The sequence below is a fragment of the Mustela putorius genome, unplaced genomic scaffold (assembly GCF_011764305.1).
Source record: "Mustela putorius furo isolate JIRA1106 unplaced genomic scaffold, ASM1176430v1.1 tig00003899_pilon_pilon_pilon, whole genome shotgun sequence".
Classification (NCBI taxonomy): domain Eukaryota; kingdom Metazoa; phylum Chordata; class Mammalia; order Carnivora; family Mustelidae; genus Mustela; species Mustela putorius.
The window spans coordinates 11523355-11667533 of NW_025422048.1; the positions used below are offsets into that span (position 1 = coordinate 11523355).

The following is a 144179-nucleotide window of genomic DNA, read 5'->3' on the forward strand; positions in this document are numbered from 1 at the left end:
TGAAGGGGTTCATCATACCACAGTAGGGAAGCAGCACAGGCCCTACCAACAAAGTACCTTGGAAGAAGGTGAGTTTGTGTAACTTTTATGGGGCAGTCATTGTATGACCACTAAATTCAAACTTGGGCTTACAGAGATGGGACATCTTTATCCATGTTGATCTTTGATCTAAGACTTTAAATGGCTTTTTTGTCCATTTATAAATAAGAAAACATGCAAATAATATCAGTCCCTGGATTAGCAGGAGAGGGGGAGACTGAGAAACAGTAAGGAAATATAACAAACATAAAATTACAATTGAAGTTCATCATCTTAGTTGTCTGGTGTTTTGTGCTGGTGCTTATGGTAAGCAAACTAAATATGAATTATACATGTGTACAGAAATAAACCCACCCAAACTTCCTAGATAAAAATTTTAATCTATTTTTGACACTGGCTATAGTTTCAGATATTCTTATTCTTAATTGCTATTTGCAAAGGTAAACTGGTATAGTACTAAGATAATAAACATTTATCTAAAGGTCTTTAATAAACGGGTTCAATATTAAAGCTGCTCTCAATAACAGAAAAAAAATACTAGTTCCCTTAAAAATAAAGCATAATGATAACTTCCAGATAACTGCCCAATATCCACTTTGAACTACACATGTCCTACACTTTTGAATTCCCTGGATAGAGACTTTTCCTTGCAGACAGCTGGGGTTTGAGGAATACTGATGGAGATTGTCTGAAGCTATACAACTTACAGCCATTTTGAAGAAACATATGCTATGAAAAAGAAAAATGAAGGCTGCTAAATTGCGACTGAGGCTAGCAGGGCTGCAATTTGAACACATGGTATGGTTTCATACACGGCATAGTTTAATAAAATCAGTAGAAAAGGCGAAAAACCAGTTGCACAAAAACACAACTAAAAATCAGATTAATAAAGCCCTCATTAAATCCAGGAAAAAGGAAACACTGACTTAAAAGCAATCACATGAACCTGCGGCATAGTTTGAAAAAAGTCATCTTCTTGATTCTTCATGAAAGTGGATAGTAGCCACCCTGCTATCTTGTTCCACCTGGAATATCCTGTTCTTGTGAAGGAAGCTGGGACACCTTCAAAGATGCCTTGGTTGTGGCATAAGAGTCAGCGTGAAATCACTTGCACTGGTCTATGAAAATTTGAGCCTTAAAAAAGTGATTACGGTACCCTGGAACCAGTGAAGTCTACAAAAGGCCAAATGTCTGTGATGCTGCCCAAAAGGGACAACATAAAGTGAGCAAGAAACAATTTGTGTAAAATACGTATGTGACTGCAATTCTCAGGATCGGGACCACCTGGGTCAGGATGTTAAATCAGATCTATGTTCTCACACCTACCAAGGACTTGGGGCAGACTCTGCACAGGCATCTGGGCCCACCCTCATTTTTCATGTTGCGGCTAAGGACGGGACCTTTTTGATGCTGAGTTTGGTTCAAAATGGAGGCGTATGTTTTGGTGAGTTTATCCTGAATGATATAACATACACATATAAAAAGGCAGCGGGTACAACCCGCTGGGGTCTTGTGCCCAGACCCCATCCTGTAGTGGAGATTTGCAGCTACCTACTCCCAGGGATCCTACACACCCAAGAGCAGCTTTGCTGAGATGTAGAAAAAAACGGAGACTCTGTACCACACTTTGAAAGGGGGGACATGTTTTAATCACTAAAAATAAGAAATGCATGCAAGAAGGGAGAAGACTTGGTGCTAACCATGAAACCAGGCAAACATACTATCTCAATAAACTATTAAGTTAAAGTCCTAAAATAGGAACAGTATAGTGGATATTTTGAAGTCTAGGCAAGGGGCAGTGGTTCATCAAGAATTCAGCTTTGTCGATCCAGGAGAACTCCATCTTAAGAGGAAACTACAGCTTGCAGATGTTACTCCCTACTAGGAACTCTGCGGGCAGAGTTATCTGGAAGAGATGGTAGGGGAAATCAAAAGTATGCTAAAGACCTTGTCTTGTTGGGGTAAGAGTGTCCCATTCCTAGCCTTCATTCTAGACTAGGAATGGCCACACTGACTGAAATGCAGGCAAAGTTTCTAGCAAGCAAAGGCATCAGGTTTAGAGTAACGGATAGAAACTTCCAGAGGAGTTCAAGGTCACAGATAAATTTTGATAGGCCCCAAACCATTCTCAAGGAAATAGACTGACTATCCTTCCCTAGAGAGGATTCAGAAACTGGGGAAAGGTTTAAATTGAGGTGATGTTGACCAGCACTACCATTAAGGAAAGAGGTGAGGGGTTAATATCAATCTCAAAGTTAAGTTATTTTAGGACATGGTCCAAATGTCCTTGTTCAGTAAACAAATGCTTTAGGGTTTCATGGTCAAAAATAAAGTCTCTTTCCACAGTTTTGTGACCAGAAATGTTTCTGCTCCCTGAAGATGCCCACCGTCCTGTAATGGAAAATTATTACGATGGAAGAAGTACTTATCTTGTAAGACAGGTACCTAGAGTCTTCGTGGTTGGGTAGAACTCAGGAAAGATAGGGAAGAAGTAGTGAACAAAACAAATGAAATAAAGGAAGGAACAAAGGCTGACATATGAGGGAGTGAGGAAACCAGTCTGACTGGCATAGATCTGCAGGCAAATAGAGAACGGGAAGGGTTATGTAGGGAAGTCATGGAGGACTGGCATGTCGCGGGAGGGGGAGTTTAGATTTAATTAGGAACTGAGTTATATGAAGAAAATGATATTTTAAGAAGGTAATCTGACAGCAATTAACAGGATGTTCAGGAGTGGAAGGATATAAAATCTTGATGATAAGATCCTGAGCAAGGGGCAGGAGACTGGTAAGAAATGAACAAATACTAGGCACATTTAAAAGCAGGCTTTGCTTTATTTTTTATTACAAAGGTATGATGTGCTCATTTTAAATGTTTTAATGATACAAACGTATAGGAGGTAAAAAAAAAATGTGTGTATATATATATACACACATATACATGCATATATATATATATATGCAACCACTATTAAAAGTGATATTTCAGGAGTGCCTGTGTGGATCAGTTAGTTAAGTGTCCAACTCTTCATCTCAGCTCAGGTCTTTTTTTTTTTTAATTTTATTTATTTATTTGGCAGAGATCACAAGTAGATGGAGAGGCAGGCAAAGAGAGAGAGGAGGAAGCAGGCTCCCTGCTGAGCAGAAAGGCCGATGCGGGGCTCGATCCCAGGACCCTGGGAACATGACCTGAGCTGAAGGCAGAGGCTTTAACCCACTGAGCCACCCAGGCACCCCATTAGCTCAGGTCTTAATCTCAGGGTTGTGAGTTCAAGCCTTGCATTGGGCTCCATATATGGAGCCTACTTAAAAAAAAAAAAAAAAAAGAATATTTCAAACTCCTAAACCACTATAGGAAAGGAAGACATGCATCTTGACAAATCTATCAAGAAGAGGGAAAAAAAATGACAGAATTATAAATATTACAGAATTGTAATAAATGTGAAAGTTTTAATTATGAATTAAAAGGTAAATATTCCAGATAGAGTAAAAAGAAAAAAACTCATCATGTACTGTTTTGAAAAGATACGCCTAACCAAAACAACATGGAAAAACTGAAAATATTGAAATGGATAAAGAAAAACCAGACAAATGTTAACAAAAACCAAGTAAAAGTGGCAAAGAAACATCAAGGCAAAAAGCATCAAATGGTTCAAAGAAGGTATCGTTATGTTACAAATTAACACAATCCAATAAGATAATCATGAAATTTAATGCACTGAAAAAGAATTTCAAGTATGTAAAGCAAAAACGTCTAGCAATAAGCGACTATGATAAAATAAGTGGGTGATTTTACATACTTGCAGCAAAATTTAGATCAAGCAGATAAAAGGGGGAAAGCTGAGTAACAACAAGTATTATTTAATATGTAGAAATGTGATACACTATTACCCAAAAAGAAAATATACATTTGCTTTAACTACCCATGGAATATTTACAAATGTTTATTATATTAGGAAGCCAAAAAATTCCAAAATATATAATCCACGCAGGAAATATTCTACATCCATGAGAGAGTGTGAGCAGTAACAGTGGGGTGGGGGAGGGTAGAAAAACAAAAATCAACTAAAACCTGACTGCGCTGAAATATATAAATACTTCCAAATAACTCTTTCAAACATGTTTGAAGCAACAAAACCAGGATTATGGTAGCACTGCAGGTGGAAACTCGGGGATACGGTCAAACATGTATCCAGAGGAAAGTTTATCCTTAATATGCATTAAGTAGAAAAGAAGAAAGACTGAAAAATAAACTAGCATTCACCTAGCTAATCTAAAAGGAAATCAAACAGAATCAAAGAACACAGAAGTATTAACGAAAGCAGAAAGTGGTATTTTAAAAACAACTTGTAAAAGTGATTAACTGAAAATAGGATATACAAATCTATGAACAGTCAGTCCTATTAAGAAAAGAAAAAAAGGGGATATAGTCACATATATGCAAATTAAGACACATTAGAATATATTATGCACAATTTCTAATCAATACATTTGAAAATCCAAATGAAATGGAAGAGTTTTACCAACTGACCCAAGGAGAGGTGGAAAACTTACATAAACTGATCTCAAAGCAAAAAGGACACTCTTAAATACAGAGAACAGACTGGTTGCCAGAGGGGAGGTGGATGGAGAGATGAGTGACATAGATAAAGGGGATTAAAAGTACACTTATCAGGGCGCCTGGGTGGCTCAGTGGGTTAAGCCTCTGCCTTCGGCACAGGTTATAGTCTCAGGGTCCTGGGGTCAAGCCCTACATCGAGCCCCGCATCGAGTCCCGCATCGGGCTCTCTGCTCAGTGGGGAGCCTGCTTCCCCCTCTCTCTCTGCTTGCCTCTCTGCCTGCTTGTGATCTCTGTCTCTGTCTCTGTCAAATAAATAAATAAAATCTTTTTTTAAAAAAGTATCATTATCTTAATGATCACTGAGACATGTATAGAATTGTTAAATCATTATATTGCATACCTGAAACTAATAGGAACTGTGTGTTAATTTCCTCTTCAATAGAAAATAAAAATGAAATTTTAAGAATAAAAATTCATACACATATAAAAGAAATAGAAAGATCTATATTTCTACCCTTCCTCTCCCGAAACAAGCACGAGGACAAAATGGTTTTGTGGGTATTACCAACTTTTCAAAGGAACAGGCTGTGTCTAAATTTACACTGTAAAATAAGAAAAAGAATTCAAGTTTGTTCACAAGTACACACAATCATGATATTTAATCAGGAAAAGGACATCACACCAGGAAAACTGTAAGTGAGAGTTTACCAGCAAGTGTGCTATGGATGGGATGTAGGTGTGATTTATCTCCTAAGGCCTTGGGGGCAAACACGCAGAGCCCGAGAAGCCAACTGCCTCTGCCATCAGCAATTCTGCCCATTTACCCCAGAGTGCCACAATGTGAAAAAGGTAAAGAGGCACTGCTCTAGGCACTTGTTAACATAGAGTTTATATCCTAAATTAAATATCGACATAGGCAAAACACCACTAACAACTCAGTGTTATTCCAAGAATACATGCATATCTCAACATTAGGAAACCTAATAGTGTAATTACCCACATTAATGGATAAAAGAGAATAACCATATTATCAGCCTGGCAGATGCCAAAAAAGACATTTATACCATTCTACATTCCTTCCTGACAAAACTATAAACCAATCAGGAATCAAGACCTGAAGGGTATTCTCATAACTCGAAAAAGGTTACCCATCAGAAACAAGGACAATCATAGCTTTTTTAATGGCAATCATCATATTTTAAAGTGAACAATGGTATTTGTTTTAAAGTAAAAAAACAAGAGGATCCCTCTCTTTATTAATCAGTATAAATCTGTATTGTCCTAGGAGTCATAAGATCTTTATCAGTGTTATAGAAGAAAAAAATAGATATAAACATTAGCAAAAAAAAGATAAATATTCCATTTTTTGTAGCTGACATGACTGTGTACCTAGGAATTCAAGCTAATTAACTGGAGAAATACTATAAAGCTAAGAAAAAAGTTTAATATGAGGTCTGGATACAAGATAAATGTAAAACTCTATATTGTAAAGATGTCAGTTCTTGACACAAAAGGTCAGAGGCAATTCAAGGGATTTTCTTCTAATAGAAGCTGACAAGTTGACTCTAAAATTCATCTGAAAAAAGGAAATGTACAAGAATAGCCAATTCTGAAAGATAAAAAGAAAAACAAAGGGGGAAGAGAACACCCATCAGATTTCAAAACACATTATAATGCTATAGTAATTAAGGCAGTGAGGTTCTAGCTCAATAAAAGACAAAACTGAACAGAAAAGAAACATAAGCATACCCATATACTTTATGATCGAAAAAGAATTCCAAATTAGTGCAGACATGATACAGTAAACACAGTAAGTAAATTAGGAAAACTATCTCTTCTGAAAAAAAAAAAATGTAGGTCCCTACTTTCAAACACACACACACACACACACACACACACACACACACACCCCAATGCCATTTGGACATATGAATTAAAACACTAAGCAATAAAAAAATATACAACATTTTGAAGAAAATAGTCTTTTTAAAATGTCAAAATACAGATGCCTACCCAAGTATGAGACAAAGCCAAGAAATTACAAAAGGAAAATTAGTATGTTTACCTATTTCCATAAAATTAGATCTTTAAGGCAATACCACCATAAATAAGCTTTTAAAAAGACAAATGACAAAAAAAATGACAGACATCTGTGGCAGAAGGCAGACAAAAAGATATCAGCTCTAATATGCAGAGACCTCCTACAAATCAACAAAGAAAAAAGAGAAAAGATTCAACAGAAAAATAGGTGAAGGTTATGAACAAAAATTCTCCAACAGAAGAAATATAAATAGCTAATAAATACATTAAAAATTGCTTAATTTTACGAGTTATTAGGGGAAAATAACTTAATGGAATGAGATTGGATTTTTCATCCAAAATGCTGACAAATTAAAAAGAATGATCATTTTCAGCATGCCGGTGGGGCAATTTGGCTCAAACACTTTGATCTAGCCATTATACTCTCCAGTACCAGCCTGTAAAAATACTTCTCAATGAGCAAAAGATAGATGAAAAAGAACGCCTTTTGTAGCATTATCTGTAATAGCAAACAAACTGTTAACAAGCTAAAGATTTACCATGTGGAAACAGTTGGGTAAATTATATAGCCAACCTTACTATGGCATTTGACCAGCTGCTACAATGACTTTCTATCGAGCAGGGGGTGGGGAGGGCAGCTTGTAGAATACTATGTATAGGATGGTTTCATTTTGTAAAACACACCAAGGACACATGCACATAGAAAAAGAACTTGGGGGGCACCTGGGTGGCTCAGTGGGTTAAACCTCTGCCTTTGGCTCAGGTCATGATCTCAGGGTCCTGGGATCAAGCCCCGCATCGGGCTCTCTGCTCGGCAGGGAGCCTGCTTCCCCCTCTCTCTCTGCCTGCCTCTCTGACTACTTGTGATCTCTCTACCTGTCAAAAAATAAATAAAATCTTTTTAAAAAGAGAGAGAGAGACCTTGGAAGATACGAAGCAAACAATCATGGCTGTCTCTGGACAGTGGGACTGGGAGAGGGATACTTTCACTTGTTACTTTATTTACTGCTGCACCTGTTACTTTTATAATAAGCATATACTACTTTTGTAACAACAAAAAGTTAGCTTACTTCATAATATCTGGATTAAAAAACAAGTATAAGGGGCGCCTGGGTGGCTAAGTGGGTAAGGCCACTGCCTTCGGCTCGGGTCATGATCTCAGGGTCCTGGGATCGAGTCCCGCATCAGGCTCTCTGCTCAGCAGGGGGCCTGCTTCCCTTCCTCTCTCTCTGTCTGCCTCTCTGCCTACTTGTGATCTCTCTCTGTCAAATAAATAAATAAAATCTTTTTAAAAAATAAATAAATAAAAAACAAGTATAAGAAAGTATAAAAATGATATGAAATCTCACTATGCAAAGGCAATTGTTATCAACATGTCAAAACCTTTTCAGTCCCTGTTACACATGTTTAATGTATTTGAGATCTTACTCTATCTAATTTAGGGCTTGTTTTTCAATTACTATAATATTGTATTTTCTATTTTATAGAAAATTTAGAGAACAAAGAGCCACAAGAGAATAAAAAGCCCATGCACTCCAACCACCCAAAGATAACTATGTAAGAAAATATGAAATTTGAGTGCTATGAATTATTTTGCGATTAATCCGCACACACTGTCCTAGACCACGCACACTGTCTCATTGATCTATATGTGGCCCGCTTTTATTTTTATCTATTAAATTATTTTTGTTAATTTTCATATTACTTACACAATTATTAGTCAATGACATGCTTTAACTTATATAATGAATGCCCACCCACCCACTGAACCTGAGCACTAGAATACAGACAATAACTTCTATTCATTTCCCTGATCCTCTCCTAGTCCAAGCCCCTTTCCTAAGCCCCAGTGACCATTATCCTGAATTTTTTATTCTCCTTTGCTTTTTAATAAAATATTTTAATCCCAAATATATCTGTACACCTAAATAATACAACATTTAGCTTTACTTGGTTTTGAATAATATAGAAATGGTATCCTATTATATGTAGTCTTCTGGGACTTGATACCTTAATTAACATTATAGAAACACAATCTACCCAGATTATGTCTAGCAGTAGTTCATTCATTTCACGGCTGTATAACATTACAGTGGGTAAATCAACCACAATTTAGTCATTTTCCTTTTCGGATTTTTACTACTAACATGTTAGTGTCACTCTTCTGATCATTTTTCTGAGGACTTTTATACAGTTTCCTTTCCAAAAATTTGAATATTATACATACTTTCATGTGACCTGTTCCTCCCCCTACTGAGATCTTGCGAACATAGTCCCATTTCGATAAACATTCTTCTGTGGTATAAACTTAAATGGCTCATAGTATTCCATCATACAGTTACCACAAAGTTTTATTTAACCTTCCCCAATTGTTGGATGTCTGGATTGCTTATAATTTTTGGTTTTGCTCTGATAAGCATCACGATGTACTTAACCCTTGACTCAGCAATTCTCCTTTAAGAGCTTCTCCTAAGTAATAGCTGACCAAATTTGTACCCAGTCATGGCCAGGGTGGAACAGACGACACGGTTTGTGCTCCACAACTTGTGTAGTGTCTGTGCTCATCACAGCAATTTTTAGAAGGAAAAAAATAAAAAACACAGAAAGAACCCAATGTCTACTAAAGGAGATAAGTAAGTTGTGTATTAAAATCAGAACGTAGACTCACAGCTACTGACATGGAAAGATGTTTACAATTTATTGTTAAGTGGAAATAATGGGTTAAATGGCAGTATGATTTCATTTTGTAAAAGAGAATAAACATGCCTCTGAAGGAGGGTGGAAACACATACACCAAAAACTTTATAGCAATTATCTCTAAGTAATGAGTTTATTTGAGATTTTTAACTTTTTCACTTTGCTTGCTTTTACTTTGAAGTATTTTCAACAGTAAAACTTGAATACATGTGTAATAAGATGAATAAATAATGAACTTTCTATGCACAATCATTTAAATTTTTCCTGAATATACTTTTGCACTGAAAGAACTTTGGAAGAAAAAAAGGAAACACCAAGAAGTAAACAAAAATCACACATAATCTTACCCACCTAGAGATAATTAGTTCACAATCTCTAATGTGTTTATTTCTAGTCATTTGTCTTTGATTATATATATTTAAGATAATTGCAATCACACTTTATATAATCTTGTACGCTGATTTTTCACTTAACATTACATAATATCAACATACCATAAATATTTTAATGAAAGAATATTCCAGCACATGGAAATGGCACATTTACTTAATCATGCCCATAAAGTTAGACCCCTAGGTTTTTCTGTTTTTCATTATACCAAATAACTATGTGAGGAACATCTTTGTGCATGAATTATCCACATTTTAGATGATTTCCTTGAACATATTCATTGAAGTGAAAATACTAAGTTAAAAAGTACCAACGTTTTTATATCCCTTGATATAAATTGCCCAAACCTATGGAGTAATAGGGAAAAAAAAGAAGTCAAGATACCTGGATCTCACGCCCATCTTTAGTACTTGCTGTCTAACCTGATTAGGTAAAACTGATATAAAAACATCCATCTTAATAATCAAATAAAAAAATAGATCCTTCAGTCACCATAAATGTTACTTCCTCAGGAATGCTTTCCTTCACTTTCTAGACTCTCACAGCACCCTATATTTTACTTGTCCTTCATGCCCTTGCAACAACTGATAAATAATTGCTCAATTATTTGTACACTGTCAGTTCCCTAGGTGATCTTAAGCTCCTTTGAAATATGCCTGGCCCACAGCTGGTGCTCAATAAATATTTGTTGAATGAATGAACGAATGAATGAGTAGATGAATGATGGATGAAATGACAGCACTTTGCAAAATAAGTGACTAGATATTTGGAAGGTATTTCAATTTTAATAATAATTATGATGATTCATTTGTATTACTATGTAGATGATTCCAAATCTTTAAAGATTCCTTGTCTAATCATAATTTCATTATGTAGCTTTAATGTTTGTCAAGCCAGCCAGAGGCATGGTAGCCATGTTGCTGGAAGCACCTGGTAGGAGCTGAGATTTGGGAGAACCAAGTAGTTAGTTCTCCAGGTCAGCAAGCTGAGAGTCAGAGAGTTGTAGTTACAATTAGTTGAATGCAAAGCAGTGGTCAGGAATCTAGGAGGTCAGTGATATTTGAAGAAACAGGTGACTCCTAGAGGTCAGAAACAAACTAATGGTAAATGGTCTACATAATAAGGTGCAAAGTTGAGAATGGTCAGTGATAAGGGAGAGAGTCAAATTCCAAACATCAGTACTCAGAGCATGGAGCTGTGAATATGATTCTAAAGCAAATGGTACTTGAACTCAGTGCTTCCTTAATTATTTCTTCCTTATATTATTTCTGCCCAAATGGTATTAGGAAGTGTTTGTGTCTAGTTCCATATATATGGCAAGGGAATAATAGTAGCTAGTTGAGGAATGAGATCTGTGAATACAAACGGGTTTTGATAGTGAGAGGATGAAGCAAGACCATTTGTAAATAAGATCTGATAATAGTTTGAACATAAAATAGGAGCAATCATGCTTTCGATCCCATAATACTCAACTTGACTTTCAACAGGAGATATTATAGCACAGTGGTTAGGATCATGGACTCTGGCCAACAGGCTAGCTGGGTTCAATAGGCTAGCCAGCTCTATCATTTATTAGTTGTGTCCTTTGGACAAATTACTTCCCCTCTGTGTGTTAGTTTCACCATCTGTAAAACAGGGATAATATTACCTACACCTCAAGGGTTCTTGTGAAGATTAAATGAGGTGATGCACATAAAGACCTTAGAACAGTGCCTGGACGTAGCAAATGCTATGTTAAGTGTTGTTACTATTATTGTTGTTGTTATGATTAACCAGTCTCATAAGACCAAACAAAAATTGGCAGTATAAGAAATGGACAAATACACTGTATTAACATACTCTATCTAAAATAATAAACAGTCTCTAAACAGGAGTTTTTTTCATTAAAATAAGAATTTCACTTGCACCTAATCATAGTTGACTATATAAAAACTATAAGCATTAGCAAAGTAGCAAAATTTATCACAGTAATCCCAGTGATGTGTTTATTTTATAGAAGATGTTTTATGAACACTATCTTAAAAAGTTGTAAATAAATACACATTTCCTAATAGCACAAAAACACTATTAAGCTGCAATACAGTTGAGCCACAGAATCTGGTCTATAAGAAGGAAAGCCTTATTAAATTTTCTGAAGCTAATTCTACTGGAAGCAGGATTATTTGTGTTGGAAGACCTGTCTGTGGAAAAATCTGAACATGGAAAGGCTCGGACTTGGGAAGACTCCTTTTAAAAAGGTCTGGACCTGGGGAATGGTCAAGAAGACCCGGACTATGGAACATGTTAGAATACCTGGATATCGTAGATGCTGGAAGACCTGAATGTTAGAAGACCGGTACCCTGGAGACGTTGGAAGACGTGGATATTGAGCCCGCTGTTGGAAGACTGGGTAGTTGTCGGAAGACGTGGAGATGCTGGAAGACGAGCAGATTCTGGAAGATGCAGGGATGCCAGAAGACGCAGAGATGCCGGAAGATTCAGGGATGCCGGAAGATTCAGGGATGCCGGAAGATTCAGGGATGCCGGAAAACTCAGAGATGCCAGAAGACTCAGAGATGCCGGAAGACGCAGAGATGCCGGAAGACGCAGAGATGCCGGAAGATGCAGAGATGCTGGAAGGCGAGCAGATGCTGGAAGCCCTGGAGATGCTGGAAGCCCTGGAAATGTAGGAAGACAAGGATTTTCTGGAAGACGTGGCTTAGTTGGAAGACGTGGATGTTCTGGAAGACGTGGATTTTCCGGAAGACGTAAATTTGTTGGAAGACGTAGGTAGGCTGGAAGACATGAATTTGATGGAAGACACACAGCTTTGTTGGAAGACAAGGATTTGCTGGAAGACGTGGATTCTGGAAGCCATGGATCTTCAGGAAGACATGGATTTTCTGGAAGACTTGGAGGTCATTGGAAGACATGTTTTTCCTGGAAGACATTTATTTTTTCTGGAAGACGTGGATTTTCAGGAAGACCCGAATTGTCCGGAAGACCTGGATTTTTTGGTGGAAGACGTAGATTTGCTGGAAGACCTGGAGGTTACTGGAAGGCATGGATTTTCTGGAAGACGTGGATCTCTAGGAAGACGTATATTTGTTGGAAGACCTGGATTTAGTGGAAGACATAAATTTTCTGGAAGACGTGGCTTTATTGGAAGGTCTGGATTTATTTAGTGGAAGACATAAATTTTGTCTGGAAGACGTGGACTGACTGGAAGACTGGATTTGGTGGAAGACATGGATTGACTGGAAGACCTGGATTTTTCCGGAAGCTATGGATTTGACGGAAGACATAGATTTTTCTGGAAGACGTGGATGGAACGGAAGACCTGGATTTCTTTCTGGAAGACATCAATTGACTGGAAGACCTGGATTTTTCTGGAAGACATAAGTTAGCTGGAAGACTTGGATTTGGTGGAAGACATAGTTTTTTCTGGAAGACGTGGATTCGCTGGAAGACCTTGAGATTGCTGGAAGACGTGGATTGTCTGGAAGAACTTGAAAACATTGGAAGATATAGATTTTCTGGAAGACGTGGATTTTCCTGGAAGATGTTGTGGAAGACCTATAATTACTGGAAGACATGGATTATCTGGAAGACGTGAATTTTCTGGAAGACTAGGATTAGCTGGAAGACTTGATGCTGTTGGAAGACTTGGGAGTTGCTGGAAGACCTGGAGTTGTTGGAAGACCTTGACACTGGCGCCATTGGAAACCCTGGACATTGGAGACATTGGAAGCACAGGATGTTGGAGACATTGGAATCCTTGGATTTTGTGGACATTGGTTATTCTGGATACTGGAGACTTTGGAGACCCTGAATGTTGGAATTCATGGGTATGGGAAACCCTGTACCTTGGAGGCCCTAAACATTGGAAGATATAGACAATAGAAGATCTAGACATTTAGAGACACTAAAATTGGAAGCCCTGGGTATTAGGAGACATTTGGAAAACATGGGTATTGACACATTAATGTTGAGACATAGAATTTGGAAGCTGTAATTTTCATGATGCTGGAAGTCATGGATTTTGGCAGCCCTAGACAGGAGATTTGGATTAAGATGTCAGGATGTTAAAAAACCTAGTCATTCAGACATTGGGGGTGTTGGAACACTTAAACATTAGAAGACCAGGTTCTTGGAGATATTGAAAGACTTGGATGGTGGAACTTGCGATAATGAGACACTATAAAACAAGAATTTAGGAGACACAGAAGGTTGTATGACTGAATTATGTAAGCACTGGAAGATATTAGAAGAGCTGGACTTGGACACAATGAAACACGTGGACTCTGGAAGACCTATATATAGGAGACACTGGAATATTGGAAACATAGAAAAATCAGAACTTAGAACTCTGGACCCAGAAAGACAAGACCTGGATCTTGAAGACTGTTGGAGAAAGCAGAGGACCTAGACTTTTAATTTCCCTGGTATTGAGGAGATTAGAAAACCCACATTGGAGATGCTTCAGGCCAGAGAATGGAAGACATGGGTGTTGTAACATTTAGAAGATCTGGCAATTGGAGATGTTGGAAGCTATGGTGCTCAGAAAACCTGATGTCAGAGACACTAAAGAATTGAAAGGCCCAATCTTAGAGATGTTAGAAGGTCATGTTGACAGATACTGGCAATGTTGAAAGACTTTCACATTAGGACCTGATATGACATTTAAAGAACTATCAGAAGGCTACTCTAATAGTCTTTATGACTATGACATCTCTTTCCCTAACAATCAAAACACAGAGAAAGGACATTTTAAGAAGGCAACAAAGAGGAAGCAGGAAATTCAAGTAAAAGCAGGTAGTTTGAATGGGTTGGAACCTATTTTCATGGTCTCTGTGAACTAGCTTTCTAGGTCCATACTGTTTGACAGGAGGGAAATGATGAATTATCAAAGAATAAGCAATATCAAGGTTTGGAAATTACTTGGCTTTAGAAAGGAGTCAGCAAATGTTTTCTACAAATAGTTAAGTTTTTAAAGACCATGTGGTTTCTATTGCAACTACTCAACTCTGTCATTATAGTGTAGCCATAAAACAAGTGTTTATGGTTGTTTTGCAATAATATTTTATTTTTTAAAAAAGTTGGACCAGATTTTAATCAAGAGCCCTAGTTTTCCAAGCCTAACTCTTTATGCCAAATCTAGGGTATAGTAAGTATTAAGTACATTCCAGGCTAGCATTCACATGCAAAAGAATGGACAGAGTACTTTGTAACCTGGTGGTTCATAAAAATGAACCATGTATGTGATAATGCTCAGGACATGAGACTAGCAAGAACCTAAGAATGGAGTTTAGATCTCCACTTACTTGTTTCAGGGACCTAACAAGGATATTTGTCTTCAGAGCCAAAATTAAATGGGGAGCATCCAGGACCCCAGGCAGGAGGGGCTAGGGTTCTGGGCAGATACCCTAATTTGGTAGACTGGAAGCTTGAAAAGAAAATTAAAGAAGAAAGTCATTTTTACAGACTGGGACTATCCTTCCAGGACTAAGCACCACTCAACCCAAAGAGAGGGAGTCTCCAGCGCAGGGCAGACAAGAAGTAGCAAATCCCTCACTCTGTCTCCCATGTGCTTCTCATTAGGGCACTCCTCATACTACTGCCAAGTAATCAGGAGCCCACTCTGTTTGTAATGATGGAGGAGAAAAGGAATCAGACTACAGCTTTGTATTCTCATCTCAGGCACTCTGGCTTCAGGTAAGAAGTCTAAATTCTGTTCATACCCACCAGAGCTTAAGTGACAAACTTAGGAGATCAGGGTTGAGTAGCAGGCTGAAGATCCTTAGTGCTGAGTCAGATAGGGCTGAGGAAGACACAGACTATCACATATATTGTATGAAAGAGACCACTGACAAACAAACCCAGTTCCAGTACCCTAGGACTGGGTTGTGATTTAAAGGTGAAGTAGTAGAACATACAGACAATGGGCAGCCACTGAGGCTATATACACTAGGGCATCAAAGACTCCCAGTTAAGACAGTAAAAGGGTTGGGATATGAGTCAGGAGGCCACCATGATAATCCAGGTGAAGTGGTAATGGGGCCTGGAAATAAGGCAGTGACAGCTCTGTTGCTCAACAGATCCAGCACTGGGATTATGATGAATATTAATCATTCTGAAAAGAATGACTTTAAACTTCCTGAATGCTATCAGAATACATGAAATAACCAAGATGTTCAGATGCTAGTTAGGAGGAATTGTCCTCACCAAGTAACACTACATGGATGTCCAATTTTCTCTCAAAAGCAGCTAAGCTAATAACTCCGTGGTTTAAGCAAAGTAGGTTCTGCATAGTTTTATCTTTAGCTACTATTAACACAGTGTGACTTCATTATGTCAATAGTGGACCCAAGTGGATGGATTATTTTCTAGAGAATAGGAATACAACCATGTGAAAAAAGTCATTAAAAGTAACCACTATATAAATAAATATCATGCAATGATAACTACATTCTAAATAAGTGATATAAATGAAGCTGCAAGTCAAAGAGTAACACAGGGACAAAGGAAGTACTGTTTCAGGTCTCTTTCACAAGCAAGAAAAATACTGAAAATCAATTTTTATTCCTGCTCTCTTCTTAAAACCATCATGCATACCATTTTTGAGAGGAATTAGATAAAATACCAAAATATTAAAATTTTGCAAAGACAGGAGTAAACTATCATATTTAGCTCTATAATGTTTATAATAACAATAACAATAATGGTGATGATAATAATAATAATATCTAATAGCAACAATTTATTGAGCACTTGCTATGTGCCAGGCACTGTATTAAGCATTTCTTGTAATCTCATAGCAATCTAACAATGCAGGTATTTTGACCCCATTTTACAGATTAGAAAGTCAAGTCTGAAACGGTTAAGAAGCATGCCCACCAAAAAAAAAAAAAAAAAAAAAGAAGCATGCCCACCATCACATAGTCACATAGTTGGTAGTTGGCAGGGACAAGATTGAAGGCAGGTCTGACTCCACAGCCTAGGCCCTGAGCTGACTTGTCACACCGCAATAGCCCAAGGGTTATGGTGCCAGGACTAAGCACCACTCATCCAAAGAGAGGGAGACCCTCCTCACCCAGGGCAGACAAGAAGCCAGTGGCAAAGCCCCCCTTACCTAAGTCCCATGCTCTTCTCAGTATGGCCCTCATCACACCACTGCCAACTGACCCAGAGCCAACTCTGGGTGTTTGCAAAAATAGGTTAATTGTATCACTGGCTTTACATAGTAATGTAAGAGGAAGTGCGATGTCTGAAGCACAACTAGATTCGTATTTAACTCCTCAACATTCATTATTCATGTTAATGAAATGTACTGTTTAGCCTTTATTTGATGTTATGGCTCCCAAGAACATATATACTCTGTCCATGCCACAATTTATCTCTGGATTCTTAAACAAACATAGAGCACTGATATCAAGACCATTAAAAGGTAACTCTATGTAAAGTTCAGTGATCAATTATTCCATAGCACAAACAGGGTTCACACACCCCTTTAGACTACACACACTCTCAAAGCCCTTTATTAGCATTCAAGTGGCAGCAGCTCTGAAATCCAAATGTGTGCATTTGCCAATGTGTGCAGAACCTCCTCTGCATTTTGAACTTAAAAGATCTTAAACAAACAAAAGGTTCTTTTGAAGTGTAACACCGGTTTTTTAATATTCTCTACAAAGTTCAGCAACTTGGGCTGCTCTTTCTCCCCACCTCCTTTCCATTCTTTTCTTTTTGCCAGCTGTTAAGTATGTCTGTAAAGAAGAAAACTGCTAGGCACTTCGTAACACTGAACCCAAGAATTTACCTGAACCGTTTGATTCCACCCAAATTGTGTATAAAATCTTCTAAAAGAAATTTCAGCTTGTCAATTTCGGGGACTATTCTTAATGTGAAAAAGGAATAAAAGAAACACCCAGTTACATGCACTTCTATTTCTACCACTTTGCCTATACCAACTTTCAAATTCACCTGTAAGTTCTGCTGACTTGTTAAATTCAGCCATGTTGAAATGTTCTGGCTTTTATCCTTATCAATGATACTTCTTAGATTATTTTAACTGGGTATTACCTTAAACAAGAATTAGATTTATCTCAGTAATGTATTTCAAATGGCCTGGTCCCTAGACAAAAGTTTGCATCTATCAAGTCAAAGTCTAGGCATCCCTCTGACAACTAAATCCATACAGTAGTCAGTTTCCCATTGTATTATTTTATATTAATGGTTCCCAGTTGATGCTCTCCAACTTAAATTTGATTTCTCCAATTCTGGTCAAATTAAGAGAAAAATTTCCAAGGCAATAATCTCAGTGAATGGTAAAATTTATCAGGAAGTTACATTCTCTATAGGCATATGGAACCATTGATTAAACTGGTAAAATAATCATTGACTTAAAACTATTTACCTCTAGATATGATTAAGAATACACCAGTTATCCATGGAACCTGGGAACAGCAACCCTGACACAGAGTTCTCTCTGCTTTGGTTTATGAAAATAGCTACAACATGTGAAGGTGTTTTCCTCATAATATCTATTATTTTCCCCAAGCCCTGTAACTCAGAAGAAAAAGAACAATTACTACAAATAAACTCATAGGAGGCCCTCTCTGTCTTTCCTTTCAGGAAATTGATGTTGTGTTTGTTTCTTTTTTTTCTATGCCTAACTCTCTTTTCTGGAAGGGACTAAACCATGGTCAAACTTGAACCAGAAGCCACCATTTTTAAAATATCAAGAACACAGTGCAGCAACACTACTACTTACCTTGGTCTCTATGAAAGGGCTCAGGTACACTCAAGAAAATTGAAGCAGCTTTCTCTCAACGTAACAATGCCAGAAATAGAGGGACCTTGGAGACCAAGTGGTCCTAATCTCTCATTTGATGGGTAAGGAAAGAGTAGGGTGGTTTGAATAAAACCATCCATTGAGCTAGTAGTAGAGCCAAAATTTGGAATAAAGTTTCCCTAGATCCTGGGCCCACCACCATTTGCATTGTATTTTCTATTACAATTCTGTTTAGACTTAGAGCAGCAGTTAGCAGCCATGGCTGTATATTAAAAAAAAAAAAAAAAAAAAAAAAAAAAACAGTTGAGGAGCTTTCAAAATTTACAGATGCTGACCCCATCCCTGATTCAGCACATCTAGGGGCAGGTCCCAGAACTCTGTATTTTTCAAAGCTCCCTAACATGATCTGGATGCATTGAGAACTGCTATGGCTTAGAGCAGGCATGTAGGCTTCTCTGGCACTGTGGGGGGGGTGGGGGTCCCTAGAACCACAGCACCTGAAAACGAGTTTTCAAGTCTCATCTGCCTCTTTTGAACCTATTGAGGAATATCTGTCATCTCAACTGTAACTATGCGAGCAAGCCCTTTTAACTTTTGTATCTTTTTCCCCTTTCCTCTGCTCACTTCAAACTCAAGTATAGCTAGGCTATCATTCAGACCTCCGGGCTGGGGGTGGGGAGAATTATTGGATTTCCACCACCCTCAGGGAAGAAGTTTCAGTCAGAACCCCTTTCCCGGAGGATATTCAGATGTTCAGATTCCTGGAAAGACCAGATATGAGAACAGAGATCAATGGAAATGAACTCTAGCAGCTTCTACTCCTCAATTAGATGCCAAAGTAAATGCAGGAGTCCATTGTCATTGCACTGCCCTTCGAGACTGACCCATAGCTACCTCATACAACCGCTGCAAAGCAAGTTCACTGATACCAAACCAGGTAAAGGGCAAGGGTCTGGATTCTTTCTACTGAAAGAGCAAGTTAGGCTTAAACAGAATTAAAATAAATTTCAGGATCGAGAGTACAAAATCAGATTGTGCAACCAAGTAGAGTAACTCCCCTCCCTAGGTATGAGAGTTGAGTTCCTGAAACTCTCGCTGTAGAGGAATTTCTGTTGGAGGGACTCACGAGCTTTTGGGGAAAACTGGGGCCAAGGAAGGGAGTATTAGGACAGCCCAGACCATTGGTTTGTTCACTCCAATAAAACACGAAGTAAACTGAAGCTTGTTGGTATTTTCCTAATTTTGCATCAGCAATTGTGATTAGTGGGCAATTAATTTCTATTTCTCTCTGATCTCAAGGTGAACACAAGCATGCGTCAATACAAATGCTGGTCATCACAGCAGATAATGGGGAAAGAAGCAAGACACTTGGGTTTTGTCTGGAGATAAGCTCTTCTGCTTTCATCTTCTGGAACATGGATCAGCACATCATCAGAGAGAGCTGTCGGAGTCTGCATCCCAAGGCTCGACTCTCAGTGTGTGGCCTTCCTGCATGCCTGTGCAACGGGTTTGAATGACAAGGCCCGAAGGTCCAGCCTCTTCTCCCCTGTTGAAGCAAACAGAGAGAAAAGACTTACTGGCGTTCATTTGAAGCTTTCTTATTACTGCTTTATAGGGTTGTGGGTAATCATTTAAATCTCGCCTGTAGGTCAATAAATACTCTGTCGAAGGATGTCTTTCCTTCGAACCATTACAGCCATTGGATTTGCAGAGTGGCTGCTTCAGCATTCTTCGAGTTCTGGATGTTAACCTACGCTGACCTCTTTTATCAATTTTTGATATGATCACATCTCTGAAAAATTTCTCAACTGTCTTCTGAGGGTGAGAATCCAACAGTTCAGCAAAATGTCACTTCATTCGAGGTCTTCAAATCCTCAACCCCCCAAATGTTTCCCGGATGCACTTTCGATTTCTTCTACCATTTTCCTCAATCGGTTTCTTCCGATTGAGGAAGCTTCACGACCGGCTTCCTCTGCCAGCCATTTCTTGTCACACAGACCATGGCGCTTCTCGAACCTATCCAACCTATCCATTACTCGCCATGAATGCTACAGTGTTTTGTCCAGATCGAAATTTAAACGAGCATTTTTGTGATGCTCACTAGCCAGTGACGCCTACAGGAGGAGGCCCCATTCGGTTCTCTCTGTTAGAAGCCAGCCATGCCCATCTTTTTCCATTGTCTCTGTTTTGACATTTCAAGCTATGTATGATTGTCCTCAATGAGTCTGCTGTGCCCCTCCATACACTGGCCCTAATAGCTTCCTCATTTTTCTTTACTGTGCAAATTAGGGATGTATTAATACCCCCAAAACGCCCCACAGAGGTCTTGGTTTCACCGTTATCCAGCATTTCAAGAACTTTCGTTTTGTTTGCTATTGATAGCGCTCTTCTTGCCCTCGTTGCTCTGCTTGCATTTCTATCATCTTATTCTGGCTTTGCTGCTTGAATGCCATTCTTAACCAAATTACACAAATTCACAAGTATTGAAAGTATTTAGACCACTGAGCAGGACATGACACTAACCTGTGATATATACGAAGCCAAGGACAACACTCACAAGACAAATAAGAAAAGCAAAACAGCTTTTGGATGACAACACGTGTATGTGTGTGATCAATGGCCATAGAGGGAAGGACAGGCAGAAGACCAAGGGCAGAAGCAAGCAACCCCAGTGTTGGTCTTGTCCCATGAGATCATCAGCAAGATGACATGATGGTGACTTGAACCTGCATATTGTTCCAAAACTCTCAAAGGTACACACTAGGTCAACTCAAAGTTTGTATCAGATTGACTTGCAGTTGCGACATGACCACGGAACTCGGGAGTTAAGGTCAGGCCACCAGGCTCAGCCAAGAAGGACAAATATCACCATCTAGGAGAAAGCAGACACAAAAATAGGAAATGAAGTATGAAGTAAGAGGCAGACTGCCTGAGTAGCTTTTACCTTAGCAAGGAAACAGAAATTTGGAAGAATAATCATACATGCCAAATTGCCCTTACAAAGGCTGTACCAATTTGTATGCTTGCTAACAGTGGGTAAGAGTCCTTTTCTCCCGTATGTTCACCAACATGAAATATTACCAATCTTCGTAATTTGTGCCAAACAGAAGGTGAATAACAAGGTAGCTCATTTTTGTGTTAATGTTCATTTCTTTAATCGCCTTTCCATATGGTGAGTCATTTCTATTTCTTCATCTTTAAATTGTCTGTTTATATCCTTTGCCCACTTTAAAATGTTTTTCTTGCTGATTTGTAGGCACTATTAGCATATGCAGGAACTCTTATTTTTAACTCTATATTGCAAATGTTTTGTCTGAGCTTGTCATTTACTTTTTAACTTTGTCTTTTGCCATCAAGATGGTTCAAATATTTATGTAGTCAAATGTTTCATGCCTTGCTTTGAAAAGGCTTCTCCTCCCTAAGATGATAAAAATATGTTCACGTACTTTCTTTCATTATTTTTACAGCTCTGTGCTGTTAATTCAAGGTATGGAGGAAAGGATGGACTCTTCATTCAGTGAATGGTGTTGGAATGAATGATGGTCCATCGGCAAGAATGTCAGAAGGCCTCTCCCAATGGCATTTCCCCTCTGTACTAGAGACAGGGGCTCTGGTAGAGTCAGAGCCCCAGGATGACCAAGTTGGAGGCTCAAGTCGATTCCAGTTGATGGGCCAGTGTTCTCCGGAGATCAGTATAGCTTGAGGAGGGGAGTGTTTCCAGATGAATCATTAATTACTATACATTTTGCTGGCTTAAGTTCTGTTCTGCTACCAATCTATACTCCTGCCTTATATCAACTGAGGGACAGTTGATGTAAGTTCCAGCTCTCAGATCTCTGAGCTTCAGATAATGGCTTCACTACTAATGAACAGTCACTCACAGTTCTGGCACAACTGGAGAAACTTGGATATGAGGAGGCTGCTGGAGGAGACTAGGTGATGACTGCTGACTCTATAGGGACAATCACAGAACCATGGTCATATCGGCAAATACTTTTTTGGGGGGAGGAGGAGAGCTGAAGCAAATACACATATAACTAGTCACACTTATTTTATGAAAAAAGGTTAACAATTGTTCATTCCAGGTGGTTTGGAGGTAGGCATGCATTTCACTATCTCCCTTCTCTGGAGATCTGAACATTCTCATAATAAAAAGTGTGTGTATGCGTGTGCAAGCACATGTGTGCATGAGGTAATAATCTCATATCTCTTGGGTCCATGTTGGGTACTAGCACATAGGTGTCAATGGCTTTTCAGGTTAAATACAAGATTCAAAATGACAACAAAAGAACACCCTCTCCCTCTGCCCTGTCCCCACTCGTGTGTGCGTGCACTCTCTCTCAAGTAAATAAATAAATAAAGTCTTTTTTAAAAAGAGGTGGAGATGTATGAAAGGAAATAGGAGCAAACAAGAGCATAAAAACGGATGACGCAGGGCAGGGCGAATGACTATGTTTAACCAAATCCCTGGTTCATTCAACCGACTTTCAAATGATGGAATGTACCTTCTACCCACAACATTCACTTTGGGTCAGAGCTTCACCTTGTGTGCCCTTGCTAAGGATATGTCACTTTTGTTAAGATGCTGGCACCCAGCCAATGTGAAGAGTAAAGCCCCTGAAATAAACATCCTGTTACTTTTCAGTTCCGCTAACTGTACAGAGACCGGAAGCTGTGCGCATTCCTTCGCAAGGTATGATTCCCAAGTACATTTATCTCAAGGGCTGAGGGTGTCACATCCTTCCTCTAGTCCTTGTGCTGTCTCAAGGAGAAATAGAGCCTAGCTGACAGAGCTGTGAGTTGAAGCTCCCACAGCTCAAGTGCCCAAAAGGGCAGGAAGATCTCAGGATGTTTTTTCCGTTGGTGGCATTTCAACGCGGAAGAACAAGGACTTTCTTGACAGGCCACACCCTGTGAGGACTTGTCTGGACAACCCAGAGTGAGTTCTTCGCAGCCTCCGCTGTGAAAGGACCTTTGGTTTCAAGGGGTTTGCTGTCATACAAGCTGTGTAGAGCTATCTGTCTCCCCCTTCACAAAGCATAAAACACACACACTCAAGTGGCAAGCTCAAAAAGTAAAGACCATCTGAATCATTTAACATTTTGGAGAACAGGGCAAGTGAGTGGGAAGGAAGTGGAGGTAGAGGCAGGAAATGCTCAGAAAAATAAGATGAGGATGAAAGACAGGGTGGGGTGGCCGAAGTGGACAGAAAAACACAAAGCTGGGAAGTCTGTTGAAAGAAATCACAGAAGGCCTCAGATGGCAGAATTCCTTGGGGAGACGGAGTTATGTTTAACTGTCCTCCTATTAATGAAAGGGTTTTTTACAATAAATAAAAAATTTAGGGGCGCCTGAGTGGCTCAGTGGGTTAAAGCCTCTGGCTTCGGCTCAGGTCATGATCCCAGGGTCCTGGGATCAAGCCCCACATCGGGCTCTCTGCTCGGTGAGGAGCCTGCTTCCCCCCTCTTTCTGCCTATCTCTCTGCCTACTTGTGATATATATCTCTCTCTGTGTGTGTCAAATAAATAAATACAATCTTTTAAAATAAATAAATAGATAGATAGATAGATAGATAGATAAATAATTTGCAAAGATGTTTAGGATAAAGCAGATCTGTTCTTCCCTGTTACTAGGTCTCGGCACACGCATTCCTAGGAGAAAAAGTCCTATTTGTGTCCTAAATAATTTAGGTATATCATGCTGGTATTTATTGTCACATTGCTATTTTGTTCTTGCTATTTTAATGTTTGATAACTACAGTTACAAAACATCTTCTTTCCTTCCATGGTTCGATGGGTCATTAATCAAATAGACAACCACAAGTTTTTAATAATAATGTATTTTTCACATTAATATTTCATGGGAAATCATGCATATTTCTTACTGGATCCAAATATTTTTTATAGCTCTGAAAATTCTCTCCGCCCCAAAAAGTCAAAGGATTCTATGCAGCGACAGTGCCCTCTGCTGGTTACAGCGTGGAACAGCTACTCCCGGACAGGGAAAGCATTCAACCACCTAGGGGGTGGGCCATGCACCCTGCGGGACAAGGCCCCGGAAGTCCACATTTCCTCAGTTCCCTCCACTTTTGTACTAAGAATGTTGACTCGGTACCTCCTTGAGGTAAGCAAACTCGTCTCAAATGGCCAGGAATTGGGCAAGTGATCCGGCGAATTCCTCTTTTTCCCTGGTCTTTTGAGGAACTGGACACACCCAAAGCTTCCAAAGTTTTGTTTTGTTTTGTTTTTTTAAAGAAAAGGCACATACATTTGAATAATAGTTCCTGATCTCCTTAATGTGCTCTTCCTCTTTACCTCATTTTCACTGCCCTGTGTCAGACAAGAGTGAGGAACCCTTTAAGGAATCCAGCTGCCAGTCCTAATGGCCTGCCACGTTCCAACTTGAACTATAACTAGGCCACCTCCTCAGCTGGGCCAGATGTGCCCTTTGTCTCTGTCTTAGCCATGAGGACAACAAACACCACAAGGTCAGCATAAAACGGTTCTAGGGGATAATGACCACTGAAAGCCACTTTGAGCCAGTGCCCCACGCTGGCTGCGGGTGAGAGTTGAACGAGGTATAATAAAGGGGAGATGCACTGTAAATCACAGAGCATCGTCCTCATTAAACATGCTCGTATCACTGCAAATTCAGACCGAATTGCAGTACCAGGAAATGCTCGTGGCGGCTAGAGAGAAACAAGGTGTCCCCAAGCACAGAAGAATCCCTCTTTCTGCAAAATAATTTCCCCAGTCCTTCCCTGCTGCTTGTGGTTCCTTTACAATGTTTATCCTCATCCCAATTCTGAATGGATTCCTAAACCCATTAAGGGAGCGCAGCTTCCTCTTGTGCCTTACTTCTGTGGGGTTTTGCTGCTTCCAATGCAGAGCTTTGCAACCTGGGGCTCTTGCAAAAGCTCTTACCTTCGGTCTCCTCCCAACTCCATACTGTTCTAATGGCCTCAGTGAGCCAGGAACGGGGCTTGCTCCTGGAGGCGCAGAGTGGCGAAGCAGCAGTGTCTCCTTCCTGCCGCCCAGCCAGGGAGTTATGCACACGATAAAAACCCAACTCACTGCACACAAAGAGCCAATGTGACGTAGGACAAAAGTCCAGGCCTTGGGAGCAGAGGGAGAGGAGGGAATCACTTTGGAGTTGATTTGCAGAGCCTGGAATTAGGATGAGGCCAGTGTGGCTAAGTGGTGTCACATCAGGGTCAGATCGTGTCTTTATTTCACATTCTCATGTTCTGTTCATCATGGGATTTTTCTCTATTAACTTTGAATAGATATTGCATTAATTTTTATCCTAATTACTGGGTGTCTTGGTGCGCCCCGCCCCCGTGCCCCGCACGCGCCTTTAATTTTGCGCCCAAGGTGCCTCACTCGATTTGCCCCGAGCAAATCGGGCAATTGGAAAAAATGGGGCATTGGAGTGAGGGATACTTGAGGGCCTTAATGTTGCTGCTAGAAGAGAGGTAAACGGCCGCCCCGGGCTACCGCAGTTCGTGGGGCGCGGGAGGCCCGCAAGGCGAGCTTCGGCGGGGCGTTGCGCGGACGGCCGGGAGCCCACGACGCTGCGCGCCCGTCATCCGTCGCAGCCCCCGAGGGAAACGGGCCTGGTGCGAGCTGAATGCCAAAAGGACGTGGCTGTACCTGCTCCGGGACCCTGCAAGCGCCTCTCCTGAACGCAAGATACGATCCGCTTGCTGCCGCGCGGGGACGAGGCGTCAGTCCTCGCCCTGCGCCCACCGAAGCCGCGCGCGTCGGCGCCGCCTTTACCACCCGGCCGCTCCGGGGAGGGGGGTCCCCCGGGGCACTCTCGCCGCGCCCGTCGCCCGCCCGACGTCCCCTCTCTCCGCGCCGGGTGGGCCCGTCCGCCGCGGGGATGGGAAGACCGCGTGCGGCCACTTCCCGGACGGTGGCCGCGTGTCACACCGCTCCCTCCACCCCCTGCCCCTTGTCCCCGCGGCCCAGCCAGGCCCAGCGGCGGCAGCCGAGAGGCCCTCTCGGTTACCCAGGTCAAGGCCAAAATGTCCAGCGTCCGCAAAGGGCCGTTATTCCGCGGCAGTCAAAGTCGCTGATCGCCTGACCGCTTGGGCAGGTGGCCAATCTGAGGACGGTCTCTCGCATCCCATGTCTTTTCGTGGAAGGTCACCAAGCAAATGAAATCCGTGTCCACCGTTGGTGCAGAAGAGCGTGCTACCAGGTGCGCGCGCAGAAACGAAAACAAGACGCTAAAGCAAGCTCCAGCGATCGCTGCCGTGGGCCCGCTTGAAACTTCCATCAAGAGGGACGACCCGGTGTTCAGACAAGGGTCGGGGTCTGCGGCGACCCGGCCGGCAGTAAGCCCAGGCCCCTAGAACACCAGCCTGGGAACACGGGATCTGCTGTTCCCACGCAGCCCCTTCCTAAGCCCTCAAATTTCTCTGAAGCTCTTCGCAAGTGCCTTTGGGTTTCTTACGAATCAATTAAAATGGCTTGTTCAAGTGAGGCTGGCACTCGGAAAAGAAGCACATACTCCTGGAAAATGGATGTGAAAACTAGTGTTTATGCCGCGCGGTTGTTTGAATGCACTCAGGTTACGGGGATGTGGAGATGCTCGTTTCCCTCAACTCTCTAAAGACCTAGTTCACTTCAGGAGCCCTGACTTCAGATGTTTGGTTATTTTTAAGACCTTACTAAATAAATGATGGACAAAAGTCCATAAGTACAAGAACTGCCAGGTTTACCAATAAAAACACAGGTCAGGTGGTTAAAATTGAATCCCAAATAAACACTTTGTTAATACAAGTATGCCCTATGCAATACAGGGAAAAAAGTTTTATGTTAAAAATGATTTGTTGTTTAACTGAAATTCAAATTTAACCAGGCGTCCTGTTTTGTTTTGTTTTGTTTTGTTTCTGGCAACTCTAAGAACAATGCACCCACTACTTGAATTCTTTTTTTTTTTTTTTATAGTCAGTCTAACAAACAAGATACAAAGCTATATTGAGAGGTAGGCGAAAATATTACAAACATTCCCAGAAATTTGTCCGCGTAAGAAAAAATAAGCCACATTGAAATATTTATCATGAAAGCAGTAAAAACGTTTATTTACATTCATTAAGGAAACTGTCAGCCTGATAGTTAAGACTATTAAGGGTATTAATCCAGGGAGCTACGCATGACTCCTCGGGGAACAAGTCAGGCCTGTTGCCATTTTTTTTGGTATGGTCTTTGAGCTAAAAATGGTTTCTATATTTTTAAATGGTGTAAAAGAGTAAAAAGAATAGTATTTTGTGGTAAGCCAAACTTATATGAATTTCAAAATGCATCCATAATTAAAATTCATTGCAACCAGCCATGCCCACTCATTTTCTCATCGTCTCAGTGTATTTGCAAGCTTGCAGCCGGCAAAGCTGAGTCCATTCAACAGAAATGGATCGGCTTGCAAAGCCGGAAATATTTACTCTCTGGCCCTTTACAGAAGCAGTTTGTTGACTCCTGATATGGATGAAACCATTACCTGCAAAGTGGTGTTATAAATAATCGTTAAGTCTGGTAGCTTTAACTCCGACTGGGTTAAACACTTCCTTATTTGCAGAAATTATTTGCTTAGCTGTCCTTTTTCTCCCGGTCAAAAGGATTGTGTTTTCATAGATTCAAAATTTTGGTGAACTGAAAACCAATGGCGTTTGAATGAGATTTGTTTTCACAATACAGGTGGTCTCCACTTCTCACAAGTTTTAGTTCAGCCTTTGTCCCTTGCTGCACTGCTGGAATACTGCCGCATTTTGTAGGTCTCTAACCTGAACATTGTTTTACCAAGTGGCTCGCCTGCCACCTAGTGGGGAAAGTTATAACTGAAGTATTATTTATTTACTTAGAAAAACTGACTAGCTAGCGATGGGCTGTAGGACCTTGAATAGTGATGATAATAGTAATTCCTTACATTTGAACAGCAGCTTGTGATTTACAAAGCATTTCCCCATATAGTATTGTACTTAATCCTCCTTCAGGACAAGTGCTGTGTTCTAAGCGGATCTTCTTTGCCCTATTTTTCTGATGAAGAAACGGAGTCTGCACGTTAACTTACTCAGGGTCATCCAGGGGGCTCAAACCCAACTGCCATGTTCTGCTCACTAAACTCAATTCGTTTGAACTTAAGTTCCTTTGTTTCTACATGTCTAGCTCTACTCTATGAATGATTTTGAAAGTCTAGTTGCCGCAGGTACATTTATTTTAGGAAACTTCCATGGATAGTGTTTTTAAACAAACATGAGCCATCCAAAATATCCCTTCTCAAGGAAAACAAAATCAAAAGAGGCACACACAATTTTTTCCAGGCAATTTTTTAATTAGTATCTATCAAAAACAGGATAGGAGTTAAGATCCATTTTCTAATGAAAGCTGCAAAAACTGGGCAGAAGACACTCCTTGCTTGACCCTTAGAGGGCTGACTGTTGAATACAGCCACTGGCCACCTTTATATCTTTTTTGATTGAGATCTATACTAATAATTGTTCCAGTGTAATGATTCCCTTACTTTTAGGTCTTCAGAATGGTGTTTGCAAAGAGCTTTGAGACGGTGAGACACAGATGTCTCAAAAGAGATCCATTTTAATTGCTCTGTGTCTCGGGAACTTCCAGAGGCTTGTTGTCAATCTACAAAGGAAACTTTGAGCCTGTTCTGCTAAAGCTCATTCAGGAAGGGAGATTTGTGGGCTCTTCCAGGAGTTACTAAAGTGCCTCTGTCTCGTAACGGCAGCCCGTGTGCTTAGCGATGACCAGGAACCAGGTTCAATAACCAAAGTTTAGGGCCAGCCCTAAGAGTCACCTTTACGATGGCACCCATCTGCTGGAACTCCAGCTGGGCCCACAGAGGGAATATATGAAATCACAGGCCACCTGCTAAACGCAGCTGTGTATGTCGAGTGTGTCCAAAATTGCACCAAGTGTCAACACAAGAAAGAACAGTTTCTAGAACTTTGCAGATCACTGTTCTCAGGCTGTGCCTGTTTCTTGTGAGCCTGCCCCCAGTGGGAACGCTGCAGGATTACTTGCAAATAGTCATACTTTCATACTAAAATTTCAGCTTGAGATAGGAGTAGGAAAACTGAGGCACCTGGGACATAGGCGATCAAGTCTTCGAGTGCCAGACTTTCTCACCACCTTACTTTTTTTTAAAGGATTTATTTAGCTATTTGAGAGAGAGAGAGAGAGAGAGAAAGCATGAATCGGGGAGGGGCAGAGGGGGAAGGAGGGAGAGAATCTCAGGCAGATTCCCCATCCAGCATGGAGCCTGATGCGGGGTTCAATCTCCTGACCCTGAGATCAAGACCTGAGCCCAAACCAAGAGTCGGACACCCCACCAACTGAGCCACCCAGGTGCCCCCAGCACCACCTTCAGGCTAACAACAGGTAATCTGTATTGTTTGCAAGCTTTTTTGATTATGGGACTTGTACATGATGTGTGCGATCTGTAGACAGAGGAGCCATCCGCAACCCTAGCTTGGACATGGTCCTGGACCTGTTTTACTGGTTGCCCCCATTGTTCTAGAAGATAACACTCTGGTCGGGCCATTTAAACTGCTGAGGCCTGATTATTGATGAGGCTAGTACATGGCTAAATGCAGGTGTACCTTAACAGTGACGCCAAGAGGACAGTATGGCTTAGCGCAAGAACTTAGCTCACCACGGCTGCTGCCAACAAGTCCCACGTGCCGTGTGCCCTCCTGCGAGGAGCTGCTGTGGGAGCACCAGCTGGGGGGGGGGGACAGTATTACTGTCAGCCCCATCGTACGGAGGTTCAGACCAAGGCCCAGAGAGGCTAAGAGACTTGCTCAGTTTCATCAGTGGGCTTGACTGGGAAGGGCGCGGCGATATTTGAACCCCACCAGCCCAACCCCAGGGCCCCAATCCCAAAGCAAAGTCAGAAAAAGAAAAGACAGCTGCCGACTCCATGAAGTCCAGCGACCCAGCGTGACGTCCACTAGCTTCCACGTCTAGCTGCAGCTCCTGTTTTCCTTACATGGGGCCATCGCTCAGCCTTGTCCACTCTTGCAGCTCCAAAGGCCTTCCACTAGCAGGCCAGGCCTGTGCTCACGCCCTTCCTGCTGCTTCTTCCCCTCCCTCACCCCTTCCCCTATTGAACGTCTACTCAGCCATTAAGGCCCAGCTGCCATTAGACCTCTTTAAAAAAATATATATATATATATATGTATATATTTATGTATATATATATTTATGTATTTGAGAGAGTGAGAGAAAGAAGCAGACTCCCCACTGAGTGGGGAGCCTGACATGAGACTCGATCCCAGGACCCTGAGATCAGAACCTGAACCACCCAGGTGCCACACAGGTGCTCCTGGACCTCTTTGCGCAATCCTTACCGGAGGCCCCCTCCCTCACAGCCCCTGGTCGGAAGTTCTCCTAGGGCACTCAGCACCTTTTACCTGGTATGCATTCACTAGACTCTAAACTCACTAACGAAAGCCCAGCTCAACCTCGGCTTCAACCCTGACTCCTTGGTTTCCCAAGTATATTAACTCATAGGTTTCCTCAACACTTTGTTCTTGCCTTAAGTGTCTCTAACACTTAACCTTACTCCGGCGTGCTGTCATTACTCTGCACATCTGCCTTACCCCAGAAGGGTAAACTCCTTGAGAGCAGACAGTGTTTTCTTTGTCTCTGTATCCTCAGCCTAGCACAAGCTCCTGTTGATTTGCTTGTCGAATGAGTAAGTGAGTGAGTGAAGCCCTTCCTGAATTCCCCCAGCTGAACACCAAGAGCTCCTGGTTCCTTCCTTATGACATTTTTTAAATCTTTGTTGGACTATAAGCATCTTAAGGTTGGAGCTACGCCTTAGGCAGCTCCATGGTTCCATCACTTAGAAGAACTCCTGGTCCAGTACATGAATTCAGTAAATATTTTCTGAATGAATGATTCATCACAACAAACAGAGACCCTTGATAGGCTCACAGGTGGTCCTAAAGAATCAGTTTTCAGAAAGAGGGCTGGGGCGCCTGGGTGGTGCAGTTGGTTAAGTGCCCAACTCTTGATTTCAGCTCAGGTCGCGTCCTCGCGGCCATGAGACTGAGCCCTATGTCAGGCTCCGCACTCAGCACAGAGTCTGCTTAAGACTCTCTCTCCTCTCCTTCTGCTCTTCTCCCTGCTAATTCTCTCTCTCTCTCTCTCTCTCAAATAGGTAAATAAATGAAGAAGAAGAAGAAGAAGAAGAAGAAGAAGAAGAAGAAGAAGAAGAAGCAGCCTGAACTGTATGGGACTCAGCCATGAAGGCTGAGGTGCGCTGAGCATCTTGGAAGGGCCGTGAGCTCTGGGACGCGTCACTCACCCCGTACAAACAAGCGCCCATCCTTTACCGCCGTCAGTACTGACATTAAAGGCCGTTCATTATTCTTGGCTTTGCTACTGGAGGTGTTAGGAAAACAAACATCAACATCCTCCAAGAGAATAGGACAAAGTGATAAAAACCCATAAAGAAAAAACTATTTTCAGGTTCATGCAACACCTGTATACATTCTGTGAAAAAATTGTGCATCCAGGGGGCGCCCAGGTGGTTCAGTCAGTTAAGCATCAGCCTTTGGCTCATGACCTCGGGGTCCTGGGTCAGGCCCCTGCTTGTCCCTCTCCCTCTGCCTGCTGCTCCCCCTGCTTCTACTCTCTCTCTCTCTGTCAAATAAATAAAATCTTTTTTTTAAATTATGCATCCATTTGCCAGTGTGATGATATCCCAATCCTAGCTAGTATTCCTCTCACATGATTAAAAACATCATCTTAGGATGTTTCCTTAGATCAGGAAAATAGTAAATGAAAAAGCCTGTATTCTATGAATTCCTACCTATGCAATGGTAGGAAAGTGTTGAAATATCATTAAAAAACCTATATGGGTCCAGAGGCTAATAATGGGTCATCCTTATGCAATCAACTGATAATTAAGTAAAAAATATCTCAGAATGGAGTAGTCTTCAAAACTGGGTTCTATATAGAATGACACCACTGTAAGATGTAAGAGAAGAAAGAAAAAGAACATTTCCTGAGAACCTTCTAGGTGTCGAGTACTATCCTCAATGCTTTTACCCACCCACATTATCTAATTTATTGGCCTGAACAAAATCGTGGGAGGTCGCATAGCTAACAAGCACCTGAACTGAAATTTGGTCACACATCTTCTCTGTCCTCACCTTTATTCTGCCCTCATGTCCCCCGATAAGAATTCGGTGCAGGGGCACTTGGGTGGCTCAGTGGGTTAAAGCCTCTGCCTTCAGCTCAGGTCATGATCTCAGGATCCTGAGATCAAGCACCGCATCGGGCTCTCTGCTCAGCGGGGAGCCTGCTTCCCCCTCTCTCTCTGCCTGCCTCTCTGTCTACTTGTGATCTCTCTCTCTGGGAAATAAATAAATAAAATCTTAAAAAAAAAAAAAAAGAATTCGGTGCAAATACAACACTGAAATTCCTCGCCAGTTCTGTTTAACTGTATCCCTCCCCACCACAAGTGACATTTCAGACACCGTCTGGGCCAGTTAATTGAACTGCGGAGATTCATTCAAACCATCTATGGCCAAGTGGTCAGGGTTTCTTCATAGATAACCCTATTGGTAGATAACCCTACTGTCGATGCCTATGATCTTTTCCTTTAGAAAGCTTAAGCCTGTTAAGTTTCACAGCCTACTAGTGTTTTTACATTTTCTTCATCTTCCCCAAACACACAGTCTTAGTAGCCTGATGACAGAAAGCCAGTCCTGGCGATCCAAATGGGCTGAGCTCCAGTGGATCAATAACTCACTTGGCGGCCAAGTGGCCAAACGACCACCATCAGAAAACCTGGCACCCGATTCTTCTCTAGTCTGCCATTGATGGAGTGGGTCATTTATCCTTGGCAGCGGTGACAGTCCCTTCCAGGCAATTCTGGCTGTTAGAGCAGTACGCAACCAGCATGCCACCAGGGGACAAAGAGCAAACACTTATCGACAGTTTCGGACTAGGGGCAAGTTTGTGAGAATGTAGAACCACAAATCTCAGCAACAGAGTATTCATAGTCAGTTTTAAAAACACTAAGTGCTTGTCAAAATGGCAGAGTTGATTTCTTTTAGAATTAAATGAAAATGAAGGAACAACAATTAAGCATGAATTATCCACAAAAATGTTTTTAAGATTTGTAATTGCAGTTAATTGCTATAAAATATCATGTTGACTTAAAAAACTGTTAACAAAATTGAAAATAAAGTAATGGCAAGGTGAATGCATGTTTCCTTATGTTCCTTATCCCCGGCACAGGGGATAGGGGAAAGCCTGATAGGCTCTGTGACACAGCTGCCTGCTGTGCCCATTGAACCGGCCACATATCCATCTTCCTCTCGTTGCACCGGCTTTCTCTCTCGCTCACTTTGTCCCTGCACATGTGAGAGGTCCCAATATTCTCTGCTCCTGTCCCCTGCAGAGCTCCTATGGTGGAGATACCAAAAGAAAACAATCCATGGGATTAAGAAAAATTAAAATGGAACCATGGAGGGGACACCTGGGTGGCTCAGTGGGTTAAGCGACTTCCTTAGGCTCAGGTCATGATCCCAGGGTCCTGGGATCGAGCCCCATGTCGGGCTCCTTGCTCAGCAAGAAGCCTGCTTCTCCCTCTCCCTCGGCCTGCTGTTCTGCCTACTTGTGCTATCTCTTTGTCAAATAAATAAATAAAATCTTTCTTAAAAAATAAAATGAAGCCATGGAGGTGCTCTGGCTTTAAAATTCCAGGGGCGCCTGGGTGGCTTAGACGATTAAGCAAGCAACTCTTGATTTCAGCTCAGGTTATGATCTCAGGGTCGTGAGATCAAGCCTTGGGTCTCACACCATGCTGGGCGTTAGAGCCTACTGGCAGCTCTCTCTCTCCCTCTCCCTCTGTGCAACCCCCTCAAAAATGAATAAATAAATAAACAAACAAACAAACAAACAAAATTGGAATTCCAATGAATTACATCAGGGTCGATGTTCTCTAAGCTGGAGCTAACTTCAAAGCATGTCACTTTTACTCATTGTAGCCACAACTATCTCTTAATCCAAGAAGTATCCGATCTTATTCTTTCCAAAGTTTCATTCAAGTGTCCTTTACGTTTTGATAACATGAAGATGAACTTTCAGAAAATCTACCCTCAGTAAAAAAGCATGAGGTCATTTTAAAAAATATATAAATGCATGGCTCCACGTAATATCTCTTTGTTAGGTTAATATCACTATCCTTTTACAGCTGTTCTTGAAAAGAGAAAGTTGGGCTACTAGGTACCCACTTGCTCTATTTTTGAGGGGCAGAGGTTATATCAGCAGTTTCAGAGAATGCCACATTTTTCTTCCAGCACTGAAATATACATGGTTCAATATAATATATAATTCCTGATTACCAATCTAACTCAATGCTGTCCATTTCCATAGCTCCTTATTAGTAGAATTTACTTATATTTGGCTATAAAGTACCCATCTTTATCACTTTTCACATCTGAGAACAATTTGATCCCCCTAAATATCTCCGCAACATAAAACATGTACCCTGGCCAGGGTAAGCCTCAAAGCTGATGGTTGAAGATGTTTTCTCTAGGGGCGCCTGGGTGGCTCGGTCCATTAAACGTCTGCCTTCAGCTCAGGTCATGATCCCAGGGTCTTGGGATCGAGTCCTGCATCAGGATCCCTGCTCAGTGGGGGGTCTGCTTGTCCCTCTCCTTCTGCTTGCTGTTCCCCCCTGCTCCTGCTCTCTCTCTGTGTCAAATAAATAAAATCTTAAAAACAAAATCCATTAAACCAGGTTTTTAAAAAAATAAATTGAAAAGAGAAGATGCTTTCTCTAGCTCTCCATCTATGCCTAGCACGTACTGCATGGAAATGCCAGGGGAATGGAGGTACACCGAGTCTAAATCTTTGGTAGAGAAAGAGATTCGGCGTTAGTAATTAGTTTAGCAGACTAAACCCTGGTACTTGTAGAAGGATCAAAAAAAGGGCATCCCTGTAAGCATGTACGTTGACTGTAATATTCATATTTGTAAAGTCATTCATCTATTTACCCCACAAACCTTTCTTCAGCTGCTTTTCTGGGCATGTCACTATGCCAGGTGCTGGAGATACACAGAGTGACTCACTGAATCTTCACAGGAGTATGAGGGAGGTACGTGATGATTCCTACTACACAAGCAGAGCTTAGAGAAGTCATCTGCCCAACGTCACATCACTAGTAAATGGTAGAGTCACTCCAAAACAACTCACACAACATAGACACCTTTAACTTCATCTTAACTCAGGGAAGTGGTATTTAATGAAAAATCCGTAGGCAGAGAGAGGAATGGTCAAGCCTCAGGGCACCAAGGGTAGTCGGGTTTACTGACCAGAACCTTTCTCTTACTAACTCCCTAGTGCCTTGCCGAGGTATCACCACCACTGCCCGCGGCACCACATTTGGCCATTCATGACCACAGCAGCTCAGCGCCCCTTTTTCAAGCACCTCTGGAGTCAGGAAGTACTGTGACTTCCCCACACCCCAAGAGACGATTCAGTAGAGTCTGATTTAAAAGCCTAGTGTCTTGCGTTGTTTTTCAACCCTGTTCCAGATTCATCACCAGGACTCCAAGCTGAGGCATCCCCAGGGGGTGGACAGGCACCTGCAGCTCTGAGAACCAGGAGACCTATCAGAGGAGGAGCGGCTTGCTCCTCACCTAGGGCCCATGCCAGGGCTAGGCCACAAACAACTGTGGCTCTAATGAGCTCTCAGGGCTGGCAAGACCAGAACTTGAGGGTCAAGCTTGAAAATGCAGCATATGGTACTAGGAATCAACATGAACTTGATGGCTGCTTGCTCCGTTCTACAGGGCAGTATCAGTCCAGTGAAACTGCCTTTTCTAGGTTCCCTTAGGTCAGTTAAACATGCCCCCCCCAAAAAAGGGTCCCCCCCCCAAAAAAAAATGTCTCCACTAAAACAAAAGTAAAACAAAACAGCCAAAATTTGACAGGGGGAATTCTCTTAACAGAAGAGATGCTCATACTCCTCGAGCCCCATTTTCCTCTTTGAAAACAGACCACGCAATGCCAAGTAGCTCCCTGGGAAGCCGGACAGAATGCTGTAAGCTGCTTTTCAGAACTGCAAATGCAGGACAGCTAAGACAGAATTAATTCAAGTTACTGTTTTGTGTCTGCGTGCTTGATTTTTAACAACTGAAAAGCTAAGAAGAAGGCTCCTTTTGCTGTTAATAACTAGCTGAGGGTCTGAGCTAAGCCTGCTTCGGTGTTGCACCCCCCTTCATCCAGCAGCTGTCCGCCGCAGGCTCATACGTGCTTCTCTACGAAGACACCTCCTGTAGCCTTGTGGAAGGGATTCCAAGCATATAAGAAAGATCACTATGAGTTGTATCAGGTGAATCAGAAAAATAAAGTGGCGAGGGAGGGTGTCAATCCCATGGGATTCTAAAGCACACCCAAGACTGAGAACCACAAGTATAGTCGGTTTCAAGTGTGGAAGTTTTTTCTAAGTAACTGGAATTCAGATTACAAGGAGAAGGAGTAACTCTCTGGGCCAGGACGCTCCAAGAGAAATATAGTATGAGTCATGGATATAATTGTAAATGGTTTATATCATACAAAGAAGGAAATAGAAAGTAGCAGGTAAATTAATATATTTTATACAATCAAATATATCCAAAATATTATCATTTCAACATGGAATCAATATAAAAAATAATGGAATAATTTTTTCCATTCTAAATCTTGGAAGTGCGCTCTGTATTTTATACACAGACTATACGCTCTGTCCTAGACAGCTCAGCTACAAGTGAAGGCATTCTCCCACCGCGGGAGTAAGATCGAATGAATAACCCCTTAATGAGTATGGTTTCTACCTCCCTATTGGCTGCTAATCCAGGATGGGACTCTATGAAGTAATAAAACTATGTTTCACCTACAGGGCCAAAGCTGGAAGAGCCAGTCAACATTTGGTCCAACTCCTCTACCTAGTGAAGGCTTGTACCAGATGGTACTGATAATTTGTTACAGCACAAAGGCCCTGCAATTTGGGGCCATTTTCTCTATCCTGAAAAAGACTGGTAGTTGAAAAGGTGGCATCTGTCCTAATTCTCCTTTTTCTTGATTAGCAAAGAAGTATTTTCTCTAATGCTGAATAAAACAAATTCATCAGCTGCTTTTCATTTTATGTTAGAAATTCAAATACTGAATTTTCACTTTGTTGGGATGTTTTTTTCTTTTAATTTTAGTGCAGCAGGCTTTGGACAGCTTATTTGATGCCTCCTCAACTGTCAGTTTCAGCGCCCACAGGGCCAAATTAACTCAAGAGGTTCCCAGCTGAATAGACTGATTTCTGGAACAATCCACCCATCTGGCAGGAGCAATCAGAAGACTGATTAACAGACCTGAGTTAAACAAAGTGTTATCAGGGGTGTTAAAGGCCACTTGTTGGTTACACAAAGCTCCTTAATCTTTCATCTGTTCTTTAAGGAAACAAGAGTCAGTAAAGGTTACTTAAATACTAATAGCAAGCTGCCTAAATTTCAGGAGTGTATAGTAACTGAAGTGTTTCTGCCCCCAAAAACCTGCCTAGTGACTTATTAGCACGTGCTTCCTTGGTCAATGTATTTGGGTCTTTTTGTTGTTGTTGTTCCTTTAATTATTCTCTTCCATGGTTTAGGTTAGGGTTAACCTAGAAACTGTTCTGTCCCCATTCAGTACTGTCTTTTCTATGGCTTGTCACTGTTACAGCTCATAAGGGAGCAAAAAAGCCAGACCATAGATACAAACAAACACATGCACACTGATTCTGTCCTTCATGCATCTGACCATTGACTGAGCCTAACCCTATACAAGGCACTGGACTAGGCCCTGCAAGGGACACAGAGGTAAAGGAGGTGTACCTTCTACCTTCAAGATGCGTACACGTATGAGAAGGGAAGAAATAAACAGCTGAACTTTATCAAAAACTCTTAGGTATTCAAAGACGTGCCTATGCAATATTATGGGAGACACATCTTTTTATAGGCCTATATCTGAATAATTTGGTTTTTGACCATTTTGACTAGATCTGTCAAATGAAAAAGGGAAAAGGGACACACAGACGACGCAGGTTGTTTTGATCAACTCCAACACTTGAAATCAGCCCTTAAGGATGAGAGCTACAATTTTAGCTTCCACAGCAATGGGTGTTTTTTCTTCATTCTGCTTTAATTACACAGTGGTGAGAAAATACCCATTTACCCAGAAAAGTAATGCATTCTTGCTTGTCCAACTTGCCAGTACCTTATAAGAGCTGGGCGTGAATTTTTACCAAACCTTCCCAGTCAATGGTACATTTACAAGACATTCAAATATTTGCACAGAGTAAACCAGAAACCCTCATTACAGGGCTGGCACAGAGCCCAGTTAACCTGGCAGTATTCATGAGCCATATGAGGAAGACACAAGCTAGTGGCCGTGCCCAACATTTGAAGCAACAGACACTGTGAAGGACTGCTCATGGTAGGGACAGAGAAGCCACAAGAAAGCCTGGCACCTTTGCTCTCCACTTCCTCCTCCTCTCGACCTTGGAACCGATAAGACTTTCAAGTTTTGCTGCCGGGCAGGCAGAGCTGGGAAGGCCAAAGACCACTGAGGATTTTGTTTCTTGTTGTTGGAGGAAGGGACAAGAAGGACGATTTGAGATGAGTCTGGAAGGAGGGGATGAGTCTGAATAGCCAAACAGAGGAAGAGGAACCTTCTAGGCATGCCAAGCAAAGGTAGGTCCTCCTACACTTCCGTATCAGGAGCCCTGACACATCAGGAGCCTCATCATCAGCCAGGAATCAAAGAAGGGATGAGGGGACTGGATGGCAAAGGTGAAGGAACAGCTGTAAACGTCTCTTCCCCAAGCCAAGTTCCTCTGCCAAAGCTCTTTGTGCTCCCCTTTGTCTTTCCTAAGCCCCCCTGGGATAATGACTGGTTGTGGGGGTTGAGGGTGGGGAGGGCTTTCAGAGCCCCTGCAGAGAATTGAATAATAGGGCTTTACATGCCCTTAATCCCAAGAAATTTAAGAATATTCAAACACAAGTTTAAATGAAAAACTTGAAAAGCAAAAAATGTCTGCTACATTAATAAAGCATTAGTGGACTGTAATCAGGTTTTGATTTAATCTCTTTAGGAAGCCCTTAATACTCCGCATCAAATACAAAGCTAATCTTCTTGTTTCCTCTGAAACTCCACCTCAGCAAATTGTTCATCCAGCCGCGTAAAGAAATTGAAGCCTCTTCAAAATTTATTCTGCCCACTGGCAAACCAGTTGAAGCTTTCAGATCTTATTTTATATCACACACATCTCTCTTTGAACTCACGGTGATGATTTTGGGGGTTGAACAGTCCTCTATCAATAGTCACTTTTAAGTTTGGCAGCTTTGCAGTTTTTAAGCTGAGAAACTTTAAATACTTTTCATGTCATTACCCGCTGATACTATTTCTCTTTCGTCCTCTCCCATGTCTTCCTGTATTTTATAGACGCTCTGGGTCCACTTCCGGTTCACCAAGGCACTCTCTGACTACTGTGTGTCTCCCTCTTCTTTTTTGTCTGCGTCATTGACTCTGCCTCAAATTGTTCTTTAATTCTGGCTCCTCAAGTCTTCCTTCTGGTAGCTGATCTCAAATTCCAGGCATGGCTACCTGTGTGATTAGAATCCACCCATTCTCCCCTGTAAGCTGGGATACGTGTTTCCCTACTGTTCGTTATTTTACAAAGTGTGCCAAATTGCTTCTCTTTGAGCTAGGGGTAAACAAAATGCCTCACAAAAACTCTCTCATCCCCATTAGCCAAGAAAATTAGAGAATCTTAGAAAACTCTCAGCGGCAAAGAAAGTTTTATATTCCTGTAGCTGTGGCTATTCAGGGATGTATCACGTGGACCAATGCCTCCTGTCTAGCATGCTCTAGGCATGTCTTCTAAAAGCCATACCAGAATTGTGGAAACCACCTTTTAAAAATATCCATGGAAAGGGACCGATTCTAAGAAATAGGTCGGAATCTAACTCAGTTGAATTATCTTTATCTTTTTAAATATATCAAAAGATGTGTACAAATGCTATCTACTTCTACGGAAGTACACACTAAAATCTCCAGTTTTAATCACTTTACTGGAACAGTAAAAGCCACCCTATTAAATTTGTTAGGCATTGTTTTCCACACTGAAAAGTTATCTATGCCTCTTATTATAATTAACGATATGTCACAACTGTATATCACATTAAATTTATGTGTTCATACATATTTTCTTACTTGTATTCCCAACACCTGCTTTCATAGGCTCACTTTGACTCTGCTGCTGTACATGAAAAGCTAGGCCAAGATTTGATGCTTTCCTGCATAATTCTTTACTCCTTGGGTCAGAGATTTCCAAACTTTGAAAAAATACAAAATTCAGCTGAGCCCATCCTTTACTTAAATAAAACTTTCTTACTGTATTTATTCTTTCTCCTACTAAGAAAACTTTGCAGGGAAAAATGCATTTATATTTCCTTTTTAAAATGAACAATTTGGCATTTGAAGCTTACATGCTGTTTTCTTCAGAACACTTAAGGTAGGACAAAAGTGAGAGAGGAGCAAAAGAGCAGAGGAAAAGGAGATCTAAATTTTGTCTGGTCCCAGGAATTCAGCTGGCTAGTTATCAAACCATTCTGAACACCTACAATCTCAACAGGAGCTCGAAGAGAAGAATAGCAGCAATTCTATGAACAGAAAAACGACCACTTTCTGGAAGGTAAGACGTGTGGAGAAGTGAATCCGAGGTGATATTTGAGAAGAGAGACTGTGGGGGGCAGGGAACCTCTGTCAGCGGGCTCCTGGCAAGTGACAGAACAGCGGCGCACAACATGGCACAAAAGTCCTAAAAGAGGACTTTTAGAAGTCTGCTCTGCTGAGGGACGTCACTCTGGTGGCTAAGTGGTGGGTGCAACCCTCGCTGGGACAGCGTGGTCTCAGGACCCGTGGGGTCTCAGAAAGACCGGGGATGCCTGAGTGTAGCAGAGCTCCCAGGTATTGGAGCAGGGAATCCGGCTGCAGAGACAGAGCTGAGCAGTGGGCTCTTAGCTCAGGGTCACCATAAACTAGACTCCAAAAGGGGCTGTGAACCAGAGATAGAAACACTTGGCCACAGGCCGGGTGAGCACAAAGTGCAGCCAGAGACTAGAGAGATGGGACGGATTGACTGCTTTTCTCTGAGGGCGCACTGAGGAGTGCGGCCCCGAGCTCTCGGCTCCTCTGGGCCAGAGATTGGGAGGCCACCATTTTCATTCTCATCCTTCAAAGCTGCACGGAAAGTGCTCAGGGAACAAAAGCTCTAAAAGCGAACCCAAGTAGATTACTTAGCCTGGCCGTTGGCAAGGGCAGTGCTATTCCGCCTTGGGCAAAGACATTTGAGAGTCACTGCAACAGGCCTCTCCTCCCCCAGAAGATCAGAAAGAACATCCGGCCAAGATCAAGTTCAACAATCAATGAGAACTACAGAACTCCAGAGCTAGGAGAAAGCAACACATAGAATTCATGGCTTTCTCCCTATGATTCTTTAGTCATCCAAAGTTAATTTTTAAATTTTTCTCTTTTCTTTTTTAAAAATTTTTCCTCTTTCCTATTTTAACCATGTTATCTTATCAATACTTTCTAAAAATCTTTTTTAATTTCATTTTTATAGTCATATTCTATCCCTTCATTGTATTTAACCTTATTTTTGTATATATGTAAGTTTTTCTTTCTTTAAAATTTGGGACACAGGTTCTTCTAACAGACCAAAATACACCCAAAATCTAGTATGTGGCTCTGTTCTATTCAGCCTGATCATATTCTTTTTTTTTCCCCCTTTCTTTCCCCCCTGTTGTGGGTCTCCTCTGATTCATTTACTGTATATTTTTCTGGGGTTGTTGTTACCCTTTTAGCATTTTTTCTCTCATTCATTTATTCTTCTCTGGAAAAAATGAAAAAAAAAAAAAGAAAAGAAAAACTCACCTCAAAAAAAAAAAAGAACAAGAGACAGTGCTGACTGCCAGGGGCCTTCTCAATATGGACATTAGTAAGATGTCAGAACTACAGTTCAGAGTGATGATTATAAAGATACTAGCTGGGCTTGAAAAAAGCATAGAAGATACTAGATAATCCCTTTTTGAAGAAATAAGAGAACTAAAATCTAACCAAGTTGACATCAAAAAGGCTATTAATAAGGTACAATCAAAAATGGAGGCTCCTATTGCTAGGATAAATGAGGCAGAAAAGAGAATTAGTGATATAGAAGACCAAATGATATAGAAAAAAGAAGCTGAGAAAAAAAGAGATAAACAACTACTGGAGCACAAGGGGAGAACTTGAGAGGTAAGTGATACCATAAGATGAAACAATATTAGAATAATTGGGATCCCAGAAGAAGAAAAAGAAGAAGAAGAAGAAGAAGGAGAAGGAGAAGACATAGAGGGGCAGAAGGTATATTATAGCTTCCTATAATTTGGAAGCTATAGATAAATAGAACTTCCCTAATTTGGAAAAGAAAACAGGCATCACAATCCAGGAGGCACAGAGAATGACCCTCAAAATCAATAAAAATGGGTCAACACACCATCATCTAATAGTAAAACTTAACAAGTCTCAGAGACAAAGAGAAAATCCTGAAAGCAGCTCAGGACAAGAGATCTGTAACATACAATAGTAGAAATATTAGATTGGAAGCAGACCTATCCACAGAGACCTGGCAGGCCAGATATATTCAGAGCACTAAATGAGAAAAATATGTAGCCAAGAATACTATATCCAGCTAGGCTGTCATTTGAAAATAGAAGAGATAAAAAGTTTCCAGGACAAACAAAAACTAAAATAATTTGCAAACACCAAATCAGCCTTATAGGAAATAAGGGGTCCTCTAAGCTAAGAGAGATCCTAAAAGTAACACAGACCAGAAAGGAACAGAGACAATATACAGTAACAGTCACCTTACAGGTAATACAATGGCACTAGATTCATATCTTTAAATAGTTACTCTGAATATAAATGAGCTAAATGCCAATCAAAAGACACAAGGTATCAGAATGGATAAAAAAATAAGACCCATCAATATGCTATCTGAAAGAGACTCATTTTAGACTCAAGGACATCTCCAGACTTAAAGAGAGGGGGTGTAAAACAATTTACCATGCTAATGGACATCAAAAGAGCTGAGGTGGCAATCCTTCTATCAGACAAATTAGATTTTATACTAAAGACCATAATAAGAGATGATAAAGGACACTATATCATACTCAAAGGGTCTGTCCAACAAGATCTAATAATTTCAAATATTTATGCCCCCAGCATGGGAGCAGCCAATGACATAAGCCAATTAATAACAAAATCAAAGAAACACATCAACAATAATACAATAATAGCAGGGAATTTTGACACCCCTCTCACTGAAATGGACAGATCATCTAAGCAAAAGATCAACAAAGAAATAAAGGCCTTAAATGACACATTGGATCAGAAGGACATCACAGATATATTCAGAACATTCCATCCCAAAGCAAAAGAATACACATTCTTCTCTGTGTACATGGAACATTCTCCAGAATAGATCACATCCTGAGTCACAAATCAGGTCTCAATCATTACCAAAAGACTGGGATCATTCCTTGCATATTTTCAGACCACAATGCTTTGAAACTAGAAATCAACCACAAGAGGAAAGTTGGAAAGAGCTCAAATACATGGAGGCTAAAGAGCATCCTTCTAAAGAATGAATGGCTCAACCAGGAAATTAAAGAAGAACTAAAAAAATTCATGGAAACAAATGAAAATGAAAACACAACTGTTCAAAATCCTTGGGACACAGCAAAGCCTCCTGAGAGGAAAGTATATGGCAATAACAAACCATTCTCAAGAAACAAGAAAGGCCTCAAATATACAATCAAACCCTACACCTAAAGGAGTTGGAGAAAGAACAGAAAATAAAGCCTAAACTCAGCAGGAGAAGAAAACTAATAAAGATCAGAGCAGAAATCAATGAACTAGAAACCAATGAACAGTAGAAAAGATCAATGAAACTCAGAGCTGGTTCTTTGAAAGAATAAGATTGATAACCTGCTGGACAGATTTATCAAAAAGAAAAGAGAAAGGACCCAAATTTATAAAATCATGAAGGGAAGAGGAAAGTTCACAGCCAACACCAATGAAATACAAACAATTATAACAATATATTATGAGCAATATATGCCAGGAAATTAGGCAATCTAGAAGAAATGGATGCATACCTAGAGACCTACAAACTACCAAAACTGAACCGGGAAGAACTAGAAAACCTGAACAGACCCATAACTGGCCAGGAAATAGAAGCAATCCTCAAAAATCTCCCAACAAACAAGAGTCCAGGGACAGATGGCTTCCCAGGGGAGTTCTACCAAACATTTAAAGAAGAATTAATACCTATTCTCTGGAAACTATTCCAAAAAATAGAAATGGAAGGAAAACTTCCAAATTCCATAAAATTCCTCACTTCGTGAGGCCAGCATTACCTTAATCCCCAAACCAGACAAAGATGCCAAAATCAGATGAAGACCCATCAAAAAGGAGAATTACACATCAATATCCCTGATGAACATATATACAAAAATTCTCACCAAAATACTAGCTCCCAATAGGATCCAACAGTATATCAAAAAGATTATTCACCATGACCAAGTGGGATTTATTCCTGGGCTGCAAGGTTGGTTTGATATCTGCAAATCAATCAATGTGATACAATACATTAATAAAAGATAGAACAAGGGGGCACCTGGGTGGCTCAGTCATTAAGCATCTGCCTTTGGCTCAGGTCATGATCCCAGGGTTCTGGGATCAAGTCCTGTGTCAGGCTCCCTGCTCAGCAGGAAGCCTGCTTTTCCCTCTCCTACTCCCCCTGCTTGTGTTCCCTCTCTGGCTGTTTCGCTCTTCTTTCTGTTTCTGTCAAATAAATAAATAAAATCTTCAAAAAAAAAAGAAAGAAAGAAAAAACAAGAAACATACAATACTCCCAATAGATGCAGAAGAAGCATTTGACAAAGAATAGCATCCTTTCTTGATCAAAACTCTTCAAAGTATAAGGATAGAGGGTACATACCTCAATATCATCAAAGCCATCTATGAAAAACCCACAGCGGATATCATTCTCAATGGGGAAATGAGAGCTATTCACCTAAGGTCAGGAACACGGTAGGCTCTTCCCTCTCACCACTGCTATTAAACATAGTCCTAGAAGTCCTAACCTCAGCAATCAGGCAAAAAAAAGAAATAAAAGTCATCCGAATCAATAAAGAAGAAGTCAAACTCTCACTCCTTGCTGATGATATGATACTTCATATGGAAAACCCAAAAGACTCACCCCAAACCTGCTAGAATTCACACAGGATTTCAATAAAGTGTCAGGATATAAAATCCAGGCACAGAAATCAGTTGCATTTCTATAAACCAACAACAAGACAGAAGATAGAGAAATTAGTCAATCCCATTTACAATTGCACCTGAGGCAATAAGATACCTAGGAATAAATCTAACCAAAGAGACAAAGAGTCTGTAATCAGAAAACTACAGAATATTCATGAAAGAAATTGAGGAAGACACAAAGAAATGGAAAAACATTCATGAAAATATCTATGCTACCTAGAGAAATCTACACATTTAATGCAATCCCCATCAAAATATCAACAATTTTTTTCAAAGAAATGGAACAAATAATCCTAAAATTTGTATGGAAGAAGAAAAGGCCCTGAATAACCAGAGGAGTGTTGAAAAAGAAAACCAAAGGTGGTGGCACCACAATACCAGACTTCAAGCTCTATTACAAAGCTGTCATCATCAAGACAGTATCGTGCTGGCACAAAAACAGACACATAGATCAATGGAACAAAATAGAGGGCCCAGCAACAAACCCTCAACTCTATGGCCAACTAATCTTTGACAAAGCAGGAAAGAATGTCCAGTGGAAAAAAGACAGCCTCTTCAACAAATGGTGTTGGGAAAATTGGACAGCCATGTGCAGAAGAATGAAACTGGACCATTTCCTTACACCACACACAAAAATAGACTCAAAATGGATGAAAAACCTCAAAATCCTTAAGGAGGACACAGGCAGCAACCTCTTCAACCTTAACTGTAGGAACTTTTTCCTAGAAACATCGCCAAAGGCAAGGGAAGCAAGGGCAAAAATGAACTATTGGGACTTCATCAAGATCAAAATCTTTTGCACAGCAAAGGAAAAGGTGAACAAAATCAAAAGACAACCAATAGAATGGGAGAAGATATTTGCAAATGACATAGCAAGTAAAGGGCTAATATCCAAAATTTATTTAAAAACTTATCAAACTCAATACCCAAAGAACAAATAATCCAATCAAGAAATGGGCACAGGGGGCACCTGGGTGGCTCAGTGGGTTGGGCTTCTGCCTTCAGCTCAGGTCATGATCTCAGGGTCTTGGGATCAAACCCCATGTCGGTCTCTCTGCACAGCGGGGAGCCTGCTCCCCACTCTCTCTCTGCCTGCCTCTCTGCATACTTGTGATCTCTGTCTGTTGAATAAATAAAGAAAAAATCTTTTTTTAAAAAAAGAAGAAAAATGGGCAGAAGACATGAACAGACATTTCTGCAGAGAAGACATCCAAATGGTCAACAGACACATGAAAAAGTGCTAACATCACTCGGCTTCATGGAGATACAAATCAAAATGTTAATGAGATCCCACCTCACACCAGTCAGAATGGCTAAAATCAACAAGTCGGGAAATGACAGATGTTGGCGAGGATGCGGAGAAAGGGGAACCCTCCTCCACTGTTGGTGGGAATGCAAGCTGGTGCAGCCACTCTGGAAAACAGCATGGAGGTTCCTCCAAAATTTAAAAATAGAACTACTCTATGATCCAGTAATCACACTAATGGATATTTATCCCCAAAATACAAAACACTAATTCAAAGGGATATGTGCACCCCTATGTCTAAAGCAGCATTATTTATAATAGCCACAGTATAGAAGCAGCCCAGTGTCCACTGATAGATGAATGGATAAAGAAGAAGTGGTGTATGTATACAATGGAATATTACTCAGCCATAAAACTGAATGAATCTTGCCATTTGCAACAACAAGGATGGAGCTAGAAAGCATAATGCTAAGTGAAATAAGTCAGTCAAAGACAAATACCATATGGTTTCACTCATATGTGGAATTTAAGAAACAATAAACAAGCAAAGAAAAAAAGAGAGAGAGAGAGAAACAAACAAAAAAAGACTCTTAACTATAGAGAACGAACTAATGGTTACCAGAGGGGAGGGGTGGGGGGTAGGTGAAATAGGTAATTGGGATTAAGGAAGTTTACCTGTTGTGATGAGCACCAGGTGATGTATGGAATTGTTGAATTACTATACTGTACACCTGCAACTAATATAACATTGTATGCCAACGATACTGGAATTAAAATAAAATGAAATAAAATAAAAATAAAAATTTGGGGGGTGCTTGGGTGGCTCAGTTGGTTAAGCCTTTGCCTTGGGCTCGAGTCACGATCTCAGAGTCATGGGAATGAGCCCTGGCATTGGACTCTGCACTCAGCAGGGAGTCTGCTTCTCCTTCTGCCCCATCCCTCATGCATGCACACCCTCTCTCTCTCAAATAAATAAATAAAATCCTTTTAAAAATTTTTAAAAAGGAAAATAGAGACACAGAAGATGACCCAGGTCATATGAATAAATGAGGGAGTCAATATAAGGGACTGTTGAGTTATACGACTACCATTATTACTTCTGCAACTATTGCCTAACAACAACAGCAATGGTAGCTTACCGGTACCACGTTTATGAGTACTGACAGAAAGAATTCAGTGCACATTAGAACAGGAATGTTTCTAATTTAACTTCCCAACTTCAGTTCATTATTCTCTGGCAAGTTCCCCCTTTTGAATAGGATCGACCATATAACTGGTAGGACACAGTGCAAAATGAAAATGCGGGGACTCTTTCTCAAAACGTAGTAAGAATTTCAGCCCATTACAGCAGAGCATTAAACCAAGCAGGGAGCTCTATGAGACTCACAAGGCACAAGTCTACGACCCTGGCCCTACTTTGGAGCCCTTAAGAGACATGTGAGTCTTAGTATAATGTGGAACTGTAGAGACAACAAAGGAAACATGTTACCGGTTCTCTAGGTCTTCTCAATCCATGAAAATGTTTGTTTTTGTTACCTCTTGTAAATCTCACATCATCAAAACTATCATTAGATTCAGAGATGTGTCAATTCCTGGATGGCAAATCTAGGGTTGTTTTCATTGATTCTTGAGATAATGTATTTCCTGTGGAGTTTTGATTCCTCTTGCGGACCCTCTTGAATACTATATAAAACAAGAACTAGAAAAGCAGCTTGATCTCCATTCCTCCCCCTCTCAAGCCCTTCAGTCAAGAAAGGACACAAAGAACATGTTACAATTAAACTAAGCCATGACAGGGAGAAAGACTCCTCTGTTAGCCCACTTACAAAGAGCAAACAGTGCCATTGAAGGCACAGCCTCACACAAGACTGGGCTAAGTGGTTCTCACAACAGAGCAGCGAGACCTATTCAGGCTGGAGAGATTCCGTCTGTCCCCGCCATACTCTAAGCATCACAATTCTTACTCCCAAGCCAGGAGACAAAGAAAAGAATGCCAAGAAAACCATCAGATAACTAAGATGAAATGTAGAACACAATGGTATTCAAGTGCACTGTGATCAATGTTTAGATAAGAGCCACATTTTGTTTTTCACAAATACAGTAATACACAGAAGAGGGGTTTTCGCTAGGCTGATGTCTTAGGGTTTGCTTTCTGTCTTCCATGGTCCTTTTTTCCTGACAAAAGACTTACCATATTTACCCGATTCTAAGATGTATCTTTCTTCCCTTTTTCACATCCTGAAATCAGAATGTGCCTCATAATCAGGGGCATTTTGCAATCACTGTCAGCCAGGAGGCAAGTGAAAGGGAGCGGTCATCGCCTGCGATACGCAAATATATTCAAATCTGCTTGTGGCTACTGTAGTATATCATGACATGTGATAAACATATGTATCTAAAGAAGCCAAAAAGAGCTTCCAGTAAGTATAAAATTACAATTCTATTGATACGAAAGCACTGCATCATAGCTTATTCAGAGGCATTTGTTTTCTTTCTTAGTGTTACATAAAAACATAATCGCAAAAAAAAAAAAGCATCTCGAGTGTGATGAAGCACTTCACATCTTCAATAGAATGCATATCTGCCACTGACATTTTTGAAGAGTTCAAAAAGCTTCACAGACCCCCACTTAGAAGCCATCCAAAGTTGATACTGAGAAAATCCCTAGGTCCTAATAAAAGACGACTTTGTAAATACCTTTAATGAAATATTGAGGGTTTTCTTTTTTACTTTTTCCTGCTATATTACAACGAGAAATTCCACAACCTGAAAACCTAAACACTAGTGAGAGGTGCTGACTGCATCAGAATACCAATATCCTGGACCAGACTAGTGGACAAATCCATTTTTTCTGTGGTTCTGTTTTTAGAGGAAATTCAAGAATTCCAACACAAGGTCAGGAGTAGCACTATCATATATAATACATATGATACAACCTACAGGTATAATTTGAATTTTCACATGCAACATTTTTAAAAGTTTAAAAAGTAGGTAAAATTAACTTTATAGATATGTGTTGTTTAACTCAATACATCCAGAACACCATTGTTTCAACATGTAACCAATATAAAAAGATTAGTGAAATATTTATGTTTGCCTTGTCTCTAAAACCCGATGTATATTGCATTCTACACTGAGGAAATATCAGTCCTCACCAGTCACATTTCAAATGCTCAGTAGCCACGTGTGGCTCCCATATTGGACAATATAGGTCTAGTCTATTCATACATTTATCAGCAAAATAAAATAATCCCTTCCAGAACATTTTACTCAAACTCAGAAGCATTCGGCAGAAATTCAACAGTGGCATGTGAACTATGATGAATTATCTCAATGATGGCAACAACGTATTGTTCTGGAGCAATCCTGCTGAAAATAGCCTACAGTAGTGGTCTTCAAACTAGGCTACTGGTACATGAAATCTTTTCAAGAACTTTGTGAGCTCGGATAGTTCGTATGGGATCCCCTCTCAGGTTCTTAACTCCCGTGGGTCTTCTATACTAAAACTGACCTGCCGAAAAACTATTTTTCCCATGTGCTTAAAATTGAGCATTATTTTGCAACTATTTTCAATACTGATTGCTTAAATGCATCATTAACTGGAAAGAAATGCGCCTCCTATCTAATGGCAGTACGTACTTTTGATGCTGATTCTTTTAAGTATAACTAGGATAGTTTCCTATAACACAAAATGTTTACACCAGTAAAACTGATAAAGAGATTGTATGTGATTTCTTTCAGATAAGATACATCATTCATTTAAACTACTTAAAACCTGTTTTCTCAGATTGTATCTTGAAGTATCTTTTCCAATTAAAGTCATTCCTCATTTCACTTTATAAATAATTATATATTTTCTACCTCCCATTATCAAAAGCAAAATATGGTCATTTCCAGACCAATTATTCTTTAGCCATATATACTTACCTCTTTCATAAGATAGGGTTAAAAAGTTTGATTCTGTGGTCCAATAAAATTAATGGATTTTTCAATTTTTGTACATGATTCCTAGTTAATTATTTTCAGAAATCCAATACCAGAGTTCTAAAAACACATGCATACATGTTTCCTCAAGGAAACAATGCCTGCCATCAGATTCTTTGCTTTATACATGAATTATAATGTTAGCTACATATCGCATTGTTTAATTTAAAATCACATGAAAACAAAATTATTATTAATATCTTAATTTACTTCAAAGTAAATAAAAATCTCACTATATTTTTAATCTATTTATTTTGTTAGTAAACTATTCAACAAAGGTGTCCCATAATCGATTTCTGTGTGGTTTTAATAATGCCCCTATAATGCATATCAATTCATTTTTCTGTTGAAAGATGACGCACTTTCTGTGAAAGTACAGTTGGTTTGGCCGATTATTTTGATATGGACATTGCCTTTGCCAATTAAGTTATGTTATAAATATTTTCTATGAAATCAATGATCTAAATCTGCAGCCTCAAAGTTTTATATTTAAAGGAGATAATAAATCAAAGGCACCTTATCAAAATTATTGTATTGGTTAAGGCATACTTATCTGAGTATTTTGATGTTTCCAACCTTTTATAAGTATACTGGATTATAATGCTTTGAAAGGCCAGTATGATAGGTATAATAGCTATATCTTGACAAAGTCATTTTGGTAAACTTACCAGAAACTCAGAAATAAATGATTCAGCAAGAAATCCTTTCATAAATTGAGGTTTCTTTCCTTTCATGGAACTAAAGATAGGTCTCATCAAGTTGTCCATCACAAATTTTAAATTTTAATTAAAAAACTTAAATCATGAAAAATTATTTTTAGTGACAAGTCACTGTGGCTTTTGACTTACAATCTGGGGACTCATTCCATTCCCTTCTACTTATTTATGGGAACAAAGTTTTTTCAATTCTTATAGCTCTAAAAGTGAAAAACAGGAATAAAATTTATACTGTACTGTCTCATTAGAAGTAGCAGTCGTCCTCAGAGTCACAAACTAGCTTGGGGGAAAACAAACAGTCATATGCACTTAAGGGATACATTTCCAGCCAAATTTGAGTTTTCATTTTTAGTAATTACTTATCAAAATATATAATATTTTATAATGTTCTGATAAGCTGTATACTACTAATAATTTAATGGTAAAAAGTTTAATATTTAATAGGCTTAGCATTATAGGAACATTTATTTCAAACCATATATACTTTTCATAGAGATATATAGTAAGATGACCAATAAAAGGCTTTTAAACATAAGAATATATATTACATTAGGATACATTACTGAGGAGACCTATAGAACAATGATTTCAAGGAGATAAGATCATGAAATTTTCTGACTGCTCATGGTTTTTTTCTTTGCTTTTAAATCAACAATGATGAGTATCAAGATCCAAAGGTATTTTTTAGTTCACTGAATGAATGGATAAATGTGACTCATTTTATTTAAAAGTATAAGTATTTGTAATATGCTGGAAATAATAACCACAAACTTATGATAAGAAATTTCAGATACCAACTTCAAGATGGGTGATGGAGTTGATAGTTTTTCAAAATTATTTTAGCAGGCCTATAATTAGAAAGTTTGAAGACCACGGCCATAGAACACAATCTCAGAGAAGCCCAAAGGAAAACTAAGTGGGGGAAAGGAAATTTCGGAAGAAAGATTTCTTTTATTCTTACTTTTAACTTCTGAATGTACCAGAAACCACTCTAAGTCGAAGTATTTAGCTTACTTGCCAGGGCAGTTAGGCAGCCCTGCAATGGGTGAAATTTTAGGGGTATTTCGGAGCCATCCGTAAACACTGTACTTACTCACGACGGTCACTAGGTGGCAAATACACACTGGTCACGAAGCCCTCTTGCCGTCTGCCCTCTTCCAGGGGCTCTCTCCGTTGTCCAATCTCCTCCTGCAAAAGGGAAAAGAATATGAATAACGACAATCGCAACAAACAGTCGCAGGAAATAGTTATTTCCATTTTCCAGCAACAGTAACAAGCCCTTAACATCTCTGAAAATTTCAGAACTGGCCTTGCTTATGAAGCTCATCTACCTTTCGTCAATACCATTTACAATCATGTTGAGACGTTCTATGATATGACCATGAACTTTGACCACAAAACCCAAACCCTGTGCAGCTAAGAACCTCACCTCTGGTAAAACCAAAAAGCATCAGGAGCATCTATGACATTCTGAGCGCAAGACCAAGACTTTCATTTCACTGAATCTTCAAATAGCTCTAAAAGATAGGTGCTAATCTTACCCCCACATGACAGGTGAGAAAGCAGGAAAATGGCCCCAAATCATTGGGTTAGTAAGAAAATGCAGGTTTGGCTTTTTCTCACCAATTAAATAGCCATGCCCTTAAATACGACCCCGTATGATGTTTCAGTGGGGTGTGTGTGTGCACGCACACACACGTGCACTCCAGATCTTTCAGCTCTCTTTCTGGTAATCTCTACATCTCTTTTTATACTGTATATCCATTAGAGGAAGCTAAATAATTTCCATTTTATTTTGAAGAGGCTAAGAAAAAAGTACATTAACGTCACAGCCTCCTTTGGAAAAGGGTTTATCTGTGTGTGCTTTTATAAGTACCTGAGTCTGAGTGTTTTCATGCGTATAAATTTCTGCCTATATCTCCACGTCTGTGCATATGTCTGTGTTTCTGTTTGTAGCATGATTAAGTCTATGTTTGCATCTGTATGCCTATGTTGGCAGATGTGTGTGTGTGCATTCATATATTTGATGTACATTTAGGATTGAGTGCCACATGGGCATAGGAACACATTTGTAGATCATTTGTGTGTGTGTACATGTGCCGATGTGTATAAATGTTGACATGTGAAGGTACATGTCTGTGCCTTTGTGTGCCTGTGGCTATGTCTGTATTTTTTTACCGTGTTCAGGACTGTATTGTCTGTAGATACATGTGTGTAGGTCTCTTGCTTTCATATGCTGAGGATGTTGTGTTTCTGACAGGGACCCCTGGTGTCTGAGCGGACATCTGCATGTGCATTGTGTGCGTGTATAGGCAGGCGCTATTATGGAGTTCTGTTTGCATGTGTCTGTGAGAGAGGTTTGGAGTGTGTCACTATATGAGTTGGTGAAGTCTTGCTTTTTTTGGAGGCAGGACTCATGTCTCTGTCTACTTGTGTAAGTCTGTGGAATTGCCTCTGTATTCCCATGCACAGATCTCTGCATGAGTCCAAGAGGGTAAGCAGCATCTCTATGTGGAAATGTCTCGTCCTCATGTTTGCTGCTTGTAACGGTTCATCTGTGTGAGTAGCTGCGTGACTGTATGTCTGTGCAGACATAACGTCCATGTGCATGTTTGAGTGTTGGTCGCCAGGTCTGTAGCTACACGTTCTTGCCGTAAGGCTTTATCTGTGTCTAGGTGCCTCTATAGTCACACATGCAGGCCTGTGTTCATCCACCTGTTCCTCCACCTCCGTTTTCATGTGTACGTCTGTGTGACCATCTTCATGTCCATAGGGGCACGTGTGAGTGGATCTGCATAAACCTACCTATATGAGGACGAGTTTCACAGATGACTCTCCGGGTGAATGCACACGTGCCTGTATGTAGATGTTTATGTCGCTGCACGATATAAGGACTCCACATGCATGAGAGTTTTGCGTGTCTGTGGGCACATGTCTGTGTGCGTGCTTCTGTGCTATGCAAACACATCTGTTCACATGCATACACATGACGACACATACAAGTGTCTGTGCAACTGTATGTCTGGATGGTGCGCTGGATTCTGACAGGGTGTGTGTGCATTTCTATGACTATGTGCACAGATCATCAGACATGCGTGCCTCTGTGGGTATCTATGTGCCTCTGTGTTCAGGTGTGTGTCTGTGGGCCTCCATGTCTAGCTATACATCTGTGTAGAACTCCATGCATGGGAATCTGTATGTATGCTTCTGCATACATCTGCTTAAGCTTCTGTAGCCATCTCTTTGTGATTCTGTACGGGTGCGGTCTGTGTGCCTCTCTGCCTCTGTGCACATGTCTACATCTCCGTGAATACCCTGTGTTTCTGCATGTGTATGTGGCTTTGCACGCCCCGCTCACACATCTGAGTGAGCCTCTGTGAGTGCAGATTTGTTTGCCCACATAGATCTTTGTGTGGGTCTTTAGGCCTGTGTCTCTGTGGGTAGGTATATGCTTCTGCATCTAAAAGCATTTCTGCCAAAATGTCCCCCCCCCAATCTCTGTAGAACACATCGCTATTCTCTATGAAAGCATCTCTCTCATGCATATCCCACTATCTCTGTGTGTAGACACATGTAGAAATCTCCGTATGGATCCGTATCTGACTTCTCCATGTACAAGTGCATTTATATGTGCACACCCGTGTGCTTGTGTATTTCCATGTGAACACCCACATACACGATTATTCCTTTGCATACTCCCATCTGCACTGTCATGCATGTGCCTGTGTGCACATTTAAATGTTCACAGTAAGCAGGAGCCCTTGTGTTGCATGTGCAGGCATGAACACGTTTATGCCTGTGTGTTCTGATAACAACCATGCTTTTGTGTGTACATGCATGTGACTCTGAGATCAGGAAAACACCAGTGAGTACATGTTGAAAACACATGTATCTACCCATGAATGAATCTCTATGTGCAGTGTTTGGGTGAAAGCCTCGGGGTCTGCAGAGCAGTAAAAACACATCTACCCATGTCTGTGTCTGGGCGACTCTGTGCACTGATGGGTATGTATGCACTCGTGCAAACTCCTGTGTGTCTGTGAAGGTTCATGTGCATAAATGTCGGGGGGGGGGTCCTGAGAGTGTGTCTAGGTTTCATGAGCCTCCAGAGGCATCGATGTGTCTTTGTACGTGTATATGTGTGTGCATCTGTGCCTCTCTGAGGCTGTGAATCAGTAAATAGAACCTCTGGGTGCTAGCCAGGTCAGCATACATGTCTCTGCCTGCTTCTCTGGGTCTGTGTGATTGTGGATTATGTATGTATGACTCTGCATGGCTCTGTGCCTACATAGAGAACTGTGGGCATTCACACGTATCCTTGTGTGTGCATTTATGTATCTGTGTACACGTGAGATGACCCCTGTCGAGTCTCGGAGTTTTATGTTTATACTTGTGTAAACCTATGTCTCTGGACACATCTGCAGGTCTGGGTCAGTGGGAACATCTCTGGCCTTGTGTGTGTGTGTGTGTCTGTGTGTTTTCTAGTATATACTTATCTATGATAAATATATGTGTGTAGTTGTGAGCACTTTCTTTCAGAAAGACTTTTCTGGTGGTTTCCCCACCTGCTTTTCTATGATACAGCCAGCAGAAGGGGCTCAAGATTTTCTTCCTACTCTTGGGGTAGCCAAGAAAATAAACATTAAAATATGGACTCCTTTGGAAAATGTCACTGACTGAAGACAGTAACTATGGTCTAATAACAGGGAGGCTTTTTATAATCTGAAGACAAAAACAGGCGGCTGCTCAAATCCCACCGCCACTGCAGACATTTCTGTCAGGGACTCTGGCCCGCTGCTACCTTCCTTCTCCCCTCTGGTCTCAGCCGGAGCCCACATGCTGCCCCCTGGCTGCCCACGGCCCACGTCGTGTGGCTTCCACCCCACCTTCCGCTTCCCCAGGCTTGTCTATTACAAAGGGCCCCGAAGTTACTTTCTCCCTCATTCTCCTTTGCTTTGACTAGCAATTCAGATTAAGATATATGGTGTTATTTAATCCCTACCACAGCCTAAGAGGCAGGAACCAGGGTCATCCCCCGGTTACAAAGGAAGGCCGATGATCAGGGAATTCGAGTGCGTTCTGTAGGTCATATGGCCAACAGGTGGCAGGGGCAGAATTCAAAACCAGGCCTGATGGACACCAAACCCGTATTCCTTCTGCTCGACCACTGACCATTTCCACTATCGAATGTGCACAGGTCCCAGGGACCAGAAAACAGGCACATCTGCCTCCAAAGACTGTGTTCTAAACCTTGATTCTTGATGTGATCTCATTTAATTCTTGGAATGACCTCAAAACAAGTACTCTGTCCATGTTTACATGTGAGTATACAGACTCAAAGAAGTGAAGTCACTTGCCAGAGCTCTGTGTGAGCACGAGGGTCCTCTGTTCATACCCTGTGGAGCAACACGTTGTTGAGGCCAAAAGTGACAGAGTATGTGCCTCATGAAGTGAAGCCGAATGTTCTGGTGTCACCATACATATTTTGCTGTCTTTCTTGGTGTGTGAGGCCTCCTGAGTATTGTATAGTGGGTCTAGGTATTATTAGAGGTGTCTGTGAAGTTTGGGGCAAGTCTGGGCATCGTGGGGTAAACACGTGTGTCGTGGATTGTGTGTCTCTGCGCATGGCTCTTCTCCGGGTTGTATGAGTATCTCAGGACTGCGGGGCAGGTCAGAGGGTGCCGGGCTAGTTTCTGGCTTAGGTGGCACGTCTCCGTGTAGTGCTGTGAGGCTAGATGTCATGTGGTGAAATGCGCCATGTCTGGTTGTATAGCCAGCCTCTGTGCTATGGGGTGAGGCTAGGTGTGGGGGGAGTCTGGGGGGGTAAAGTGAGTCTGAGTGCGGTGGAGAAAATCCTTCTGTTACGGGGAAATCTGTTTCTACTGTGGATGGATGTTACATCTTTGCGGGGGGGATAAGTTGTAGGGTGGCTTTGTCTGAAGGAATGTGGGTCCAGGTGCTGTGGTGTGAGTGTGCAGGTTTTCTAAAGTACTAGTAAATTGTCAGTCCTGTGAGTGAGTTTCTTGTCATGTCAGTCAGCGACTGGTATGCTTCATGTGTGCACTGCGAGGCTGTGCTCAGTGCACGTTATGGGCAGCATAGCAAGGGAAGACAAGGTGAAGCGGTGGATTGTGGGTTGTCTCTATGAATTATGGGTCCTGTGAGTCCTGAGCATCTGATTCGGAGTAACTCCGCTCTGTGGGAGTGATCCTGGGTGTTCTGAATTTCACGGCTGTGATTTTTTCGGGTGTACTACCAGGAAAGTCTGGGGATTGTGCAACGTGTCCTTCCACTGTAGGGCATGTCTAGGGGTTGTGGTATAGACATCGCAGTCTGTACACTGTGAGATATATCTTGGAGTAATGGGGTTAGACTATGTGTCATGGGTTGAATCTAGAGATTCATTGCAAGTTGTTTTGACATAGGGCCAGTCTTTGCATTGTAGGGTATGTCTGTGCCTCATGAGGAGCCTCTATGGGGTTTTTGTAAGCAGGGGGAGCCTCTCAGGTATGGGGTTGTATCTGGACATGGTATGGCATTTCTAGAGGTTGTGCTCCAATGCTGAATATTGTGGGGCGAATGTGTATAATACAGGCTGACTGCAAATGTGGTGTTGGGTGTGTTCTGGGGTTGTAAAGAGAGTATGGGTTGTTAGGGGCAAGTCTGGGTGTGGGGGAGCTTGTGTTTGTGCCGAGGGACTAGTTTTTGTGCTGTAGGGCACATCTGCTTTATGATGTATTTGTGTGCGTGATGGGGTATGCCCGTGTGTAATTGAGTGTGTATTGAATTGGAGATCTTTGTGTTGGGCGATGATTCATTTCGTAGGGTGAGTTTGTGTGGTGGAGTTTGCCTGTGTATCATGGGGTGTGTCTCTCGGTGGTGTGGGGCGAGTCTGCATTTTGTAAAGCTTATCTATAGCACTGTGGGCCATGTATTGATTTTGTGGGATGACGTGAGGTTGTGATGAGATTCTGTGTGTGTAGGAAAATCTGAGTGCTATGGTGCACATCATTCATTGTGGGGAAAACCTGGTCTGGCTTGAGTTTGGATCCTGTGATTTGATTTTAGATGTCTGGGAGTGAAATTGCATTTGGGACACAGTCTGAGCATGATGTGGCCATTGTGGGACTGTGGGGAGTGTCTGTATTTCCCAGGTATTTTGTACATTGTAGGATGCATCTTTTTATTGGAGGCTTTGCCGAGGTGTTGTGGGGGTATGTGCACCACAGACCTAGTGTCTAGGTTGTGGATCAAGGGTGCCTTGTGGAGCAAGGCTGTGTGGTAAAGCTGGTAAGGAGTATTTGTCTTGTGGAGTGACTATGTGTGTGTGTGTGTGTTGAGGTGAATCTGTACATCAGAATGCAATTTTGCATTTGTAGGAGAAACCAATGTGTTATAGGGTACATCTGTCCATAGCAAGTTAGCTGGAATGTACTGTGGAGCTATTTTGTGCCTTACGTGTAAAACATATCTTAGTGTTGCATGGCAAGATTGAATTCGGGGGTGTCCCTGGAGGTATGCAGTCTATTCTTACCACAGTGGGGTAACTTTATGTTGTAGACTGAGGCTGTGCATTCTAGGGAGAATTTTTGTGTTGTGGGACTTACCCGTATGGGGTAAGTCTGGGCATTGTAGGGCAAGTCTGTTCATTGTAAGTTCATTGTAGTTATTGTGAGGCATTTCTGCGTAGTGTGGTGCAAAACTGAGTTTTGAGGCAAATCTTGGTGTTATGGTAATATTGGATGCCCATGGAGTAAATCTTGGTATTTTTTGGAGAATCTCCGCATTGTGAGGTGAATTTGTGCACTGTGATACGACTCCATGGGCTGTGCTAGGAGTCTTATGCCATGGAGCATGGGTGACATCATAAGTTGGTCTAAGAACTGAGGGGTGAGTGTGGGTGCTGTGGGAGAGTCTGGGTACCATGAGGCTCACAGGCACGTTGTGGAGGGTTTCTTGGTGCTGTGGTGCATGTCTGTGTGTTTGGGCACCTAGCTGGCAGTTGTGGTATGTGATGGGCTAATTATTTGCTTTGTGGTTGAGTCTCTGCATTGTGGGATAATACCACATAGGGGTAAAGTCTGTGCACTATAGGATGAATGTGGAAGCTGCGTAAATTTCTATGCACTTGTGGGACAAGTCTGTTTCTTTGGTATGTTTTAGAGCTACTGGACAAGGATGCTGGTGGGGGTGGGGCAAAGTCCAGGCATCTGAGGAGGTCACTGATGTCGTGAAGGAGTCTGCTGATTATGGAATGTATATTTTGAGAAATGTTTGCAAGTTGTTATATAATACTGCCTTTCGGGGCGGGGCGGTCCCTATCTTGTGCGGTGTTTCTGTGTATTATAGGACGTACGCTGTGGGAGAAGCTGTCCATTCTGGAACAAGTGTGTGTTTTCATGCAATTTGAGATCCTATGGGTGGACATTATAGGGAAAGCTCTGCAGTGTTATTGGATTCTGTGCACCGTTTGGGTGGATCTAAGCTATGACTGTTGTCTGTACATTGTATTGTGTGTCTGGGCATTGTGAGACGGATGTGAGCTATCCGTTGGTTCTAAGCAAGGGCAAATCTATGCGCTATGCTGTGTTTGATGCAGGGTGGGTGTGTGTATTTGGGGCTGAGTATGCATGTTTGGCACAAATTTGGAAACTGTGTGGTAAATGTGTGGCGAAGGAGACTTTGTTCTCTGGGGAAGGTGTGTGCGTTGTTGGTTATAGTTGTACATTACAATGAGGCTCTGCACATTAGGCGGCAACTCAAACCTTGGGAGCAGAGTTGGAGTGCTGTGGCTCCTTTTCACTCACTGCAGGTCAACCATGGGCTTGGTGAGGGTGTTTCCACAGGGGCATAGTTTTATATTTTAATATGGTTTGGCAGCTATTTTTAGAGTCTGTATGTCATATTGTGAGTTTGAAACTCTGTGGGTCAAATCTGTGGAAGTTCAGGTTTTGGTGCAAGTTTGGGATTTGTAAAGTTAGTGTGCTGTGGGGCAAAAGTGTGTTAGGCTGATCTGTCTCTTGAATCATGAGCAGATGTGCTGTGATGTGATCCTACGTGTTGCATGAGAAGTCTGTATCTGGGGACACATCTCTGCATTGTAGGGTATGTCTATGTATTGTAGTGTATGTGTGTACAGTGCTTGGGCAAGTGGGGTAACTGCATTCATTGTGCAGTTGTTTGATATATTGTGGGATGGACTGTGTCTTGTTGGAAGAGGAGCTTGAGTTTTGTCACTGACCCCAAGTGTGTTTGGGATCCATCTTCTGCTGAAGGATGTGTGTGTGTGTGTATTTTGTATCAACTTTGAGTATTGTGTGTCATGAGTTGACCCTACACAATGCATGGCAAATACGTATACTCCAGGGTGGTTTTGTATGCTTTGATCTGGGTCTGTGAGTGGTGGGCAGTCTTGCCTTCTACCTAGGAATTGTAAAGAATGTTTGAATGGCCATGTCATGGAAGAGAGACATGATGGGGCATGTTTCTGCACTGTATGAAAACCCTTGTGACATGAGATACATTTCCCCATTGTGACTTGATACTGTGCGTTGCAGGGGCATGTCAGTGCTTTGCAATAGGATTCTGTGCTTTTTGGGAAGAGTCTGAGCTGTGCGTTTGTGCCCATGCATTGGGTTTTTCGCAAATCCGTATGCTGCATGATGAGCTAGTCAGTGGTAGGGCTAGGAAGTCTGTGTAACAGACTATGGAAGCACGTTTCAGGATGTGTCTTTGTCCAACAAGACAATTCTATGGGCTCTGTTGCCCCTATCTTCCCTGGAAGCCAGGTGTTTGCGTGGCCGGGTGAGGGTATGTTGTGAGGCAGGTCTGCATCCCGTGGCGCTGCTAAGGGCTTTTGGGGCAAGTCTGCGTGCTGCGTGTTTGTGTCTGTGCGTTAATGGTATGGTGGTCTGGGTACTGTGGAATGAATCTGGGTGTTATGGGGTGATTTTGGGGTTTGTGACACATGCGTGTGCACTTTAAGACAGGCCTTTGTGTCTGGGGAGAAGTCTAGGGTTGTGATATTAGAGCAAAGCAAGTAGGACATGGCATGGGTCTGCGTATTGTGGTTTAAATGTCCTGTGAACCGCGTTTGTGTCACAGACGAGGTGGTCCGACATCTGTCTGGATAGTGGGGCTCGTCTATGTGTTGTCTGGTATGTCCAGGTGTGGACAGGCAAGTCGGTGAGTTGAGGGGCGTATCTATGTGGTAGAGAAGCTAGGGCGGGGAGAATGCTTTGCAGTGAGCCTGGGTGTGGTGGTTCTAGCGTTTTCATTGTGGAGTGACTGTGTAGGTTGTGGAGCAAATCGGCTGTGTAGAGTGAATCTGTGTGTTGTGATTCCAACCTCTGCACAGAGAGTCGTTGTTGCATAGCACATCGGTGTTATGGGGCAGACTTGTGTGCCGCAGGGTTTATGTGGACTTTGATGGGGTTTATACGTGGTTCTGTGGTGCATGAGTGTGCTGTGTAAGGACTATGTGCATGGTGTGGCGGTGTGGGCTCTGTGCGGCATACCTTGGCATTATGTTACTATTCTGTGCATTATGGGGCGAGCCTGTATGTTGTGGGGCAAGCCTGTGGACTGCGATCTGTGAGCAGTGAGTTGACTCACTGTTCCGATGTGAGCGCGGGTCATGCAGGCAGACATCTGCATTGTGGGAGACATCAGTGCATTACGGAATGTGTTTGCAGACCATGGGACAAGTCTGTGGTTATGGATTGTTTTTGAGTTCGATGGGTCCTGCATATCTTTTGGGGGACTGTGTGGACACAACTGAAGGTGTCTGGGGCCTTTGCCCCGTAATGTGATGTGACTGCTCCCTAGGGGAGCTGTGGGCTGTGCGGGTGCCGGAGTGCACAGTGGGACAAGAGGGTGCCCTGGGAGGCCACTCGCTGCTGCGTGGGAGGAGTGCGCACCCTGACGCTGGGTCTGAGGAGTGTAGGGCCTGTCGAGGTATTGTATGGCAGCTGTGTGTGTCAGAGGGTTTTCCGTTTGTTGAGGGACAAGTCTCGGTATTGAGAAGTGAAGGTGTTTACTGGAGCCTGTGTGTGGGTTACGTGCCTCATACAGGCATCGCAGGGTGTATCTGCTTTGTCGTCCGATTCTGCATATGGAAGATCTGTCTGTGGGGAACGGGGCTATCCATGTCCTGAGGCACAAGCCGGCGTGTTGCAGAGCAAGTCTGAGTCCTGTGGAAAGATAATCTGCATTATGGGGTGAGTCTGAGCATGGGGAGCGATTCGGGGTATACAGGGTTTTGACAGGGATGGCGTGACACAAGGCTGTGTGTTGGAAAAGCCTATGCATTGTGGATTGTTTCTAGGGATTTTAAAGTGAGTTCTTTACATTGTAGGTCTAGTGTATTCTGAGGTATGTGTACTGCAGAGCCTATACATACACGTGTATACGTATATACGCATATATACACATACACATATATTCATGTATGCATGCTAGGGCGCATTCGGCTGATGAGTCTTCACGTGGCTAAGCGGTCTGTACCTCGGGTATGCAGATGCACTGCACTGTGTGTCTAGGTGTGGTGTGATGCGTCGCTGTTTTGCAGACTCCACGTGGAAGCTGCTCCGGGCGTCATGGCCTACGTGCAGTCATCACGGGACTGTGAGCAGAGGGCGGAGGGAGTGGGAGCTCTGGTGTGGTTCTAGGCTTTATGGGGGTATACTCCATGCGTCATGGGGTTGCTTCTAATGATTCTAGATTAAGTCTTACCATCATAGTCCAGGTCCTTGTGCAGAAGAAAGAACAACAGTAACAGCCACAACAAGATCAACTAACATCCATAACACTAAGGTTCTAAGCACTGCAGAGGCGTTCACTCATTTATTCCTCTTAACAACCCTGCTAAGTAGGTACCATTATTATTCCAATTTCTGCCTAAGAAAAATAAGGCACAGACAGGTTAAGAAACTTTTCCAAAGTCACACAGTTAGTAAATGATACATGTAGGATTGGAACCCGGTCAGTCTGAATCCTAAGTGGAAGTTTTTAACCCCAATCTATACTGCCCCTTCGTTTGGGGGTGTGCTGTGTTTACGGAATGTCTCTGGGTCTTGTGGAGTATGTCTAGGTGTGGTGGCAGGTCCTGGGTTACAGAACGGCCAGAGATTATAAAATTAATCCAAGTAATGTGGGGCTTCTGTGTGAATTGTGCAACGGGTTTCGTGGAGAGGGCATTCTCTCACATCGTTAGGATGTCGAAGGGTTAACGTCTGCCCTGTGCGCAGGCCAACTGTGTAAGCAGCATGTCAAGCCTCTGCTTTCAAGGAAACTTGTGTGGTGGTGTGATTGTGTGATTGTCAAAGGGTTTTGTGTGTTTGCATGCGTACCTATTCGGAAAGTGTGCTTACTCGTGAGTCCAGTCCCTGGATCACGGCGTGGGTCTGTGCCTTGCGGAGTCTGGGTGTTGGTGCTCAAGTCTGCTTTATGGGGGAGGTTCGTATGTGACGATGCACCTCTGTGAGTCATGGGGCAACCATGTGTGCTGCGGGAAATGTGTCTATGTTGTCAGGGTCTCCAGGAATTCTGGGGCTCACTGCTACATGGTGGGGGGGCGGTCTGTGCACTGGAGGATGCCTCTGTGTGTTGTAATATGTGTGTGCATGGTGTGTTCTCATGGAATGCGTCTATGCATTTTAGGCCTGTGCTCATGGGAAGTGTCTTCGTGTTGTGGGACATGTTTGTGCAATAGAGGCAGCAGGCAGGCTGAGGGGGATGAGTTTGTGCATTGTGGAGCGACAGTGTGTGTTACATGATGGTGAGCACCATGAGGCTTCTCTGTACATACTGAAGAAACACTAGGTGTCTTGGGCTATGCAATCTGTATCATGGAATGTTCTCAGGATTTGTGAGGCAAGCATTAGTTTATAAAAAAGGCCTTATGTTGTGGGTTTAGTCTATGTGTTATAACGTAACTCCAGGCATCGTATGGGGTCTATGCATACACACTGAGCTGTTCAGGAGCAAATCTGTGTCCTGTAGAGCATGTCTAGGTGTTCTGGATGAGTCTGTGCATGACGAGTCTGCACCATGGGGAACCCGTGAACTGTTGGCTGAGTCTGTGTGTTGCAGGAGGAGTCTTAGGATCAAAAAAAAAATCTGAGTGTATGTGTGTGGGTGTTGTTGGTGTGATATAGGGCACATCACTGAGTTGCAGGGAGCATGCATGAATGTTTGTGTGTGTGTTGTGTTGTGTTGTGCTGTGGGTCTGTGCCTTGTACGGTGAGGCTTGGGGTCGTGCGTCTAAACACTGCGGAGTGAGTCTGTGTATCATGGAGCAAGTCTGTGCACCGTAGAGCAAATTTCTTGATTGTGCTACAGCTCTCTCTCGTGTGAGCGGCATCGGTTTAGGGTTCTGTGTTCTGTGGGGTGTGGGGGGTTGCGGTGGGCGATCTGTGTGCTATGCACTGCTCGCTTCGGCAGCACATATACTAAAATTGTGTGCTATAGAGTATCTGCACCTGTCCTAGGGCCAGTCTATGTATCACTGGTGAGCCTTTGTGTTGTCAGGTTCTAGGTATTTGGGGTTAATGGTACTAGTGGCTAGTCACTCCCTTCGGAGTAGGCCCTGTTGTTACGTTTGTTTTACAGAGGAGCAAACTGAAGAACAGAGAAACGTACTTACCCCAGGTGATACACTTAGAAAAGGGTGGAACCTGGATCCTAACCCAGGTAGTCTGGGTCCAGAGGCCTTGCTCTTAACCACTACCCAAGCTGTGTCTCTGTCACAGGCCCGAGTTGTAGCTCAATGATACAGGAAAGTAGGTCTGTAGACTACGATGGAAATATTTGCATTGAGGGGGTCATATGTGTGTCGTGTGTCTGTCTGTGTCCTTGGGGAGTGTTTATGTGAACGGTCGGTCTTCTGTTTTGGAGTAAGTCCATGCTTTGATGCCAATCTGTGTGCCGCAGAAGAAAGCTGTGTGTCCAGAGTGAGCATGAGTAGGGCGTGGGGCCGGTCTCCGCCGTGAAGGGCAGCATGCCTGCACACTCGGGGTGAGTATCCGCGTCCGGTGGTGTTTGTGTATGTTGCGGGGCAAGTGTATACACGGACGGGGGGTCGTGTTCTGGGCACACTTGTGTACGGGCAGCAGCGTAGTGAGCAGTGAAATGGGTCCCTGGGCTTTGAGGCAGCTCTGGGCATTGTAGAGCCCACGGCTGCCCATGCCCAGGGTGTGTGCTCGCAGGGCGGAGGCTCCGGAAGGAGTGTGGATTTTGTGAGGTGAATCTGTGTGGCACGTGTGTGACACAGTGACGTGCGCCGGGGGGTCGGAGCGCCGTGCTGGGGAATGTGTTTGGGTGACACGTCTGCGCTGTGAAATGAACGAGGGGAGCCTGGATCGTGCCCGTGACTGGCCCCGCGGGGGGACATGTGTATGCCCGGAGGGCGGGGGCTGGACACTCTGGAGACAGCTTAGGTGCTGCTGTGGCCTGAGCGTGTCTGTCCTAGACCCAGTCTGTCCCTTGAGGGACCAACGTGTGCTGGGGCGCAGTGCTGCGCCCCATGGGGGGCTTGTCAAAGGAATCGGGGTTGAGCGTCTGCATGGGGGAGCCCGCCACGGGGTGAGCATTTGCATCGTGTGGGGGTGGCATGGGTTGTGATGTGACCCCGTGCGCTGCAGGATGAGGTTGTGTGTGGTGGCCCAATCCTGTGTGCCCGCGGGATACACACCACTGCACCTCTGGGATGTGGGGGGAGCTTGCCTGAGGGCCGTGGGTTTAATCTGTGTGCCATGGTAAGTCTTCAGGCTGTGGGGTGAGTCTATGTTCTTAGGGGCATGTCCTTGTGCTGTGGGACAAGTCTGTGTCTTGGGGAGAGGCTGTGCACCCTAGGGCCAGTCGGCCTGAAGTGGGGAGGGCCTGGGTCCCATGGAGAAAGTCTGTGGGATGAGTTTATACGCTGTAGGGGATGTCTGTGTGCTGTGGGGCATCTCAGTTTGTAGGGCAGACTGTGTTCTCTGGGAACAATCTTTTGGCTGTGGGGAGAATCTGTGTGTTGTGGGGAGACTCTCTGTGCCATGGGTTTAGTTTGCATTTTATGGGGTGAGTCCATGTGATTTGGGTCATGTCTGTACACTACGGAACAAGTTTGGGTCTTTTTGGGATGGCCTGTGTCCTGTGGTGTTTGTCTATGTGCCACAAAGCAAGTCTGTCTGGTGTGGGACAGTGTGTCCCTCGGTGTGGGTCTCCAAGCTGGGCCAGGAACTGTGTTCTGGGGGAGAGTCTGTGTTCTGTGGACAGTCCATGTGCTCTAGAGTGCATCTCTGTGTCATGGCATAAGGCTGTGTGCCCTTGCGGGGGGGAGTATCTGTATGCTCTAGGGAGTATCTTCGGGATGTGACCTGTGTCCTGGGGAGAATCTTGGCCATTGGTTTAGTCAGTGGGACACTGGGAGAAATCTGTGTGCCGTGGGGAGAATCTGTGTGCCATGGGCATCCATGAGCCATGGGCAGAGTCCATGTTCTGTGGTGAGGTCTGTATCCTGCAGGGCCTGTGTCCCGTGGAGTGAGTCTGTATTCGCTAGAGAAACTGTGCTAGGCGAAGGGCCTGTGTGATATGGGGATAGTCTGTGATATCGGGGATTGTGCACGTGTCATGGATACAGTCTTTATGGAACAGTGAGTCTGTGGCACATGCAGTAGATCCATGTCCCTTCGGTGAGACTTTTTGCCTTGTGGAGAATGTGTGTGCTTTTAGGTAAATCTGAGTGATATGGGGGATGCCTGTGTGCTATGGGGTAAGCCTTTCCGCTGTGGTGCTTGTCTGTGTGTCGTGGGAAAAGCCTGTGTGCTGCAAGGTTAAGAGAGAGAGAGAGAGAGAGAGAGAGAAAGTGTGTGTGTGTGTGTGTGTGTATTTGACCAGTGGACAATAGAGGGTAAGTTTGTACATTGCAGGGCAAGTCTGTTTCAGGGCAAATTCTCCTTTAATATCTACAGATGATACCAACACTTACACTACGGTTACTGTGTAACAGACACTGTTCTAAAGGTGCTATTATTAATCTCCATTTTATATCTGAGAAAATGGAAGCACTATGTACTATGGTCACGCAACTACCAAGAGGCGCAGGTCTGAAACCAGGCAGTTTGTTTCCTGTGTCCACACTATCATGAATCTCCTTAGGGTTCCGGGAGCATCATTGGCCTCAAACACTGGGAATACTTCGTGGTCATTGCTGGATATATTGAGAGAAGGGAACGTGGAAGAAAAGGGAGTAGCTCAAAGCCTTCCAAGTATTAAAAAAAATAACGCAATGCTCTATTTAAGATAATGATGGCAGTCTAGCCCAGAAAAACTGACATCATGACTGCAGAAGAGCGCCTCCAGTGACGTCGGCCCCCACCACAGTCCCACCCCACCTCGCTGACACAGCCACATTCTGCCACTGCAGAGGAGCAAATGCGCATGCTCTGGAGAGCTGCTGTTGCCAGGGAAACCAGCCTCCAGTCACAAACAAATCACAGCCTAAATGTGCAAGTCAAGAAATGACTGGGACTCTGGCTGTGAGCCAAATGAGCCCCTAATAAGGGCAGGCAAGGCACCCTCCAACCCAATGCCCTCAGTTTTTCTTCCTGAATCAGGAAAGGCTAGAGGCCAGAGTCAGGAAGACAACAGAGAAAGAAGGCTGTGCTGGGCGTGGGAATGGGGCTGGGATGGCCAACAGTGGGTAGCAGGTGATTTTAATAATCAAAGATTTCTGTAAGCAACATTTAACTCTTCTCCCACTGAGTCTGCGTTTCATGCTGGAGCCTTCCGCCTACAGCGAAAAGAAGTGAACCACTGGGGGTGTGTCTCCTACAAGAGATGGTGGCAGTGGTGGCATGGATCGGGACTCATCCTACCTTCTTTAAATCCCTACATCAGACTACTGCCAGCAACAGGCTGGCAAACATTATTTATTTCTGCTCCTCACACATCTCTTACATTTCCTTCTTATACCATTCTAGAAAATTCCAGAGACTAAGACCAGACAGCTTTAATTCTCCGAGAACCTAAGGAGTAGAAAAAAAGGTTGAAGAAGGAATCATAGGAGTAACACTAACTGACCCTGGGGGTAAGTTTTGAACACACAATTAGAATGCCAGCTGTGTCCAAGAGGAATAGCACATCTGGAACAGTGGTTTTCTATATTCAGATTCCTCAATTTTAATTTGTGAAAAGCATCCGATAAAAATACAATTTTGGAAAATTTTAAATTTATAAATCCTGTTTGAAAACCACTGCCCTAAACCACATGTGCCTAGAATCCTTGAAAGGCATGAACACGAACATGATGTTTTAGAAAGCTGCCAGAAGCTGCAAGAAGGTAGGAGTGCTATTGAGGAATGTGACCATCTCGGGTAGAAAGAAAATGGCCAACCTGTGGACACTATACCCTAGCTAAAGGGAGAGCAGTTGTTGCCATTTCATATCAGTGGAAGAAGGTTGAATTATTCAATAAATGATGCTGAAACAATTGGTGACCTATTTGGAAAAAAAACAAAATTAGATCCTACTTCATATTCATACCACATACCAAAATGAATTCCAGATGAATTAGAGTTAGTAAAAAAAAAATGAAGCAATGAAATAACTAGAAAAAATACAAGTCAATATACTCACTAAAGGAAAGAAATAAATCATAAAATCAAAAATTGATAGCTACAGATATCTAAAAATATAAAGCTGTAACATGTAAAAAAAAAAAAGACCCCAGCATAAATGATACAAAATCAATAGGCAAACAACAACTGGGAAATAATGTTTTTACCACATATGATAAACTAATTAGGTGATAATGTATAAGGTGGAGGTGAAGGAGAAATCTTAAACTGGTTCATACCATTTGATCCAGAAATTCCACATCTACGAATTTATCCTAGGGAAAAAAAAAAAAAAACAGAAAAGTACACAGAGGTTTATATGGAAAGATATTCCTTAAATTGTAACAGCAAAGACTGCACATATAAACATTCAGTAACTGGACATTTAGTGGGACACCTCTATGATCAGAAATTATGCATCCGCGAAACACTGACTTCTTGTGGAATGTTTAAAAATATGAGGAATTATTTTCAATATAATGTTGAATGATTATTAAAGCAAGCTGAAAACTATATATATATATATATATATATATATATACACACACACGTCATATATGTAGTTTTATTTATATATATATATATATAAAATTTTCATTTTGTATATAAGTATATATCTCTGGCATTTCTTTGCATGTATTCAGGAAAGAGGGACAGAGTCATTTTTCCAAATTTTAAACAATTAATGTGTGGGTTTTTTTATGATAAAGGGGTAAGATACCATTTTTAAGAAGCTACTTTAACAAGGGCTATAAAAGCAGTGGGAGCACAGAGAAGAAAGTCTAGGAATAAAGACAGTAAAAACAAAGCCTGACTGCACTGATTTAACAGTGGAGGAGCCAGCAAGACACACGCAGTGCAGACTACATGAAGATTACAGCATCATTACAGAATTTCTTATACAAGATGGACTCCTGGAAAATTTTCTTCACTACACCAGAGAATAGTCACATGTCCCTGGATGCGTCAGTCACTCTCTTTGCCGCAGTGCTCCGTCCAATGCCCCCCTCCCTTTGCCTTTAACACACTCTCCCCCACCAGCACCCCCTGCAAAACATGCCACCCGCAGACATTTTTGGCTTGGAAAAATGGCCCATCTTGAGAGCTTTCTTTTAAGCGTTTCCTTCTTCTTTTCCCTTCTTGATTGCTGTTTGTCATCTAACTCAAAAATCTACCTTTTTTCCCTCCTTCCCCTTGAAGGGACCAACAACCTAAATTTCAAAGAAATAAAAAGACCACCACCTCAGTTTTGTTTTGTTTTGTTTTCTTGCCGAAATGGATCTACTAATGCGCTTTCCAGGTGAAAGGGGCACAAAAGCTTACGCATTTTCCGGCACATTTCAGGAACAAACATAAAAGCTTTTCTGATAGGAATCTCTGAAATCCTTCTCAGAGCTCTTTTCAAATAAAGAAGCACTTGAGAATATTCTGCCTTTACTGCACTAATTGATGTCCATGAATACAAAATCAATCATTTTCAAAATAAAGGCAGCCACAATATTCATGATTTCCTTTCCATGACTTCTCATCCTAAACCCAAATTTTAATCTTTGCCATTCAACGCATGTTCATTTCTCCTTTGAAGCAATTAAACTGAACATTACAGGCTACCCTCCTCATTTCCTCTCCTGTACAGACATCCAGTCACATGATTTTCTTCATTTAAAAAAAAAAATGAGGTATGGTATCCTTCCCATTGCAAAGTCACAGTTTTGTCATGCTCTCTCCATACGGGGACAGGAGCTCAGATCTGAGAACATCTTCAATCGTAACCCATTCTATCAAGTCTAATTCAAACACTGTAAGGCTGAGATACTGTTCTAAGTGCAATTTCTCATCTAGGTAACATCTTCATCAAGTCCTATGTTGGGAAATATCTTACCAGAATCACAAGGGGAGATTCCTATATTTCCTTCCAGCAACTCATTTGCCATTTAAGAAACAAGCTTTGAACTAGTACATGACCGGGGAATATTTAGATTGGAACTAACCCATCTTCCCAATACTGCTGATTAGAATCAGGAATTCCTACACAGTTCTGTATTATTCTTTTCCATCAAAACTTGTCACTTGCTTTGAAAAGCACATTTTGGGGACCTATTTTACAAAAGATTTCTCAGCTACTTACCAGCTGCACGCGCTCTGCTTCTCCACCAGCTCTGAGATTGTCGCACTGAAGGGGAGGGCGAAAGCAGCAGCAGCCACTTGAAACTGAGCTGTGCTCTGAAGAAGGGATTAGCTCTATGGAAAGAAATGAAATGCCTTGGGATTACCCCCAAATTCCTCCAAAAACGTAAAAATCGTATCACATGTTACATGCTAAAAAGTACATGTTCATCAAAGAAGAGATTTTAATAATAAAACCTCCAATCTAAAACCTACTTAAAGTGCTTTGGTTTTCAGAGGAACCCCTACAATGTCTTGGGCTTTTGGCTCTCCCGTCTCCTAGCAACAGCCTCATTAATATTTTTTTTCTGCAGTGGTCCTACTAGGCATCAGAGAGCATTGACAAGGTCTAGTCTCTGGGAGCATTTTGTGGTTCAGTGTGTGTTTTCCCCCAGGCAAATAATAAGGAGAGTCAGGCCTTAAATAACAAGTTCCCCAGAGGAAGATTTTGACAGAGACTGTTCTTCTGCCCTCCCTTGGGGCAACACTGCCATTAGACCCTTGATGTAAAGATGGGCCTCCACAAAGGATGCCTAAATCCCTTCTGCAATCCCCAAATTACACACAGAAACTTGTGCCCTAAACCCGTGTTATTATCCACTATGCCCAGAAAAACAAAAAACCACACAGAATTCACCTGTGTCCTTAGCTCTGTCACCACGACCCCCACCCAACAGCATGGCCACTGGAGGTATATGGCATAAAAACAGTGGATGAAGGGGCGCCTGGGTGGCTCAGTGGGTTAAGCCGCTGCCTTCGGCTCAGGTCATGATCCCAGGGTCCTGGGATCGAGCCCCGCATCGGGCTCTCTGCTCGGCAGGGAGCCTGCTTCCCTCTCTCTCTCTTTCTCTGCCTGCCTCTCTGCCTACTTGTGATCTCTGTCTGTCAAATAAATAAATAAAATCTTTAAAAAAAAAAACAGTGGATGAAGTATAAGCAGACCGAAACCCACTTATCTGTAAATATTAACATTAATATGACAGAATATTGACTATACGTTAAGGAAATTAAGAGCAGGTAATTATACAATATGTACAATGCAATCACTTATAACTTACGTGGATAGGAATAAATGTACGCAAAAAAGTCTGGAAGGATACTACACCAAAATGTTAAGAGTGATTATGTCTGGGTTTTCCATGGATGGTAGAATTTGATGGGAGTTTAGATCATTTTTCTTTTGATGATCTATTTAATAACTTTCCTGCAATTAACACGTATCCCTTAGGCTATTAAAAGAGAACCATGCCTAACAATGTGGATGTTCTTACTGCCACTGAACTGTACACTTAAAATAGTTACAATGTTAAATTTTATGTTATCTGTATTTTCCCACAGCAAAAAAACAGCAAACCTTTCATTCACTCCACAAAGATGTACTGAGTTTCACCACATTCAGTATACTATATGGTGGGCAGATTATACAAATGAATAAAACACAATCTGTTCCCTTCTGAGAGCTCATAATCTAATGAATGACTACCCCCCAAAACCTCTATATGGGTTTTTATTATACATGACATGTAGAATTGCTGCCTTTAGAAATGGAGATATTTTGTTAACATACTTTTTACATTTCATCAATTTTGGGTAACATTTATAATTAGGATTGTTACATTGCTTGCCTAAAAAATACTGGACTTCCAGTGGGTAGAGGAAGTAAAGAAATATATATTAAATATTTTAATATGTTGTTAAGTATTTTAATATGTAAATAAATATATATATATACCCTTCTGTATATGTGTATAAAATTGTCATATTTTTTAAAGGACAGGAAGGGAAACTGTTCTAGATTAAAGACGATTAAAGAGATATGATCCCCCAAAAAAGTATGATGACCAAATGCACTGTGATCTTTGATTAGATCGTGTATACAAAATAAAACAGCTATAAAAGACATTTCAAGAACAACGGAGACATTTGAATGCAGACTAGATAATATTAAATCAATATAAAAGTTGTTTGGTATGATAATATAGGAGGATGGATTTGTTCTCATGAGATACATGTAAAGTACTGAGAGGCAAAGTGCCATTACGTCTACTAAGTACTCTGAAATGCTTTAGAAAAAACTGTAGTAATAGATAAGGCAAATGTGGCAATATGTTAATAATTGGTAAACCTATGTTAAGTACATACAAGTTTTTTTTAAGATTTTATTTATTTATTTGACAGAGAGAGAGATCACAAATAGGCAGAGAGACAGACAGAGAGAGAGATGAGGAGAAGCAGGCTCCCTGCTGAGCAGAGAGCCCTATGCGGGACTCGATCCCAGGCCCCTGGGATCATGACCTGAGCCAAAGGTAGAGGCTTAACCCACTGAGCCACCCAGGCGCCCCAAGTACATACAAGTTTTTACTATATTACTCTCTGGTCTAAAATCAAGAAAATAAAATATTTTTTAAAATAATTATTGTAGGGGTGCGCTTGAGTGGCTCAGTTGGTTAAGCATCCGACTTTGGCTTAGGTCATGATCTTAGAGTCCTGGAATCAAGCCTCCCGAGTTGGGCTCCCTGATCAGCGGGAAGCCTGCTGGTCCCTCTGCGCCCCCCACTTGTTCTCTCTCTTTCCCTCTCGCTCTCTCTTTCTCTCTCTCAAATAAATAAAATCTTTTTAAAAAATAATTATTGCACAACTATATTTAAAGCTAAAATTCATTTAAAAAATTATTTATTCAGTTTTAATAATAATTGGCTCTGATGGATATGACAAAGGGAATGGATGTGTATAGATTAATGCAATCTATCCCAAAGATTAAAGCTTTTTACATTGGAATTATGGAGAAAACATTTTTATTTGTCTGTTGGATAATGATGTTATTGTCTTTTCATACTGACCAACTGGATGATGAATTTTTGTCGTGCGCCATCTAGTGGTAAAATCCTGATTTACCATCACTGAAGGATTTCTACAGAACACAATTTGACAACTGACCTATTAAATATTACTATCATCTTATTGTAAGAAACAAAAGTAAAAGAAGTTTATTACCGCTTATCAATACAGTTAGTAGTTTTCCTCAATTTTCATAATTTGCTTTTGGTTATAGGGAAATGCCTCTACTCAGGTGTCCTAACCACCTGGCACATCTCTACACACATCCCACAAGCAACGCTCAATGGCAAGCTGACCTAAGTTTTGGTGAAATGCCCTGGGATCCTCCCTGGCACAGGGCAAGACAAGCAGTCCTGTGAAGACTGTTTCTCACTCCCTCCCTATTTTGGGAGGGGGGCTGCCAAGAGACACCTCCTTATCCACCTCCCAATGCTGGTGAGGCATGGGACTTTCCATCTTGCTTCCTCCCTTAGGGTACAACTTCAGGCTTTGCAAGCCACTAGATGTGTTATGGGAACAGCTCTTCCATGGAAAAGTGACTCACGGCTCATGTCATCTGTCATCTTGTCCCTCTGGTTGTCATTCTTTGGGATCAGGGATGTGCGGAGCTGACACCATGCTGACCTTCTGATCTCGCTTTTGCTGCACTTGTAAGTAACAGACCGCCAGTGTCCATTTGGCTCATTGGCTCCTCATCAAATGACTACGTGGCGGAGTGGAGCCAAATCAAGCAGCTCTTGTGGCTCAGAGCCTTTGTCTTTGCTTTGTAATAAATTATCCCCAGGGGCACCTGCGTGGCTCTGTCGGTTAAGCATCTGCCTTCAGTTCAGCTCATGATCCCAGGACCCTGGTATCAAGCCCCACATCAGCCTCCCTACTCATCAAGGAGCCTGCTTCTCCCTCTTCCACATCCCCTGCTTGTGTTCTTTCTGTTCGCTGTGTGTCTCTCTCTGTCAAATTAAAGGGAAAAAAGCCTTAAAAAAAAAAAAAGCACTCAGTCATAAATAAAAGAGTGACAAATCATGAAGAAAAATCTATACAGCTTTACTGTGAGTCAAACCCATTGCTTCAAGTCAAGTAAGTGGAGCTGGTCCTCACAAGCACCCCTTTTCCCTCCGAGGCACCCCATTCTAGTAGTTCTTGATCTGATCTGCCTGCTTGGTCACCTGATGGAGATTTCCAGACCCACTCAAAAGCCACCATGCAGGGGCGCCCAATAAACATTTTTTTTAAAAGCCGGAAATGATTGCAATGCACCAAATATGTAAAAATCATAATTAACCCAATCAAATCATTGGTCACCTTCGGTAGTTACTAAGGTAGCACCCCTGATTCTTAAAAATAGATAGCTAAAGTCAACTATTCAAGCATCTATCTGAACTCTCCGCAACAAAATCAAGTAGTTAAGGGAAAGCTCTTTCTGTTAAGCAAATTTCCAGCTAATATATACAGAAGAAATGAAAAAATCAGGAAGAAAAACTTATCATTTTGCAACCCTCAACAAAACAGTGGATTTAGGCAACGATTTTCAGTAGCTGCTAAAACCATTCAGTGAATGATTAATGAGAAATTTCTTTTTTTTTTAAGATTTTATTTATTTAACAGAGAGAGATCACAAGTAGGCAGAGAGACAGGCAGAGAGAGAGGAGGAAGCAGACTCCCCGCTGAGCAAAGAGCCCGATGCGGGGCTCGATCCCAGGACCCTGGGATCATGACCTGAGCTGAAGGCAGAGGCTTTAACCCACTGAGCCATCCAGGTGCCCCGAGAAATTTCTTTTTAAACAACAAAAAAAACTTCTCAGGCCCAACTTTCCCAATATCTTTTAGTATGCTATTATAATTATGAGCTCGACTCTGGGAACAGATAGCAGGGAAAGGGGAATTACAGTTTTATCATGCATTCTAGACTGTTACCATTTCCGAGTAAGATGGAAATATTTTCATTGGAGAGTTCTGGAAAGAATATTTACACAAGGAGTAACTCTATTCTAGGCTTGAGCAGTAACAGGCACACAAAGAGACTCAGCGACAGAACCACACTTACCACTCCCGCAGCAAGGATTAGTCAGGATCTACTCCAGTGGAAAAGTAGGAACCAGTATCTGGAGAAAGACTGGCAGAACTGGAACTACATCCACTGAGGCTGTATCCTGTGCTGTTGGCTGTTCCCATACCTGGTACTGCTATGAAAATGGCTCTAATTTCTTTTAAATCAGGAAATAAGAGAAAAGGTGATGATGTTTGCACCTTAATGCCTAGGAAATAGAAGAATACATTTAACTACTTTTGCATAAAAGGAAATGCAATTGAATTTTCCAGTTTTTGCCTCTATCAGAACATAACCTCTAGCGTGAGATTGTTCCAGTGCAAGTACAGCAAAAATAAAACCACAGAAGGCCACATAGGGAAGCCCAACTCTTCTGCTGAGCATTTAGACAAAAGTGCAATTTCCATCTGAATTCAAAGGTTTTCATTATAAGAAAAGAAGGCCCAGAATTGGGGTTTATTTTTAACCCAACTAGAAGCATCAATGGCTAAACATTGCAAAGAAAGCAAGAGAGGAGAAACGAGCAAGAGAGTAAGGTCACTGGCGATGAACCTGACCTGGTTCTCCCTAGTCTGTCCTTCTCCAGACTAAACGTCCAAGTTTCATGACCTGTTCTTCATTAAGTTTCCAAGTTTTTCAACATGTTGAATAATCTTTTCTGGAGATCCTCTGGTATGTCTTTCAGAAGACGGTACCACGAACTCATCAGGAATCCAGATTTCGGCTCAAGATCCCAGAGAACACAGAGCTGTTACTTCTGATGATCAAATATACTTCAGGACACTACAGAGCAAAGCACGGGGTAGTGGGGAAAGCCAAGCATTGCCCTGGGTGCTGTGGTACAATGACTCAGACAGATAAGGTGCCTGCCTTCAAAAGAGCTCACCAGTTTAAGAGAGAAGACAGACCGATGTAAGAACATACGGTCATCATGAGTGGTAGAAAGAGAGTAAGAGAGAACAACATGACAGCATCCTGAGGTGGTCAAGAAAGGCCAGTCTCAGAGAGTATCATTGAGGTAAGACTTGAAAGACAAGGAGTAAAGCAAGAAATTGGATGTAGAAGTGTTTTCTGGGCGGAGAGAAGAGCTAATGCAAAGGTCCTGAGAATGAATGCACCAGACATGTCCGGGAATAAAGAGATGGAGAAAAGTAGAAGATAAGGCCAAAAACGTAGACAAGGGTCGGGTCACACAGGCCATGCCCTCCTGGAAATGGTCGTAAAGTCAGATGTCTAATTGCAGTGGGAAGCTACTACAGAGACTTGGGCAGGGAAACTACATGATATGATTTATGTTTTTAAATCATAATTTGGGCTACTGTGCTGAGAATAGACTATATCCTGGCAAGTTGTGAAAGCAGGAAGATCTGAGGAGAGTATCTTGCAGAAGTCCAGGTAAAAGATATTGGGCTCGATTCAGGCAGAAGCAGAAGGAGTGGTGAAAAGAGTTCACACTCAGGATGTATTTTGGAGGCAGAGTCGAAAGGGTGCTAGCACTGTAATAAGGGATAATAAAAATCTAGGTAGAGGAAAAAAGAAAGCTAGGATGACTCTCAGTTACGGACGTAAGTGACTGGGTGAATGGTGGTGCCAGGTCATTGATGGGGAGGCGGGAGGAGGAACAGATTTGAGGAAGGAGGTAGGAACCAAGAACTCTTTTGGAAATACTGAATTTGAGATTCTATTGGAGATGTTGTAGAGGCTGCACAGAGTTTGACAGGAAAGGTGCGAACTAGAGATAGAGACCGAAAGTCATCTTCTATAAATGGCAATAAAAACCACAGGAGTATTTGAGGATACTTTACACACTCTGAACACTCATCTATAAAAGAGAATTGATACCCATTAATGTTTGTGCCATATTGAGTTGTTGTAAGGATTAAAGAAAACCGATAAAGCCTAGGATTCCTTAACCTATTCTTAGTAGCAGTGCTGCTGTACGCAGGTGGGTAGATCTGTGTTGAACTCAAATTTCCAGAGCTTTTCGTATGATAGCCTTCTGTTAAAACAGGTATCTTCCTCCATTTTGGGCTAGGGTAATGGATTTATTTCATCCAACTGCCTCTCCTCTATCTCCAGACTCAGTTTTAGGCCAGGTCCTGTGGCCTTTCCTTTCCCACGTGCCGCACGCTGCCACGAGGCTCTGCCAGGTGTCTTGCCCTGGTCTCCCTACTCGGGCCACAGAACGGACCACACTTCAGACAAATGCACTCCAGTAGGCTCAGCCACGGTCTGGAAAAGCACCAACAACCCAGGAGAGCTGGGCATGGACCTAAACAATTCCAGACGACAATGCTCAATCTGCTCACGGCTGTTTAGTGAGGCACAGGTGTGAATTAATTATCCTCCCATATGACAGAAAGTGCAAAGATCACAGAATTAAGAGTAATAGTGACAAAAAGAGGATGACAGAGACTGAACAAGCAGCAAAGTAAGGAAACAGGAAGGAAGCAAGGCAAAGAAGGAAAAAGTAGGTCCAGCCGCGTGGACTTTGGTTCATGGGCAGGAACAGGTGGGAACTCGGCTAAAATAGTTAAGATTTATGGTCCAAAGCTGATTGTAATGAAGCTAGCAGTGTTGCATCTGGGTACAGAGGGCCTTCTAGTACTCTCTGCGGGCCAGACTGGTCCAGTTCTGGAATGCGGCGGAGACTGTTTGTGGGAGGTTATAGCCCAACTAGAGAGAGTGAAGGAAAGGAGAAAGCATAATTAATCTTATGGCAGAGAATCAACCCTAAAGGGAACCCTTTCCAAGAAATAAGAGAGGCACTTTGAAACACAAAATGGATAAGCTGCATTGAGCAGCTCTAAGATTATTTTAAGAGTTTACTCATCAGTCACACAAAGAGGCCAGACCATAGCCGGAGTATCAAACTCACCAGGAAAAATACTTTTCAAGCACATACATGCAGTATTTCCCTAAAGACACAGAATTAGTAGGTCTTGGAGGGTTGGTACCAGAGAATGTACATTTTTAAAGTTCTCTACAGGATTAGGGTATATTGACAGGTTCAGAAATCACTGGATTAGAAGATTCTCAACACACTATTATCTGCACGCTATTATCCTATGATCTCAACATATGATTATCTGAACTGTTACGTATCACCTATACAACATTACTTTATCTCAAGCCTAATTGTTTACTAAAGCCTTACCTCTGGGGCGCCTGGGTGGCTCAGTTGGTTAAGCGTCTGCCTTTGGCTCAGGTCATGACCCCAGAGTCCTGGGATCGAGTCCCGCATCAGGCTTCTTGCTCAGCAGAGAGACTGCTTCTCCCTCTCCTACTCCCCCAGCTTGTCCTCTCTCTCTCTGTCAAATAAATAAATAAAATCTCTTAAAAAATAAATAAGGCCTTGTTTCTAACTCCGGAGGGATTATAAAATGAGATAACAGAACTAACTGGCCCTCTAACTCATGTTACTCTCTACCCCTATGTGAATATCATTAATACAGAGCCCTCTCCTTGTAGGTGGGTCGGGCAAGCCAGCTAGCTGGGTGCAGAGCATTTCAAAGCCAAGCGACAGACCAAATCTAAAGGGAAGAAGGGACTCCATGGACCTTAGAGAAATTTGGAGAAACTGAGTGTAATGTTTAGTCAGCTTTATGTGTCCACTTGGCTAAGCTAGCATACCTACTTATCTAATCAGATGCTACTCTAGGTGCTAATGTGCAGGTATTTTGTAGATATGACTAACAATCAGTTTAAGTAAAGGAGATTATCCTCAACAAAATGGGTGGGCCTCATCCAATCAGTTGAAAAGTCTTAAGAGCAAAACTGGGGTTTCTCTGAAGAAAAAACTGTACCTCCATAAGTTAATTCACTGATAGAAAACTACAGCTATAGAAAATACATATGTGATATCTCCTATACAGAAGATATACATACATATACATATACATATACATACATGTATACATATATAACATATAACATATATATCTCCTATGGGTTCTGTTTCCCTGGTAGAATCCTGACTTGGACCCTGATGACAGCATCAGTGTCATGGGGAGATGCACAGTCCCAGACTATGTCAAAAGGGAACAAGGAGCAGGATCATTCCAAGTCTAAAGGCAAACCAGCATGGAAGGAATGAGTCAGAGATGTAATTCTGAGAATTTAGGCCAGAGACAGAGTTAGGGCCAAGGCCTCCCATGGGTCATTCGCAGCCGGAGAATGAGAGGAAGAAGACAGGAATCGGGTGTTGGAGGAATAAAGCAAAGGCCCGCCGCAGGAACCTGCCTGGGGGGGTCATGCCGACTGATCATCCACACGATAGTCATAAAGGGGAGCGGACATTTGCTGCTCTCATACACGACAGACTGGATCCCAGGCTTGGTCTCGGCAGGTTTGGGAAGGTCCAAAGACCTGTCAGTTCACTTCCTTCTATGTGGCTGTGCATAATGAGACCTTCTGGATGGGGCCAGGGTAAGGGCTAACAACCTTCTTGGGGGCCATCAGCTTTTCATTTCCGCTTTCCCATTTGGGGATTATGCAAGATGTCTCCACAAAATAAACTAGGAGGCAGCCCCTTGGGCTTAGGTCTCTGAATAGTATGTCAGAGGTCAGAAGTGCACGGAGTTGCTGAGTTTAGAGATGACCATGTGTGTTCAGTGTCAAGACACTGCTCAGTGAACTTGACACAGATTAACTCATTTAACCACCACAGTGATCACGTGCAAGAGGTGCTATTTTTACTCCCATTTTATAGATGAGACAACTGAGACTCAGAGGGCAAATAGTTTGCCGAAGGTCAACGCATAAGTGACCTCTATTTGATTCTTGTGATTTGTGTCATCGTGACTTATCACTGATACCTGTCTGTCTTCTCTTACTGAACTATAATCTGAGGGCAGGGGACTAGTCTCATTATTCTAAATCCACAGGCACCCTTCAGGTCTGCCCCTTCATTCTCTCAGGCACCCCACTGGCTGGCTGGATTCTATGATGTAATACCATTATGACATTAGCTGACCTCATATTAGTGTCTGTGCTTCGGAATCCTGAAGGGAGCACAGCACCTTAGCTCTAAGCGTAGAGAAAGGGCAGATAACTGGACCATAGTTACACTGTTTCTGATAGAAGAATTAAAATATTTAATAGAGAAGATGCCAAAGTTATTTTATTTTTTTGTTTTTATGTTTTTAGGGGCGTGCCAACTTCATTTACACTTGGCTCATTCCGGTAAGTGAAAATTAATGGGACAATAAGCTTGAACACTAACACTAGCCACTGGGAAGTAAAATTGTATCCTGGGGTAATTACATTTTCCTTTTAAAAGTTTTCAGAACAGTAAATAGTCACAAATATTTTGCAGCACCCATAAAACTCAACGGATCGTCAAACGAACTAGATGAAGACAATGAAACCTATCAAGACAGTGAATATCCACCAAAATACTCAGGTAAATTAATGCAATATTCACAGCCAGTGAGCTTATAGTTATTTCAAAAGAAAATGAAGGTTAAGGCTTTTGTATGTTGTGTGATTCCGTCTTTGCCTGTGTACTGGTTCAGTCTTGGCCATAAAATACAATAATTAGATGAGCATTTGCTCAGGAGTTAAATACTATAATCTTCTGTGTCTTTAAGCTGAACATTCTCTTTAGGGATTGATGCTTTCTTTTCTTTCATTTTTTTTCTCTTGGTTGGCACACATAAAATCCTCGTTCCTAACCTGCCCGTGTGAAGATGACTGTAATTATAATCTGATGCACATGTTTTGGGAGTAGAGAATACTAGTCCAGACACAGATGATTTGCAAGTGCAGAGCTTTCTTTAAAGTCATTTGTCTTTTGCTTTGCTTTGCTTTTTTTTTGTTTGAATGCTAGTGAGAATTCTGTTTATCTCAAAAGACAGAAATCAATACGCAACCATCTGTACAATCAGAAGGTGAATATTTGTGGGAGATATGCAGTATGCCAAAATGATTCAATTTCTTACAAAGTAAATAATATCTACATGATATAGTAACATTTAACTAGTGTTAGTCTTGGCCCCTCCCTGATGAAGGAGTTTCTTAACCTTCTGATGCAGAGGCTTCCTAACCTACAACAAAGCAGACCAGAAATCAAATGGGCTCTATCCTTACTGTTCTGTATTAATGATGGCAAATATTTGATGTGAATATTTGCAAATACAGTAGAATTAGTCTACTGGACATGGAGTGCTTTACATTGATTTTATTAACATTTAACATTTTAGCTACAGGAAAACATTTCCAGCTCCTTCTATGACTCCACGTTATTTCCTAAGGGCCCTAAACTTATCTCCTTCCACAGCCTTCTCTCTGGGAGCCCCGCCTCTTGCCCTTCCATACTACTCTCCGGACATCAGGGCAAGCTGAGGACCCGGGATGGTGGGTGAGGACTCACAGCCAATGCCAAGGTCCCTTGTGCATGACTGCAGAGGGCACCAATGTGGCCAGAACTAGCCTACATAGCACTTCTGTGCAAATTAGAGAAAGATGCCCCTTCAGGACAAATGGACTTAGGAAAAGGTGCCTTTCTGGGTAATGAATGAGTCTCTCTCTCTCTCTCTCTCTCTCTCTCACACACACACACACACACACACACACACACACACACACACACCCTTCTTGGACATTTAAGAAATGAGAACCCTCTCTGGGCTTCCATAGCCTTGTGGGCTCCTGGCCTAGCAAACAGAACACAGGCTGATTTTCAAGCGCCCCTGCCCACTCACTCCCACTAGGTACCTTGTGCAGCACACAAATTACACAACCACACACAGCAATCCTAAGAGCAGCATTTCTGGCAGTTTCTCTTCTGCCTTGGCCTTCTCTCCTGAAATTCTAGAAGACCACTTGATTCAAAGTGCAAAGAGCCAGGAAGCCACCACTGTGCCTGGCAGTTTGCGCCCCTCCCAGGAGGTGTCCTCTTTCTCTTCTGCGTATTCGCTGCCTGCCTGCTCCTCACCCCTCGCCACCCATCACAAACACACGGGTGGTTCATCTTCCTAAAGCTCACGCATGAATGTTTCATCACTTGTCTGCTCCAAAACCTTCGTCTTCCCCATGCGCCAAGCACAGAGCGGGAGTCCTGTGATCACAAGATCTGGGTGACAGTACATATTCTGACACTAACTTATTTCTTGTGAGCCTAGATGAGACCTAACACCTCGTCTAAAATCTTTGCTTTCCTAAGCTGCTGGGTGTCCCAGCATAGGTAGCGTCATGGAGAGGGAAAGTAGAATTGTTTGCCCCATAAGTTTGACAGGTAGTTCCCTAGAAAATTCCAAATGTCTCTTGTAACTTTTGACTCATAATCATATGAAAAGATCCTTACCTCATGTATAATAAGTGTTAAAATTTAAAGGTACGCCAAAAGAGTTTTCAAATATTATACTGAAACAGAGCAAAATGTTTGAGAATATACTGTGTTGGCAAAGAAACAGGGAAACAGGTGAGCTCATATTTGTAAGAGTAGAAACGGGTCCAACTTTTATAGAGGTAAATTGTCACTATCTTTCAAAAGAAAAGAATGCATACTATTTTTGCCCCAGCATCTCAGCATTTAAACTCTAGTACTTGTTTGCTAAAAAAAATATACTAGTCCATTTCCCTAGTCCATTTCCTCTCCTGATCTAGAAGCCTCATGTATTTTCTTCTCCTCTCAAATCCCTACTATATTTTCCAACAGCCTCCTACTCAGGTGACGGTCTGGGTTTGTTTTTTTTTTTTTTTCTTTCCCTAAGAGAGAGAACTTCCCCAAGCTCCCACAGCTCCACCCCCTCCTACCCTCTGCCTTCCTCCTGTGGTTACAGAAGAGCTAGTCACGTGAAGGCCAACCCCACTACCGGTGCACAAAATTCTATCCCCAACACATTCTGCTTTTCCTCTCTGCTGGATCACTTCCATCAGCACACCCGCCGGCATCGCCCGCCCTCAGTGTCCGCCATACTCCCCCTGGTTCCAGTACACTCAGTCTCTTTACAGTAAGGCTCCTTAAAGGTGCCACTAAAATGAGCTACATCATCTTTTGCTCTTGTGTTCAATGTATACCAACAGTGACTACTGTGTTTTCTTATTCCAGGCGGAATGAAAAATGAGAGCATCATCATAGAGACAAAAACACAGAGAGATGATGATATAGCATATGCTATACCTAAGCGATACATCAAATGGAACATAGGGAATATGGATTTGTAAAATTCAATCTGAAAGTGCCCTGTAATCTCCTTTCATAGGGCACGCACAACTTGAAACAATAAATGCATCATTGAATCAGAAAAGTATGGTTGCTATTTCTTCAACCAAATATGTTGCAAGTGTCATTCTGAGTCAGAAATTCAGATGCTCATAACACGGAAGACATTGAGAGATGGAGAGGGGAAATGAGTTGGGGGAAATCGGAGGGAGAGACAAACCACGAGAGACTGTGGACTCTGAGAAACAAACTGAGGGTTTTGGAGGGGAGGGGGTGGGAGGTGGGGTGAGCCTGGTTCTGGGTATTAAGGAGGGCACCTATTGCATGGAGCACTGGGTGTGGTACATAAACAGTGAATTTTGGAACACTGAAAAAAAGTTAAATAAAATTAAAATTTAAAAAAATTCAGATGCTCAGCAATGTAGGACAGAGGTGCTTTGACTAGGGACAGGAGGCAAATGAAATGAGGGAGCCAGGCATTAAGTGAGAGTTTAATTTGTATTTGCTCACACAGACTGCAATGTAGCCTCCATTCTTTATTTGTTTAAAATGGCATTTCTGGGGGTGCCTGGATGTCTCTGTTGGTTAAGCGTCTGCCTTCAGCTCAGGTCATGATCTCAGGGTCCTGGGATCGAGCCCCACATCAGGCTCCCTGCTCAGAAGGGATTCTGCTTCTCCCTCTCCCTCTGCCCCTCCCCACCATTCATGTTCGCTCTCTCAAATGGATAAATAACATCAACCAATAAAATAAAAATGGAATTCCTGATTTTTTAGGTATATCTGATTTTTTCTTCTATTCCCCTGTGAGAATAACAATATGACTAATGAGTGCATCACTGACAGACAAAGTTGAGACAAAATTATGAGACTTTCTTCTTTTGTTTTAAGATTTATTCATTTGAGAGAGAGAGTACAAGCAGGGGCAACAGCAGAGGGAGGGGGAGAAGCAGACTCCCCACTGAGCGGGGCAGCCAGTGCGGGCTGGATCCCAGGACCCCGGGATCATGACCTGAGCTGAAGGCAGACGCTTAACTACTGAGCCACCCAGGTGCTCCAATACATTCTTTCTTTTAAGCAGTGGAACCACATAGACTAGCTCTCGCTAAAGTCTTTTTTTTTTTTTTTTTGAGAGGTCACAAGTAGGCAGAGAGGCAGGCAGAGAGAGAGGAGGGGAAGCAGGCTCCTTGCTGAGCAGAGAGCCTGATGCGGGGCTCGATCCCAGGACCCTGAGATCATGACCTGAGCCAAAGGCAGAGGCTTAACCCACTGAGCCACCCAGGCACCCTGCTAAAGTCATTTTAATTGTGTTTGTAGCTAGTCACCTATCTTCATCTGATAGGTGGACTGATTTTTGCAATATATAAATGTATACTGAACAGTGCCCACTATTAAGCAACTGCCTATTAACTAAGGTGCTACGTAGTATCAACTAATGATGATGATGATAATAATCACTAAATTATTACACTCAAATGAATGTTTCAGATTAGTGTTTTCCAAAATGTGGGGATGTGCTCCTGAGCTGCTTCATAATATCAAGTGTTTAAAAATGACTCATAACATAACATGACTTAGTGGAATGGAAAATATCACATGGTTTAAATTGTTACTACTGGGGCACCTGGCTGACTCAGTCAGTGACACATCAGCATGCCAGTCTTGACTTTGGGATCATGAGTTCAAGCCCCATCTGGGGGTAGAGATAACTTAAATAAAACTTTAAAAAAAAAACTATCACATCCATAAAAGAAATACTTTATGACACTTTTCTGTTATACCACACACACACACACACACGCACGCACCACTGAGTTGTGATGTAAAATGTATTTCCTATCTTTGATTCGTGGCCAAAAATGTTTGAAAGCCGTGGGTCCAAATGCCGAACATCCTCCCAAGGACCCACCCAAAATGTGGTGTCACAAAATGAACATACAACTCCAGCTGAAGTCTTAACAGTGCAGATCAAAAAACGATGACCACGTTCTCTTTCTCTAGATACTTATTCTCATTAGTTCAGCCTGTGATAATATTAGGAAGTTTCTTTTGGACTATAGATCACGCTGTTTGCACATATCAAGCTCAGGTCAAGTTCAAGCTCTTTCAAGTAGCACTATCAAGCTGAAATTAGCATTAGATAAAAGTGAGCTATGATGTGTCCTCATATTCCCAGCAGGTCTGAACAGAACACATGTATTCTGATTACTACTCCAGCACTCAGGGAATCACATCACAGGAGAGCCTGGGTGGCACAGTCAGTTAAGTGTCTGCCTTCCTCTAGGTCATGATCTCGGGCCCCCTACTCAGGGGTGAGTCTGTTTCTCCCTGTCCCTCTGCCCATTCCCAAGCTCTTGCATGTGCTCTCTCTCTCAAATAAATAAATAAAATCTCAAAATAAATAAATTAATTAAAAATGTATATCTAATAATAAACAATTTGAAGTGGTATAAACTTACCTATTCGACTAAAATTTCGTAGAAAAAAACAAAGCATATTGCCATGTAAGTGCAAGTTATTTTTTTGAAGTAGCCATTTTAGGACTACTTTAAAGTAAGCAAATATAGACAAAATAAAATGGAAAACAAACTCAAAGAGACCTCGCTGTTGACAAAACGTACTGGAATGTTTGTTTCTGAGTTATCTAGTTTGATGATCTAGCTATCTGGATTATCTCAGTCTACACTGATTATGTTCATTCAAAAGTGCGACTTGTGTGTTTTTCATTAGTGTGCACAAATATCAAAATAAATATAAAATTTTTGAAAGTAATTCCCTAACGTTTAAATTGAAAGAACATCCCCTGATCGTTCATTCAGTGCTCAAACGAGGAGCCGAGCTACAGTAATCTCTTATAGCTTCCCTGTTTGGCTTACCCAATTTCTTAAGTATCTTTAACAAAGTTTAATACCGGCTGAATTCTTCCCACCAATCAGCATGCTTCTGGAATGCCTGCCCTCCTCCCACTCCTAGGTCTTGGAACACAAATGAGTTAAGTCAAAAATTACCTTTGTACATAGTCAAACAGAATTAAGGACATAAGTATGGTAGGAAAAAAAAATGAACATTTTCATTATCCACTTAAACGGTAAATAATGAGAAATAGCTATTAGATGATCCACACTTTGGGTTTATCAGAGCCCCTCCCTTCTTACCTAGCACATAAATGTGAGAACTGACAATCATGGCTTAAAGGTTCATTCCTACCCTCCTTCCCCACTAACCCACACCCACAAGAGACTTAGAGACTCATACAGATGGTTGTACCTCTTTCCAGTAAAATGGCCACATGATTAAGATGATGATTCCCAGTTAAAATTTATTCCTAAATTTATATATATTAATGTATCTAGTTGTCAGGAACAGTTTGAGTAAAGACTTCCCCCTAACTGGATCTATCAAAATGTTAAAACACTATTATTAGTGGTGGAAGAAGATACGGAGGAAGACAAAGATGTAAGTGCAGAAACTGAGAAGGTACTAGAAAGTTCTTTCAAGTAGTAATACTACCAATTTAATTTCTCAGATTCAAGTCTACAGGAAAGCTAAGCTAGCAATGATAATCTGATTTTCAATGGCAATGATAAATGGGACTTATTGCAGTTAAAGGTAATAAAGATTAATATTAAAATATTCATGGCTACAGAAATAGAGCTGTTTTCATCAAGTTATACTGAGGGACAGACAGCTTATTTGGTTGTTTCACTTTGCAGGGAAATTCTTAGCATCTAAAACAGGATTCTGTGAACAAACTGTTTCCTTAGACAAATATTTCCCATAAACATACGTATGGAAGTTGTGTTCTTCCTTCACATAAGAATATGCACAGATGGTACCTCTTCTCCCCACGCCAACTGCTTTGATCTGACAAAGAAATGTGACCCAAGAGCACCTAAGTGCATCTTTGTGCAAACAACATCAGAGAACGTTAGTGAAAACATGTGAATGAAATGAAAGACCAGTTGAAGACCCCTATTTTAGAGGCATGACTATAATAAAAGTACTCTGCATTATAATAGCAATAGGAATGCAACATACACGATCATATAAACCAGATTTTGTAAAAGTTCTAAGATTTCCAGGTACCTGTTTAAGAAAATCTAAAGTGAAAACATTTGGATAGCGAAGTCATGCACAGGTTATATCTGATGATTCAAGGCATACATAGAAGGGCATTCAAGGGGTACCTGGGCAGCTCATTTGGTTAAGCCTCTGCCTTCTTCTCAGGTCATGATCCCGGGGTCCTGGGATCGAGCCCCGCATCAGGCTCCCTGCTCAGCAGTGAGCCTGTTTCTCCCTCTGCTGCTCCCCCTGCTGTCAAAAGGACTAAAGGGCCCAAGAAACAGAGGTAATGGATAAGTCACTGCAGTAGATGGCCCATGACATACTCCGTAGAAAAAAATTTTTAAATGTCATTTCCAGCGTATGTTAAAAACTTTTCTATGTTCTTGGGGTGCCTGGGTGGCACAGTCAGGTTGGGCATCTGACTCTTGGTTTAGGCTCAGGTCTGATCTAAGGGTCATGGGACTGAGCCCCGAGTTGGACTCTACCCCCAGCAGAGTCTGCTTGAGGTTCTCTCTCTCTCTCCCTCTGCCCCACCCCCTGCCCTCTCTCTCTGGAATAAGAATGTCTCTATTTTTTTCCTTAAGATTTAATTAATTTATTTATTTAAGAGAGACAGAGACAGAGAGAAAGCACAAGCAGGGGGAGGAGCAGAGGGAGAAACAGACTCCACGCTGAGCAGGGAGCCTGATGCAGGGACTCGACCCCAAGACCCTGGGCTCATGACTGAGCAGACACTCAAATGACTGAGCTACCCAGTCATTAAAAATAAATCTTAAAAAAAAAAAAAAACTTTTGGGGTTCCTGGGTAGCTCAGTTGGTTACGTGACTGCCTTCGGCTTGGGTCATGATCCTGGAGTCCCAGGATTGAGTCCCACATTGGGCTCCCTGCTTGGCAGGGAGCCTGCTTCTCCCTCTGACCTCTCTCTCTGTCTCTTATTCTTTCTCTCTCATTCTCTCTCTCTCAAATAAATAAATAAATAAATAAAAATCTTTAAAAAAAACTTTTCTACATTCTTTATAAAATTTGAGGAAAGTGGGAAAACGACTTTAAAATTCAATTTTCTGCCCCCTTTTTGACAATTAGCATATAGTCCCCTGCAGTTCCACTGTTCCCACCCTTATCTTCCCATACTTTTTTCTGACACTTTTTGTTTCCACTTTTACTTTTCTACTTTTACTCCTCAACAATTAGTAACTCAGTAATACCTTGCCTAAGTATTAATTAGGAACGGCAAAGGAAGATTAGTATTGAAAAGAGAGGAAATAAAAAGGAAAAGCGGGAATAGCTATTTAAAGGAACACAGAGAACAGGTGTGGGAGCCCTGAACTCTCTCCTTACCGCGCCTCTCAGAACTCCCGACCACAGGGACTACATTTCACTGATGGCTCCGTTTGCTGGGCTCTGCAACCTCTCGCTGTGTTTGCACCAAAGCCCCACTTCCCAGGAGTGGCTCGGAGGCAGTGATGAACAAGGCAGGGCTGGTAAAGCAGGCCCATTCCTGCCAGATGCAGAACGCGTCTGACCACCAGCATTAGTTCAAAAACCCCTGCCCCCACCCACTGGCCTTGCCAAATGTCCTTAGAACTGTTCTTAGTCTCAGATTCTTCCACCTTTTCCTCCTGCTCGAGTTCCTCCATCAAGACAAAACCTGCGTTGTGACATTTCAGTTCTCCCAGGCTCTTCTGGCAACCTCCCATTTCCTCTTATACACATTTTTTTTTTTAAGATTTATTTATTTATTTGACAGAGAGAGACAATGAGCGAGGGAACAGAAGCAGAGGGAGTGGGAGAGAGAGAAGCAGGCTTCCTGCTGAGCAGGGAGCCTGACACTAGGCTCGATCCCAGAACACGGGGATCGTGACCAGAGCTGAAGGCAGACGTTTAACGACTGAACCACCCAGGCGCCCCTATACTCATTCTTCTTACTAATTCCCTGCTTGTGCAATCCCATCTGGGCACCTGCTTCTCAGGGACCTGAACTTGCATAAATGGTCCCCAGCGTGATCCAAGAGGCCGAAGCTTTGGATTTGGGGACCGGCTCCCTCACTACCCAGCAGAGGAAGAGGACACCAGCCCGGATGGCGGACGGAACACGGCTAGTGTCTGGCACGTAGTGGTTGTGTAATAGCCGAAGGTTCCCCAGTGCTGACCCAAGCGAAGTCCTGGCGCAGGGAAGGGCTGTTGCAGCCGTAATGGTTCAGGCCTTTGGGGAGCACGTGCGTGGCGCAGCTGGTTAAGCCGCGGGCTCCTGATTTCAGCTCAGGTCATGGTTTCAGGGCCCTGGGATTGAGCCCCTCAATCCCTCAGCAGGGAGTCTGCGGCAGATGCTCTCAGTCTCCCTCCCACGGCCCCTTCCCCGGGCTCGCTCATGTGCACACTCTCTCTCCCTCTCTCTCTCTCAAATAAATAAATCAATCTTTAAAAAAAAGAGTTGGCTAGTGATTGATGTTATACTGATCCCCTTTAGAGGGATAATGAGGGTCTGGGGCCCTCTAACAAGCAGTTAAAAATGGCTAAGCGTGGGGACAGAGAGGTTGTTAGCTCCTGCAGGGAAGAGCAAACACGACAAAAAAACTGTTACAGATGCAGGACCAGAGACGCCCCGGACAAGATCCGGTCGGTTCCGGGAATGTTAGGGCCCTGGTGGGGAAGCGCTGGGACACTGAGCTACGATAACAGAACATCTTTTTGAGTGGAAGTCCCTGGAGATGTCAGCTCGGCAGCTCCCTGCCTTGAACACATGGGACTAACCTGCCCTGGGAAGGGCAAGTACTTTTGCTCAACTAGAAAATGCTGCAGAGGCTTCTCCCTTGCGAGATCACGGATGCTTGCTAAGGATCTGCCCTCGCTTCCGCTCCTGACGACCTCCGGAGACCGGGGCTGGCGTTGAACTCCAGCATAGCCCGGACGATGACGCCCCAGGCCTGCCAGGTGAGGAAAGTGGCCACACGGGGAAATGATGTAAGGCGTAGCCTCTGCGTATCTTTACGATCCATGAAATGCAGGGGAGCGATCCCGAGGCGGGATTCTGAGGCTGTGTGCTCCAGGGAGCTGGGATATAAGACGTGGTCATTGGAAATGCAGTGACTGGGAAGTACTTTCTTTTTTTTTTCTTTTTTTTTTTTAAAGACTTGACACTCAGCTTTTTTTTTTTAAAGATTTTATTTATTTATTTGACAGACAGAGATCACAAGTAGGCAGAGAGGCAGGCAGAGAGAGAGAGAGAGAAGAGGAAGCAGGCTCCTTGCTGAGAAGAGAGCCTGATGTGGGACTCGATCCCAGGACCCTGAGATCATGACCTGAGCCGAAGGCAGCGGCTTAACCCACTGAGACACCCAGGTGCCCTTGGAAGTACTTTCTTAAGACACAAGATTTAATACCCCAGCAAGGATCTCGTGGGTATGTTACTGGGGTATCCCAGTAGCCTGGAGAAAGCTATGGCCAATATTCGACAAGAAGGAAACATTTGAGATGGTAGAAAAGGAATGAAGGGGCTGCGGGAGGGAGTGGGAAGGTGGGCATGCTATTGAATGCTACGGTGACGAGCTCAGCAAAACCTCTCCCCGAAGCAAACGATAAAACCAGTCAAAACCCGTTAACCCGGGACTCCGCACACTGGCCAAAGGCAGACCACAGGTTGAAAGGCATTTATTTATATAAGAGAACGTACTGAGCTTTTTTGTCTTGGATGCCGAGCTCCTATCCCCAACCAGCTCTGGTAGAATTCCCGCCCTGTGGCCAGAGGGTACTGACTTGAGAAAAAGCTCAAACTCTGGGGTCGCTGACCAAAGAACAGGCCTTCGTGATGAACAAGTGGGGAAGGCGATTATCTTAGCTGCGTGCGGCTGCAGCCCTCCACGGGACAGGCAGTGGGCCAGCCAGAAATTCAGAGAAACCAAATAGTCCCGGGGAGCCTTGATAAGCCACCAGATATCTCTGGTGTCCTGGAAGGCTTCACACACCAATGAGGTTGCCCTCAGAAGACACACGAGCACAAAGCTCACCAAACTCCAAGGGGGTAAACACAGACATTTACACCGAAATGCTTCATAACCAAAGTGGGGTGGTTTTGCGTGCTTTTTGTTTGTTTGTTTGTTTGAGAGAGAGCATAAGCGGGGGCGGGAGTGAGGGAGAGGCAGAGGGAGAAACAGGCTCCCTGCTGAGCTGGGAGCCCAACACGGAGCTGGAAGCTCCATCCTTGGACTCTAAGATCATGACCTGAGCTAAAGGCAGATGCTTAACTGACTAAGCCCCCCAGACACCCCCATCACCAAAGTGCTAAAAGCAGTTAAAAAAAAAAAAAGAAAGAATAAGACTCAACACACATAGGGAAACACTTTAAGATTAACAGCCAAATTCTCATAAACAACAATGGAGGCCAGAAAGTAATGAGAGCCATATCAAACAATAGAACAAGGGAAAAAAATCATCAACCAATAATCCGAGATCTAGAAAAACTATCCTTCAAATATGAAGGACAAATACAGATACTCCGAGAAAAACCAAGACTGAGAGAATTCTTCATTTGCACACCTGCCCTACAAGAGATTCTAAGGGAAATCTTTCAAGCTGAAAGAGGTGACACCAGATGGTAACTTGAATTCACATGAAAAAACCAGGAGCTGATAAAGGTAACCATGTAGCTAGTTATACAGATGGTATAAATACACTTTTCACTTTACTTCTCTTGCCTCAAGACACAACTGTATAAAATAATAATTATGAAATTGTATGGTTGGGCTTATAATATACAAAGATGTAATACAGATGGAAAAAATACCACAAAGGAGTAGTGTGGGAATGCAACAATATAAAAGAAAATTTTTATACTTTACTAGAATTAAGTTAGCATTATTTGAAGTAGGTTGTGATACATTAAGATGTATGAGGTAATCCACAGAGAAACCTTTAAGAAAATAATTCAAAATATACAGTAAAAAAAATCAATAAATGAATTATAATGGTACACTTGAAAATATTTAACACAAAACAAAATAGTAAAGGAGGAACAGAAGAATAAAAAAGATATGTGACATAGGGAAAACAGGAGCAAAACGACCGTGGTAAATCCAATTCAATTATTAATTGCATTAAGTTCAGAAGAACTAAACATAAATCAAAAGGCAAATACTTAGACTGAATTTTAAAAATACAGCCCTATTTTATTCTTTCTACAAGACAGGCACTTTACTTTTCTTAAAGATTTTATGTATTTCTTTATTTGAGAGAGAGAGTGAGTAGGGAGAGGGGCCTAGGGAGAGAGAGAATCTCAAGCAGACCGTGCCAAATGCACAGCCCAATGCAGGCCTTGATCTCATGACCCTGCGATCATGACCTGAGCCGAAATCAAGACAGACTGAGCCACCCAGGCACCCCCAAGACAAGTACTTTAGATTCAGACACAAACAAACAGATTGAAAGTAAAAGGATAGAAAAAGATATACCATATACAGTGAGCAAAAGAGAACTATTCTAATATCACACAAAAGCAACTTTAAGACAAAAATTGCTAGAGATACAGAGGAGTATTTTATAGTAGTAAAATGTCAATTCATCAGGAAGCCATAACAATTAAAAGAAATATACATACCAACCCAATACAGAATTGAAGGGAAAAATAGACAATTCAATAATAATAGAGACTTCAATTATGCTCCTTTTCTCTCAATAATTGATAGAAAATTAGCAAGGCTATAGAAGAATAACACAATCAGTAAATTCGACCTGGTATCTATAACATAACACCTAAAAATAAGTTTGTTGAAATGAAATGAAAACCATATTTTCAAGTGCACACAGTACATTCTCCAGGACAGATCAGATACTAGGCCATGAGGCAAATCTAAATACATTTTAAAAGAGTGAAACTGAGGCACCTGGGTGACTTTATTAGTTAAGCGTATTCCACTCAAGTCATGATCTCTAGGTCCTGGGATGGAGCCCCTGGGACCAATCAATGAGAGGACTGGGCTCCCTGCTCATCAGGGAGGCTGCTTCTCTCTCGGCCTCTGGCCCTCCCCACCACTCGTTCTCTCTCTCTCTCAAATAAGTAAGTAAAATCTTTTAAAAAACAAATAAAAGACTGAAATTACACAAAGTATGTTCTTCAACCAAAATAGAATTAAATTAGAAACCAACAATAGAAGAAAATTTGGGAAATCAACAAATATTTGGAAATTAAATACACTTAAAAATAACCCATGGGTCAAATGTCAAATCATAAATTGGAAGGGAATATGGGATTTTTTTTTAATTGAGCAGGAACAAAAACACAATACATCGATATGTGTGGTATGTGACCAAGAAAGTGCTTAGAGGAAAATTTATAGCTTTAGACAACATATTAGAAAAGGAGAAACCTCAAACATTAAAGTAAGCTTCCACCTTGAAAAATATGAAGAGTGGGGCAGAGAACCTGACTAGATATTTCTCCAAAGAAATCATGCAAATGGCCAAGAGACAGATGTAAAGATGCTCAGCAACACTCATCACTGGAAAATGCAAAAAAAACTACAGTGAAATATTACCTCACACCTGTCAATATAGCCCAAATCAAACCCACAAAGAACAACAAGTGTTGGCGAAGATGTAGAGAAAGGTGAACCCTCTTACACTGTTGGTGGGAATGCAAACTAGTGTAGCCACTGTGAAAAACAGCGTGGAGGTTCCTCAAAAAATTAAAAACAGAAGTACCATATGATCCAGTAATTCCACTGCTGGGTATTTACCCAAAGAAAACCAAAACACTTATTTGAAAAGACACATGCACCCCTATGTTTATTGTAGCATTATTTACAATAGGCAACATATGGAAGCAACCTAAGTGTCCGTCCATAAATGAATGGATAAAGATGTAGTATATATATACAATGGAATATTACTCATCCATAAAAAAGAATGAGATTTTGCCATTTGCAACAACATGGATAGACCTAGAGGGTCTAATGCTAAGTAAAATAACTCATTCAGAGAAAGGCAAATACCATATGATTTCACTCATACATGGAATTTAAGAAACAGAGCAAATGAACAAAGAGAAAAAGAGACAAGAAAACACTCTTAAATATAGAGAACAAACTGGTGGTTGCTAGAAGGGAAAGGGGGGCATGGATGAACTAGGTGAAAGGGATCATGATGAGCCCTGAGTAAGCTATGGAACTGATGAATCATTATGTTGTACACCTGTTTCTCATAGTATTTTCTCAAAATCCTGTTTATTTCTGTAAAGTTAGAGGTGGTGTCCTCTCTTTCATTCCTGATTTTGGTAATCTGTGTCTTCTTTTTTCCTTGTTTAGTCTTGCTAACAGTTGCCAGTTGTTGGTCATCATTTCAAAGAACCAGTTTCGGTTACATTGATTTTCTCTGTCATTTTTCTGTTTGCTATTTCACTGATCGCCACTTTCCTCCTTATTATTTCCTTCTTTCTGCATCCTTTGGGTTTAGTTTTCTCTTCTTTCTTTTTTTTTTTTAATTGAATAAAGGAAAAAAATCACATCATATCAATAGACATCGGAAAAATATCTACTAAAATCCAAAACCCTTTCATGACAAAAAAAAAAAAAAAAAGCACTCATGATAAAAACACTTATACAAGTGTTAAGACTTGTACATTAAAAACTACAGAACAAAGGGGTGCCTGGGTGGCTCAGTGGATTAAATCCTCTGCCTTCAGCTTGGGTCATGATCCCGGGGTCCTGGGATCGGCTCTGCATCGGGCTCTCTGCTCAGCGAGGAGCCTGCTTCCCCCCGCCTCACCTCTCTCTCTGCCTGCCTCTCTGCCTGCTTGTGGTCTCTGTCTGTCAAATAAATAAATAAAATCTTAAAAAAAAAAAAAAACTACAGAACAGTGGCTGCCTTAAGCATCTGCCTTCAGCTCAGGTCATGATCTCAGGGTCCTGAGATTGAGCCCAGCGCCAGGCTCTCTGCCCAGTGGGGAGTCTGTTTCTCCCTCTCCCTCTGCTGCTCTCCCTGCTTGTGCTCTCTTGCTCACACTCTGTCTCAAATAAATAAATAAAAACTTTTTTTAAAAAAACTACAAAACAATGTTGAGAGAAATTAGAGAAGATCTAAATAAACAGAGTAACACTCAATCTTCATGGATTGGAAGACACAGTATCGTTAAATGGAAATTCTCCCCAAACTGACCAATAGATTCAATGCAATCTCTATCAGAGTGTCAGTAGGCTTTTTTTTTTAAATACAGATACTGATAGGCTGACCCTAAAATTTATATGAAAAATTTTATATGAAAAATTATATGAAAATCTAACAGACCCATACTGGTCAAAGCACTCTTGAAAAAGAACAAAATTGGAGGACTTATACTTCCCAATTTAAAAATTTACTAGGACGCTACACTTATTAAGTAGAAAAATAACTTGACCAGTTGACATTAGCTATCCATTGTCACTAGCCAGCCCAGAATTGTCAGGGTGGGCCCAGGAATGAAATGACCAGAGTGCAAACACAGAGTCTGCATATGGGCCCAGCAGCATGAACTCCCACTTACCAATACCAAACTAGCTATCACTACCTCTCAGTGTCCACACCATTAGCCACAGAGACCAACTCTGTGCTCCTGGGGTGGTACTATTCCACAAAGAGAGCACCTAGACCCTTGGTTTTAAATTGACTATAATCGGGCCCTCCCGTACTGGACGGGCAGACAGTTCACATTGACAGGGATAGATCCAATGAGTTTTCCATTCCTGCTGGCAGAGCCCCAGCCAGCACCACTATCCTGGGGCCTACAGAATGCACAGGCATGGACCAGAAGACCCAATTCACAATGAAAGAGGTGTGGGAGTGGACCCATAACCAAGGGACCTACAGGTTATATAATATACCAAACTTGAAAAAGCAGCCAGCCCCAGAAGAGTGTTGGAATGGCTTTCTAAAGACATAGCTGAACCACGAGCTTGGAGATAATGCTTTGAAAGGATGGAGAGCCGCCCCCAAGAAACGCAGTGTATGTATTAATTAAAGACCTCAATATAGTGCTGTGTCCTCACTGGGAAGAATAAACGGATCATGAACTAAGGAGTAGCAGCAGGTCTGGCCCCACTTAATATGACGCCCAGTGACCAACTGGGGAATTTAGTACTTTCTATTCCTTCAACTCTGAACTCTGCAGGGCTGGAGGTCCCGTTTCCCAAAGGGGACACAATCCAGGGAACACAGCAAATGTCCTGTTGAACTATAAGACAGAGCTGATGCCAGGGCACTTTGAACTCCTTGTGCCAAAGGACCAGCAGACAAGAAGAGTCATGATACAGGCAGAGATAATGGACCCTTATTGGCAGAAGGACATAGGACCTCTTTTTCACAAGGGGGCCAGGAGGAATTACGTGTGGAACCCACGTGATCCATTTGGGTGGCCTTGTGCCATTGAACGGACAAGTACAGATTGAGAAGGGTGTGATTTCCAAGGTCTCAGACCACTCATCAGTAAAGGTTTGGGCCACACCACCAGGTAAACCACCAAGATCTGCGGAGGAGATAACGGAGGATGAGGTGAATGTTGGATGGATAGTGGAGGAGGGCGAAGGTGAGTGACAGGTGCAGCCCCAAGACTGGCTGCAGTGGCTAGGGCGGGAGGTCATCCCACCAACCTCCGGCTTCTGAGTTCTCACAAAAAGGTACATGGGAACCATGGAGCAGGTGCTCCCGGAAACTGCGTGGAGAAACGGATCTGGGAGAAGCAATGGGAGAACTCCAGCAGTCACGAGAGTCCTTACAAAAACCCTGTGAATAGCCTGAAAAATATCCTAGGTCCCTGATGCTCTAAGTGTTGTACACACCCACTGCACTGAGTCAGAATGACTAAGTCTTAGGGCTTACAGATGGGCCAGCTTTAAGAACACGCAGAAACTAGTCGTATGCCTCTCTCTCAACCTCAGAAAACACCACCACCACCACCCCAACACATAAACACATAAATTATTTGAATTCCTCAGAGATGACATCAAAATTATATAGAGATAACTCTCTGGGATTTAGAATTATAGTGATTTTATTTTAGTTCCTTTTTTTTCTGTAATTGTGGGAAATCGGCAAGTGGAACATGATATATAGTTAAAGGAATAATGGGCAAGAGGTCAGAAAAATTGATCCCAGCTCTGTTACTAAGCAGATGCGTGAACTTTTGAAGAGTCTGTTTGCTCTCTGGGCTCACTTTCTTCACATGTAAGACTAGAAAATTGGATTAGATTATCTCCAAACCTCCTTTTTAGTTCTAAGTAAGATTCTTTGGACAATCCATATTCCTTCAGTCCAACCAATAGAATTACAACATCACACATACTTCTAAATGTCCACAAGGGGTCAGAATGTGCTCATCTAACAGTCTGCGAATAACTATTCTTGTAATTTTGCATTAGACTAGAAGACTAATTTTCAGGTATCTCACACATTTTAAGAACCTTCGTAAATGCCCTATCAAGGACGGAAGATCAGTAGTATCTGTAAAATTTATCCTGGGCATAATAGGGACCCACCCATATAGCTTTTCCCAGACCCTCCATGTTTATTTTCTTCGGTAAACCGTCAGTTCAGCTAACTTTGTTTCCCAAATCCGTATTTTACCTATCATTCAAAAGCTGGCTCTACCTATTCACAAGAGCAAAAATAATCATCTCTGGGAATAAAACTAACACAAAATGCATAAAACCTACATGAATGCAACAATAATACTTTACTGAAGGACAGGAAAGATGGTGACGATCAATGAAGACATCTTCCATAGTCTGGAAAAGTCAGCTCTCCACGAAGTAACTGTAATCCAATGCATTTTTCTCCATTCCATTTTAAAATTTCCGTCTAGTTATTCATCCAGAAGACAAAATGGGCAAGAATGGCCTGTATGTTTTTAACCTCTAGAAATAATAAGAAAAAACGAAGAAATTACACATGCCTTACAAAATATCACAACACTTTAAGCTAGTCACTGAAAAAGTGAAATGGCGCAGGACTGGAAAACAGATCAATGGATGAGAATAGAATCCAGGGGCAGATCCTGAGGATACAGGAATTTAAGCATATGATAAAGGTTTGTTTTAAAATAAGTGACAAAAGGTTTCAGTCAAAAGTGATCACAGAATCAACTTTAATTAGAAAAATAAAATTAACTGAAATCCTAACTGCATGCCATGGTGAATTGTAAAAGAAGTAAAGATCTTTTTCTAAAAATTCAGAAATAATAGGAAAGAACAAATACCTTCTCTATGTGCCTCTTTTTCCTTTTCTGAAAGAAGAGATCATACTACCTGCCCCTAACAGGGCCATTATGAATGTTTAAAAGGCTGATGAATGGTATATTGATAAGTACTAAATTCATGTTAGCAGTATCACAGAATCTCAGTAAATATTAATGATGAATTTTTTTATTAGACTGGGAAAACACAGGACTGTGGAAGAACTCACTTGCTCCAAATCACTCATTATGTAATAGCTACAGAGGGCAGAGGAAAAGAGAGAAGGAGAAAGGGGCAGGCAAATCATAAGTGACACTTATTGAGAGAGAACAAAGTGTTGATGGAGGGAGAGAGGTGGGGGTGAGCTAGAGGGGTGGTGGGCATCAGGGCAGCACTGGGTTTGATGAGCACTGGGTGTTCTATGTAAGGGATGAGTCACAACATTCTACTCCTGAAACCAATGCTGCACTGTATGTTCACCAACTAGAATTTAAAGAAAGATCTGGAAGAAAAAAAAATAATGAGTCCAGAATTTATAACTGAGCCACAATTAGAAACTGAGTCCTCTGAATTCCAGCTCAGTCCTTTTTGCCTTTTTGCTATAAATTTCTCTCTCTCTGTCTTTTCTGTCTCTTTTCTTTCTTTCTCTCTCTCTCTGTCTTTCTGTTTCTCTTTTAATATTAGGATGTCATTTTAACACTGAAATGTTTTATTGTCTTCCACATAATAGTAGTACCAATTCATTTATTAACTCTTAACTGGTAGACTGCTACTATAAAGTCAACAATATTTTTTTTAATATTTCTATTCATTTATTTGAGATAGAGAGCGAGCGAGTAAGAGAGCATGAGCAGGGGCAGAGGGAGAGGGGGAAGCAGGCTCCCCATGGGCAGGCAGCCCAACGTGGGGCTCGATCCCAGGACCCTGGGATCATGACCCAAGCCGAAGGCAGATGCCCAGCCGACTGAGCCACCCAGGCGCCCCCAGGTCAATAATATTTTAAAGTCAATTTGTATTTAGCTAAACATAATGGTACTTACATACATTTAAAAAAACTACAGTATGTTTATTTTCTGTGATATTATTTATTCAGTCCACAGTAAATGGACTGAATACAGCTGAGGGTAAGAACCACTGAAGTACGTCCAATGACCTAGTTCATCACTACAGAGAAAGCATCAATCAGAAAAATCAAAAGACTGATCACAACATGTCAAGGAACAACCTAAGAGCCTATATCCCTATGCTACCTCTCAATAGAGACCTTCATCCTACAGGCAGAGAGGAAGCTGATAGCCTCTAGGGAAAGGCAAAAGTAGTTTCACTGATGGCAGCAGCACAGCATTTTAATAATCAAGCGACTCATTTCTCATAGGATAGAAGCAAGTCTTTGAATTTCACCTCGGAAGAGGAAGAGTAGGGATCCAAACCTAGAAGGGGCCTGTCATGGCTCCCCGGGCTCGGAGTAGTCAGAGTCAAGGGAAGAGCCGGTCGTGGTTGCCACGGAGAAGCAGGATGAAAGGCACTGGTCAGAAATTGGGGGGACAGAGTAAGAGGGCGGTAAGGGAAGAAAGGAACCGAGACATAGGGATGCCAGGGAGAGTGACACTGCATTTCCTGAGGATTTCTTACTTCGGAATCCTCCCAGGGCTAAATATCTTTTTGAAACCTTTTAAGTTGTGGGTTCAGGTTCTAGTCCACATCTGCCAGGTTGACATCAGGGACTTTTATCCACATCCCTTAATCTCTGTACCTGTTCGCCCAACCTGTGAAAGAGGACAGTGACAACTGCCGCCCATACAGTTCGGGCTCTTCAGGAGATCCAGGTAGACCGGGGATGTGACACAACAGAAGGGACTGCTGTGAGTCAAGGCATTTGTCCAGCCTGGCTTGGGCAGAAACAGCAACGAGAACCACACCGATCTTTACCCTGTGACAGGACTTTGCTTCTGTGGACAAGAAAAATAACAACCCTCCTGCATCCCACTTCTCGGCATCTGGAAATGTGGCGGATACGGACATGATCGCTGCTACAGAGCGTTCATCCGAGAAGCTGCCCTGACTTTCCATCACCCCGATTTATGACCGCTTCCGAGTTTCACAAGCAAGTAGACTATGGCCGGAAAAAAAACTTCACCTGGAGAATTTTAGAGACAAAGAAAAATACAATTTCCTGGACCGTAAATATAAATATAAAGCACTATACGTTTCACCTTTGTCAGACAGAAATTGGAAGTCTCCCATTCCCCCAGCTAGTCATTTGGAATAATCACTCCAGCAACTCCCACAAATCATACTTCTATTTTGGCCTCTTCTCTTTGAGACTTGCTTTTACCTGGAGGACCCTCTCATCATAAAACCATCCCAGCATAGATATTGTTCTGAACCAACCAGATACTGGGAAATTCTCTGACAAAGATCTTGGGGAAAATGCCACAAAAGGATAACACTGCCTCTGTGAGAATTCCTGGCCCCAAAGTTTGAATGGTATCTGCGAAAGGTGCACGAGCTTGACTCTCGGCTGAGACCGACACACATCACGTCCTCCTGGTACTATCTACACGCACTTGCTACCCCACAGCACTCTTTCATTTCCACTGCTCCAAACTGTGATCAGCAGCTTCTCGGTAGAATGAGACATCCAACAGGGCCTCAAGAAAACCCACCACTGCCTTTAAAAGTAGACAGCAGAGGTCAGCAAAGCCCAGTCGGCTCTTCTACCCCTGGGAAGACTTGCACACTCTGACATTCACATTGCAAATTTCAGGTCCATTAGCAACCAAACCTCTCTTATACGGACCCACAAAATAATCAAGAGGAGGTTTCTCCTGGATATAGAAAGTGAACATTACTAATCGCCACAGTATTGGTATAATGAGGACGAACAAAGCCGTGGCTGTTGTGATTATGCTGTAAACACAAACAACACAACAGGCTTCAGGAGACATTATTTTCAATTGAATAGGCTCCGCTCAGAATTGGTCAGGAGCAGGTGATATAATATACAAATAAACACAAAGCATACATATGATATGTATCACACTTGAATAAGAAGGCTGCAATTAAGGAAAGCCATTTAAAACTATAATTGATAATTTTTAAGTAAATATACCCTTGTAACCGAATGCAGATGGCAAACCCACTATACAGCTGACCCCTGGGCATGAAGAAGAAATAAACAGGAGGTGCATTACATGCTATTAATTATTTTCACTGCTACAGTTGTTTGCTATATAATATGGGCCAAGGGGTTAGCCTGAAGCTTCTCCTAATATATTAGTAAATAAATCTGAACAGATTTTAATTTGCTAATGGAAAGGTCTGGGCCAGTTGCAAATAAGAGTGAGGCTACTTTGTCTCCCTCATTAGCATGCAACCAGGCTTATCCTTCCCATTCATACAAAATGTTACATTTCCATAAAGTGTAGTGTAATTTGTCAGGGAAAAAACTCTGTAAACTATATTAGAATAAAGATAAATTTGTATCGTGTGGTCATCCTCCTCATAGCGTCTTCATGATAATTGCACGTCTAACACCTGCCTCCAAATAATACCACTCCGAATCTTCCTAGCACGCAAAAATGACAGGAAATAGAATAGCTGTTCCTCTTCTTTCTAAGCATCCGCACTTACAGCTGTAGCCTTTTCTTGTTGTTCACTGCCATGTCGCAGGTTTGCTTTGGTTTTGTCATACGGAAGAGTCTCCCAGCTTAGCAATTTTAAATACTTCGTCTACATTATGGATTTATGATGTTTTCAGAAAGCTGACATTAAAATAACATAACAAATCACTGCCTGCTATGTGACGAAAGCCACAGTCTGACATGCAATGACCGTTTCAAGTTACATGTTGCGGACAATTTAATCTACCTGTGGTGTGTACTTTTCAGCGCCTCCTGCCCCCACACCCAATCATTTATTTGACCCACTGAAAATAATCACTAAAATGTATGAGCTTTAAGTCCCGAATAAGGAAGAGCCAAAATCTACAGTTTTAAACCTCCATTCTCGTGTTCATTCTTGCGCTCAGCCCGGACCACAGGCGGTCTGTACACCTGCCGCAGCCCCTGTCCCTGAGCCTCCTTCCGATCTCTGCCACCGTTACTCAAGAATGACTGGGAGTCCCCTCAAGTGCCAGCCCCTCTTTGGTGCCTGTTTCCTGCCCTGGTGCCCCACACTGTGGGGCAAGTCCTTTCAGGTATCGGGGCAGAAAAGGCCAGCTGGGCTAGCTCATTCCTCAGCTTAACTCTGGGGGTCGGAAGAGGCATCTCATACAGTAAAAGGACAGAGAGGCAGGGCTGAGCAGTAGAAATTGCTTTTCAAACAGATAAACATACAGTCTACTTGCCAGGATTATGGCTTTGTAAGAGAAGGGTCCAAAATCACTGTCAAGGGGATTGAGGAAGGTCGACAACATGAGAAGCAAAACTGATATAAGTCTGGGTTTATAAAATCTGATAATCAAAAAAAAAAAATCTGATAATCTAAGGACTTAAAATGACAGAAAAAGCTCCTGAGACTGCCCTCGAGCTTTCATTCTTACATTTATATTGATGGCTCAAACCTACATTTCCAGTCCTGAGCTCTCACACAAAAAGTTAATATTGTTTTGGTGTTTTCAGGTTTTAGAAAATGCTTTGCAGGGGCGCACGGCTGGCTCCGTCGGCAGAGCGTGCGGCTCTCGGTCCCGAACCCCACCTTGGGTATAGAGGTTACTAAAAAATAAAATCTTTAAAATCTGTGTTGAGGTTTACTGTTGGGTAAGATGCTCATCATAGGACTGTGAAGCTGGCCGGCTCAGAGAGATGCAGTGCCTTGCTTCAAGTCACTCAGGAGGGATTTGGGTACTGGCCCAGTGATCCCAAATCCCAAGCCCTTTCCACAGCCCCATGTGGCTTTCCCCCAACCTTAAGTCTCTACGAGCTGTGGCGCAAACTACCTCACTTACTTTGCTCTACAGCTTTGGTGTCCGAATGAGAGACAAACCAAACTTTGTCTTGGACTAATTTGGATTGGCTGAGAAAGAAAAAATAACTTTTTTGATGATTCTACCATGTAGTAACTGCAACAGAGATGGGAAAACTTAAGCAAGCCCAGGTAACAAGACACTATGCTACTCGCCAGGCACAGGGTCCCTTTGCCCCTGAGGACTCCTCGTTTCACCTGCTACTGCCTACAAAGACAGAGGACTAGAGGAGCTCAAGCGTCAGTCCCTGTAATTACAACGATGCCTCAAGGATGATTCCAACGTACGCCACAATCAGGCACTTTCAGGTCCAAGTATCTGCTCTATTTGGTATGCTATGGAAGAGAATCAAACCACAGAAACCACAGCACTTTGAACTTTAAGGCATCATTATACAGGTTGCTTTAAAATACTGTCTGCTAACTGCATTTCCCCTGGGAAGGCAGACAGTTATTATGAACTTCGCTGGTACCCCCACTATACAGATGAAGTACTGAAATCAAGCGGGGAAGGACACCGAATTCAGAGAGCGTAGCTGAATACTTCACTTTATAGTTCAGAAGATGTAAACTTGGCCTTGGTCAAGGGAGCCCAGATCGTGACATTCAAGAAAGGAAGTTAGCCAGCCTTTCAACAAAATAATTGAGGCAAATACAGGACTTCCCCACTCTTAGATAATTGTTTCAACTCTCCACCTCACTTTACATAGAAAGATGAAAATGATGCCATCGTTTTAAATAACCAGCACTTAAAGAGTTCTAAGTCTCTACTCCATTTGTTTGACCTTTATAAATTATGGATGAATTTTCTGCCTTTGTCTCCATTGCGAGAGCTATAGAAAGCTCAAAAATCCAAGAAACTTGCAGTCTGGAAGGAAAAAAAAAAGTATAACATAGTAAATTTGACATCTTGGTCAGTAGCTTACGTTATTCAAAACCTGAAGGAACTGTTCTCAAACCCAAGAAAATTAAAGGTAGTTGGAACCTAAGCCAAAAGGATTTGCCAGTAGTTTGACTAATACACTTCAGTAGTGTACAAAAACACGCAGAGTAGGTTGTAATTACAAATGCCACACATAACCAGAAAACGTTCCAACCACTTTTATTAGGAGGGAAAAAAAGGGCTTAGAAAACTCTATTGCTAGAAAAAGTGGTAAGATAAACCCTCCTCGAGTCACTTTGTCAAGACATTCGTGTGTCCACCACCAATTTAAACATTCTCTCCCATAGAAATCTGAAGGTGCCTGTTCACCAACCGTCTTTCCAAACCTAACAACTATCTGCCAGAAAAGGAAATTTACAGATATTAGTGACAAGGACAAAAATCATCAAGGGAGGCCTAATACTTCTTCCATTTCACTGTAGGAATGTCAGAAGCTGTGGGTTTTACACAATTCCCAGCACACTAGCTGCTACCTCACTCTATCTTGCCCTGATGCTCAGCTTTTCCTAAGTGACGATTCTTTTTTTTTTTTTTTAAAGATTTCATTTATCTATTTGACAGAGAGAGAGAGCTCATAAGTAGGCAGAGAGGCAGGCAGAGAGAGAGCAGGAAGCAGGCTCCCCGCTGAGCAGAGAACCCAGTGCGGGGCTCAATCCCAAGACCCTGGGATCATGACCTGAGTCGAAGGCAGAGGCTCCAACCCACTGGGCCACCCAGGTGCCCCCCAAGTGACGATTCTTAACTTACTCTATAAATATCTCTAAACCTTCTATTGATATTTTAAACACTTAGCCAATTTAAAGGAACCCCTACTTTTGAAGGGGAAACTTCATCATGTGCCCTTTCTCTCTTTCTTGAGGCTGCTTGAAATTGGGAAAAATATGGGCATGTTATTTTATTTTCAAAATACAAATATTAAATATAGGTTGTCAACTGAAACCCATAAAAATTACGGTCATTTCCGCTCATTTTTCTGATTTCTCCACCTACTGTTAAAAGAATAAAACCAAACTTGAAGAGGCCAGTGTCCGGTGTGGCATGGGTTAAAGCCGCATATTCAGGTAACCTCACAGTTTAGAGAAAGACAGAGAAAAACTCCCTCACACCTCCAGCACCAGTCCTGAGGGCCAGGACTCCCTCCTTAGAGACGCACGGAAATAAAAACCCCTTCCACGCTAGTTGTAATTCATTGAGCGGGGCCGAAGTTTACTGGCTGTTTACCAAGTGCCAGGTACCATACTAAGCACGTGCCGTACTGTGCGATTTCAGCCTGTCACTAACAGGAAGGCATTATCATCTCCATTTGACGATAAAGGAGCGGAAACAAACAGCCTAAGATCACACATCCAGGAAGCGGCTACAATGGGACCCCAAGTTGGAGGGGCTCCCCTTTGCTGCCACGCTCCTCAGCCTCTTTGATGGCAAACACGCACCCGGCGCTTTCTGACTTATATCTTCGACATTTAGCAAGTGGCTCGCAGCCACTCTGTCAAGGCTCTTGTCATCTCTGCCGGCCAAGAGGTTAACTAGTCTTGTTTGAGGGCTTCGGAGAGGCAGAAACAAGAGTGGCGCATGGCAGAGCCCCCGGAATCTGGAGTCCAGTACGCCTGGACTCGCGTCCCCAAGACCCCGCAGGAGCTACAGACTCTGTGACCTTGGGCAAATGGCTTAACCTCTCGGGGCTTCATTTTCTTCACATGCCCAATGGGTTTTGTCGTCCAGCCTTATTGTCCCCACAGTGTCACTACCCCTGAGATAATGCATGTGAAGGTGATTTGTTAACTGCAAAGTGACGAACTGGGATTCTTCACGTGGGGTCCGCAGACGGGCTATGGGAATATCTGCTGAACACCTTGACAGGATCTGCAAGCTGTGCTTGTATGTGTGTATGAGCTTTTTCTTTCTTCTGGGAAGACTGGCCACGGGTTTCATGAGACTGCCCCCAAAGCAGGTGAAAAACTGCTCCAGTACATAAATACCGTTTTAGCTTTAGGTGACGAGAAGGTAAGAATTCTCTTTATTGGAGACCAGTCTATCTCCCTAGAGTTTCTTCCCATACCTCTTGGGCCTCGTTCTCTGGCTCCACGCTAGGGGTTTCCCCTCCCTGGCTCCCTCTCCACGCCTCAGGCTCTCATTCACCCCTTCATTCATTCAACCCATATATTTTTTTAAGATTTTATTTATTTATTTGACAGACAGAGATCACAAGTAGGCAGAGAGGCAGGCAGAGGGGGTAGGGCAGGAAGAAGGCTCCCTGCTGAGCGAGGAGCCTGGGATCATGACCCGAGCCGAAGGCAGGGGCTTTAACCCACTGAGCCACCCAGGTGCCCCTCATGCAACCCACATTAAAGGCCAGATTTCAGCCCAAGTGGTGCACTGGGTACTAGGGATATGTCAGGGAACACCACTCGCTACCTCGTGAAATTTCAGAATCTAGTGGAGAAGACAGGTAAGATTTGGGTCTTGAGAGCAGCAAGAGAGTGTTGTGGATAGATGAAATGTGGAGTACACAGGAGCGCTGGGGATGCCTGTGTCCTTGTCAGGGAGGAAATGCTAAATTCTTTCCCTAGCCTCGTCACTTTTCTCCCCATGCGATTAGTTTGTCCAGATGGTCCCTTTAAAGCAAACCACAAAAGACAGACGGGAGTATTATGATCTTCCAAGCAAGCAGCACCTCCATCATTACAGACCCTCAACATCAATGAATTCATCCTTACATCAAATCACGTCTTTCCTCAATTCTGAGGCTTATGGCTTTTACGCTTTTGTGTCTGAAAGTGAGAAGTAACTGTATACACTTAATGTAAAGCATTTTCTTTCCCAACAGAGGTCTTTTGGGATCAGTGACGCAAGTTGTAAGCAACAGATGACATCTTTGAACAGTGGAACTAGGATAAATTCTTGGGCGATCACATCTTGCACTCTCGACTCGTGTATGATGAAGCATGAGCTCTTTATAATGTCAGACAAGGCCTTCAACAACTGGACCTCTGGCCAATTCTCACCACATGCTGTCTTGAACCCTATGCTCAGGGCCTTCCTAATTATTTTCCCATGACAGGTGATGGTTTCCCACCTCCAACGGCTACCTATTAGCATATCTTCCCCAACTAAACTGTGAGCATTCCCCAGGGCACTACCATGGCTAATTCAGCTCCCAATCTCCAGCAGTTTCCCCAATATAGGTGTGCTAAAGTGTGAAGGAATACAGTAACCCATGGTCTTACTATGGACTAGAACCCTCAACCCCTTTTCCCATGGGTTGCTAGGCTTGTATCTTCTACCCTGTATTTGTGCGACGGGTTTCAAGACCTAGCTCACATCCCAGCCTGTCTATGAAGCCTTTCCTAATTCTCCCTGCCCAGAAAACACCGCTCTCTTCTCTGAATTCGCTCCTGGCACTCCATGAGGCTTAAACAACAGTTCATCAGCAAGCAGAATCAAGTTTCACTAGAATCCTGGTTCCCGGGGGCTCTGTGAACAGGGCTCATACAAATACTACACTCTATATAGCACTCTTTTTTTAAGATTTTATTTATTTGACAGAGAGAGATCACAAGTAGGCAGAGAGGCAGGCGGGGGGGGGGGCGGGCGCGGGGAAGCAGGATTTCTACGGAGCAGAGAGCCCGATGCGGGGCTCGATCCCAGAACCCTGGCATCATGACCTGAGCCGAAGGCAGAGGCTTAGCCCACTGAGCCACCCAGGCGCCCCTCTATATAGCACTCTTAAAGAGATTTTAAAGATTCAAAATAGCCCCAAGTGTGTGGATGATCATGACCTTACAGACACTACTGCCGTACAGGAAGGCATCCACAACCACGGCACGTCCACAGAGCTGCGTGAGTCAAACCTCATTGCCCTGAGAGCATATGGTCTCTCAAATACTCTCTCAACCAGATTCGTACCCTTGGAGAAGGTTCTCCCTCCTTTGACGTTTTAAGCAGTTGGCGTGCTCCACAGAGTTCAGCCACAGTGAGACACGGTGTCTTGTTTTACTCCAGGTCTTGTAAATTCTTACATTTACAAACTCAAAGATAGCCATCACAATTGTTACGTGACATAATCTTGCGGGGTCTTCCTAGTTTAGGCAGAGACTCATGCCTTCGTCTTCTAGATCCGCATACCCTAGCTGAGGTCTGGGGCCAAACACATGTATGAGGAATAAATAAACGAGGTGATTTGTTTTGTATTTGTTCTTGTTTGCCTTTGGCATTAATAACTGATCAATACAATCTTTACAAAAATATCAGGGATAAAGGAATCATTCGAGGCTGGCTTAGTTAGGTTTAAGCCCCAGGAGGGACTCACACAAACTCAGCTGATTTGTGAGGAAGTCATCTCATCACTGACCAAGAAACCCCATTATTCCTCAAGGTCACAAGGGAGCAGGAAGTACTCAGGAAGAGCCCGGAGTAGGTGAAGGGAATCCCATCTTACATTTACAAGTGTAAAGTCCAAGGTTGGGTACCTGGTATAGTAGGAAATTACTTTAAAATCACAAAAAGTCATCTGTAACTTCAGTAACCCTAAGTGGGAGTGCAGAAAGCAAAAAAGGAGACTTCGGGAGATTGAAGAAGAAACTTCAAACTTCTCTCCCTGTCTTCAGCCAGGTATCCGCTTGAAGTTATCAGGGAAGAGTTTTAATTTTATAGTAGCTAGAGTGGGACTTTCTTTAATTCTTGTTTTTAAAGATTTATTTATTTATTTGAGAGAGAGAGAGAGAGAGAGAGAGAGAGCACGCACATGCACGTGCATGAGTGGGGGGTGGACAAAAGGAGAGAATCTTCCAGCAGACTCCCCAATGAATGGAGAGCTGGATGCAGGGCTTGATCCTACAACCCATGAGATCATGACCTGAGCCAAAACCAAGAGTCAGATCCTTAACCAACTAAGCCTCCCAGGCACCCCTAGAGTGGGCCTTTCAGTTTTACTCAATTAAGAAAAAAGTATGTAGGTTTTTGGAAAACAAGGTAGAATGGTCCAACTTACCTACCTGTCTCTGAAAAATACTCCTGGGGCTGGAATTGAAGGGATCTCCCAGTTCAAGGCCATTGTGCTTGGGCAGAGATGATGGATCATGCTACCAAATGGCTAACTCACCGAACTAGGAGAGCAGAGACATGAGTCTCTTCTTGACAGTGCTACCAATCCTCGCCCAACACCCACCCCAAAAATGTGATGAGGCTTCTTCTTCTTCTAGTAGAATGTGAAATTCAATAACCCCCTCCCCTGGATTAGAAGCAGTTTATGACATAGGATCTTACAAGATCCTTAGCCTCCTTGAAGCTGTGCCCTGGGCAAAAAGATCTGCCCTGAGATTTCTGGGGAAATGAAATGACAGCACCTGCAGCCTCACAGAAGGCCAGTTTCAAATACAGAATGCTCAAATCCCTAGTAGTGCTGAGTCAGAATGTGGCAGTGAGTGGAGCACCAGCCCCTTGTCCCCAGACCACCCCCGCCTGTCCTCCCACTCTGACCCAGGCTATGCCACATGACGATTCTCATGTCCTCCCATACGGACACCCAAGACTGAATGTTCAAGCTCCAACCATTATGATCCAGAATTCTGTTTCTAGGTACATCTGTGTTGAAATCATATGTTCACACATAACTGTCTACACAGATGTCCACAGCAGTGCTATCTACAGTAGTCAAAAGGTGGAAACAACCCAAATGTCCATCAACTGATGGTTGGAAAAATAAAATGTAGGGTATCATACAATGGAATATTACTCAGCTATTAAGAAGAATGAACTTCTGATACGTGCTACAACGGGAATTAACCTTGCAAACACACAAGTGAAAGAGGCCAGTCATAAAAGACCCAATAATATATGATCCCACTTATATGAAATATTCAGAACAGGCAAATCCATAGAGACACAAACCCGATTCATGGTTTCCAGGGACTGGGGGGAAGGAGCAATCAGGACTAGGAAGCGACTGCTTAGTTGGTATGGGGTTTTCCATTTGTGGTGATGGAACAGTTCCTGGAATTAGGCAGTGGCGATGGCTGCACAACATTGTGAATGTACTAAATGCTTACCTCAGTCCATTCAGGCTGCTACAACAAAATCCCACACACGGGATAACTGGCAAACAAGAGAAATTTATTTCTCACGGTTCTGGAAGCTGGAAGTCTGAGATCAAGGCACCACATGGCTATATTCTCAGTAGGACCCTCGTCCTGGTTCTTAGCCAGTGCCTTTTCGCTGCGTCGTCACATGGCCGAAGGGACTCGACATCTCTCAGGAACCTCGTTTATGAGAGCACCTCCACTCTTATGACTGAAAGCATAAACCTGATACCATCATCTTTGGGGACTGGGATTTCAACGTCTGAGTTTTGGAGGACACACTCAGAGCATAGCGATGCCACTGAATTTTTCACTTGAAAATGGTTAAAATGGTAAATTTTATGTTATGTGTGTTTTTATCACAATTTAAAAAAGAATCGCAAACTCATTTATGCAAAAGTACCGATGACAGATTTGAAAAACAGCCCACATGTGTATGGTGAAAGCAGCTAACATTTGCTGAGTTTTAACCAAATATTAATTACTTGATTATCTACTGACTTTCACAACTACCCTGTAAGGTATGCATTTTTATCCCCATTTTAAAGGAAGGAAGACTAGGAAGTAAACTGTTTTATCTAAGGTCATATAAATCGAAGTAACAGCACGAGAATTCAAGTCCGGATCTGACTGACTCCCGTCTATACTCTTGACCATAACAAAGAGATAATGTGGAAGAATTCAGAGCATCTGTCAGCAGCTCAAGAAGGTCTGGAGGACAGATTGCCTCCCACATCAGGAATCTAGCCCACCTGCACGTTCTACAACTCAAGCAGTGGTCTCCAAACTTCTGTAATCTCTACCCTTACCAGTGATAATATCTGAGCATGTGCTCCTAATATACATATATATATTAAATTATATGCTTGGGCCACTGGCAAATCACATATTATAACTATTACTGAAGATCCATTTATTTCTTATTAAGATCGAAATAAATGCAAATTTTCATATTTCCTTTCTACTCCCTGGATGGATTATCTTACCCACTCTGGAGACCACTGCTCTGGAGAAAGCAAAGTCTTAGCTCTAGCCACATACTAAGCGATTTGATTAAAGAAACGTTATTGATGACTAACCTGTCACAGGACACCTTGCTTGCTTCCACAGATGGCTCATAAACAGGACACTCGCCCAGTTTCAAGTTACTCACAGTCTAGTCGGGAGCCAGTTGTGTACCCAGATAAAGCCCATCTAACGCAGACTGGGCTAAGTACTAGAGATACAGGTTAAATTCAAAAGCCCTTTAAAAGCTGATTATTAAAGAGTTTAAAAAATAAGTTCTAATGTCAATTTGGGTTATAAGAGTTTTTTTTTTAAATGACGTGGCTAGAGACAGCTTAGAAGTTAAAATAATCATTTATCCAAAACTTAAAATATACCACCTTTGGGTACACTCCACATGGAATGTGTGTATGTGGGTATACCCATGTGTGTATAAGACATACTAATACATGCACGAAGTGCGGATGCATGAACTAAGGATGCATGAACAAGAGAACTTGACTTTAGAAAAGGAATGTTAGCATTCATACGATTTTTATCCTCTGGAGCTGTTGATCATAAAGTTCGATAGTTCGTTTGAGATGTGGGTTTTATCTTTCTCATGTACCTGGTAAATAAAACTCTTTTGAAAAAATATGACTGGGCAATCACTAATGTATTTTAAATAAACTGAACATACTATGTCCCATTTACCACTTCCTCATGGAGATAATTTATAAGTCCTTGGAAATTTAGTAGACTTAGAAAAAATTTCCCAAATAAATACTTTCTCTGCTCTGGCTTAAAAATAAACTCCAATATGATTTATGAAATGTTCTTATTTCTGCAAGGTATTGTGATTTCTGAAATAATGAAGTGTGGTACTTGAAAATCACATTTAATTTACTCTGAGGGAAGCAAGCTAATGCCTTGTGAGGTTGCTGGGGAAACAGAAAAGCTTCTTTAGGTCAGTGTTGTAGCAGAGAAGTAAGCTGATATTTCACAATTTATTCATGGTCATAGCTCTAAACTCGTTCCTCATTTTTAGCAAAATATTCCTAATTTCACATTAAATATTCACATACCCCTTTAATCTGGTCTTATTTTTGGTAGCTGATGGAGATTTGTAAATCAAAAAAAAAAATTTGAGAATTTAAGCTGTTCGTTATCACAATCCCTGTACACTTTAAGTTATTTTCCTAAAGCCCAATTCAATAAAAAAAATTACATCCGGTTTCGGCACCAGAGAAGCTCATTTTGGGCAATGGAAGCCCATTTATCATTAAACTTTTGGACGAAATAAAATAAGGGCCCTGGGCTTACAATGACTCTAATTATTCAGGTAATTCACAAAAGCCCTGATTTATGCTAAATACTTAGCTTTAATTAGCCAGCGGCTACATAAAGGAAGGGGGGAGGTGGTAATAAGATAAGTGTTGGAAAAAGGACATATGTGGCAGTCACTATTAGTTGCTTTCCCAACACCCATTTTCCTCCCCCTTTCTCCTATTGAGGCAGAATTACCTCTCACTATATACCCACATTCTAACCCTCTCTTGCAGCTAAGAATGAGTATGTGACTATTGCTTATCTGGCAATGGAACCTGAGACAAGTTGGCTAGAGGTTTTCCTGCACAATACAAGAAAAAATAAGAAATGCCCCCTCTTTCCCTTCATCAGACATAGGTTTTTCTGCATATGATATCTGGAGCTGCTGCAGCCATTTTGCAACCAAGAGGGGAGACACCATCACTCTGAAGATGCTGAGGATGACATAGAGTCAGAAAGATTGCAGAAAGATTAAAGAGTAGAAAGACTGGGAAAAAGAAAAAACACAGCTCTGAGGACATTACTGAGCCACTGGATTAAGTAGTTCTAGAACAACCTACCTCCGGATGTGACATAATAAAATGTCCTTTTTAGGGACTTTAGGTATCCTTTCAGCCACCTTTAGATGGGTATTCTGTTAATTACAGCCAAAAGGATCATACCTTATAAAAACAGGATTCATTTTTTCTGTATACTGGGAAAAACTTTTATAATTTATGGAATCTAATGATTTTAAAGTTGGTAGGAGAATCATCTGCAGGATTTGTTTTCCCAAATGACACGTATCTTCCGACCCGCACACAGGTAGGAGATGGCTGCTGTTAAAAGTGAGACACTTTACCGATGAGATGCCATCGCGGGAGTGTCTTAGCAAAGACACAGACAGACTGACAGTGAATCATGTCCATCTTACCTACTCTCGTGCCCTCGTTTTACAGATGAGGAAACTAAAGCCCAAGTGAGTTTTTTAAGGTCACCCAAAGCAGTCTTCAAGAAGGGTCAAAGTGCTCAGGGAGTTTTAGAGGAGGGAAAGAACACATCATCCTCAAAGAGCAAACAAAACCAACCGGCGTGACTTGCTATTTAATGCTCAGCTTTTCTGAGAACATCTCTGTGCAGGCAGCAGAGAGCCCTGATGAATCTTTTTGTCTGCTTATCAAGTTCAAACTCCTCCGCCTGCCATTCAAGGCCCCGGCAGCCTGGCTTCTCTCCAAAAGTCCTACCGCCTTTCTGCCGGCTCTTCACCACTCCCTTGCTCTTTGGTATTTCGTGAACATACCAGGCTCATCTGACCAGCCTCCTCCCCAACTTCATATGCCGTCCATTTTTACCTATTGGTCTTCCAAATCCTATCCGTCCTTCTAGGTGTCACATAAACACCACTTTGCGTTTCATTTGATGGTGACAACAACAAATTATTCTTGTAATTTCTGCCTTTATACAGGTATGACATAGTACTTCGCTCAAAACTTTAAATTAAATTTAAAAAATAAAATAAAATAGAAGGGATAGCAAGTAAAACTGAACCCATTTGCACTTGTGATCAATGTACCTAACCATGAAGCATAAAACAATTTATGTCGGGGCGTCTGGGTGGCTCAGTGGGTTAAAGCCTCTGTCTTCAGCTCGGGTCATGATCTCAGGGTCCTGGGATCGATCCCCCCATCGGGCTCTCTGCTCAGCAGGGAACCTGCTTCCTCCTCTCTCTCTGCCTGCCTCTCTGCCTACTTGTGATCTCTGTCTGTCAAATAAATAAATAAAATCTTAAAAAAAAAACAATTTACGTCTCTCTGATTTTAAGGGCATCAAAAACATCTCAGAGCAAACTGTATTTTGCTTGGATTTATCACATTTCATATGACATGTCTCATATGAACCAAATTACAGGGGGGAAATAAAGTGAAAAGAGCAGGGCAGTGACTCCGCTCATTTATATCATATCATGGCAGAGCTGAAAGCTTCACTGACAGCCTCACCATACACATCGGGAAACTGAGGTCGAGAGAAGAAATGTGGTTAGCTCCTCAGCCAGCGATCTTTATGTTTATCTGGGGATAAACATGGGATTTAGGACCTCAATAACGACCATCTACAAGTCTTAGAACTTGTCACTGTTCCACCTATCTAAACTCATTGCCTTGGCCAAATGCACAATGCCAGGGCCAGGAGCCTTGATCTTTTATCCTAACTTGTTTGTTTTTTTTTCCCCAGAAACTTTACCTATTATCACCTGTTCCTCATACTTTCAATACTAATAGCATCAACATAAAAGTAAGACATCGATTCTCTTGTCACAATAAATAGGACTTCAAGTAAAAAGCAGGTAACAACAGTAAAGGGACTGAACTTTGTGAGTCCCTAAGTGATATAAACCTCCCAGTGTCAGGGGAGACAATGCAAAGTGAAGTTACTGTGACTCTGCTCTTAGATGAGATAAGTCCAAAGTATACAAATAGAAGCACAATTGCTTTGCAGAAAATTTACTGTACTTCACTGGTTCAGTTCTAGATTCTGGTTCTAGGTCTACTTCTAGCTTGTTTGCGACTCTGCTTAACAGTTGTCCTTTTAGAAAAGAAAAGGACTGGTCTAGATTGAGGTTTCTCAAACCAGACTCTGCAGATGTATTAGGGGAGAATGTTGCTATTAGAATATTCAGACACATGAAAAAGTGCTCCATATCACTCGGCATCAGGGAAATACAAATCAAAACTACAATGAGATATCACCTCACACCAGTCAGAATGGCTAAAATCAACAAGTCAGGAAATGACAGATGCTGGCGAGGATGCGGAGAAAGGGGAACCCTCCTACACTGTTGGTGGGAATGCAAGCTGGTGCAGCCACTCTGGAAAACAGCATGGAGGTTCCTCAAAATGTTGAAAATAGAACTGCCCTATGACCCAGCAATTGCACTATTGGGTATTTACCCTAAAGATACAAATGTAGTGATCCAAAGGGGCACATGCACCCGAATGTTTATAGCAGCAATGTCCACAATAGCCAAACTATGGAAAGAACCTAGATGTCCATCAACAGATGAATGGATCAAGAAGATGTGGTATATATACACAATGGAATACTATGCAGCCATCAAAAGAAATGAAATCCTGCCATTTGCAACAACGTGGATGGAACTAGAGCGTATCATGCTTAGCGAAATAAGTCAAGCAGAGAAAGACAACTATCATATGATCTCCCTGATATGAGGAAGTGGTGATACAACATGGAGGCTTAAGTGGGTAGAAGAAGAATAAATGAAACAAGATGGGATTGGGAGGGAGACAAACCATAAGTGACTCTTAATCTCACAAAACAAACTGAGGGTTGCCGGGGGGAGGGGGTTTGGGAGAAGGGGGTGGGATTATGGACATTGGGGAGGGTATGTGATTTGGTGAGTGCTGTGAAGTGTGTAAACCTGGTGATTCACAGACCTGTACCCCTGGGGATAAAAATATATGTTTATCAAAAATAAAAAATTAAAAAAAAAAAAAAGATTTGCAAAAAAAAAAAAAAAATGTTGGTTGTGACATGGCTTTAAATTTAGGCGCATTTTCTGAGTCTATTTCATCAGCCCTCCCCTAAATTCAGAGATTTATGTACTGTCCTCTCAATAAATTCTATTTAACTAGAAAAAAAAAAAAAGAATATTCCAATGTTGTTTTTCCCATCACTTTGATCATTTATTTTAAAGTTTCCAAAGGTAGAGTCTTATAATGAAGCACTGCCATGTTATTTTTCTGTCCATTTATGTGTTTGTGTTAACAGTTGAATGGTAACCAAGTAGAGTGTTGTTGTAATTGTTAAAAGCCAGACAAAACCCCCACAAAGGTGGGCGTATTAGACAAAAGATATGTTCCAGCTAAACAAAAGCCCGGTATATGATGCAGGTGTCCTCCTTTGACTAGAAGAAAGGAGTGGGAGAAAGTAATTATCACACATGTTCTAAGTTGATACCTAGTTTTATGTGCATGTTTAAAGATATATATTTATATGTAGCAATATATTATATGTTAAACTATACATTTCCTTTATATTATTATACTCCTACTTTAATAGCATTCTAAAAATAATTTAAGTGACACTGGGGGTCAGTCAGAATTTTTCCCCTTTTAAAAGTGGTCTCTACATTACTCAGTTGAGAAAAACAGGCTTAGATGGTCTCAGCCCCTTGTGGCTATGACATCCCATGCATCCATCAGAACTAAATCAGAGATCCTATTTACAGTGCCCAAGTGAAGTGAAGCGGAGAATTGGTGAAAAAATAATAATACTGATATGTTGAAAATAAATAAATAAATAAATCTAAAAAAATTTAATTTAACAATTAAAAAAAACAATATCCAATGAATATTCCTTCTTTTGGGGGGATATCCTCTCAGAAAACAGATGAGAAGAATGGCTTTCTTAAAATTTCCAATTAGAAACAATACCCCAAAATGAAAACAAATTGGACAGACCAGTTTCTTGGGGTTGCTTGAGATTTCTTTAGCAGTCATCTCAGCAACATTTTTCATGGAGGACAAATGCCTGACACACTGTCGCTGGCCGAGAAAGCATTAAAGAGGCTGAGAAGGAAGCAAAATGCTTCCCCTCCCCATTTCGCAATCTGCAATGCTATCTCAAAAAGTACTTTTTAAATTTTAATGGAAAACTCAATATTAGAAATCATGGAAGAAACACTCTTGTTTGCAAATTACTCCTTCATGTGGGTAGGAGTGTGTCCTGCCCTTTTCCTCCTCATTCGTCACACAGAGACCCCCCAGCCGGGCTACATCCTTGACGAGTAATATTTTTTATAATGTTCTTATAAGTGATTGCTTGCAGCATCTTATAGTCTTATCTCAGCTTGTGCAGCTTCTCATTAATATTCTGTACATATGGAAGAGTTTTCTATATCATTGTCCATTAACAAGGAGAATAATCACTCATTCAGTTATCAAGCAGTCAGCAAAGACCTGGCCTTGTGCCCTTAGTGCAAAGAATCATGGGATATCAAGAAGGTTAAATGTGGTTGACATTATGATAGTTACATTTTTTATATAATTAGAGTTCTATAACTAAGTTGATCAAAGATAAGCAAAGAAGTATTAAAGTCTTTTAGGACTTAGAGACCATATTAGGGACTCTTTACCTCTTAGCAGAATGACAAAAACCATATTTCAGCTGATACATACCAATGAGCATTCTTTTATTGAAAACAAGAAAAAGTCTTAAGTTTACATATAAATGACATATTATTACAAAATAGCTTTTAAAGAGAAGTGAGTTAAGTGATACTAAGAAAATTCAAAATTGAAATGGGACCAGGCATAAGAAGAGTCACATGAAACAGCTAAGTGACTGAACCACTATCAGAGGTCAAAGGTTCAGAATGGCCAAATTCAAAACAAAGTACTCACTTCTGCACCTTTGTGGTTATCGTTTAGCCATTCAAGGCTTTTTCATTTCTACAATCGCAGAATCTCTGTACAAATATCTGGTGAATGAAAATATTACGTCTGTACATGTGTATCTGCAAGTGTCGGCAAGAGCAGAGGGAGGAAAAGGGCAACCCGACTTTGAGGCATGACGCCTCTGAGGAGGTGATGTGAACCATTCTAGATGCAGCTAAAAGTCAGGTTTCGGAACAGAATGGCTGCAACTCAATTATCAATGTCCTCCCAAAGGAGCCACTGAGCCCATACAGATGAGATGATAAAGATCACTAAAGTGCACTAAGCTCTTTCCTGAATCTCTGAGAAGGAAAATGATTTGCCCAAAGTGACTCAGATATTGGTGGTCTAGGATCTGAATCCATAGCCATGAGCCATAGTTCTAGAACGGGTTTGGGCTCACTACCTCTCTTCAATTCTTGGGAGATCCCTCACTCATCCACTCCCCTGAAGGAAGTCCACTAGTCCCCTATCAGAATATTTTTGGGAATTATTGTCCAGAGATAGAATATGAACCCTTAGGAATATGTTTTAGTAAGAAGTCCAAATTTCACCATTCATGTCTCAGATTTTGTTTTTGTTTAAGTTTTATTTAAATCCCAGTTAGTAAACATTTTGTGTAATATGAGTTTCAGGTGTACAATATAGTGATTCAACACTTCCATTCATCACCGGGTGCTCACCACAAGTGACCTCCTAAATCCCCATCACCTATTTCACCCATCCCCCACCCACCTCCCCTCTGTGTTCTTTGTTTTGCCTCTCTTTATTTCCCTTTGCTCATTTGTTTTGTTTCCTAAATTCCACGTAAGAGTGAAATCATATAGTATTTGTCCTTCTCTAACTGACTTACTTCACTTAACATAATACTCTCTAGCTCCATCCATGGTATTGCAAATGCCAAGATTTTATTCTTTTTTACTGCCAGCATCTGTTTCTGCCCTGAACCATGTCTCCACACTTCCTACCTTCTTTGACATGACCTCTTCTCTCCCTTTAGTTGTGGCATTAGTTCTGTCAGCCTTTAGGTTGATTTCTGGGGTGTTTAGGATGACTTGATGTTTATCTAGTTGTATTCATGGTCCTCCTACTCCACCACCATCTTCCTAGACCTGTCTCAGATTTTGTTGATTTGATGATGAGAGGAATGGTTATCAAATCTGACATCACATGGCTTAAAGAAATTGTAAGGAATGATTTATTTTCTCTGTAGATTTGAATGAAGAAAATAATTTCCACTTCTTTGCAAGCTCACCCTAAACTTTCTTGCTCATTAAATATACATGACTTGGGATATAAGAATTATCTCTATGTAACAAATTATGAGAGAACAGGGATTCATTTTGTGAATTCAACTTGATTTCCTCACCCTATCATATTCAAAATAGCTCTCAAGGATCGCAAAGTATGAACAAGTCAATAATATTATTCCCATCAATCTAGGTGTTCTTTAAAAATATAATTTAGGGTGAAATTGATGAAACTGGATAGCTGAACAGATTGATACCACAGTAAAAGCATAAGCTTGTCCTCTATTTAGAGACAAAGAAATAGAAGCAGAAATAGACAAAGAAACAGAATCGAGGGGCCAGAAATAAACCCACACATATATAGTCAACTAATATTTGACAAGGGAGTCCAGAACACTCAACTGTTGAAAAGGATAGTGTCTTCAAGAAATGGCCCTTGGAAGACTAGATATTCACATGCAAAATAATGAAAGTGGACCCCTACCTTACACCACTCGCAAAAATTAACTCCAATTGGGTTGAAGACTTAAACACAAGACCTAAAACTGTAGAACTCCTAGAAGGAAAGAAGAAAAAAGTTCCTTCACATTGATCTTCACAATGATTTTTCTGGATATGCCACCAAAAGCACAAGAAACACAAGCAAAAATAAACAAGTAAATCTATAGCAAACTGAAAACCTTCAGCACAACAACAACAAAAATGATCAGGAAAACAAAAAGACAGAACGGGAGAAAATATTTGCCAATCATTTATTTGATAAGTGATTAAAATCCAAAATATATAAGGAACTCCTACAACTCGAAAGAAAAAAGAAAACAAACAAACAATAATCTGATTTTAAAATGAGCAAAGGAGGGGTGCCTGGGTGGCTCAGTGGGTTAAAGCCTTTGCCTTCCGCTCAGGTCATGATCCCAGGGTCCTGGGATCGAGCCCCACTTCGGGCTCTCCGCTCAGCAGGGAGCCTGCTTCCTCCTCTCTCTCTCTTTGCCTGCCTCTCCACCTACTTGTGATCTGTCTGTCAAATGAATAAATTTAAAAAATAAATAAATAAAATGAGTAAAGGACCTGAATGGACGTTTTTCTAAAGCAGATAGACAAACGGCCAACATCACAAATCAAGAAAAAGTAAATCAAAACCACAAAGAGATATCATCCCATACCTGTTAGAGTGTTTATTATCAAAAAGAAAAGGGATAACAAATGCTGGTAATGATGTAGAGAAAAGGGGACTCTCATGCACTGCTGGTGGGAATGTAGATTGGTGAAGCCACTACAACAAACCATATGGAGGTTCCTGAAAAAAATAGAAATAAAACTACCATATGATCCAGCAATCCCACTTTTTAAAGATTTTTTTTATCTAAATTCAATTTAATTAACATATACTGTATTATTAGTTTCAGAGGTAGAATTTAGTGATTCATCAGTTGTATACAACACCCAGTGCTCATTACATCAAGTGCCCTCCTCAACGCCCATCACCCAATTACCCCATCCCCCCGCTCTCCACCAAACTCCCCTCTAGCAACCCTCATTTTGTTTCCTAGAGTTCAGGGGCTCTTACGGTTTGCCTCCCTTTCAATTTTCATCGTAAAATGAAAATACAACCTATTAAAGTATGTGGAATGCAGCTGAAGTAGAACCGAGAGAGCAATTTATAGAACTAAATGCTCATGTTAGAAATAGGTAAAGGACTCAGTTCAATCATTTGAGTCCTTACCTCATGAAACTAGAAAAAAGAGCACAATAAACACAGAGCAAACAGAAAGAATGAAATGATAAAGACAAATACAGAAATCAATGAAATCGAAAATCAGAAAACAGAAATTAATGAAAAAAGTTGATTCTTTAAAAAAATTATTGAAATTGATAAACCTCTAACAACATTAATTAGGCTTAAGAAAGATAGGGGCACCTGGGTGGCTCAGTCAGTTAAGTGTCTGACTCTTGATTTTGGCTCAGGTCATGATCTCAGGGTTGTGAAATCGAGGCCCACATCAGTCTCTGCGCTTAAGATTCTCCCTCTCCTTCCCCTTCTCCCCCTCCCCCTGCCACTTTCTCCCCGCCCCCCTCTCTCTCAAAACAAAAACTTAGGGGTTTCTGCATGGCTCAGTTGATTGTCTGATGCTTGATTTTAGCTCAGGTAACGATCTCAGGATCAGGAGATCAAGCCCCATGTTGGTCAATGTGCTGGGTGTGGAGATTGCTTGGGATTCTCTCTTTCCCTCTCCCTCCGCCCCTCCATCCATGCTTGTTCTCTCTCCCTCTAAAAAAAATTACAAAAAGTAAATTTAAAAAAGAGAAGATAGAAATCAGCAATATCAGGACTAAAACATGAGGATAACACTACAAATCCTACAAATCCCTTACAGGATAAGGGAATATGAATGACTTTACACTTATAAATTCAGCAGATCGAACAGGTGGTTTTAAAAACTCTACCAAAATGGAATAAACAATTGGGATAGTCCTATAATCCACTACAGGAATTAAATTCATAATTTAGAGGCTCTAAAAAGAGGAACTGCCAGAGAGAAGACAGACTTTGACCTAAAACTCCCATGTTTAAATGGATCATACACCTAAATGGAAAATGGAAAATTATAGAACTTTGAGAAAAGAAAAAAACACAGGAGGAAAAACTTTGATACCTAGAGCTAGGCAAACAATTCCTAGATTTGACATCAAAAGGATGAGCAACAAAAGAAAAAAATAACAAATTTGACTTCGTCAAAATTTAAAACTTTCATGCTTCAAAAGATTCTGAGAAGACTGTGAAAACACAAGCTACCCACTGGAAGCAAATATTTGTAAACCAGGGCACCTGGGTGGCTCAGTGGTTTAAAGCCTCTGCCTTCGGCTCAGGTCATTATCTCAGGGTCCTGGGATCAAGTCCCGCATCGGGCTCTCTGCTCTTCAGGGAGCCTGCTTCCTCTTCTCTCTCTCTCTCTCTCTCTCTCTCTCTGCCTGCCTCTCTGCCTACTTGTGATCTCTGTCTGTCAAATAAATAAACTCTTCAAAAAATATATTTGTAGGGGCGCCTGGGTGGCTCAGTGGGTTAAGCCGCTGCCTTCGGCTCAGGTCATGACCTCAGGGTCCTGGGATCGAGTCCCACATCGGGCTCTCTGCTCAGCGGGGGGCCTGCTTCCCTTCCTCTCTCTGTGATCTCTTCCCTTCCTCTCTCCTACTGTGATCTCTCTCTGTCAAATAAATAAATAAAATCTTTAAAAATATATATATATATATATATTTGTAAACCACACATCCAACAAAGGCTTGCAAGAAGAATATGCTTAGAACTCTGAAAACTCAACAGTAAAACAAAAAAACCCCAAAATATTACAAAATCAACAAAAAATAAGAACGTACATTTAACTGAAGATGACAAAAGCAATGGAAAGATGTTCAATGTATTTAACCATCAAAGGAATGCAAATTAAGACCACAATAAGATATCACTGCACACCTATCAGAATGGCTAAAATAATAAAATGTGACACCAAACCCAGAACACAAAAATCTAAAATTGGGATGCCTGAGTGGCTCAGTGGGTTAAGCCGCTGCCTTCAGCTCAGGTCATGATCCTAGGGTCCTGGGATCGAGTCCCGAATCAGGCTCCTTGCTCAGCGGGGAGACTGCTTCTCTCTCTGCCTCTGCCTGCATTGGTGATCTTATTAAATTATATCCAGAAGGCAAAGATGATAAGAATGGAAGTTATGAAGATGCTGGTCACCCAGGAGCCCTTGATGACTGATCTGATTTCTCTTTTATTTATAATAATGTTAGATGCAATTGCCTTGTACCTCTATTACACATTAAAAACAATGAGCTGTCGAAAAATAGGGACATGACCAAATGCTGTCAAGGACACAGGGAAACTAGATCACTCATATATATTGCTGGTAGGGATATAAAGTGCTACAGCCACACTGGAAAAGAATACTACAGTTTCTTACAAAGCTGAACACGCCATTACCATAAAACTCAGCAACTGCCCTTTTGGGCATTTATCCCAGAGAATGGAATATGTACTCACACATAATGCTTAATCAGATGCCCACAGCAGCTTTGTTTACACTAGCCCCAAACCTGAAACAATCCAAATGTCCTTCAACGGGTGAATGGTTAAAGAAACTGTAAAGCTGTGGAATGTTATTCAACAATAAAAAAGGAATAGCTCCTGGGAGATGAGGAAGATGGTGGTTGAGTAGGAGGACCCTAAGCTCACCTCATTCCAAGAATACCACTAGATAACTATCAAATCATCCTAAATACCCCCTCAGAAACTGGCCTGAAAACCAACAGGACAAGCTCCACAAAAAATGTAGAGAAGAGTCCACACTGAAGAAGGTAGAAAGTATGAAGACACGATTTGGGAGGGAAATGGATCAAAGCTATTGCTGTGGGAGGGAGCCATGGTCACAGAGAAGGGTGAAAGACAGACTAGCACACAGGGGAGTGCATGGGGAAAATGAATCTCCATGGCAACTGATTTAGAAATTGAAAGGGTCTCAATTTCCTGAGTTCCTACAACCAGCAGGGCTTAAAACCTAGAGTTTCAAGGGTCAAGTATGCTTGGCTCTGGAAAGCTCAGAGGGCATTGGGATTGCTCTCAGAGAAAGTATAGGGCAAACAGTCCACAGAGACACAGCATGAGGAGAGAGAGCTAAAGTGTGCCTGGGGCACACAGTGGGTAATTTATTTGCTCATCTCTGAACACATCCCAGAGAGACAGCATTCACAGGGAGACACCCCCCCTCCTGAAACAAAGGAACTGGCTAGGGTCATTTCCCTCGCCTGCCCCTCAACATAAACACCGGACCGCCTTTGGGGTGACACTCACTATTTAACTTGTTTACACGAAGCCCTACCCCCACCCTGCCCCCCAAACTCCAGAATAACCACCATTCCAAGTCATGCTTGCCTGAGGCCCAGCATGGTGAGGCCCCTCCTCCAAAAGATTGACTCAAACTCCTGCCAACGTCATGTCTCCCATTGTGGTAGTTTTGTGGAGCCTTTGCTCCAGCAATGGTGGTGATGGGTCTCATTCCAAAAACAGACCAGAACATACCTAGTTAAAGCATGTCACATTCAACAGGGACCAAACACTGTCCACAACAGGCAAACAGAGCCTTTACAGACAACTGGTCTAAAGGATAAAGCAGCCAGGACAAAACAGCAGAGCACACGCTGCACAGACAGGAGACACTCCTGGAAGCAGGAGGCCCCGAAGCAGAGGGCACTACACAGCAGGACACAACAAGGCCTCTTCTTCATAAGCCATTACCCTGAAGAACAGGAGATATAGCTGACTTTTCCAACACACAGAAACAGGCACAGAGACCCACACAAAATGAGAAAACAGAGAAATTTATCCCAAATGAAAGAACAGGACAAGGTCACAGCCAGAGATTTAAGCAAAATAGATATAAGTAACGTGCCTAATGGAGAATTTAAGGTAATGATCATAAACATACTCACTGGACTTGAGAAAAGAGTGGAAGACATGAGGGAGCCTTTAACACAGAGCTAACAGCAGAGATGAAGAGCATAATAAATGAAAGAGAAACACATATGATAGAACAAACAGAGAACAGAAGAAGCAGAGAAACAAATTAATGACCTAAAAGACAGAGTAACAGAAAGTAATCCAGTGGAACAAAAGAGAGAAAAAGAATGATGCAAAATGAGAACGGATGTAGGGAACTCAAAGGTTTCTTCAAATATAGTAACATTCATACCATAGGAGTCACGAAAGAAGAGAGAGAAAAAGGGGCAGAAAATTTATTTGAAAAAAAAAAAAAATAACAGCTGGAGGCACCTGGATGGCTCAGTCGATTAAGCGCCTGCCTTTGGCTCAGGTCATGATCCCAGAGTCCTAGGATGGAGCCCCACATCAGGCTCCCTGCTCAGTGGCGAGTCTGCTTCTCCCTCTGCCCTTCCCCTCTGCTCATGCTCGCTTTCTCTCTCTCTCTCTCTCTGTCTCTGGCTCTGTCTCCCAAACAAATAATAAATAAATAAATAAATAAATAAAGTCTTTAAAAAAGAAAAAGTAACATCTGTCAACTTTCTTAACCTGGGAAAAGAAAGAGATATCCACATCCAGGAAGCACAGAGAACTTACACCAAAGACAACAAAAGCAGACTCACATCAAGATGTTATAATTAGGGGCGCCTGGGTGGCTCAGTGGGTTAAAGCCTCTGCCTTTGGCTCAGGTCATGATCTCAGGGTCCTGGGATCGAGTCCCACATCAGGCTCCCTGCTCAATGGGGAGTCTGCTTCCTCCTCTCTCTCTCTCTCTCTCTCTCTGCCTGCCTGCTTGTGATCTCTCTCTGTCAAATAAATACATTTAAAAAAAAATGTTATAATTAAATTGGCAAAATACAGTGGTAAAGAAAAAAATGTAAAAGCAATGAGACAAAAGAAGACAGTAACTTACAAAGAAAAACCCATAAAGCTGGACGGAGAGCTTTCAGTGAAAACTTCATAAGCCAGATGGGAGTGACATGATATATCAAAGTGCTGATTGGGAAAAATCTGCAGCCAAGACTACTCTACTCAGCAAAGTTATCATTCAGAAGAGGAGAGATAAAAAGTTTCCCAGACAAACAAAAACTATAGTTCATGACCACTAAACCAGCCCTGCAAGAAATAATAAAGGGGACTCTCTGACTGGAAAGGAGAGACCAAAATTGACAGTATAAAGTTAGGAAACACAAAGCAAGACAAAATGAATATTACTGTAAAAAATCAGTCAAGAAACTCACAAAATATAAGGATATAAAATATAACAGCATATACCTAAAACGTGGGGAAGAGAAGAGTAAAAAATGGGTTCAAACTTAAACAGCCATCAACTCAATGTAGAAGATGTTATATACAAACCTAATGATAACCACACATCAAAAAACACCAATAAATACGCAAAGAATAAAGAGAAAGAAATCCAAATATATCACTAAAGAAAATAAGCAAACCATGAAAGAAAGACAAGAAAAATCAGAAAACACCTTCTGAAACCACACAAAGCAAATAATAAAATGATGATAAATATATATCTATCAATAATTACTTTGAATATAAATGGACTACATGCTCTGATCAAAAGAGATCAGAAGGGGGGGTATAGCTCAGTGGTAGAGCATTTGACTGCAAAAGAGATCAAAAGGTAACAGAATAAGTAAGAAACCAAGACCCACCTATTTGTTGCCTACAAGAGACTCATTTTCAACCTAAAGACACCTGCAGGTTAAAAGTGAGATGGAGAAACAATTATCATGCAAACATACGTCAAAATAAAGCCTGAGTAGCAATACTTACATCAGGCAAATTAGACTTTAAAGCAAAGACTAATGAGACAAAGAAGGATACTACATAATAATAAAGGGGACAAACAATCTCAAAAGAAGATATAACAACTATAAAAGTTTATGCATCCAACAGAGGAGCACCCAAATATAAAAAACAGTTAATAACAAACATAAAGGAAATAATCGATAGTAATGCAATGACAGTAGGGGACTTTAACACCTCACTAACATCAATGGACAGATCATCTAAACAGAAAATCAACAAGGAAACCATGGATTTGAATTAGACCCTGGAACAGATGGATTTAACAGGTATGTTCAGAACATTCCATCCTAAAATAGAATACACATCCTTTACAAGATACATGGAACAGTCTCCAGAACAGACCAGATATTAGGCCATAAAACAATTCAAGAATGTTGAAATCATACCATGCCTATTTTCTGACCATAATACTATGAAACCACAGAAGTCAACCACAAAGAAAAACCTGGAAAAAACACAAATACATGGAGGTCAAATAACATGTTACTAAACAATTAATGGGTCAATCAAGAAATTAAAGAAGCAATTAAAAAGTACATGGAAACAGGGGCGCCTGGGTGGCTCAGTGGGTTAAAGCCTCTGCCTTCGGCTCAGGTCATGATCCCAGGGTCCTGCAATCAAGCCCCACATGGGGCTCTCTGCTCCGTGGGGAGCCTGCTTCCTCCTCTCTCTCTCTGCCTGCATCTCTGCCTACTTGTGATCTCTGTCTGTCAAATAAATAAATAAAATCTTTTTTAAAAAAGTACATGGAAACAAATGAAAATGAAAACACAATAGTCCAAAATCTTTGGGATGCAGCAAAAGTAGTTCAAAGAGGAAAGTTTATAGAAATACAGGCATACCCTAAGAAGCCAAAAAAAAAAAACAACCCAAAAACCCTCAAATAAACAACCTAACCTTACACCTAAAGGAGCTAGAAAAAGAACAAACAAAAACCTAAAATCATCAAAAGTAAGGAAATAAATATTAGAGCAGAAATAAATAACATAGAAATTAAAAAAAAAAACAAATAGAACATATCAATGAAACCAAGATCTTCAAAAAAATCAATAAAACTGTTGAATCTCTAACCAGACTTACCAAGAAAAAAAGAAAGGACTCAAATAAAATCACAAGTGAGAGAGGAGAAATAACAACCAACACCACTGATACAGAAGCAATTGTAAGAGAATATTGTAAAAAACCATATGCCAACAAATTGAATAACCAAGAAGTAGATAAATTCCTAGAAACATATAAATTACCAAAACCAAAATAGAAAGAAATAGACAATTTGAACAGACCAATAACCAGCAGAAATTGAATCACTAATCAAAAAACTCCCAACAAACAAAATCTAGGGCCAGATGGCTTCACAGGAAAATTATAACAAATATCTAAAGAAAAGCTTTTCCCCTAATGTCAGGAACAAACAGGGATGTCCACTCTCGCTACCTTTGTCCAACATAGTACTGGAAGTCCTAGCCACAGAAATCAGACAACAAAAAGAAATAAAAGGCATCTAAATCGGTAAGGAAGAAGTAAAACTTTCACTATTTGCAGATGCCATGATATCCTATATAGAAAACCCAAGGGGCACCTAGGTGGCTCGGTCAGTTAAGCACCCAACCCTTAGTTTGGGCTCAGGTCATGATCTCAGGGTCATGAAATTGAGCCCCATGTCAGGCTCTGTATCCAGTGCAGAGTGTGACTGAGATTCTCTCTTCCTCTGTCCCTCCTCCCACTCTCATGCACTCTCTCTCTAAATATAAAAATATATATAATTTTTAAAAAAGAAAACCTGAAAGATCCTATCAAAAAAACTGGTAGAACTGATAAACTCATTCAGTGAGGTCACAAGATATAAAATCAATGTATAGATATCTGTTGCATTTCTATACATCAATAATGAAGCAGTAGAAAGAGCAGTTAAGGAGTCAATCTCATTTCTAACTGCACCAAAAATAATAAGATACTTAGGAATAAACCTAAACAAAGAGTTAGAAGATACGTACTCTGAAAACTATAAAAACACTGATGAAAGAAATTAAAGATGACACAAAGAAATGGAAAGACATTCCATGCTCATGGATTAGGACAACTATTGTTAAAATGTCTGTACTACCCAAAGCAATCCACACATTTAATGCAATCTCCATCAAAATACCATGAGGGGGGAAAAATACCATGTGGATTTTTCACAGAACTCGAACAGACCATTCTAAAATTTTGTATGATACCACAAAAGACCCCATATAGCCAAAGCAATCTTGAAAAGAAAAATAAAGCTAGAGGCATCACAACAGACTTCAAGCTACCTTAAAAGCTGTAGTAATCAAAACAATATGGTACTGGCACAAAAAATAGACAATAGGTCAATAGAACAGACTAGAAAGCCCCAAAATAAACCCACAGCTTTGTGGCCAACTCATCTTTCACAAAGCAGGAAAGAATATCCAATGGGGAAAAGACAGTCCTTTCAACAATAATATTGGGAACACTGGACAGCAACATGTAAAATAAAGAAACTGGACCACTTTCTTACATCATATATAAAAATAAATTCAAAATGGGGTGCCTGGATGGCTCAGTTGGTTAAGTGTTTGACTGTTGATTTTCGCTTGGGTCATGATCTCTGGGTCCTGGGATCAAGCCCCACACTGGACTCTGTGGTTAGCAGGGAGTCTGCTTGGATTCTCCTACTCCTTCTCCCTTGGCCCCTCCCCCTGTGCGCACATGCACTCGCTCTCTCTCTCTCTCTCTCTCTAAAATACATAAGTAAATCTTTAAAAAATTATATAAAAATAGGTGTGCCTGTGTGGCTCAGTCAGTTAAGTGTCTGCCTTCCACTCAGGTCATGATCCCCAGGTCCTAGGATCGAGCCCTGTGTTGGGCACCCTGGCCAGCAGGGAGCCTGCTATTCCCTCTCCCTCGGTCCCTCCCCCATGCTCATGCTTCCTTTCTCTAAAAAAACCTTTAAAAAAATTTTTTGAATTAAATAAATAAATAAATTCAAAATGGATTAAAGACCTAAATATGAGACCTGAAACCATAAAAATCCTAGAAAAAACACAGGCAGTAACCTCTGACATCAGCTGCAGTAAGTTTTTTCTAGCTGTGTCTCCTGAGGCAAGTAGGAGAAAAGCAAAAATAAACTAATAAACTACTGGGAGTACACCAAAATAAAAAGCTTCTACACAGTGAAGGAAACAATCAACAAAACTAAAGGGCAGTCTACGGGATGGGAGAAGATATTTTCAAATGACATACACAATAATTAGGATTAGTATCCAAAATGCATTAAGAGCTATTACAAATCAACACCCTAAAACCAAATAATCCAATTAAAAATGGGCAGAAGACACTAACAGACATTTCACCAAAGAAGACATTCAGAAGGCCAACAGACACATGAAAAGATGCTCAATGTTACTGATCACCAGGGAAATGCAGATCAAAACTACAATGAAGTGTCACCTAAAACCTGTCAGAATGGCTAAAATACAACAATACAAGAAACTGACAAGGATGTAGACAAAAAAGAGCCCTGTTGCACTGTTGGTGGGAATGAAAATTGGTATAGCCACTGTGGAAAACATTATGATGGTTATTTAAAAAGTTAAAAATAGAACTACTTCATGATCCAGCAATAGAACTACTGGGTATTTACCCAAAGGATACAAAACGCTAAAGGGATACATGCGCCCTGATGATTATAGCAGCATTATCTACAATAGCCAAGATATGGTAGCAGCCCAAGTGCCCATCGATTGATGAATGGACAAAGAAGAGGTGGGGGGGGCACCTAAGTGGCTCAGTCAATTAAGTATCTGACTCTTGATCTCAGCAGTCATGAGTTCAAGCCCCATGTCCGGCTCCATGTTTGGTATGGAGCCTACTGGGAAAAAAAAAAAAAAGAGGTCTCTCTCTCTCTCTCTCTCTCTCTCTCTCACACACACACACACACACACACACAATAGGAATATTATTTAGCCACAAAAAAATGAAATCCTGCCATTTACAACATGGGTGGAGCTAGAGAGTATTATGCTAAGCAAAACAAGTCCGTGTAAGAAAGACAAATACCATATGATTTCACTCATACTAGAATTTAAGGGAAAAAAAAAACAAGCAAAGGGAAAAAATAAGAGAGAAAGATAGACAAATCAAGAAACAGATTCTTAATTATAGGAAACAAACTGATGGTTACCAGAAGGGAGGTAGAGGATGAATGAAATAGGTGATGGGGATTAAGGGAGGGCACTTGCAGTGATGAGCACCGGATGTTGTATGGAAGTGTGAATCACTGTATTGTACACACGCAACTCATACACATTGTATATTAGCTAACTGGAATTAAAATAAAAACTTGGAAAAAAAATGACAAATATAAATACAACAGCCTAGATAGATCTCTAAGGAATTATACTTTTTAAAAAATCCCATAAAGGGACACCTGGGTGGCTCAGTCAGTTAAGCATCTGCCTTTAGCTTAGGTCACGATTCTGGGATCGAGTCCCACGTTGGGCTCCTTGCTCAGAGGGGAGCCTGGTTTTCCTTCTCCTGCTGCTCCCTCTCCTTGTGCTCTCTCTCTAACAAATAAATAATCTTAAAAGATAAAAAGTAATTAAAAAATAATTTTAAATACCTTAAAGGTTATATACAATATAATTTCATTTATAGAACTTCCTTGAAACATCAAAATTCTAGAAGTGTAGATTCTGGATTAATGGTTGCTAGGGGTTACAAAACTGGGAGGAGGGGGAAATGAGTGTGGATATAAAGGGATAACAGGAAGGATCCTTTTGGTGACACTTTTCTATATCTTGATCGTGGTGGGCTTCATGCAAATCTACACATATGGTAAATTACATATAGCTAAATACACACACACATATACGTACCATATGCAAAACTGGTGAAACCTGAATATTGTAGATGTGTCAATATCAACTTCTTGTTTGTAATTTTGTACTACATCTTTGCAAATTATTACCATTGGGGTATTATTTACTAATAATTATTACCATTTGGCTCAGGTCATGATCCTGGAGTCCCAGGACTGAGCCCTACATCAGGCTCCCTGCTCAGTGGGGAGCCTGCTTCTCCCTTTGCCCCTCACCCTGCTCTCGTGTTCTCACTTTCTATTTCAAATAAATAAATAAAATATTTAAAAAATTAAAAATAAAATAAATTTAAATTTAAAATAAGAAATTGAAAGCATGAAAGAACCTAGAGTATTCAGAAGAAATTAAAAAAATAAGAACAAAGTTGGAAAGTCTACATTACTTCATTTCAAGGTTTATAATAAAGCAACAATAATCAAGACAGTGTGGTATTGGCATAATGACAGAAATATACCATTGTGGGGGCACATGGTTGGCTCCGTTGCTGGAGCATGTGACTCGATCTCGGGGTCATAACTTCCAGTACCATGTTAGGTGTAGCAATGACTTAAAAATAAAATGTTTTTAAAAAAGAAATATATCAATGAAACAAAATAGAGACCCACATATTATGTATATACAGATAATGATTATAGACAAATATTTAAGGGAAGATTATAGGGGAAAAAAATAGAGTCTCAGAAAATTAGACACCTATATATAGAAATAAATAAATAAATTTTGCTCTATGCCTCACACCATATAAAAAGTTAAACCAAAATGGATCACAAAACTAAATGTAAAACCTAGAACTGTAAAACGTCTAGAAAAAGGAGAAAAGATTTATTACCTTGAATTATTCACCAAGTTTTTATATACAATAAAGAGCACAATCTAGTAATGAAATAAAATTGATAAATAAGACTTCATTTGAATTAAGCCAGTCTCTGAAAGACACTGTTAATGGATGTGTGGGTGGCTTAGTTGGCTGAGTGTCAGACTCTTGGTTTTAGCTCAGGTCACAATCTCATGGGTGGTGGGATCAAGATCCTGCCGGCCCTGCACTCAGTAGGGAGTCTGTTGGAAGTTTCTCTCCTGCTGCCCATTCTGCCATTCTTTTTTTTTCTCTCTCTCTCAAATAAACAAATAAATCTTTTTTTGAGTAGGGCACTATTAAGAGAGTTAAAAGACAAGCTACAATCCTGGAGAAAGTATTTGTCAGTCACATATCTGATAAAGGACTTGTATTGATAATGTAAAAAGAGCTCTCAAACTCAATAATAAGAGAAAACCCCCCAAAATAGGAAAATGATTTAAACAGTCACATAATCAAAAGACATATACAACAGCAAAAAGTCACATGAATAGATGCTCAACATAATTTTTTGTTAGGGAAATGCAAATTAAAACCACAATGAGATACTACAACAAGTCTATAAGAATGCCTAAACCTCAAAAGTCTCGCCATACCAAGTGTTGGTGAAGATGTTGAGCACTGTGGCACTTTCATACACAACTGGTGACATGTGAAATGACATAATCATCTTGGAAAATAGTTGAGAATTTCTTAAACAGTTAAACATGTGCCTACTGTATGGTCCAGCCATTCTACTTAAGGATTTTTACCAATGAGAAAGGAAAAAATATGGCCACACAAAGACTTAAACATAACTGTTCATAGAAGCTTTACTTATAATACTCAAACTGAAAACAACCCAAAAGGGAGGTGTATGGCCAAGTGTATATCCACATGATATGATACTACTCAGAAATAAAAAGTATTGATGCACCTACTAAACACTTAGCTCTCCATATGTTGCTGACTTTTACCTCTCCTTGGAAAATTTCCTCCTTGGGGCACTTGGGTGCCTCAGTTGGTAAAGCGGCCAACTCTTGATTTCGGCTCAGGTCATGATCTCATGGTACTGGGATCAAGCCCACACTCAGCAGGGTGTCTCTTTGAAGACTTTCTCTCTCCCCCTCCCCTTGTGCTCTCTCAACCTCTCTCTCAAATAAATAAATAGATCCTTTTTTTAAATAAGAAAATTTCCTCCTTAAGCCAATCCAAAATCAATTATTTCTTTACCCTGGATCTCTCAGCACTTGTATGTTACATGTGTACTTTAAAAAAAAAATTGCACACAGTAATGTATTGCTTATTAATTCAGTATAAAGCCACAAATCTGTACCCCTCTGTCATATATACTGATTCACAAGACAATAAAAGCTAACATCAGAATAAACCAGAACTGATTCTGACTTATAAGAGCATTTGGCTGATAGCTGTTAATAGAGCTTTTCCCAACTTTCCAGTAAAAGAACAACTGCCCTTACTAGATATCAAATATAAATCTAGAGTAAATATATATATATATATATATATATATATATATGTAGAAAAATATCTGAGGTAATAATGCCCCTACATTTTTCAAATTTGATAAAAACCATAAATCTATAGGTTCAAGAAGCTCAAAGAACCCAAGCAAGATAAACATAAATAAATCTACATCAAACATATCATAATAAAATTCCTTGAAAGCCAATGATAATAAAAAAATTAAATGCAGGCACAAACACACAAAAACATTTTGGTACAGAGGAACAAAGACAATAATACAAACAAACTTGTCACCATAGAATATTCCACCTAACAACTGCAGAATATATAGCCCTTTCAAATATACTGGCAACACGCAAGGTAAACCATGTTATAGGCTGTAAAACGACAGTCAATAAATTTAAAATGATTCCTATCATATAGAGCATATTCTCTGACCAAAAGAATGAATTTAAATTAGAAACCCAAAACAGAACACCTATATAGAACATTAAATATTCAGAAAATAAGCAACACAGATTTAATAACCTGTGGGTCAAAGAAGAAATCACATAAGATATTAGGTAATATTTGAACTGAGAAAATGAAAATATAACATATCAAAATCTAGGGATTTCAGGTAAAGCACCATTTGATGGCGACACTTTTTTTTTGTAGATAATAGACACACTTACTGTAAAATTATTTGGAAAGACACAAGCCTTAGAATAGCTAAAACAATCTTGAATAATAAAAGAATCATGAAGGAGGAATCACTCTACCTGATATTAAATGTAAAAGAATTCAAACTAGAAAGCTTCTTAAAGCTATATATAGATACATAGGTTTAAATGTTTATATTAGAAAATAAAAGTACACCTGGGTGGCTCAGTTGACTGAGTGTCTGACTCTTGATTTCAGCTTAGGTCATGATCTCACAGTTGTGGGATCAAGCCCTCATCAGGCTCTGTGCTCAGGGAGGAGTCTGCTTGGGATTCTGGCTCTCCTCCCTCTGCCCCTCCCGTCACTTGTACGCACATGCTTGAGCTCTCTCTCTCTCTCCCTCTCTCTCTCTCCCTCTAATAAATAAATCTTTAAAAAAATAAAATAAAAAAGTTTAAAAGTCAGGTTTAAGAGCTTCTTTGACCTTAAGCTAGAAAAAAAGAAGAGCAAATTAAATGTGAATTGAGTAGAATCAAGCAGATAAAAAGTACATAAATCTATGAATGAGAAAAATCATTTAAAAAAGAAAACTGTAAAAAAAAAGAAAACTTAGATGACAAAAAAATTAGTTCTTTGCAAAGAATAGTCAAACGGGTAAGTATTAAGCAAAAGTGATCCAGATAGAAAATGAAGAAACACAAATTTCCAATAAAGGAATGAAACAGGAGACATCACTATAGAACTTACATTCAAAAGCTAATAATTCAAAATTATAAGCAACTCTATACTAATAAATTCAATAACAAAAGAAAAGGATAAACACCTTAAAAAACACAACTTCCCAAAACAGACTCAAATACAAAATCTGAATAGGTTTATACTCATGAAAATGATGGAATTTGTAATTAGAAAAAAATTCTCCCCATAAAAGAGAAGCTCAGGTCCAGAGAGTTTCACTGGTAAGCTCCATCATTTAAGGAAGAAATAATATCAGTCTTACACAAATTCTATCAGAAAACAGAAGAGGAGAGAACACTACTGAACTCATTTTATAAGGTCAATATAATGCTAATTTCAAAACCTGACAAAGACATTCCAAGAAAGGAAAATTTCCCTAATGAAAACAAATGTAAATATCATTAACAAAACATCACATAGGTTTGCAAAATATGGCTCACAGACCAAATGTGGCCTGCCACTTGTTTTTGTAAACAAAAGTTTTCCTGGAACACAGCCATGTCCATTCAATTAGGTATGGTCTCTGACTATAGAAGCAGAGTTACAGAGTTGCCACAGAGGACATATGGCCTACAAAACTGAAAATATTTAACATCTGATCCTTTATAGAAAGAAGTGTGCTGATTCCTGGCACATTGAATCCAGTAATATAAAAGAAAGATAATACATCATCACCAATCGAGATATATAGATATAGATATAGATAGATAAAAATAGATGTGTATGTGTGTACTCCACATACATATATGGAAATATGGAATGCAAGATTGGTTTCACTTAAAATGTTAATATAATTCACCACAACAAAGAAGAAAACACATACAATCATTTCAATAGATACAGAAAATTATTTGACAAAACTCAATATCCATTAATGATAAAAATTTTCAGTAAACTAGGAATTAGGAATTTCCACATTCAGATAAACAATATCAAAAAAGTTTTTACATCCAACATCATATTTAATGATAAATATTGAACATCAATCCCCTAATACCACTAACAAAATAAGGAGGTCTGGTCCCATCACTTCTATTCAAAATTATACTGACCATTCCAGACATTGCAACAAAGCAGGTAAAAGTAATAATGGCAGACAACATCGGTGTTTATGTAGAAAACCCTAAAGAATCTAGAAAAAATAAGTATATAAGAAGTAAATTTGGGTTGCCTGGGTGGCTCAGTCGTGCAGTTGTCTGCCTTCCGCTCAGGTCATGATCCCAGGGTCCTGGGATCGAGCACTGCATCAGGCTCCCTGCTCAGTGGGAAGCCTGCTTCTCCCTTTCACACTCCCCCTGCTTGTGTTCCCTCTTTTGCTGTCTCTCTCTCTATCAAATAAATAAATAAAATCTATTTTAAAAAATAAATTTATTAAGATCATAGTATACCAGGTCAATATACAAAAAATGAACTGTAGGGGCACCTAGGTGGCTCAGTGGGTTTAGGCCTCTGTCTTCCGCTCAGGTCATGATCTCAGGGTCCTAGGATCGAGCCCTGCATGGGGCTCTCTGCTCAGCAGGGAGCCTGCTTCCTCCCCTCTCTCTCTGCCTGCTTGTGATCTCTGCCTGTCAGATAAATAAAAATCTTAAAAAAGAAATGAACTGTATTTTTTTATAATGTAGTAGCAGCACACAATTCAAAAATAAAATTGAAAAAACTCTATTTAACATAACATCAAAATATTAAATGTTTAGGAATAAGTTTAATAAAAGATATGCAAGATCCCTACTGAAAATTACTAAGATTAGGATAAATGAATAAAGATTTAGTTCTGTGAAGATGTATACTATAGTCATGAATTAGAAGATTCCATATGATTATGATGTCAATTCTCCTTAAATTGATATGTAAATTCAATACAATCCCAATGAAGTCTTCATAAAAATTTCTGTAGAAATTGACAAATTGATTATAAACTTTATATGGAAGTTGCAGTGGCTTAGGATAGCCAAAACAATCTCGTGGAGGGAAAAAGAATAAAGTTGGGAGGACTTAAACTATCTGATTTCAAGACTTACTCTAACACTATGATAACCAAGATAGTTTAGTAGTAGCTTAAGAATCGGTAAGTAGGTCAATGCAAGAGAATAGAAGGACCACAAATAGACAAATAGACCAATGCTTATATGTCCAATTAATTTTCAACTAAGAGGCCCAAGTATTTAATGTGGAAAATGTAGCCAATTCAACAAATGGTGCTAGAAGCTCTTCATGCCCTTATAAAAATGGTAAACTTCAACCTTTACCTCACATGCTCACAAAAAGTCAAAATGGACAGCAGGAGCTAAATGTAAAAGAATTCAAACTAGAAAGTTTCTTAAAGAAAACAAAGGTGAAAACTTCCGTGATCTTAAGGCAGGCAAAGATTTCTTCGGACATATAAAACAAACTACAAATGTTAAAAAATAATAATAATAAAACTGACTTTGTCAAAATGCAAATCTTCTGCTCTTAAAAACACTGTTAAGAAGGTGAAAAGGTAGGGCGCCTGGCTGGCTCAGTCAGTGGAGCATGCAACACTCGGTCTTGGGGTTTTGAGTCTGAACCCCATGTTGGGTACAGAAGTTATTTTTAAAAGTGCATTTAAGGGGGCACCTGGGTGGCTCAGTGGGTTAAAGCCTCTGCCTTCGGCTCAGGTCAGGATCCCAGGGTCCTGGGATTGAGCCCTGCATCGGGCTCTCTGCTCAGCGGGGAGCCTGCTTTTCTTCCTCTCTCTCTGCCTCCCTCTCTGCCTACTTGTGATCTCCATCTGTCAAATAAATAAATAAAATCTTCCCAAAAAAAGTGCATTTAAAAAAATGAAGATGAACAGGTAAGCCACAGACTGGGAGAAAATATTTTTAGTGCATGTATCTGACCAAGGGCTTGTATCAAGAATATATAGCAAACACTTATACATCAAATATAAGACAAGTCATTAAAATAGCAAACCTAAATAATTGGAGAGAAATATTATGTTCATAGAGTGTAAGACTCAGCATACTAAAGCCGCCGATTCTTTTTTTTTTTTTTCATTTTTCCAAGATTCATTGTTTATGTACCACACCCAGTTAAAGCCATCAATTCTTAAATTAATATATAGGTTTAATGCAAGTCTGTAAAAATTTCAGCAAGGTTTTTTTGTAGATAATAAACACACTTATTGTAAAATTATTTGGAAAGACACAAGCCTTAGAATAGCTAAAACAATCTTGAATAATGAAAGAATCATGAAGGAGGAATCAGTCAAACTGATATTAAGGAGTACTGTTTAGTTACAGTAATCAAGACAGTGTGACACCGATCAGTGGAACAGAATACAGAACTCAGAAAGAAACTCACACAAATATGCGCAACTGATTTTTGACAAAGGTGTAATAGGAATGATAGTTCTTTTCCAAAAATGGTGCTGGAGCAATGAGATATCCATAGGCCAAAAAATAATAATAATAAATAAACTTTTAAAACTACTGACAGGGGTATGTGGGTGGCTCAGTTGGTAAAGCATCTGCCTTTGGCTGAGGTTATGATCCCAGGGTCCTGGGATCAAGCCCCATGTCAGGCTCTCAGCTTTGGGGAGCCTGTTTCTCCCTCTCCCTCTCCCTCTATGTGCTTGGTATCTCTCTCTCTCTCTCTCTCTCTCTCTCTCTTGCCTCCTCTCAAATACATAAATAAAATATTTTAAAATATTTTTTAAATCTCAAAAAAAATCATTGACCTAACCCTTATGCCTTGCACAAGAATTAACTCAAAATGAAACAGACTTAAACATAAATTATAAAACTAAAACTTTTCAAAAAAAAAAAACTTCTAGAAATTTTGAAAATGTCTAAAACTTCTAAAAATCTCAAAACTTTGTAAAAAAAGAAATGGGAGGAAATCTTCAGGATCTAGGACTAGGCAAAGTGTTCTTACACTTTTCTTCAACACCAACAGCACGATTCATAAGAGGTAAAATTAATAAAATGAACTTCATCAAAATGAAAAACTTCTATTCAGTGAAAGCCCATGTGTAAAGGATGAAAAGACAACCTATGGAGTGGAAGAAAATGTTGCAAACCATATATTCAACAAAGGACAAGAATCTGGAATATATAAAAGACTCTCAAAAATTAGTGGATAGGGCGCCTGGGTGGCTCAGTGGGTTAAGCCGCTGCCTTTGGCTCAGGTCATGATCTCAGGGTCCTGGAATCGAGTCCCGCATCGGGCTCTCCGCTCAGCAGGGAGCCTGCTTCCTCCTCTCTCTCTCTCTGCCTGCCTCTCTGCCTACTTGTGATCTCTCTCTGTCAAATAAATGAATAAAATCTTTAAAAAAAAAATTAGTGGATAAAAAAAGGATATAGTCCAATTAGAAAATGATATATCTCTATGGTATACTTTTTTGTTTTTGAGACAGAGAGAGGGCGTACATGCAAGCAGTGAGGAGGGGGCAGAGGGAGAGAGAGAATCCTCAGGCAGACTCCCTGCTGACCTTGGAGCCCACCACAGGATTCAATCCCATGACCCTGAGACCATGACCTGAGCCGAAATCAAGAGTCAGATGCTTTCATCTGACTGAGGCACCCAGGCGCCCCTCTCTGTGGTATACTTCCAATCATAAGAATAGGGGTGCCTGGCTGGCTCAGTTGAAAGAGGATGTGACTCTTGATCTCGGGGCCATGAGTTCAAGCCCTACAATGGGAATAGACATTACTAAAAAAAAATTTTAAATTTTTAAAAATAAAGGTTGTGCTGTGCTTTAAAAAAATTAAAAAGGCACAAAGAGACCTATCTCTGAAGAAAATATATAGACGGCAAGTAAGCACATGAAGGTTATTCAACGTCATTAGCCATTAGGGAAATAGTCTGGGGAAAGGGAGGACCTGGCAATAGCTACTACTGTAGCCAAGAATCGCAGCACAGACCTGGTATGTCCAGTGTGGACACTGCTGCTGCCATGAATGTCGGATGGACATCACAGTGAGAAGTGGCCACTGAGCTCACCCAGTACCCCGCTGAGTTTCCACTGTCCTTGCAAGGAGTCCCGGGGGAACTGGGGTTTGAAGTTCTGAGCTTCTGCCATAGGATGCCAGATCTCAGAAAGGACGTGTCACTGAAGGGCTCCTAAAAAGGAAAAGATGCTGCATGTACTGTCTAGAGTTCCAATCATGAGTAACGATTTTCCCACTTTCTTCCTGATGGTCAGATCATGCTTAGAGAACTGGATTTCCGTCTGAGCTTCGCTGCATAAACAGGGCATTATAAAACAAGGGAACACACAGAGGAGGGCGACAGTGGCATGTGAAGAAAATTGCTCTGAAAAACTAGAGGAAAGAAGACACTTAGAGGGCTCTGAGAGCTTTTTTCAAATGTGTTAAAGGACTACCATGAAGGAAAAATGGTCTATTTATTTTGTCTGGCTACAGAGGTTAGGAGCTAGGGAAATGGATTTCAGTTTTAACCTAGTGATTTAAACTATTCTACAGTGGAAAGGGCTTCTTTGAAAAACTAGAACTTGACTGTTCTTAACACACACACACACACACACACACAAGGTAACTATGTGAGGTGATGTCTATGTTAACTAAACTTACTGTGACAATCATTTCATAATACATATGCATATCAAATGATCTTGTAACCCTGAAATGTACACAAGGTTTTATGTCAAGTCTATCTCTGTAAAGCTGGGAAAACAAAACAAAACAAAATAACCTGTGGTTTCTCAACTGCACTGAATCTATACATCAACTATTAATGCTTAAATATTTACTTCTTCAATTCATGACCAGATTATATAAATTTGAATCTTCTTTATTTGAATCATCTTGAATATACTTCAAACAAAATTTTATACTAAAAAAGAAAAAGAATTTCATGGGCTTTCCTCCACAGCAGTGGCCCAGAATCTGAGCGTGGCATCTTCAGCCTATCTAGAGGACCAACAGGTCCAGGGCCACCAAGGGTTGACTGAGGGACTCAGTATCCTCTTGGTAAAGAACTGTTCCATTAGAAGCAGAGCTGGTGTGCTAAAATTTTGTCCAAGTTCAGTAGGTCAGTTCGGAAGAGAAAGAAGGGCATTATTCTAAGAATATCGCTGTGCCTATCACCCAGATTGTCGCAAGGCCCAGCCCCTGAAGAGCTGAGTCATGGAGGCATGGGATAGGAGAATAAGGACAAAGGGGATCGGGGGAAGCCGTGAGGAAGGAGGGCGGAGACCAAGTCTCCTAACCTCCTGGCTAGGATACCTGACTGTGTCCTGGAAGAAATGCCCCACGACTCCCTCCTCTTGCCTTATGATGACTTTATCGGCAACTATATCTCAAATACTGAAGATACTTCATTTTCTATTAAGGCTTTGCCATTTAACCTAATTTTAAATGTTTTGGGATGGCACCTGTTGTTATGTCATAGGGGTTTGGGCCATGGTTGAGTGCTGTCCTAAGAGCGTAGAGTCACAAGAGAGGCCAAATGTGCTGCGTGCCAGATAAGTAGGACAAATATGGAAAATGAACATGGGCAAGAAAAAGGAACAGGGTAAGGGTTAGGAACCACTAGAGTAGTTGGCCCGGTACAGACGGATGAAAATGGCAGATGCCAGCCTGCTGCCGGGAGAAGGAGTTCACGAGCACACATCATACTCTCCTTGACAATTCCTGAGACACTGGAGAAGGAATTAAATGGGGATTGGAATCGCTTTAAAAAAAAACAAAAAAAAAACAAAAAAAAACAGATGGACTCTAAGCCAAATAAATACTATACATTTTCATCAGTGTAAATAAATCTTTACTCTCAGACACCACGATCAGAGAGACATGGGGATGCTTCAGGAAAAATTCTACATCTACAAAATGAAAAGGTGATGAGGCTGTCCATCCCCAGGAAATAAATCATACAAAAGCACACAGTCAAAGGCCTCAGGGGATTCAGGAAGAGAGCAGAAATTTGACATCGATTTTAGCTTCTTAGCAGCATACTGCTAAGTGATCTTTCTCCCCAGTCCCTCTAAAGACAGAGAACTGTAAGTGCAAGTTCTACAGAGTGGCCGGAGAGAGTGTGGTGTCACCATGGTTTCGGGCCACAGGAGGCAAAGCTGACTGAATGGTGGCCTGGCTTAGTTAATGATGTTGCTAGGAAACCCACATTTGCCAAGGTTCTACCCACTCTGCTTTCTGTGCATCATTTACTCACCACAAATAACATGGCAGCATCACCCACAAAGTTGGAAGGATGCCCATCACAAAGCAGCCTAGGCAAACCCCTGTGCCTAGGGCGGGCAGCAGCCTATTGCTACTCTCTCTGCACAACGGTCATCCAGCCAGCTGTCCGGCAAGGGAGCTCACCCAGCAGCCCACGAT

General features: G+C 41.4%; 1 protein-coding gene and 1 long non-coding RNA gene across 4 annotated transcripts; one reads left to right on the forward strand and one right to left on the reverse strand.

Moving 5' to 3' along the window:
- The first annotated feature begins 12581 nt into the window (after positions 1-12581).
- On the forward strand, positions 12582-13413 carry CDR1 (cerebellar degeneration related protein 1). Its single transcript, XM_045068082.1, is given in 10 exon segments — positions 12582-12623; positions 12736-12934; positions 12937-12983; positions 12985-13014; positions 13016-13090; positions 13092-13142; positions 13144-13176; positions 13178-13213; positions 13215-13261; positions 13263-13413. Coding segments are annotated over 10 exon segments (711 nt in total).
- Positions 13414-18794: 5381 nt separating this feature from the next.
- On the reverse strand, positions 18795-71680 carry LOC106003839. 3 transcript variants are annotated; one of them, XR_006602993.1, is made up of 5 exons: positions 71593-71680; positions 69704-69739; positions 52955-53049; positions 21020-21368; positions 18795-20042 (listed from the first exon to the last, which is right to left on the reverse strand). It is a non-coding gene; the product is annotated as an uncharacterized LOC106003839 (long non-coding RNA). The 3 variants fall into 3 exon arrangements; XR_006602992.1 differs by having other exon boundaries at positions 18799-20042; positions 21258-21368; XR_006602994.1 differs by lacking the exon at positions 21020-21368 and having other exon boundaries at positions 18800-20042.
- Positions 71681-144179: the final 72499 nt, after the last annotated feature.